Genomic DNA, 144,179 nt, shown 5'->3' with positions numbered 1-144,179 from the left:
AATAAAAATTGACTGATGACCCAAACACTCTAGTGTGAAAAATGGAGTTATGCCCTCCGCTAAGCTGATGTTGGTGGAGATGCAGCTTAAGAAAATTCAGTCTTTCTTCTTCTTTCTGCACAATCCTGGCTGATAGAAGAAACCAAATTTGTACTATATTGCAAATGATTGGAGCTAGTGAAATGTGTTTGTTCATACTATTACACACACACACACACACACACACAGACATACACACAGACATACACACATTAAACTTGACTAAGGATAGGTAGGAGTATCTTTAAAAAAAACAAACATATTAGTCTCTAGTGCAGAATTCTGTGTAGCTGGGAGCTGGGAATTTTTCTTTTTTTTTTTGATCTTGTTTTCTCCCCTCAGAAGCAATGGAGGACAGTGTTTCTGCCTTTCTTCTCTGTAGATTAAAGCTTTTTCACATTGAGAAGATAGGAGAGAAGGATATGGATGAAGTTTATTTCACCTCCCAAGGGGCTGATGTTTCACTTTCCTAGGTCTTAGGACTGTCTTCACAACTTCTTTGAGCCCTATACTGGGTTGAATTGTGTCCTCTCAAAAGATATGTTGAAGTCCTAGGCCCTGGTACCTCAGCATGTGACCTTATCTGGAAATAGGGCCATTGCAGATGTAATTAATTAGGATAAGATCATACTGGCATAGAGCAGGTCCTTAGAGTATAAGAGAGAGCCACAGAGAGAAGATGACCATGTGAGGACAGAGGCAGAGATTGGAGTTGTGCTGACACAAGCCACAGAAGGCCCAGGGCTACCAGAAACTGGAAAATGTGAGGAAGGATCATTCCTTAGAGGTTTCAGAGAGAACATGGGCCAGCCAACACCTTGATTTTGGAATTTTAGCCTCCAGAAATTTGGAATTTTAAGCCACCCAGCTTACGGCACTTTGTTGGGGCAGTCCTAGGAAACCAATACAAGCCCAACATGCAGACTCAGCCAATTTCTCTAGCTCTCAGAGAGCATCACACGATCACCCAGGGGACATTCAGTCTCCACCAATTTGCCAACTACTGCCAGCTGAATTCTTGTAGGTTAATCTTCTTGCTGGTATCTGGTTGTATGTACTTTAGATAAGCCATTGCTCATGTTTCCTCTCTCCCTGCAGGTAGGTACTTGTCTTTTCTTAGGTTTTGGACTACTTGTTTGATTTATGACCTAAGCTTTCTATGGGTTAAAGAAAACTAATGACTTTTCAGTTTGTCTGATTTGCTTTTTTTTTACTTTCAATAAAGAAGGTATACTCTTTCCAGATCTCTACATCTTGAAGCAGAAGCCAGGAGTAATGAATTTGATCGGTTTTGCTTTGTTTTAGTTTTTGTTCAGTTCAAAATATTTCAATGTATTTTCTACTTTCCTTTGCAATTTTTCTTTGACCTATGGCTATTTATAAGTGTATTTTTGAATTTCCACATATTTGGGGATTTAAAAAAATATATTTCTTTTATTGCTATCTAGTTTAATTCTGAAACACTCTATATGGTTTAATTTATTTAAATTTATTGAGATTTGTTTTACAACTCAAAATATGGTCTCTCTTAGTGAGGGTTCCACGTGGACCTGGAAGAAATAGTTATTTTGTTGTTGCTGATTGGAGTGTTCTTAGAACTGTGAGTTTATAGTTTTCATCAAATTCTGTGGCTTTTCCTGGTTGTTTGTGGCTGATAGTTCTTCAAATATAGAACTACCTTTCCCTTTCTTTCTTGTACTCCAATTAAATGTATATTATACTACTTGCTACTTGTCCACAATCACTGAGGCTGTTTATTTAATTATTACCTACCTTGTAATTTTCATTTTTTTGCTCTATGCTTTAGCTATGTCTTCCAGGTCATTAATCATTTCTGCAGTGTCTAGTTGCTATTAATAAAATCTAGTGAATCTTTTAAATTAAAAGTTCATTTGGTTCTTTTTAATTTATTGATGACTCTCCTAATTATGTTAATCTTTTCCTTTAAATCCTTAAGCATATTTTGAAAAACAGTTTAAAGTCTTTATTAAAGTCATTCCATCATCTCTGTCATTTCTAGTTTGTTTCTTTCACCTGATTTTTCTCCTGGGTGTAGCCTACATTTCTTGCTGGCTGGAAATTTTTTGTTGAATGTTAGACAAGGTGAATCTTATGTTGTTTGAATGCTGGATTTTGCTGCCTTCATTTAAGAGTGTTGTGGAAGGCTATAAACTTTCTTGCCAATCTCTTTGATTCTTTCAGGATTTTAACTTTTTTTAGGACAGATCTAGGGTACCTTTTCACGTAGGACAATGTTTTTCAAACACAGCACTATTAACATTTGACTCTAGATAATTCTTTGTTGCAAGGGCCTGTCTTGAAAATTGTAGGATATTTAACAGTATCCCAGGCCTCTACTCACCAGATTAGAGCAGCACCTCTGACCCCCACAATTGAGAAAATGAAAAATGTTTCCAGACACTTCTAAATGTCCACTGGTAGACAAAATTTCTCTTTGTTGAGAACCACTGATCTAGGACAAGTTTAGCCCTACAACCACAGTGTAATGATTCTGGATTCTCCACTGAATGCTCTGGTCGTTCAAATAGGACTCTTCACTCTGCTGATTGTAACTTGGTTGTCTTTCAGTCTTATATGAGCTATGGGGATGTCCAACTTCTAGCTCCTGGTTATTCTCTGCCTATCTTCATGGAGTTATACTTTTTGTATGGACAGTGATAATTTAAAAACAGGAGAGTTTGCGTGAAAATCATGATGAGTAATTTCTCCATTTCAATGCAGAAAAAAGGAAATAAGATTATATTTAAATTACATAAATATTTTCTGCAGAATATTAAAATACTGGAATAACATGGGAGGAAACAGACTTTAGCTTTATTCATTCAATAAATATTTACTAAAAAATGTACAAATACAGATATTCTGTATTCATTACATGTTCTAGGAAAATAATGATGAACAAGACAGATTCCTCAAGGTGTTTATATTTCTTATAGCAAACAGTAAAAAGAAAGTCAATTATCACAACACAGTGTGAATAGTACTGTAACAAAAATAACTTTTTTAAATGGGATGATAGAAAATGAGCACAGAAAAGCAATATTTAACTAGGGCTGACACTATTAGTAAACATTTCCAAGATAAAGAGACCATTGAACTGAATCCTAAAATGGACAAATGTGGAAGATACTCAATTCAGAATGAGCAACAGGAGCAAAATACAAAGCAGACTAATACAGCTAAAATTTAAGAAACTGATTAGGCTAGAGAAATGCAAGTGGACTGATATGGTTGAAAATGAAGAAACCATAACAGTGAAATGGTAAGGCTGCAAATGCAATGAGGAATCAAGTTTGTATATCCTATGTCATTCTTAAATTTTCTTCTGAAGGTAATGGTTAACACCTGAAGACTATGGAATAGGGAAAACGACGTGATTAGCTCTGAATTTTAGTAAAAATTGTTTCAGACCAATTGTGTAGGATGAATAAGAAGGATGCCTTTGTGGCATACATATGTTCTTATCAAAAAGACCTATGTCTTTTAGCTTTAATCAGGCCTAAATGATCTCTAGGTCTGCTGTACAGCTGGCATACTGGGCCTCACTCTCTTGCTTTATGGGTTGGGTTTCCGGCTTTGTGGACCACACAATTTCTTCATGCTGGAGATTACATGCATTACCTTCTGGTATTTAGGGACACTGAGGAGAAGTCTAAACTAGTCTGGCTTTTGTTCCTTTACCAAAGATAACTATTTTTTTTTCCTTTTAACTCTGAATTCTTGTCAGATTTAATTTTTATAGTATAGCAATTAATTTTATCAGTGTGTGTCTTTTTGTGTGTTTTTCTCATTATTCTATTACTCTATTAAACTTCAGATCTTTCTTTGGGCAACAAATGATTTCTTCTAATTTAAATTTAGGTATTACTTCAATTTATTTTATTTTCTTCTCTTAATGTTAAAACAATTTATTACCGTAAAACCAGTTAACAGTACATTATTGTTAACTATATGCACCTTGTTTTACAGCAGATATATGAACTTTTCGTCCTTCATGACTGAAACTATATTCATCAAACAGCAATTCCCCATTTTCCTCTCCCATTACCCTGGGTAGTCACCATTCTACATTCTACTTCTACAAGTTTGACTGCTTTAGATGTCTCTATGCAATATTTGTCCTTCTGTGACAAACTTATTTCATTTAGCATAATGTCCACAAAATTCATTCATGTTGTAACGTGGCAGGATTTCCTTCTTTCTTTAGGCTTAAAACACTATTGTATGCATATGCCACATTATCCTTATCCATTTATTTGTAAATTGATGCTTGAGTTGTTTTCACCTCTTGACTACTGTGAATAAAGCTGCAATGAACATGAAAGTACAAATATCTCTTTGAGATTTTGTTTACTATTTTTTTGGATAAATATCCAAAGAGGGATTGATGATTATACGGTAGCTCTGCTTTTAAGTTTTTGAGGAACCTTCCTACTGTATTCTATAGTGGCAGCACCATTTTACATTCCCACCAACAGTGCACAATGAATCTAATTTCTCCACATTCTCACCGACACTTCTTATTTTCTGTTCTTTGACACGGCTCACCCTAACAGATGTGAGGTGATATCTCATTGTGGTTTAGATTTGCATTTCCATGATGTCTTAGTCCATTTGGATGCTATAACAAAATAGCACAGACTGAGTGGCTTACGAACAACAGAGAGTTATTTGTCACAGTTCTAGAGGTCAGAAGTCCAAGAATAGGGTGTTGGCATGGTCAGGTTCAGATGAAGGCCCTCTTCGAGGTTCTAGAATGTTGACTTCTTGCTGTGTCCTCAGCTGGTGGAAGGGGGAGAGAGCTCTGTGGAACCTCTTTTAGAAGGGCGGTAATCCCATTCCTGAGGGTGCCACCTCATGACCTAAGCATCCACCAAAGGCCTCACCTCTTAATGACATTACAATGGGAGTTGAGATTTCTGCATACAAATTTTGGGGGGACACAAACATTCAGGCCATAGCACATGATGATGAGTGATATTGAGCATCTTTTTTACATGCCTATTGGCTGTTTGAAAATTTTCTTCAGAGAAATGTCTGCTCAAATCTCTTGCTTCGTTTTTAATCAAGTTGTTATTTTGCTATTGAGTTGAAGAATTTCCTTACATATTTTGGATATTGAACCCTTATCATATATAAGGTTTGCAAATATTTTCTCTCATTCCATACGTTGCCTTTTCACTCTGTTGATTGTTAGCTTTGCTGCACAGAAGCTATTTAGTTTGATGTAGTCTCACTTGTCTATATTTGCTGTAATTGCCAGTGCTTTTGGTGATACATCCAAGAAATCATTGTCAAGATCAATGTCATGAAATTTTCTCCTATATTTTCTTCTAGGAATTTTAAACTTTCAGGTTTTATATTTAAGGTTTTAATCCATTTTGAGTTGATTTTTGTATTTGTTGTTAAGGAAGAATTCAATTTCATTCTCATGCATCCAGTTTTTCCAGTACCATTTGTTGAAGAAATTATCCTTTCCCCATTGAGCATTCTTGGCTCACTTGCCAAAGGTTAGTTGACTGTAATATGCATGGATTTATTTCTTGGCTTTCTATTCTGCTCCATTGGTCTATATGTTTATCTTTATACCAGCACCATATTGTTCTAATTACTGCAGCTTTGCAATATGTTTTGAAGTCAGCAATGTGAGGCATCCAACTTTGTTCTTCTGTCTCAGGAATGCTTTGGCTATTCAGGACCCTTTGTGGTTGCATAAGAATTTTAGGATTTTTTTATATCACTACAAAAAATATCATTGGAATTTTGATAGGGATTGGATCCAATCTGCAGATTGCTTTGGGTAGTATGGACATTTTAACAAAATTAAATCTTCCAATCAATGAACTCAAGATATCTTTCCATTTATTTGTGTCTTGTTTAATTTCTTTCAGCCATATTTTATAGTTTTCAGCCAACAAGTCTTTCACCCTCTTGGTTAAGTTTATCCCTAAGTATTTTGTTATTCTTGATGCTATTATGAATGGGATTCTGTTCTGAATTTTCTTTTCAGAAAATTTGTTGTTAGTGTATCGAAACAGGACTTATTTTGAATGTTGAGTTTGTATTCTGTAATTATGCTGAATTCATTTATTAGTTCTAACAGATTTCTTTTGGTGGAATCTTTAGGGTTATCTACATATAAGTTCATGTCATCTGAAAATAGACAATTTTACTTCTTCCTTTCCAATTTTGATGCCTTCTACTTCTTTTTCTTGCCTGCCTAATTGCTCTAGCTATGACTTTCAGTACTAGATTGAATAAAAGTGGCCAGAATGGGCATCCTTGCCTTCTTCCTGATATTAGAGGAAAATGCCTTTAATTTTTTACCATTGAGTTTGCTAACTGTGAGCTTTCCATATGGCTTTTATAATGTTGAAGTAGTTTCTTTATATTCCTAGTGTTTTGATCATGAAAGTGTCTTGAATTTTGTCAAATGCTTTTCTGCATCTATTAAGATAATCATGTGATTTTTATATTTTGTTCTCTTAATGTGGCGTATCACATTAATTTTCATATGTCGTAACATCTCTGAATCCTAGGAATAAATCTCACTTTGTCATGGTGTATGATTCTATTAATGTGCTGTTGAAGTAAGTTTGCTAGTATTCTGTGGAGGATTTTTGCATATATATTCATCAGGGGTATTAACCAGCTATTTTCTTTTCCTGTAGTATCTTTGTCTGGCTTTGGTATCAAGGTAATGTTAGCCCATAAACTGAGTTTGGAAATTTTCCTTCCTTTTAAATTATTTGGAAAAGTTTGAAAGGGATTGACATTAGCTCTCCTTTAATTGCTCACCATTGAATATGAAGAATTCACCAGGGAAGCCATCTGGTTCTGGACTTTTCTTAGCTAGGAGGTTTTTGGTTACTGAGTCAATCCCATTATTACTTATTGGTCTATTCATACTTGCAGTTTCTTTATGATTCAGTCTTGGTAGGTTGTATGTTTCTGGAACTTAAACAATTTTTTCTAGGTTATCTAACTTGTTGGCCTACAATTTTGCAGAGTAGGCTCTTATAATCCTTTTTATTTCTGTGGCATCAATTGTAATGTCTTCTATTTCATTTCTAGTTTTATTTATTTGGGTCTTTTTTTACTTTTTTCTTAGTCTAGCTACAGGTTTGTCAATTTTGTTTATTCCTTCAAAAAATCAACTCTTACTTTCATTGATTTTTCCTATTGTTTTTCTATTCTCTATTTTGTTTATTTTTGCTCTAACTTTTATTATTTTCTTCCTTCTGCTAACATTGAGCTTAGTTTGTTCTTCTTTTTCAAGTTCCTTAGAGAGTAGTTAGATTGCTTACTTGAAATGTTTCCTCTTTTTTTAATGTAGGCAATTACTGCTGTAAACTTCCTTCTTAATAAGCTTTTATTATATTCTATAAGTTTTGGTATGTTGTGTTTTCATTTTCATTTGCCTTAAGATATGTTCTAATTTTCCTTTGATTTCTTCTTTGACCCATTGTTCAGTAGTGTGTTGTTTAATTTCTACATATTTTTGAGATTTTCAATATTCTTTCTGCTTCTGATTTCCAGTTTTATTATTTTTATTATACTGTGCTCAGAAAAGATACTTGATATGGTTTCAATCTTAGATTTGTTAAGACTTGCTTTGTGACCTAATATGTGATCATCCTAGAGAATGGTCCATATAGGCTTGAGAAGGATGTGTATTCTGCTGCTCTTGGGTAGAATGTGCAGTATATGTCTGTCAGGTCCATTTTGTGCATAGTGTTGTTCAAGTCCTTTGTTCCCTTATTGATCTTCTGTCTGGATAATCTCTCCATTATTGGAAGTGAGGCATTGAAATTTCTTACTGTTATTGTGTTGCCATTTATTTCTCCCTTCAGTTCTATCAATGTTTTCTTCATTATTTGAGTGCTCTGATGTTGGGTGATATTATTATCACATCTTCCTGGTGAATTGACCCCTTTTTTCATTATATAATATCTTCTGTTGTCTCTTTTGACAGTCTTTGACTTTAAGTCTATTTTGTCTAATGTAAACGACCACCCACTCTCTTTTGGTTACATTTTGTGTGGAGTATCTTTTTCCATCTTTTCACTTCAGCCTATGTGTGGTCTTTCATCTAAAGTGAGTCTCTTGTAGATAGTACATAGTTTGATCTTGTTTCTTTTTTTTAACTCATTCATTCACTCTACGTCTTTTGATTAGGGAGTTTCATACATTTCATTTAAAGTAACTACTGGTAGGGAAGGATTTACTATTGCCTCTTTGTTAATTTTTTCTGTCTGTCTTATAGCTTTTTTGACCCTCTTTTCCTCTCTTGCTGTCTTCCTTTGTGTTTTGTTGTTTTACATAATGATATGCTTTGATCCCTTTTTAATTTTTTTTTGTATATTCTGTAAGTATTTTTTGTGATTACCATGGGGGTTACACAAAGCATCTTATATAACATCTATTTTAAGCTGATAATAATGTAACTTCAATTGCATACAAAAATTCTATGCTTTTACTTTTCTTCCCATACACTTTATGTTTTTGATGTCACAAATTACATCTTTCTATATTGTTTATTCATTAATATATTTTATAGTTATGCTTTAAAAAAAATTTTGTCTTTTAAGGTATGTACCAGGATTAAAAGTGATTTGTGTACCACTGTTTCAGTATTACAATATTCTGTATTTGTCTATATATTTTCCTTTACCAGTGAGCTTCATACTTTCACATGTTTTTATGTTGCTGTCTAGAGTTTTTTGGTTTTAACTTGAAGAACTCCCTGTATTGTTTCTCATAAGGCAGGTTTATTGGTGATGAACACTCAGCTTTTTTTTACTTAAGAAAGTTTTTATTTTTCTTTTATTTTTGAGGGACAGTTTTGCTGGTTTTAGTATTCTTGGTTGGAAGGATTCTTTTTCTTTTAGCACTTTGATTTTATCACCCCACTCCCTTCTGGCCTGCAAACTTTCTTCTGAGAAATTCACTGGTGATCTTATGGGAGCTCTCTTGTATGTGATTTTTCTCTTGCTGCTTTCAAAATTCTCTCTTTGTTTTTGACTTCTGACAATTTGATTATAAGGCATCTCAGTTTGGACTTCTTTGATTCCATTATAGTTAGAGTCCAATGGGCTTCTTGAATCTGAATGCACATTTCCTTCCCCCAGATTTGGAAAGTTTTTGGAAATTAGTTCTTTAAATAAGCTTTCTGCCCCTTTCTCTTTCTCTTCTTCTGGGATTCCTACAATTGGCATAATGTTGGCCTATCTTATGGTGTCCCATAAGTCCCTTAGGCTTTCTTAACTCTTTTTATTTCTTTTTGCTGCTATAACTGCATACTTTCAAATGATCTGTCTTCAGGTTTGCTGCTTTTTTCTTCTGCTCGATCAAGTCTGATGTTGAACCCTTCTAGTGAACTTTTCAAATCAGTTATTGTACTCTCCAGCCCCAAAATTTGTTTTATTTTTTAAATTTCTACTTCTTTCTTAATATTCTCATTTTGTTCATTGTTTTCCCAAGGATGTAGATCATCTTTATGATGATTATTTTGAATTTTTTCTTAGTAATTCATATACCTCCATTTCTTTAGGGTTGGTTTCTGGAGAACTGTTTTGTTCCTTTGATTGTATCGTGTTTCTGTTTCTTTATGTGCCATGTAACTTTGTGTTAGGATCTGCACATTTGAAAAAATAGTTGCTTCTCCCAGTGTTTACAGACTGGCCTTATACAGGAAGGACCTTCACCAATCACCCCACCCAGAGATTTGGGGGACCTCTCACTCATTTTCAGTGGGTGAATCTTCTCTGGACTGGTGCATGTAGGTTCACAGTTAGAGAGGTTGCTCATTTCTTTTTTTAGGATCTCATAATCTCTTATTTCCTGTGGTGTCTGTGTGTAGTACTGCAGGTTCTTTGGACTACTGCAAACCATCCAGCTCCCTTTTGTTCTCAGCAGTCTCCACACTTCTAGAATAGACTAGGTCCTGTCAGTGCTCTGAGTCAGGTAACACAGAAACCAGTCCCTCAGACACACAACTCAAACAGTCTGTATATTGGACACATACATCAAATCTTTTTCTACCCAGGGAGAATCCAGGAGTTGGTATTTTTCCTCCCACTTATTCCATATTTAGCTGGAGGGAGGAACTATAGCAAGTGTGTGCTGGTCCAAACCATTGCCTTTGTTCTCAGTTGCCTCCATCCTAGTGCTCCTTCCTGTCAGCATGAGATTCAGGTAAGACAGGCTCTGAGATTCAGGTCCAAAACCAGTTCCTTGGGTAGCCCTTCAAAGTGTCTGAACATTGGATGTATATTTCACTCTTCTCATTCCCTTCTCCAGGGAGAAGCCGGGAGCTGAAAATTTTCTCCTGATCTCACCACACTGAGCTGAGGAAAGCAACTATGGCAAGTGAGTGCTACACATTTTCCTACTACTATAATGTGGCTGGTTTTACACTCACCTTGGGTTTGAGAGCCTCTTTCTTTGGTTTCTGGATTTCTCAGAAATGGAATTGATCCATGTATTATTGTTTGGTCAATGTCTCCATGGGGGTAAGGAAGGTCTGGGGCTTGCCATTCCACCATCTTGCTGATATTCAATCAGCATTTCTTTTTGACATTTTCTCAAATTTATCTTCAAATAAATTATTAAATATTACTCATTTTTGTCTGCTTTGTTTCTGATGTTAATTTTGCTTTTGAAACATTATTTTTCAGCATCTTTCTTATCTCATCCTACTTACTTTTTCTTCTTGCTTACCAATGAGGTTGTTAGACACACACACACAGTTTTTCTTGAAGTAAAATTGATATACCATAAATTACATACATTTAAAGTACACAATTTGAAAAGTTTGGCATATGTATGCATTCACTAAACAATCACCACAATAAGATAATGGACATATCCATCACCCCGAAATTTTCCTGACACTTTCTAACCTTATACGCTCCCTGGACTCCTTCCCTTCCTTAATTCCTAGGCAACTACTGATCTAATTTTTCTCATTATAGACTAGCTTGTTTTTTCAAGATTTTTATATAAATGACTCATACACCGTGTACAACTTCCTGTTGTTCCTCTCCCCATGGGCTTTGTTTTAATCCCACAGACTTATTCATTTATGTTGTTGCATGAATTACTATCTCCTTCTTTTTCATACAGAGTAGTATTCTGTCGTATGATTTGTTTATCCAGTCACTACTTGAAGGACATTTGGGTTGGTTCTTGAATTGGCTACTGTAAATAAAGCTGCTATAAATATTCATGTAGAAGACTGTGTGAACACATGTTTTATTTTTCTTGAGTAAATATCTAGGAGTGGACTGGCTGGGTCATATGTTTGGTGTTTGTTTAAGTTTTTGATAAACTGCCAGCTCTCCAATGTGGTGGCATCACTTTACATTCTTACCAGAAGTGTACGAAATTTCAAGTTCTTCCACATACTTGAAAATACTTGGTATAATTAGTCTTTTATATTTTAATATTCTAATAATTGTGCAGTGGTATTTCATTCTGATTTGTTTTCTTCTCTCTCTCTCTCTTGCTTCTTTTCTATTTTGTTCATTTTCTGTGTGATAATTATTTCCTGTATTTTGATTTCTTTGGTTTTGGTTTTCTTTTACTTTTAGTCTCTTTCTAGTTTCATAGTTTATTTTCCTAATTTCTTATAGTGAAAGCTAAGATTTTTGATCAAGATGGTCTTCTTTTCTAATAAGGGGTTTAGTTCTGTAAATTCCTCACTATGTACTGATTTAGCTGCATTCTGTACATTTTAATATGTTGTAATTTCATTTTCATCTAGTTTCAAATACTTCATAAATTTTCACTGTGGCTTCACTTTTGACCCATTGACTGTTTAGAAATGTGTTATTTAGTTGGCAAGCATTGGAGGATTCTCAGTATTTTTTTCTGTTATTGATTTCTACTTTAATTCCATTGTGATAAGAGAAAATACTTTGTGTGGTTTGAATATTTTAAAATTTATTGGACAAGTTTTTACAACCCAGAATGTGGTTTATCTTTGTAAATGCTCCATGTGCACTTGGAAAGAAGGTATATTCTGCTACTGTTCTTGTTTGGAATATTCTATAAATATGAATTAGGTAAAATTGGCTGATAGTGTTGTTGAAGTCCTCTATAACTTTATTTGATTTTCTACCTCTACTGATAACATTCATTATGAGAAGTATGAAATAGAAATAGTGAAATCTCTAACTATATCTGAGGATTTGTCTGCAACAGTATTTCTCTTTGAGTTCTATCAGTTTTTGCTTTAGGTACTTTAAAACTCTATTAGTCTCCTCAATATGATACTAATATATCCATTCCAGCTTTCTTTGATTAGTGTAGCATGATATCTTTTTCCAAACTTTACTTTTATCTGTGTTTTTATACTTAAATGACTTTTTTTTTAAGGCAGTATATATGGGTCTTGGGTTTTTTAATACAATCTGATAATCCCATAGAGAATTCAATTAAGTACTGATCAGTGCATGCATCTGAGGAAATACCCAAGGATAGGGGAAAGAACCACTCGGAAGGAGTAGCAGGAACAGTACCCAGAAATCAGACAATGCCAAGAATAGTGGTGATAATCACTACCCGCATTCAAACTACCGTATTTCAGGGAGCATCATGTTGAGTAGAAAGGTCTTACCTCACCAGCAGGAAAAAAATTAAACTCAGGTAAATGCAGTTCTAGTCCCATCTAACAAATCTAAAGGCAAGATCTGAAAGCATCAAATGGTTTCTCCATAAATTACCATGTTAAAAAACAAAGTTCAGAAATATTTACTGGAATATAAAAATATCAGCATCCAACAAGGTAAAATTCATATCTGACATAAAATCAATTACCAGAAATGCAAAGAATCAGGGAAAAACCACTCACAATAATGAGAAAAATAAATAAATCAAAACAGACTCATTAGTGATAACAATGGTAGAGTTAATAGACAAGAACATTAAAGGTTAATTTAACATATGCCTGTATTCCATATGTTCTGGAAGTTATGAGAGCTCTTCAGATACATGGAATTCTCTCTTCATGCAGCTGTCTTTTTCCTGCTATTCTGCCTGGTGAAATCTAGCCTCCTTGAGTTCCCCAGACACCAAGCTCCATCTCCTCAAATGAGGGAGACTGCGGGCTCTTCCTGGGTTTCCCGTCCTGAACTTCTGAAACTTTCTCCAGACAGTAAGCTGGGGTCAATATAGGGTTCAATTTATTTTTCTCTATCTCTTAAGGGATCACTCTTCTTCATTGCCTGATGTCCAATGTCCTGAGTGTCATTAATTCATATATTTTGTTTAGATTTTAGTTATTTCCTTGTCTTATTTTTTAAAATTTATTTTGCTTCATAGAATTTATTTGAATTATGTGGAAATACAAAGTATAATTTTTAAAATATCCTTTGATTTGTATAGTAAATCACTCTAAAATTATGCTGCTGCTTAGAATTTTGAATTGATGTTCTGTCTTTCCTATTGGTAAGTATTTTCAGAAGCCATTTTTTTTCCTGATAGTACTCTCCCTTAAAAAAAGATTGCCTAATAAAGACCAGTATCTGTACAGATATGTAGCCAGTTTATTTCCTTTTGATTTTCTCACGTATACCTGATTGCTATTAGAATCATAATCCTGGACATAGAATGATAGTCAGAAGTACAGGCCGACTCAGTCAGGTGTTTCTCTGTACCACATTTTTCTCTATGTTAGGTGAAGCCCCTTCACTGTGGCAAATTGTATCTATCTTTGTGTTTAAACCAACGTTGTGCAAAGAATATGCTACGAATAACCCCAGTGTACTTCTTAGTTCCATTGGCCACTGCTTCCATGATAAGCCTTTCCTAGCAACTGTTTAAAGATTTAAATAGCTAATTAAATCTGAAACTTCATGGGAAACAGGTACAGATCTGTCCTCTTTTTTTTTTTTTAAATAGGATTCTATAAGCTCAGACAGGAAAGGAAAGGGCATCCAGAAAACAAAACAAGTGAAGTATAATTAAACTTCGTCTCAATAGTAAAAAGATAAAGTTGTTATGGGGAAAACCAATGATATTTTGAGAGAGTATGGTAAGCAATTAAAGAATATTGACCTCCAGGCAAATCAGAACTACAAAATCATTTGATTTTTATCCACACTCAAGACCTCTCCTGGGCAGGAGTGGGATAATTGAGGACACATGTGAACCATGAGCATGTTTGCTTGCCCAAGAGAAAGTAGGTAAAAGATATTCAACAAAATATTGTTCTTTTGGGCAATGGCTGTTTCATGGGCATTACAGACAGTGGATACTTTGCCCATTAATATAAACTAACTCACTTCATCAACTTCATAAAATACGGGGTGAAGATAATTTTTGTCCAAACAGGGAATCTCTTGAGAGTGAAAGTTTGCATTATTAAAACTTGCACCAGACATAAATAAAAACCACATCTTCGGTGAGTAAATAAGTGTATGGTCACTATACTAAAATTCTACTTTGACTTGGATTTCTCCTCCTCAGGAAACCACATACCAGATAAATTGCAAACTCTTCTGCATGGTTTTCAGGGTCCTCCATAATCTGGCTCCACTTCACTTATCTATTACTCCACTGCTATCAGACTCTCATGGAAAAGAAAAATTAGCATGAGCTTTGCAGTGTGACTAGTCTAGTAATGAATCATGGCAGTCCTCCACTTCAGCCAAGATCTCAGTGGCTGTGTCAGGTTATTGTCTTCAATGTACGGATAATGATGGATGACTTTCGGGGTTCCCATCAGCTTGTGATTTAGGATTTACTTTTCTTCCACCAAGTCAGAGTAGTAGAAAGGAGGAATCTTCTCCTCCTGGGTTGTGATAATTGGTGTAATCTGGGCATGATCTTGAGCAATGACTAAGAGAGGAATATGTGGCTTATGAGAAGTAAGGTTTAGCTAGCTATATTAGCAAGAGCTCAGCAAGACGTCAGGGGAATTCTCATGGGCTGAGGGCTGAGGGGCTCAGGCTGATTGGGAAATGTGAGTTAGAGGCAGTGAAACCCAAATGTAAACACAGCCAGTTGGTCTAGAGTGTTTGTTAATAGAGTAGGTAACAGCAGATTATACAGGAAACTTTAGCTAGGACATTACAGATGCCTTGGGGTCACTCATTGTGCACAAACAGGTTCACCATCAGTGGAGATGATTCTAAAGTTGAGCTCACCTGAGGCTACTGACAACCACACTGCTCTCTTTGGGTTTGACTTTCAAACTACAATAGATTTGGAACATGTAGGTTGCTTGGGGATAAGGGTGAGTGTGTAGATCTGAGCGGTTGGTGAAGAGGAAATAAGACAGGAGCTAACAGCAGCACAATTTTGGACAGATGGTGGATACTCAAAACCTACTTACTAATGCATTAATAAAATAATTTAGAAAGCTATTTGGGTTTTTATTTGAGTACTTGCAAGTTCTATTGACAACAGACATTTTAAACCTAGCTGTTGATTCGCTGACTTCTTATTAGCTCAGGTAGCACTTTATTTGTGATGAAAGGTATATAGATTTAGTCAGTCTCTTATCTTCTTCTCAGAAACTATAATGGTGGATCCTCCTCACTCACAACTGGACTGTGAGCATTGATTACTCTCACATCCTACACAGATTTAGGAAATTTGCTTGAATTTTTATTGACTGTGTGAAATGGGAAGTCATGCTAATTAACATGACAAAATTTGTACTTTGTGGTTTCCCATTTCTGTGTGTTATAAATCGCCTAAACTGATACCTCTGCAGTTTTCCAGTATTGCAATTGTGTTTTATTGCATTCATTTACTTATTCATTAATGTAAGAGCAAATGTACTGCATTTATGAGAATGGGTCTGTTATTCTCAAAGTATAGCCTTCAGACATTTCCTAGCATAACTCTAACATTGACTGTGATTCATAGTTTTGTTCTGTTTTTCTTTGTTCTCATTAATCATTATCTTCTAGATATTACTTTAAAATTGAAGGATCTTGTCCATCATTGCCTTAGACTGTCCAAACATTTACTCATACATCAGTTGGAAAGTTGTCATGATCAATTCAGTTCAGGAAACTGAGGCAGAATTAGTGGAGTATTCATTGCACAAAAGAAAATAGAATACTCAGCCATTTTTTGGAAAGTGTTAGATGCAGTGGCGCATTGGGCACCCAGCGACGGAAACTGAAGACAAGGGAGTTGAAGACGATGAGATTTGTTTTTTTCCTCTGGCCATTTGAAGTTGAATTTGTCTTTGAAATACTCTTCGTCCGGCCCTAATATTTTATGATAGTCCAACATTACCAGATAAGTTTCAAAATACTTCTTATTTGGTTGCTTCATGCTTGCTGGGTAGGTTCATGAATAACCTCAAGAACACTGCAATTATAGGCTAATCTCTATCTTTTATATATTTCACTCTTTTCACATAGAATGACAAACTCTTCAAACTCTTTCTGGTAATAACGATTATATAGATATATCTGGCTTTAAAATTTATTGTGTCCTCTGCATAGTAGCTAGTGTAGGAGTCAAAGCAACATTGTAAGATTGGCAGAACAAATATTTTATCTCTGCTACATAGACAAGGAAACAGAGACATATAAAAATTAATGCTCTGTTCGTGTTAACACAGCTGTTACAAGACGAAGTCAGAACACAAACTCAGGGCACAATGGGGTCTCATAAGTGCTGCCGCTCATAATTCACTCATAAATGACTTGATGAGATTTGAATATATGTAAGTGTGTCATATCTGCACATTGACAACAAATGCATTGAACACAGCAAATAAAGAACAGTGTAGTGGTGGGAGCATGCAGTTAGAGTAAGAAAGATCCCAACATGAGTCCTTTCTTTGACACTCACCAGCTCAGTTGCTAAGCCACTTTAGACATAGTACGTTTTTAAAATGAGCATAAAGTTCATTCCAACTTCATAAAATTATGATGAGAATTAGAGGAAATAGTGCACATAAAGTGCTTAAAATAAGAGGCCAACATCAGTAAACACAATAAATTTTAGCTTTTTTAAAACTTTGAATCTAATATAAATGGACATGTTGTTATAACTGGTTATCGTTTGTGGGCAGCCTAAGATCTGAGTTTTTCCTTTTCTCTACAGAAATCTTCCTAGCTTGGAAGGCTAGCTATCTTGCTCAGCAAGTTTTCTAGCACTCTCTATTGATGATCATTCTTTTGGTAGTTGAAGTGAACTGTGTGTTGTCTTTTCTTATATGACTTCTTGTCTCCTTAGTGAAATTTTGCTCTTTGGGCCATGTCTAATTCTGTTTTATTTCCTTTCATTGAGTATAGCATTGGAGAAGAAAGTTGACTCCCTGCTACTGTACTATCTTATGATACATCTTATGAGAACAATCTTGCAGATGATGGATAAACAACCAGACCTTAGGTACCAAGCAGTAAATTCCAAGCTAGATGTGCTTCCATGGTCTCACTCCACATATCCCTGCTTATCTTCTCCCCAGAGCATAAAAATGCTAATTTGGCTCAGTTTAAATCTCTAATGACTAAGAAAACCTGGAAGTGAGTGAATTTTCCTGCAATTTATTAGTTAAGATTTTTTTGCTGCCAGACAAAATGGGTATTTGAGACAGATAGGTACTTCAGTAACAGGAAAAAAAAGTTAGGTTTTTCCATACCCAGGATTTTTGGCATGTGTCCTCAATATACATAATGTATGCATGTATTAAGCCGTAACTCTGGTAGTTACTTCTGCTGCTTGCTAAATATTTGTTATTCTCAGTCTTTTGGAAACATGATAGGATTGTACTGTCTGATCTCTTGCCGGCTGACTGAGGCTAAGTCATAATTGAAAGTGACATGGGTCCCTACTGAGACAGAACACTTACTTCCTTGTGTAAGAGTCACCTGAATTTCCTTTCTCCCTCTGTCATCACAGCTACCAACACTAAGTAATAGCTTCTCCGTTAGCCTGAGTTTCTGGGTGTCCCAGTTCAGTAGTCTGGCCTACAAAAATATAGAGAAAAATCAAAATTAAATTTCACTTCAGAGCAAGAATGTTAATGTTTACAGTCAAGTGCATTCTGCTTAAATCCCCTGACAAGGGGCATAAAAACACTGAAAATGAATCCTTCTAAGATATGCATGACTGACACATTCTTCCCTGAGGAAAAGTAAAAGCAGAAGTGCTATCCTGAGTTGAGGGGAGGAGGATGCCCTAGTGAAATCTGAAAGCAATCCTCTTTTCTGCAACAATTACAAGTGTGATCCTTGGTAAAGAAATAAGGTGACGCATTGCTAGTATTTGAGGACTCCCTTGTTTGGGTGTTTATGTTATTCTGTCATTTTATCTTTAACACAAGGATACAAAGTATGTGTTATTTATTATCGTCATTTCACAGATCACAATCACAACCTACTCATTTCAAAGATGTTAAATATTTTGCTCTTAATCAAATGACTAGTAAAATGTTGAACCACAATTTTAACCCAGATCTGTCTGACTAAATTCGATAGACACACCTTACATCACTCCATTTGGTCTCTCACAGAATGGACATACACCTGGAAAGAAGGTCTCCAAAACTAGATCAGTCCTTAAAATACGAATCACCCTTTAGAGAAAAAATATATCAACGATTATTCATAGGCACTTCTAAGCAATACTCTCATCAGAAAGCAAATTAACTTAATGGAAAAGGAGTGTAGTTAAAAATCTAATTCACTGGTGTATAACTGAATTCTATGATAAATACCAGGGCTAATGATACTTTCTTAATTTATTGCCTCAGAGTTTTCATTTACTGAATCTAGTTCATTAAATTTTCTATTGCACTATGATAATGCTAAAGATGATATAACACTCTCTGTTTTTAACTCAGGAGTTATTTATCTCTGATCAATCTGTTTCTTCTCAGATAAAACATGGATATTTCAGCTCTTTTTGTGTACAGTTGCCAATTAAACTTATTCTATTGTTTGTGTGCTTTCTATTTTGTATATTTTAAAAGAATATACATTCTTTAGAAACAGAGATCTTCTTCCATGTCCTCTTCTGAGCATCTAGTGGTCCATACCTTGCTGACTTTCCTGGACTTGTAAATAATCTATGCTCTAATATTTAAGTAATCACATTTTCTTTCTTAGAATAATTCAGATCAGTTACTCAGGTTTTACAAGTTTATCCTAATTTACAAAATCCAAAACTCTTAAATGCTGTAAAGGCTGATTCATGGAAAGAGAACTGACTTTGGAAAAGAATTAACTGGAAGTCATTGAAAGGTTTTAAAGACATAAATGATTGATACCCAAATCTCAATACCCAGCCCTTAAAAACGAACCCTTCCGTTTAGGTATTCCACAAGCCTCTCGGACTGAGTATCTTCAAACTGAACTTCATCATCTTTCCATTTCAACTGAGGGATACGCCTGTGTTCTCTTTGTCAGACAGTGACATTGCCATACTCTAATCTATTCCCTCCATTTAACCTCCTTCATATGTAATGACTCACCAAACTCTGTTTTCATTTATTTTTCCTTATATTTGTTAAATTTACCCCTAACTTTGATATCTTCAATTATATTCAGGGATAGACCTTATGTCTTGCCATGAATACTAGAAGGTGCCTTCTAACTGGTCTTTCTGTTTCCTTTACTGCCTATGATGGTGAACAAAATGCATTCATAGGCTGTATCCAAGTGGATAGGATATTGAAACTAACGATTTATCATTCATTTTTGGTGTTTCTCTATACTTAATGTGATAAACTGTCAGGTGTTTTATGAGTCTTTTTCTCCCTTGGAGGAATAGAGGTAACCTAAGTTTCAAAAGTCCTGTCTCTATCTTTAGGAATTCACTTTTCCAATCCAATCAATCACTCTTTTATGTTTACAAGAACTCAAGCAATGATAACTTCAACCCTTCAGTACAATTATAAATGTCTCCTTGACTTGTTCCCAGAGGATTTTAATATGGGCTAACAGACACTAAACTTATATTAACTTGACATTGTGTTTACATTATATACATGCATGGACATAGTATTCTATTCATGATCTCAAATTATCTTCAATTCACCCCTCACTAGACAATAATATGCAACGAGTATAAATTGACAGTATGGACTAGAAGAACAATCATGACTTCAGTGGCATTTCAAACGTTCTATTATGTCATTTATTTTCCTATAGCAGTAAAGCCTGGCAATATTTTATCTAATGATGCACTTTCATTTCTCTCTGTGATTATCCTACACTTTCGTGCAGATTTAGCCAGGTGGCTTTAAACTCTAACCTACTTATTAACTCAATTTTGCTCCTTGTCTTTCCTTGTATAGCTGGAATGGTTTGCCAGATGGGTCTCCTCGTCACTCCCCCTCCGCCCCCCTCCCCACCTTTTCTTCTTTTCCCACGCTTTCTATCTATTTTAAAAGTCAAAACCTGGTATCTGTGTGTGACTGTGTACTGTATCTGAAAGTTGATCCCCTTTCACTTTGGGGAACTTCTGTTTCTTTTCTAATGTATGCACAATAGGTTATTCATCACATACTAAGTTCTGAAGGCCTTCTTGCTCTTTCTCTGCATCTATCTAATTTTCAGGGTTAGGGTATTCCGGCAGAGAACACCTTTATTTTTGTCATGGTCCTGGAATTTATGATAAGTCTGTCATGGATTTCTTTCCCTTTACAAACAAAGAAGAGGACAGCCTTCACAATTACACTGCCAGATTTCAACATGTGGCACCAACATTTACTCAAAATATGACAATGGGTCAATTATTTAATTTTTCTATAATTCACTTTCTTTATCTGAAAAACAAGAGTAATACTAAATATGCTATTTTTTTTTTTTGGTAGAAAATGTGATCTCTTTGGCCTTCTTGGAGGCAAGACAGGAGTGCAAGAAAGGAAGGATAAGAGAGAGGTAGAAGTAATTAAAAGCATATTCCAAGAAAGGGATGTATTTCTAGTTCTAGAATAATCATTAGATTATAATACGGGGTAATTTATTTGATGTTATGATTTCAACATCACACTCCTTTCTATATGTTTCTAAATAATATTAATATTTATAAATCATCCCAAAGTAAATATTTGTATATATTAACTTCTGGGTCAATTAGTTAAACGCCATAGGCAGAAATGTGCTTCGTTTTTATTAATAAAGACCCTTTCATAGCTCATCTTTAGATAACTAACTGATTTTTAGACTAAGCAAAATTAATTTTTCATTATGTTCAGCTGATAGTATCACTACATTGACATTTAATATACTTTATCTTGTCAGAATGCCTTTTTTCCTTAACATGACATTCATGCAACAATTAGTATGTCAATCTTAAGGAAGTTATCATATTGATTCCAAAGCAATCTTCCACTCAATCCATCAGTGACACCTTTGTAGTATCTGTTATTTGTTCTTCAATTAGTATCTGTGACGTGGAAATCATAACATTCCAGAAATTGACCTAGTATTGAACCAAGTAACCCAGTAAACGTCCACTTCAATAACATGCTATACACCTGAAAGAAGTAAATATTTGGACACTACTGTGTGCTCATAAAAGCATAGCATTCAGAGGAAGATAAAGGTGTCAAGATCACAAAAGCAATTTTGGAAACCACTCAGAACATCATATTTCAAATAAGCTAAGAAACAAGTTTAAAATATATCAGGTGGCAATTAGGCTGAGCACAAGCCTAAGCCTTTTCGTGCTAAAAACTGTGCTTCATCTGTGCTTTTCTATTTCTTTAATATATAGTAAAATTTAATCCATCTACACACTATAAGAATAGATTATAAATACATTTATGTAATTGTCATTTATATAAGTGGAAATGCAAGAGGTTATTATTTAGAAGAATTAAGTTCTAGTTCAGATTCTATATTTAATTAATCGAATTCTTGGGAAATGACATAGTTATAATTTCTTTATATAGAAGACTACATACAACCTGTCTCACAGGATTGCAGGGAGATTAAAATGATAAAAGTGGAAATGCTATGCAAATAATTGAACTTAATTCTTCCCTGTTATCTTATTTACTTATTTTTTTGCAGAGGAAGATTCACTGTGAGCTAAAATTCATTGCCAATCTTCCACTTTTTGTTTGAGGAAGATTTTCCCTGAGCTAACATCTTTGCCAGTCTTCCTCTGTTTTGTATGTGGGTTACCACCACAGCATGGCTGCCAACAAGTGGTATAGGTCTGCACCCAGGAACCAAACCCAGGCCACCAACGCAGAGCATGCTGAACCTAACCACTAGGCCATGGGGCTGGCCCAAATTCTTCCCTTTTAGAGAAATGTATGAGCTTATTTTTCTCCTAAGTTCAATTTCAATCATACGGCTGGGCATGGTTCCCATACGGTTTAGATGCCAAGCTAAGGGGGAAAAAAAGCAAAGCTTACCAAACCTGTTTGGCTGATACTATATCCTTGATCCAATGTATATGTTAGAGGGGTGGGGGTAATGTTGGATTTTTTGTTTATTGAAGAGTGACCTGAATTATGTTCTAGCTCATATCAGTCCACAGCACCTAGAATAGACCTGAATTCAAAGGTCACTTCTGCTATTTACAAGTCATATGCCCTTCAGAAAGTAATATAACCTTTTAAATTTTCTTTCAGTTTCCTAATTTTAAAAAATGGCATAGTTTTGAGGAATAAATAACAAAAGAATGTATATAAAACACTTAATTTAACTGAAATATAGTAGCTATTAGAGGTCTCCTCTATTCTTTCTTGTTACTAATCTATTGAGGAAATCAATTCCTTCTTCTATGTAATACTTCTTCTAGTAATACCCCTTCATGTATTTAAAAACACATAATCCTACTTTAAATTTTTTCCAAATTATTTGTCTCAGTTTCTTCAAGTGTGCTTTTAATTAACAGAAAATATTTACGCAATTTATAGGATGATCTTTCCAAAATTGTATTTTTAGGCATTTGATTACCCTTGATTTCTGAGTCATTTTGATGACTGAATGCAAAAGGAATATTTTTGGTCCCCAAACCATTTGAAATGCATTTCTCATACTTGTATACTTCTTGCTCCTCTCTTGAAATTTTATGGTTTACTTTATCCCTTTCCAAAATCTTCAGAGTGCTCAGCTGTGTGTTGTCCTCACTTGATTATTTTGAATTATGTAGATCACAAGCAAAACTCTTACGTATTTCATAAAGGAGAAGATGAATGTCTTATATGTTTATTCAAACATCTTATCCCTTTATTCTCTTACCAGGGAGATATTTTCCATCCATCTATGACTTTTTGTTCCAAAAAGAATTCCTACTGTGTGGGTTCTACCCTGCACTTTCTTTATTTTTAGCACTAGAGTTATGGAATCTCATTGTTTAGTTGGATGGATGGTCATTTCATATTTTGAGGTCCATCGCCATTCCAAATATACCACTCAAATCATATACCAATTTAGATGCCAAACTTGCTGTATGTCATCTGTAAATTTGATAAACACGACATCTCTATTAACAACATGCTATAAAAGTAGATTGGGCAGAACAATCTTTATGTAAGGTCCTGAGGTAACCACTAAAAATCACCATCAATTGACCAAAATCCCGTTCGCACTTAAGCAAAATCATTTAATCCAACTGACTTCTGATCCAATAAATTGCTGTTACATCTCATCTTTATTTTCCTTTGCAGATTCAAGTATTTCATAAGAAATATTATCAAATGCCTTACTGATCCTTATGCCTGCCTGGTTTTTCTAACGTCTACTTATCTTTTATATTTCCCAAGGAAATGAATGGGCTTAATGTGATAGCACTTGTGAACCCAAGTTTATAGTAATGGTCGTTGATTACAGAATCTTGCCTAGGATCAACATTAAGTGAGCCAGCCCACAGTTTGTTCATTCCATTTGAGTCCCCAATGTAAAATTCAACATATTTGTCAATTTTACAGATATTATTCTTCTATTTGCAATAATGACTCAATGATCACCAATGGCCATTCAGAAATCACATTTACTAGTTCTTTTACTCTAGCATCAAACTTGTTTGTTGGGGAACTTGAAATGACTCCAACAGCTAGCTCCTCACATGAAATACCTTAATCCATCATAAGCATCATCTTAGGAAACTTCACCCAGTATTTGTTTGTGCTGCTATTTTAGTCCAGTGGTCATTTTATTTGAAAGAGAAGATAAAAGCCAAATATGGATTAAAATGTTCTGCTTTTCTTTCTAATTCATCACTTAGCAGCTTTAATACCTCTTTGGAAAAAGCTCAGATATAAATAACATAAGAAAATCATCACAGCAACGCCACTGGCCCCAACATAAAGTACTATATTTTCCTTGATCTTTTGAACTAAAAATAACAAAAAGAAGCATTTATGTTTAACTTAGCAATTTTATGAGCTCAACTCATTTTGTGACATTACCATTAATGCTTTGAATATTTTTATTTTATAATTCTTGATTTTATTTATCCTTGACTATCTTTCTACCTCTTTATGTGCCCTTTTGAAACATAAACACAGTAGTATGCAAAGGCTCCTTTCAGATTATACATCACATTAGGTCTGAAGAATAAATTCAAATTTCATTCATAAAAATTTATTCAATCCTGGATAAGTCAATAATTCTACTGGATCCTTGGTTGTATCCTCTGTAAATTGAATGTGATAAAAACACCTACCTCAACTTTTGATTTAAGTGGCATATAGGGCTTCCTTTCACAAGAAGACAGAGACCATTTAGGAAGTCCCTTCCCCAAATATTCTGAATAAAATATGATATATATATATATACACACACACACACATATATATATGGGCAAACATGAAATCTAGAATGGCAAGTCTTTAAATGTCAGAAATTAGGACCTCAAAACAAAATCAACTTACAAATATCAACTGTGTTTCTATATACTAACAATGAATTTTCTGAAAAGGAAATTAAGAAAAAAATCCCACTTCAACAATAGCATCAAAAAGAATAACATAATTAGGGATAAATTTAACCAAGCAGGTCAAATATCTATAAAATAAAAACTATAAAGACATTGATGAAAGAAATTGAAAAGGACGTAAATAAATGGAAAGATATTCCATGTTTATGGATTGAAAGAATTAATATTGTTAAAATGTCCATACTACCCAAAGCAATCTACAAATTCAATAAATTTCTATCAAAATTCCAATGGCATTTTTCACAGATAAACAAAACAATCCTAAAATTTGTATGGAATCACAAAAGACCTGAATAGCCTAAGCAATCTTGAGAAAGAAGAACAAAGCTGAAAGCATCACGCTTCCTGATTTCAAACCATATTACATAGCTATAGTAATCAAACCAGTATAGTACTGAGATAAAAACAGACACATACACCAATACAATACAATACAAAAGAGAATTGAGAACCCAGAAATAAACCCACACATATACCATCAGCTAATTTTTGACATGGGTGCCAAGAATATACAATGGGGAAAGGATAGTCCCTTGAATAAATGGTGCCTGGGAAACTGGATATTCACATGCAAAAGAATGAAATTTGACCCTTATCTTACACCATACGCAAAAATCAACTCAAAATGGATTAAAGACTTCAATGTAAGACTGGAAGCCATAAAACTCGTAGGGCAAAACGTAGGCGAATAAGTTCCTTGACATGGGTCTTGGCAGTGTTTTTTATATAACCCCAAAAGCAAGACAACAGAAGCAGAAATAAACAAGTGGGACTACATCAAAATAAAAAGCTTCTGCACAGCAAAGGAAAAAAATCACTGAAAGGGAAAGTCAATCTACACAATGGAAGAATATATTTCAAACGATATATCTGATGAGGGGTTAACGTCCAAAATATATAAGGAAGTTATATAACTCAGCAGCAAAAAAACAAATAACTTGATTAAAAAATGGGCAAATTATAAAGATATGGTCATCCAGATAGTGTGGTATTCATGGAAGAATATACAAATAGGTCAATGGAGCAGAACAGATAGCCCAGAAATAGATCCTCTTAAGTATAGTCAACTGATCTTTGAAGAAGCAAAAGCAATACAATAGAGCAAACAGTCTTTTCAACAAATGGTGCTGGAGCAATTGAGCATCCACATTCAAAAAAATCAATCTAGACACAGCCCTCACACCCTCCACAGAAGTTAATTCAAAATATATCACAAACCTAAATATAAAACACAAAACTGTAAAATTCCTAGCATAACGTAGGAGAAAACCTAGATAAACTTGTGTATGGTGATAAGATTTTATATACAACACCAAAAGAATAACCCATGAAAAAAATTATTGACAAACTGGAATTCATTAAAATTAGAAACTCTGCTCTGTGAAAGACAAGGTCAATAAAATGAGAAGACAAGTCACAGAGTGGGTAGAAAATATTTGCAAAAAACACATCTCATAAAGGACTGTTACCCAAAATTTACAAACAACTGTTAAAATGCAACAAGAAAATAAAAAATCCAGTTAAAAAATGGGCCAAAGACCTTAAGAGATACCTCACAAAAGATGATATACAATGGCAAATAATCATGTGAAAAGATGTTGAAATAATATCTTATCAGGGAAATGCAAATTAAAACAACAGTGAGATACCACCACACACCTATTAGAATGGCTCAAATTCAAACACTGACAACACCAAATGCTGACAAGGATGTGGAGCAACAGGAACTCTCATTCATTGCTGTGGGAATGCAAAATGGTACACTACAGCCACTTTGGAAGATAATTTGACAGTTTCTCACAAAACTAAACATACTCTTACCATATCATCCAGCAATCACACTCCTTAGTATTTATCCAAAGGAGTTCAAAACATGAGTCCACACATGTTTACAGAAGCTTTATTTATACTTGCCAAAACTTGAAGCGACCAAGATGTCTTTCAGTAGGTTAATGGATAACAGAGTGTAGTATATCCAGACAACAGAATATTATTCAGTGCTGCAAAGAAATGAGCTATCAAGCCATGAAAAGATACAGAGTCACCTTAAATGAATATTACTAAGTGAAAGAAGCCAATCTGAAAAGGCTACATACTGTATGATTCTAACTATAGGACATTCGGGAAAAGATAAAACTATGGATACAATAAAAATATTGGTAGTTTCTAAGGGTTGGGATGGAGGAGAGAGGAATAGGCAGAGCACAGAGGACTTTTTAGAGCAGTGAAAATAGTCTGTATGATAACTTAATGATAGGTATAATAATAATAACAGATAATATAATAATAATGTCATTATACATTTGTTCAAATCCATGGAATGTACAACACCAAGAGTAAACTAATATAAACAATGGAGTTTGGATGATTATGATGTGTCAGTGTAGGTTCATCAATTGTACTGTACCACTCTGATGGGAGATGTTGATAATGGGCAAGGCTATGCATGGGTGGGGTCAGGAGGTATATGAGAATTCTCTTTATCTTCCCCTCAATTTTGTGGTGAACCAAAACTGCTCTAAAAAAATAAAGTTTTAATTTAAAAAACAAAACAAAGCATATTTTTTAAAAACTAGTATTCTAATGGGAAATATTGAAAAGTAATGACAACGTCAGAGAGTGACAATGAAATGGGCAATTTCATATTCAATAAATAGCAGTAGAAATTTATACTTTTATTTTTGAAAACAAACCTGTTAGAGGGAAGGAGAGATGAATAGGCAGATCATCTTACTGCTCTGTCCACACTTGCCAGACATAACCATGACCCCCGGATGGAGAATACACAGTCAATGTAGCCATGAAGACATTTTCTTAGAGCTGTTCTAAAAAAGTAATGACAAGTTTCCACCGTATCCTGGGAGATGGAGATGGGAAATGAATGAGAGATATTCGCGTTTATAATTAATCACTTCTTTTAGAACAGATTCAACAACAGAAAGCTTCAGAAACAATGCAAGGATACTTTAGATCATGGCCTGTTGGGAACAGGTATTTGGAAACTACGTGAAATCTTTGACCTTGGTTATCCTACTGTTTGCCTATTTGCAAATCTAGTACAATACCACTTCCTTAGGCCCACAACAATCCGAATTCCAATGCATTCACATAAATAATGTGGTTGAGCTCGCCCAATGGATAGCCATAGTATTTTTCTGTAAAATATTCTATCTCAGTAATAGCCTTGATTACCTACGGTAGAAACTGCTGGCGACATCAGCAGAACTGAAGACTAAACTGTTTCCTTAGGAAATTCCGTGAATTCAGGAATTGTGGCAATAATAAGCACCATGGCAAAATGTATCTCAATTAAGTAAAGGTGGAATTAATTCCTCCATTTTTCTGAAAACTGTATGATTTTTCAATTTGAATCTACTGGTTTGGGCAGAACCAATATATCTAATGCATTTACTAGTGATATATTGATACCTACTAATCATGATATATATAGATGACTTGAATTTGATTTTTATAAATTTCTAATCATTGAAATAAAGACATACATATTTATTGGTTACTACTTACATGCTAAGGACTGTGATGGGTGATTTCACATCCTGTAACTTATTTACTCAAGCTGGGTGTGTTTATTCACATTTTCCATTCTTATGGCTGAGTATTCTGAAGGTAAGAGAGCTAAGTAGTTTTTTTGCATAGGTATTACATACCAGAGCCAGATGAAGCACTATTTAACACAACTGAATTATAGTTCTATGGACAAATAATTATACAGGTGAACGGTTTTTGAGAGATGACACAGTCCAACTTTCTGTAAGCACAGCAATGCCACTGCATAAACCTTTGAACCTTCTTGAGCTTAATTCACTGGCGCACAGTGCACTCATTTCCATTGTTGTGTGGCTTCCTTTGTTAGAAATGTCTTCTTTAAGCCACGCTGAGATAGCTCCCTGAAATTTTTACCAAATCAGTCTTAGTTTCTTCCTCTAGTATTACATACAAAACTGCAAAATCTTCTTCCCCAGGGACTCCGTGCTTCCTGTAATTGAAGACAAAATCATAATCACTCTTACTAAGACATCTCCCCTGTGGCCTCAGCTATATTAACTGCTCCTCACTTAAAGGATTTTAATTTCTTGTACAAATACAATTGCTCCTATCCAAATACACTTATCTTGCAACATCCAATGCTAATATATTACATAATTGATTATACATATATATATAAATAAAATATACATATCTATATTATATAAATTATGTTTATATATAATAATATATATATTCCATACATATAAAATAACTACATTGTGATGTGAACTTAGTGGTAGCCTATCACCTCCCTTATTCTGGATTATATAACCTAATAATGCATGTTTCAGTTTGTTTAGTTTTTTCCCTAAGTTCTTTTGAGATGATTTTGACTTGTTTCTCTCATCCAGAAACTAGTTCTCACTCTCATTGTTTAAACACACTAGCATATCATAATCCATGCAGCACTTAATGTGTCTCAGACATTTTCTTCCAACAAACAACATTTATAAAATGAGTTACTTACTTCAATATTATTACAGTGAGTCAAAGTTTTAGTTAATGTAACTAATTTACATTTCAGTCCTCTTTATTACATAACAAAGAAAACATGAATGGTCCAAAATTTTTGATCAATGAAGAATGCCTACATTGTGATTATCAAATATGTGTGCTTTGATTAAAAAGATACACAGATGACATAGATAGATAGATAGATAAAAAAATCCGCAAACAATATGTGATATTGATTTGCAAGTTCTTTTTTATTTCCCCAAAATAATGTTAAAAATTGCTTTATGTGTTTATCTTTTCAAACGTGTTTAATATATAAATATGGCTTTTTTTCAAGTTTATTGAGTATTGACAAAGTGTTTTTCATATTGATTGTAGAAATATGCACATTTTTCAGCAATATATTAGAATTCTTACAGCTCCACATTCTTCTTTTTCCTGGTTCCTTGTTTTTTTTCCAGTTTTATTGAGACACAATTGACATATAACATTGTATTAGTTTGAGGTGCACAACATAATGATTTGATGTATGTACATATTGTGAAATTATCATCAGGATAAGTTTAGTTAACATCTATCATCTAAAATAGCTACAATTTTTTTCTTGTGAAGAGAACTTTTAAGATCCATTCTCTTAGGAACTTTCCAGTATATTGTTAACTATAGTCACTATCCTGTAAATTACACCCCCAGAACTTATCTTACAAATGGAAGTTTGTACATTTTGACCCATTTCCCCTAGCCTCCCAACCCTGGCAACCATCAATCTGTTCTCTGTTTCTGTTAGTTGGATTTTCTTTAATTCCACATATAAGTGAGATCATACAGTATTTCTCTGTATATATATATATAAGAAAGATAGATAGATATACATACACACCACATTTTCTTTATCTATTCCTCCATTGATGGGCACCTAGGTTGTTTCTATGTTTTGGCTATTGTAAATAATGCTGCAGTGAACATGGAGGTGCAGATATCTCTTCTAAATAGTGATTTTGTTTCCTTCAGATATAGACCCAGAAGCAGGACTGCTGGATCATATAGTAGTCCTATTTCTAATTTTGTGAGGAATCTGCATAGTGTTTTACATTGCAACTGCACCAATTTACATGCTTACCAACAGTGTACAAGAGTGCCCTTTTCTCCACATCCACACCAGCATTAATCTCTTGTCTGGCCCAGCTAACTGGGAGCTCATAAGAGACAGAGGATCAGGAGCATCAGCTGCTTCATTCTGTGTGGATTTTCCTTATATTTATCTCACTTGTTACTATTGCACACATGACATTTCTTTTGGTTCACTTGTCTACCCCTGTTTCAAGTATTATACTGTGTTAATTTTTGTTGATTTATGGTAAGACTTTCTTTTTTTTTTCTTTTTAAAGATTGCTACCTGGGCTTACAACTGTTGCCAATATTTCTTTTTTTTTCCCTGCTTTATCTCCCCAAACACCCCCATACACAGTTGTATATCCTAGTTGCAGGTCCTTCTAGTTGTGGGAATGGTAAGACTTTCTTTGTGATAGAGAACTCTCTTCCAACACAACTTTTCTTCCTGTCATCATTTCTTCATCAATTTTTAACTGATCACATCATTGTGGGCTTTTTTACTCTATTGTAATAGATTTTTAGAATAAGGCTGAAAAATAAACAACTAAACTATAACTAAACAACTAAAAATAACTATATTCCCTTTGAAAATTAAGGAAATGTTTTAAGTTCTTCTGAGATTCAATGACATCAGAGTATCTAGCAAGTGTTTACACATTGTCAGTACTTAATTAAAGCTTTAAAATAAGAGATAATGCCAGAAAATGCATTAACAAGTAGGTGAGTTATAAGCTTCTCAAACAGAAACTTCTTGTAGGCTAGGGCCATTCTACTGTTGCTTTTTGCTCCCTGTGCATTTAATAGCACAGTTAATCTAGCAGATGTTTGATAAACCGAATGATTTTATTTGGAGTTCACTGGATATATTTTTGCTGCGGGTAACAGAATATCTGCCTAAAAGTGATTTAAAAAATAAAGATTAATAATCTTGCATAATGAGATTTCTGAAAGCAAAGGTTTCCAGGCTTGGGTAATTCACCAGATCAGCAATATTAAGGTGTGTAAGGAGCACCTTTACATTATTTTGTTGGTTCTCTTCTCATAGTCACATCGTAGCTGTCAAAGCTCCAAGTTGATAGCCTCATGCAACAATGCCCAAAAGTAGAAAGAAAGGGCAGGGTTTCCCCTCACGCTGTCTGCTTTATCACGGAGTGAATCAGGCCCAGAGGCTCCCAGCTACCTTCTTTCTGCGCCCAGTGGCTACATGCAGACTCCTATCATTCACTGGCCAGGCCTAGTTATGATTTATCATAAGGTTGAGGCCACCTTAGCTGAGGATAATGCAAAGGGACACTGGAATAAAACCAAGTTCCTTTTACCAGTGACAAAGGATGAAATTTCTTTTAGGAAGAAGTCAATAGTTTCTGTCACAGGGAGTTTCATGTTTTCAAGTCAGTAAGAGGAACAACATAGCAAACATACTGAAAAGAGTGATTATTTAGGATTTTTCTTATTCCAGTTCACCCATAGAGCTCTTTTTTTTAAAAAAAAAGTTAATTGTTACTTATTAATGTCTTTAAATTTCTATAATTTAAACTATTTTTAAAGGTGTTTGCTCCTAATTAGTAACATAGCAATCTGGTTTTTTGCCCCAGTTATCTTGTCAACATAAAATTGTGCTATTTCTTAATCACTTCATACAAACTTCAGAAAAATAAACAGTATCACAGAAAAGTGATAGATTCTCCAGAATGACCTATATTGTAGGAATCCCAATAAGTAAAATATTGTATACATTAATAAGAAAATTTTCCACAGATAAAGCAGAATTTATATATCCAAAAGATGACTTTTTTTCATCAAAACTAACATGTACAATTTACGGTCTATTATGATGATCATACTAAGCAAATCTCTCCCAGAATTTCTATTTAGAGATTGTCTGTGTCACATTTAATCTCTCTCTTGACTTTCCTTTCCTTTTCTTTTTTTTAGTAGGAATAGATGAAAAAGAGTTCTTGGGACAATGATTTAATTGATTGATTCCCATCGTTAGAAATAACTTCTACATACAGTAGTTTACTCATGGACTGATCTTCTTATGGAGATTTAGGGGTCAAAAATAAGTTTTGATTTAAAAAAATGTGACTTCCTTCTTTGTTTTTTAAGCTACCCCAAAAACAGTTTTCTAAAGTAGTTCCAGTAAACTTTGAGCAATTGGAATAAATATGTAGGTTTATAGATTGTAAAGTGAAAATATTTATTCTGATCTGTTTGTTTTGTTCTCACCGTTATTTGTTACTTTGTCTAGTTTCTTTTATATATCTAACAATGATACACATTTTAAATATCTCGAGTTTTCTTGCATCAATATTTCAGTAATTTGCATTCAAGGTTGACAAGTGATCCTAACGTATCTACTGATTTTTTGTACTACTATATGTGCCTAATAATTGGAATAAATCCAGTACTGTCTTTCTGATGAGCTGGGCAATCCTAGGATACGAAATACATGATGGACAATTTCCCTGAATATCCTTGCTGGTTTCAAAAATAGGCATCTTGGAACGTGCTGAGCTTGTGAAACAGGTAACCAAAGTAGGAAGTGGTTAAGATTTCTAACTCAAATTGGCCACTACAGGAAATGAACAAAAGTAGCTTCCATTTCCTGAATAAGCTCCCCTTTTCCTTCTGTAACAGCATCTTTTCCTATGAACACTGTATTTGTCTTTTTCTACTTCTACTCTCATTATCTATAATTAAAATCTTAATTGCATCTTGTCTTATACAGTTTGCTACTTTGCTTATAAATGTTATGCTTCTCCTCTGCATTATACTATAAGCCCACTGTGAACAAGAACCCCATTTTTAATTTCTAAGAATTTTCCACATTGCTTGACATACAGTGGGCATTCAAGAATAACTGTGTGTTGAATGAGTTAAAGTGCATCCTTGAGGGCCAGCCCCAGTGGCCTAGTGGTTAAATCTGGCATGCTCCACTTTGGCAGCCTAGGTTCAGTTCCTGGGTATGGAACTACACCACTCCTGTGTCAGTGGCCATGCTGTGACAGTGGCTCACATACAAAGTAGAGGAAGATTGGCAACAGATGTTAGCTCAGGATGAATCTTCCTCAGCAAAAAATAAATAAATAAATAAATAAATAAATAAAGTACATCCTTCAAGGCTGAGAACACTGAAAATGTATAAATGATTATATCTTGATTGATCTATTTGTCATCATAGACCAACCATTTTTCTGTGGGATGACAAAAAATATACATTAAAAAGTATATACAGTTATGTGGACAGTGAAAGTGAAGGCACAAGTTAAGAGTCTGGTTATAAAGTTGATTTAAAGTTTTAGGTCATACATACTCAATATTTCCTTCATAAACCTTTAAAACCACTCCATAAGTACAAAAGAAAATAATTTTTATTATATCTCATTAAAGATAAAATTCTTCTTATCTTTCTCTCTCATTATATATACACCACACACACACACACACACACGAGTCATACATGTGTCTTGGTATTTTAACCATTTTGCATTTAAGATAATGCTTGCTTAGAGAGAACAGGATTAGGATTATTGTTGGCTATTTTAAACCATTTAAAAAAAAGTCTGTGCTTACTTACAGTGTTTACTTAATTCTGTGTTCGTGTTAAGCCTCAAACTCTGAATAAGCATAATAATGGATATTTTCTTCATAGGGATTAAATGAGATAGTATGCTTGTTTCTCATCAGTGGGTTTTATGTATTCATCTATAGACTCATTCTCCTGTTCAACAGATATTGACACAGTGCCTACTACGTGTGGCTGGTACTCTAGACAATGGAAACAAGAAGGTAGCACTTATCAAAGCAGACAAGGTCCCACCTCCCCTGAAGCTTCAATGTCCTCGACAGACAAAAAATAAACATACAAGCAAGCAAATATCAAATAGTATTAACGTTAAGAATAACATTCAGTTGGATGTTGGTTCACTATGAGTACTGCAATGAGTCAGTATAAAGGCCCTAAGGCAGAAGACAGCCTGTGTTGTCATCTGAAGAGGAAGAAAGCCATAGGCTGGCACTCAGGGACTGAAGAAGAGAGTAGCTCCTGATGTCATCAAAGAGGTAAGCAGGTGTCAGATCATGTGAGGCCATATAGGCCAAAAAAATTAATTTGAATGTTATTTAAAATTTGAATAGAAGTCATTGGGGTTTCCAATAGGGAGGTGACATGGTCAGATTCACATTTTAGCAAAGATTACTCAGGCTGCTATGTGGAAAATGCATTGCAGGGGGATACGAGGGGAATCAGGGCAATCAGTTAGGAAGCTCTTGCTGAATTTCAGTCAAGGGATGATCTGGAATTGTCTAGGAAGTTGGAAGTGGAAATGGAGGGAAGAGAATAGATTCAGAATATATTTTAATTCTAAAGTAATTCTAAAGTGAGCAAGAGAATTAAATGTGAGTAATTATGGTCTGAATATACAGTGTGTGTCATGTGCTTTGCTAATTATTCTTATCATCATTGTATGCGTAAACTCCAGAATGACTATGGGTAATCATATAGCAGCTTAGCAAAGCAGTAGACACAGATGGCCTGGATATTAGAGAAGCTGTAAAACCTTCTGTGCTTCAGTGTTCTCATCTATGAAATGGGGAATAATAATATTACATAGCACAAAAAATTAGTGGCAGGATTAATATGTGCAAAGTGCTAGCAATAGTGCCTAGTACTACATAACATGATAAAAATTATAGTTATTTTTGTTTTCTTTTAAGGAAGATTAGCCCTGAGCTAACATTTGCCGCCAATCCTCCTCTTTCTTTTCTTTTCTTTTTTTTTTGCTGAGGAAGACTGGCCCTGAGCTAACATCCATGCCCATCTTCTTCTACTTTATATGTGGGACACCTACCACAGCTCAGCTTGACAAGTGGTGTGTGGGTCCACACCCGGGATCCAAACTGGAGAACCCTGGGCCACCAAAGCAGAACATGTGAACTTAACTGCTGCACTACTGGGCCAGTCCCCTAATTATACTTATTTTTGAATGTCTGCTACGCAGTATCAATATGATTTAGTGGAAAGATGGATGACTTTGGAACTGAATAGACCTATACTTGAACTCCTTCTCCACAATACATTATTTCCTCTTGGCCTTGAACTTACTGCTAAGCTTCTCTGAGCCTCAGTTTCCCCTCCTATAAAATGGGGATATTGAATCCCGGATCACAAGAGTAGTTAAGGATTAAATGGGAGATTTATAAATCATTCAGTACTGTGATTGGCACTGGCAAGAAACAAATATTAGTTACTGTGGCAAGTTGAATGTTTTCAATTCTTCATTCCCTCCCTTCTATAGAATTTACTGATGTTGATCTTAGCCACGTCACTTTCTTGGCCAAATACGTTTTGCCAACGTGACTCAAGGACAGACTTTACACGTGCAGGTTTTGGAGCATATCTGAAGCCAGTCTGAAACCTGGAACCAAGCTCAGTGAAGCCACAGCCGACTCAAAAAAAGTGAGCAAAAAAAGAAACATTTATTGTAAGACACTGGGATTTTGAAGGTGTTATGCAGTTTTATTGTAGCAAAAGTTGATTAAAACGTTACCTTTTTTCCTTCCTTTCTTTTAAATCATGCCAATTTCCAATACTTTAAATTGTATCCAAAACATAATTGTTTCATGTGACTTCAAGAATTTTCAAGTATAGCTCTCTAGGATTCTGAACTGTGTTAATATTGTCAATAAACTAGGATTTGTTAAAAGTAACTATGTGGCTAGCATTGCGATAGATTCTCTTGGAGAAAAAAGGATAAAGACATGAAGCTTCATAAACTTAGGCTCTCTCACAGGGAACACACTATGAGTGCTTCATGGGGTCGTATTTCCCAGGCACGGTGCAGAACACTGAGATGAGGGACTGGAGCAGGCAGGAAAAGTTTCACATATGATGCTGGTGTTGAGCGGGACACAAAGGGTAGGTGCATTTCAGCAATGCCGCTTGAATTCTGAAGCATTTTAGCCCTACAGATACTGGCTACGAAAAGCACAGGCATCATTACTCACTGCCTCACCTTTGTTTTCTCTGAGGCCTCAGGAGTAACAGTCCTCTCTTCTGGTCCCAGGGCCATTCTCCTGACTGCACACTCATCTTCCTCCCTAATGGGCCTGCTTCCCTCAGGGGCTACGGCCAAGATAACCTTCGGGTTTTGATCAAATTCATCTTCTGACTATCGTTTTTATCTTTAATGAGCCAAAGTGACACTTTACATTGAAAGTTAAAAGGAGAAGAGAATGGGGAAGTCCACTGATTTACTCTTTTATTAGATTTCTGATTGAAAGCAGAGATGAGCTGCAGCCTTACAGCTCAAATGACCCATCTTTCACCTCTGAAGGTTTCAGATTTGAACTTGGTGAGTTATTTATCCTAACTCCGTCAGACTCTGTAATTGCAGATATAGAGCATCCAGGGGGAGACGGGAGGCAATCGCCAGAAGAGGAATTCTGAGTGGATGCAATCCAGGTATCATCTTTTCCAACCTTTTAATTGTACCTCAACAGTGAAGGGAAGAAGGAAGGAATAAAGAGGAATGAAGGAAGGAAGGGAGAGAGGAAGGGAAGGAGGAGGGAGAGAGGGGGGAGAAAGTGGGGAGAGATGGGGAAGAGGAGGGAGAAGAGAAGAGAAACAGACATCTCTTGAGCAATTAGTATAAGCCCAGCACCAGCACATAGTAGACACTTCATGATATATGAAGTATCTGTAGTTATAGACTCAACTGATTGTACATGTTGTCCCCAAAAGCTATATATTACAATATCCATTTTACAGATGATGGGTTTAAACAAATTGCTTAATATCCTATGGCTAGTAAGAACCTATACTTAAATATGAATGGGATAATTAAATAATATAATGATTTCAAAAATAATAGTCATTTTGTTAAACTTTATAACAATTGTCTGAAGATATTTTATTATCCAGTTTTAGAAGAAACAGGCTTATGAAGGTTTAACAACATGTAACAAGTCACACGGCTTATAAATGGCTGAGCCCGGCTCACGCTTGGAGTTGCCTAACTACAAAGCTCTTGCTTTTCTACTTCTAATTAATGAATATATTTATATTTAATGAGATTATAAAGACAAACTCACTTGTTTTCCAAACACGTTTTGGAAGAGAAGTGGAGGTGGTGATTTTGATAGACCTCGCGCCGTGCAGTTTCTGTGCTGGTTCACACATCTTGCCTAATTTAAATAATTTCCAAGTCCTTTTTTTCAGTTGTTACAAGCTAAAATCTGTCTTTCCACCTCTCAACGAACCACTAATTGCCTTTCTTCTGTTTAGCAGATATGCATTTCTGTCAACCAAAGCGGTCCCCCTTCTGCTAGAGAAGCAAGGTTTCAGTGGCAATTAGGGATAATTGTTGTGATTTCTCCACCTACCACGCTCTGGCTTCCAACAGAGCAGCACCTCCCATTAGGTTTTGAAGACAAGAATGTTGAAAGAAAAATGTATCTTTTGAAAACCAAATACCAGTGAGTTTAGGATCCAGTAATCTTTATTAATTTCCTCTTGGGCAAAACAAAATAGATGATGTGCAAAAACACAGAAAAAAGTGGAATCCAAGGTTGCTTTCTTCAGACAAGTGTCAAACATTTGAGGAATTAGGTGAGGAGGGCAAGGCAGCAACTATATTTTACGAACTGAGAAGTGAGCCCAAGGAACTCTCGAAGTTTTACCTACTTAAAATTCCATTTGAGCCATTCTTTGGAGTGATCAGTTCATGAAGAGTGCCTGTTTAAAATGAAAATTCTCTTTGAAGTGATGAAATGTAGAGCTGTGTGTGTGCATGTTGTGGGGAGTGGGGCGGGGACCATGTGTATTTGTGGTAGAGGGCATATGGCAATCTTATTAAGACATTTAGTGCCTTTACACCCTTAGTGCCTGTCTCTCTAGAAGGCACAGAGCGGGGCTGTGAGGAGATGGACTCAAAGTACCGAGATGTTTTTATTGGTTACGTTCTCGGCACCCTGTCTCTCTGGATGCCTTTCACCTAAGCAATTATCTGTGCCTTCTAGTTGTAGAGAACTTCACTCATTGGCTTAGGATTTATCTAATGTTGCTTACATTTAATTGCAGTGGGCTTATAATGCAGTAGAAGGTAAAAAAAAAAAAAAAAAACAACAAAAAGTCACTTAAAAACTCAAGTCTACAAGGTCCAGAACATAAGAAGAAAAAATATAGAACTGAAAACAAATACTTCACTTACTCTATCAAAATATTACACTGACGTTATTTCAGTAGTCACTTATAAACATTGAAGTGTACAGTCCGCTTACTAAGCTCTTCTTTCAGCCTATTTTTAGCTATAAATACAGACCTTAGCATTTAATCATAAAACAAAATAACCTCAACGGTTAGCAAGAGGTCTTCTTGTTCTAAAATACTTCCTTCCCTCTCTTCTTACATCTCCATTATTCAAGACACCAGGTCATTAGAAAAGATAGGACTTCATCTCTTGGTAAAAGAACACAATGTTAGAGCCCTCTCCAATTGGAATTTGATCATGGATTAGTTTTATTTGATGATAAAATTAAGCAGCTCACTTTATGTTCCTGATCAAACAAAAAATAGGATGGGAGGTGAGGGTCATGGTCAGAGAGCTGCCTAGGACTTTGAACCCAGCCTTATTGAGAGCAGACACTTAGAGGTGGTGGTAAGCATGGCTCAAAACCAGAACTCTGCCTTCTAAACTTTCAGTTTTACACAGATACCAAACAAATGGGCTGTTGCCCTTTTTGATATCAATTTCAAGTATTAGAAATGCTACCTTCTCCCCACCCCATTGTAATTTTCCTTAATAACATAATATGAGTTTTTGAAATGTTAGCACAATTCCCTTGTTGGGGTAAAGTTACTCAATATTAAATTTTCAAACTTCGGTGGCAAACTTCCAGTCCGGTGTTCAGGGATTTGGTTTCTCGTCCCATCATCTTTGCTATTCTTTTACTTCAACCATAACTTCACATTCAGTTCTCCTCAACACTAATATTACCAGTTATCTTCACATAAAGTCTCCCAGTACCGCCTAGAAATCATGCGGGCATTTTATTTGGAAATCTGTGGACCTACTTCGACCTCTTGTGCACGTCCAGGACCCAGACATGAGAAGAGGTGACTCGAGAGCAGCCTCCTGCGGCCAGAGGGACAAAACTGTTCACGTGAGACCAGGAAGGCCTCGCTGTTTTCATTCTGCCTTGTGCTGTTCTATTGGATTATTCTCCGGCAGTGAAATTTATCGAATAATATTGTTTGCAACCTGAGATTTGGGGCTGCTGGACTTAAAAAAGAGAGAGAAAGTAGGGAAAGGAATCAAAATGAGTTTTCATTGAGGTGTGCTTCACTTTTCTCTTGCAATTACCTCAAAAACAAGTTCTTACCAATGGGTCCCCAAGTGACTTGTCAGAGAACATAGCAAGGCAGAAATAAGCACAGGTATTATGTGTGCAGGTGAAGAATCAGCTTCTCAAGGCTGTCTCTCTTGCCCTAATTAAGAGAAAATCTTAGAACCGAGCAGAAAAACACACACTTTCACGGCTGGATCTGGCTCCAGTGATCAAAGGCCTCCTCTTGGGGGAAACCCTAATCATTTTTAAGCCAATGGCTATTGCCTGGCAAAACTAAAGCACAGTGATTTTTCCAGCAGAGTAGCTTGAATGGGGTGAACAGAAGCGTGTGCCAGGATGAAAGAGGAAAAGAGGTTGTGTGGTCACAGAGTGTACAACGTGCAATAATCAAAGGAGAACTGGAAGGTGACTTCAGAGACTTGGGGGGCAGTCCTGATTCCTGTCTGTATCATTGGGGGTGTCACCGTTAGTTAGACTAGTGTCTACCTGTCTGATAAATATCTGTGTATCTGATATCTAAGGTATTATATACTATTTGTCAAACTTCCCTCATGGGTTGGTTCTTAGTCTTAGAAATTTGTTTTCAAAGGCAGCAGGTTTGTATTAAAGTTCTGGTTATTAATGTTCTTACTAGCTAAGGCTTAAGCAAAGGTTGAGCACTTCACTTGGAAAAGATTCTAGACATGCTATGCTGGCTATTCTCCAGTTATCTTCCTGCTCGAGTCCAGGTCCACCCTGCTATATTCCCTGGGAGGCTTGGGTTGCATCGCCCTCAGCCTCTGGTTTGAAGTAGCATCTGGCTGGATCAATGGGAAGCACTGGCAGATTATAAGCCAGGGTGAAACAGAGTTTGGAGTATTCACTTTCCTCACTGTTTCCTGCCTTGGCGCTATGGTTCTTCCAATAGCTGGTTTTGACACCTGTCAGATATCCCTTCTTCTCCGGTTCTGAATTCTCTCCAGGCCGCAGGTCTATAGGTGATAAGGTTTCCTACACCTCTGTTAACATCCCTTTCATTAAGTTTTCTTTGTTTCAAACCTGGTGAGTGTGAACTTTGTACTTGCGATGACTTTTTTGTTCCCATTGGGATTGTAAGACCTGATGGTTACATGGGGATTTCAGAGAAGCTACAGCAGAAGAAAATGTTAGCCCCTGCAAAGACTCTGTACACATCAATCTTCATTGTGTTCCCCCTGCATTTCTTCTTCTGGACTTATGTGCGGTCCTCAACACTGATATGTTGTCTTTGGGTTAATTTTCAAGGCCTCTGTTAAACTACAACTTAAAAAAGTACAGCAAATGAAGCATTTTGGCTTGGCTAAATTTGTCAAAGTGGTTTCTATAAATTATGAGGGAGCAGAGATCATTCATTCATTCACTTATTCATCCATTTGATTGTTGATAAATTCATTCAGTAAGCTTTTGGTATGTGCCTTTGTGCCAGTCTCCTGACTGGCGGGAAACAAAAGGTATGCTCCACTGGCACAGTGAAGACAGCTTAACGGAAGCTATTATTACTGCTAGGCCTGATGGTGCAAGAAGAGGAAACATTATAACCAGAGCTCAAATAGCACAGGTGCTGTCGAATCAGTCTATCAGGAAGGAGCTATAGTTCTCAAAGAATATAGCCGCTCCCAGAAGATAGGACCCAAGTACAGAGAGGATGGGAGAAACTGCTTTGACCTTTCCCTCTTTCCTTTCTCAAATTTCCAGAGTGCCTCCTTTGGATTAAACTCATTGTTAAGCCATAGGCAAGGTAGTCTGGGTGAGTCAGTTTATAGGGGTCAGGCCCTTGAAGGACAAAACTGGGGAAGGAAGAGTAGCTCTAGGTGTGTGACAAATGGAAAATAACTTGGCCTCCAAATGATGTAGAACGTAGAATATGTATGTCCTGATGAAGAAGATTATGATTCTTGCTCACAAGAAGTTCAAAATATACAAGTACAGATTTCATAGGCAAAATCATAGTAATATTTAATGATGTTCACTCCACTAGCCAGAATTATCTCCTTGGGAAAGTGTGATTCTTCTCTGTACCAATACATTCTTGTTTAGACTCAAACAAAAGAGATGCTGATAGCAAAACAGTTTCTTCCATTCTTAGTTTGGATAGATAAGAAGTTAGGTTTGGATATTCAATAGGCCACTTCAGTTATACCAGAAGAGTTCACGTGTGTCCCTTGGCACCAGAGATAAGCTTCTTGTCACTTCCTTGAAATTATATTGCATGAGGAATATAGAAACTGAAGGTCCCTCATGGTTGAGGGGATTAGCCCTTGGTTGATCAGATTAGCCAATAGTTGGATTTCTAGAGGATATTTTTCATTGGAGGTTTCCAAGACCACTGTCAGGCTTCAGGATTCATTAGAAGAAATCCTAAGACTCAGAAGTTGTTATATTCACAATTATGGCTTATTATAGCAAAAGGATACAGAGTAAAATCAACAAAGGGAAAAGGCACACAGGGTAGCATCAAGACAAAACCGGTAGCAAGCTTCCAATAGTCCCCTCCCAGAGGGGTCACACAGAATGTACTTAATTATCCCCAGCAAAAATGTGTGACAACTCACGGGAAGGGTTGCCAGTAAGCGACACTTTTCTGAGCCTGGTATCCAGGATTTTTGTTGGGCATCAGTCACAAAAGCATCCAGCACCTGTGTGACTGACTTCAGTTACTCAACCTCCAGGCTCCCAGAGGGCAAGCAGGTGTTCAGCATAGATCACATTGTCAGCACAAACTATCTGGACAAACAGGTACACTGTGGTTCAAGGCTGCAGGCATGCAAAAAGTACTCCTATCAGACAGAATATTCCAAGAACTCAGTTCTTGGGAGCCAGCTAAGAACCAGTCATGAAAATAAACCTTTTTCGGGAATGTGCAGGGTTTGAGCAATCCAGCCCTGCTGAGTTAACCATTTTTCACTCACATGTCAAAGTGTTATATATGGGGCTGGCTGGTTGCGCAGTGGTTAGCTGCGCACGTTCTGCTTCGGCACCCCAGGGTTCACCGGTTCGAATCCTGGGTGCAGACATGACACTGCATGGCAAGCCATGCTGTGGTAGGCGTCCCACATATAAAGTAGAGGAGATGGGCACAGATGTCAGCTCAGGGCCAGTCTTCCTCAGAAAAAAGAGGATTGGCAGATGTTAGCTCAGGGCTAGTCTTCCTCAAAAAAAAAAAAAAAAGTGTTATATTTGGTTTTCTGATTCCTCTCAATGTGAGCAGTATTTCTGGAAAAATAACTCAAGGAGCCCATGTCTATACATTCTCTAATTTGAAGCTAGCCACCACCAGCAAAATCATGAGACCAATCATGTTGGCTCTTGTGTCTCCAGCTTCTCCTCTGTATCTTTTCTCCACCTTCAGTGCTCACTCAGTCTCTCATGATAAGTCTTCATCTTCATGTTCTCTCCTCTTCCCTCATCAAACCTCACTTTCAGAAAAGGTTTGGAGATTGCCACTTACTACTTACAGTGAGCCTAGGTCTTTGCTTCTCTCACAGGTAGTTTACACCTCAATGTTCAGCTCTTTCTGTCCATTGGAAAGATTTGGCTCCTGTTAAACAGGGAAGGAAATCCCTGGGAAATTAACACATCACTAATCCCAGCCCTCCACCTTAGCTTTCTGATATTTCACCTTTGGGAGTTTATTTGACACTATACAGGCATTTGTAATTTTGACTCCAAAAGACTTGACTGTTGGTTAGCAGCTCACCACTATTCACTTGATAATTAAACCAAGCAATACAGTCTACAGTGACATCCCTGATGTATTTACTATGTGCAATATAGCCCTCTCCTTTTTCTCTGTTAGAAAATATAGTTTCTCAAATGATAACTTGAACAAAGTATGGTGAGGCCCTCTACGTATCCATAAATAACACAGGACATTTCCCCACTTTGTGAATCAGTATTTCTCAGATATTCACCTTTAATTGACAAATTGTCTTTTTGAAATAAAAACATTACCAAGGAAACATATTTCATACATTTCACATTTGCTCTTTCCTCTATCCCTAGCTGAATTTCAACTACGAAAAATCGTCTAGACCACAAAGTGACATGATTGGAAGCAGAATGGAAAACCACCCATGAAATTTTGATAGTCGCTTCATATTATGTCTTCGCTTTCTCCCTACAAAGTATCAGAAAAACAAAACCATTTGTTATCTGTAGATAAGTAGCTGTGTTTGGGAAAATGTAATTAGTAAAACATTCTATACTCTAGGCAATGAAATAAGCATGTGAATATTTGTATAAATGCGTGTGTTTACTGGAATGACTGTTTGCTGCAGAATATGGTTGTCGATCTGCATGTCCGTGTAAGGCTGTTTAGCACACACTGTTTGTGTCAATATCAGTGGTTCTTGTTTCTAAAAATAATTTATAGAAAACACACCAGCATGAGAAATATAAACGTAGTTGTGAAAGAATTTTCCTACAGCCCTCTTTGGAGCATATATTTTTCTATGGTGATGTGAGAAAGGAAAGCAGGACCCCTTAAGACGTTTCTAGCCCTGGATGCTTCATAGACATAGACATAGAAACAGAGCAGAAGTATTGGATTTGCTGAAACCAGGTGAGTATTCACCCCACTGTGGTGACAGCTCAGGGCTTTTGTTTTTTTTTTCATTTCCTATACAAAACCAAGAGCATATCAGAAAGTACAGATTGAAGTCTATTGCTTCTGGCATATTTGTAAGATAATTAAAAACAGAGATTTAACAGTGTAATTTTTTTTGTAGCAAAATAAACATGCCAGATATTTATAAGGAATAAAACATACTCTGAACAATTTCCTTGACTTTAGGGTACCATAGCATTAATTTAGAAAGAGAGAAACTTCAGTTCCTCTTCCTATTTTCCAATCACTCTACTGCAGCCTGTATCCAGGATTTTCGTCCTGCAGTGCACTCTCTACACGGTAGCCAGAGTGACCTTTATAAAACACAAATTGAATCATGCCATCTCTGCTTAAACTTTTTCAGTGGCTTCACATTGTTTTTAAAATCCAAAATCATACCACAGCCTTCAAAGCTCTAGGTGATCTCATCCTTAGGCTTAATTCTCAGCCTCTATCTGTGCTGCTGTCCATCTAAGTCAACATGTTCCAGCCCACGAGGACACATTCTTGTTGATGCTAACACACCAATCATTTGCCTGCCTTCAGGCTTTTTGTAATCACTGCTCCCTCTGCCTGGAATGCTCCTTGCTTCTCTTGGCACGGCTGGTTCCTTCCTTTTATTCAAATGAAATGCTACTGCATAAAAGTAGCCTTCCATAAGAACTCTCACTTGTTTTCCAATTTAGCACCTGGATTGCTTTCCAGTAACTTTATGGAATTTTTTTTTTTTTTAAAGATTTTATTTTTTCCTTTTTCTCCCCAAAGCCCCCTGGTACATAGTTGTGTATTCTTCGTTGTGGGTTCTTCTAGTTGTGGCATGTGGGATGCTGCCTCAGCGTGGTCTGATGAGCAGTGCCATGTCCGCGCCCAGGATTCAAACTGACGAAATGCTGGGCCGCCTGTAGCGGAGCGCGCGAACTTAACCACTCGGCCACGGGGCCAGCCCCCAACTTTATGGAATTTTTTATTACATACACACACACACACACACACATATGTATATCCCGTGTTCACTGATATCCTTCCTCTCTCCTCTTCTATTGATTTGTTGTCAGAATCCTACTTGTTCATTCACCTACTGCCTCAGTCCCACCATACAATCACGGTCCTCGTCCCTGGAACACAGTGATGAAAAGCATCGTCTTTGTCCTCCGATAACTACTGAATTGCATTATTCTGGGTTTTTAAAAATTCTATTAATTTATGCACACTATTCATTGAATCTACTTTAAACTCTGTGCTAGGTCCTTGGGATACCTTTTTATGCAAAACAGACGAATTCCAGTTTTTATGAAGGGCTTATTCCAGAAGAAAAAACAGACAAATAATCACCTAAATTACTAATCAATTCCAATTTTAATAAGTGCTTCAAGAAGTTCTGAATCCTAGGATTGCATATAAACCCATACCAGTCCTGAGGATAAGAAAGACATAGCTAAGGAAGGGGGGGGCGTCTTCTAGAACAGGTGATGAGAAAGCTCTGAAACAGGGAGATGCATAGTGTATTCAGAGTACTGAAGAGGGTAGTGGAGCTAAAGCATAAAAGGCAAGGAGAGGAATCATGCAGACTGAGCTGGGAATAAAGTAAGCAGCAGATACTGCAGGAGGGGGTGACCCCAAAGAACTGGAATGCCAAAGAAGCAAGAGCAGGTCTTAGAATGAGTGACCAGATTTTTGTTTCTAAAAGATTAGTTTTTTCTTTTTTTGTATTAGAGTTGATTAAATGGGAATAAAAATATCTTAAATCTCTCTGCACCCTGCTCAGTGCCCGACACATGGCAGACACACAAAATATATTTCTTTAATAAATGACTAAACAATACAAGGAGAAAATATGCTTCCCATTAAAACTAAGATTCTTGAGGATAGGATACGTGTTTTTTTGATGTATTCAATATCCCTCCTCTTGCCTTCCAATAAAATATGTGAGACCTAGCAAGTGCATCCTGTGTACTTGCTAGATTATTTTGACTCTTACCCTCTTTCCATCTCCCAGTTGTGACAAACTCTCTTCAACCCATAAGGTCACAGAAGTAGCTCCCACTGTACCTCTTGGTTCCTATTCCTGCTGCTCTGGAATTTGAAAATTAATTTGTAAGAGGACATGCCAAAAAGAAGGTAACATAATCCTTCACCAAAAACAGCAGCACACATGCACAGGTACACACTCTTAAGACGCCTATGAAAAGCAGAAAAGGGAAAGCTGAGAATGTTTTAGTGAGTCTGTCCTATGCCTTTCGCCTGGTTTTGAACATCCCTATCTTCATTTGCTGTAATCATTCGAATTGCACATTTGCTTAAGTGTGTATGTGATGGTATACGACGGGTGGATGAAAATTGGCAGTCTGGGCATTTCCACTTCAATCGATATTTCCTTTCACTCAATTAGCATGTGTTCTATGGTTTTAAAGCCTACTTATTGGTTCTGCCATTTTGCTATAAAACTTAAGTGTTGCACTTTCAAGCTGCATCATAATCACTTTATTAGTGGTTGAAATAATTTGTAAAATGCTGAGGGAATGTTCTTGCCAAAAGTCCTGGTGTGAGACTGATGTAATGAAACATTCTAACTCTTCTAGACTTAAAGGCCATGTTGCCTTTTGTTTCACATAGTAAAATCTTTAACCAGAGACAATAATTAACTCAATGTTAATTCAGGGGTTTTTCTTCTTTTTTTTTGGTCTCTTATATCAATTTTGCTCTTTATGTTACTATGAATATCATTTGGTTTATCTTTTCTTTCCTGTCCTCCTTTCCCAGGGCTTCTTTTTTTTGTTTTATGAAATAGCACTGTATCTCAGGATGTGTGTTTTTTATTGAATAAAATGTAACCCACTATTTTCAAAGTGCCTCAACTAACTGGGTTTGTGGTTGTAGTACAAACATAATCTATAGGTGAGAAAAAGGAAATTATTTTAATTTTTGAAGTCCTACCAGAAAATCTTAATCATAGTTTTCACTTTGCTGAGATTACCTTGGGTTAGCAGAAAATCTTCCGGTTTATCTCCTGATGTTAATGTCTACTTGGTGATCAGATGCCTTAAGCTTTGTGTTCCATATCATTTCCTTGAACCTGGACCGGCTGTCCTGTAACTTGGGGTTTTGAATTAGTCAGTCATCCTCCTCCTGCCCTGTGGACCTGGTTATTCCTGTGGGCACCAGTGCTGCTGGGAGACGGATTCTCACCTTAACTGTATTACAAAGTCTTAGTGGTCTATTAAAGGGAAGGCCTATCTCTTATAAAAGTTTTTACAGTTTTCTTTCTCAAGGAAATTGGTGTTATCTCATCTCTAGATGGGGACAGAACAAGTGACACCACATATGTATGCCCCTAGTCCCATTTTTTTCTACCAAGAATCAACTTGTTTCTAAGAGAGAGGGTGAATGAATTCTCCCCTCTTACCTGAAGCATTCTCTGCAGAGTTGGGGCTGGCGTTTACCTGCTGGCATCCATTAGCTACTTTTACAGGCCCCTTTGGACTCCTCCTATTATTTATTCAAGAAGACCTACCACTCAACTTGAAAACTGAATCTCCAGAGGGCTTTTCTGGTGTGCCAGCGGTCAATGGACCACACAGAGATGACAGCTTAGCACTACTATGGGATTCTCACTAAAGTCTCATGGTCTTTTGGCTAAACTAAAAAGAATAAAACAGGTAAGTTTGACTATATCTGCAAGTCCAAAACAAAAATGATACTAATTATTTTTTATTATATTTTGTTTGACATTGAATTAATATTTGCATATTGGACCAGAAGCCCTTAAGAGAATCCCATAGAAACAATTACCCTAAGATTGTGTTAAAGATTCCAGTTCTCTTGCAGTTCAAGAGTTTGGTGAAAGCCAACCATATAAAAACTAAGCAATAAAAGAAGGACAATGCCTGTAACTAAAGTGAAATCATACATTTATAAAAATAGAATGAATTTACTAGATTTTCAGAACACTTTGTTCCCTGTTTTGAAAGGAGATAACAATACCAAAGCATATGCGATTCTGTCTGTAAGTCTGTATTTGATTTTTCTCCATGTATTCACATTCCCTCAGATTTTTTTTTCTGCTAGCCTCACAAAACACACCTTTTAATTGTAGATAGCATGACCAAACACAGGGGAGACCCCAGGAATTACTTTGGAAAACCCACTGATTAGACGCATTAAAACAAGACAATATAAGTAAGCAGAAGTATTTACAGTAAAACAGTTTTGTTCTAATTTATGGACTTCTTTACTTTCACTCTGTCTCTTTCCACAAAGTAATAATGCAGGACATAAACTAGAGGAAAAGAGAAAAAAGCAAACAAAGTATGAGGAATATATCTTGGTTTCATTTCTGTCAAAACAGCAATAAACTGGAAAAATATATTCAGCTAAGGTGCTATTTGGATTTTATTTATAAAGGCTACTATCTCTGGCCTAATGTTCATTAGCTTTGTCCTTGTTGCCTAGTTACAGATTTATAATTTTTGTCTCTCTTGTTACTGATGGCTCTAATGGAGAGAGCAGAGACGGAGGGCCTGATGAAAACACTTTAAATCTCTATCAGAGATGTCATTAACATTTTTTGTTATGTGTCTGGTACTGTTGATTACAATGATCTGGGGAAGGAATGGTCTTAAAAGAATCAATGAGAAGCAGCTCAAAGGTGGTCTTATATGGCTTGTGTTTGTTCTGTTAGTTAAGTACATTGTTAAAAAGTATTTATTTTATAAACAGGATCTGCTTATTAAAAAAGGTATTGGACCTGGATAGTAATTCTTCCCTAAATGTACCACAGATATTTGAGCTGTGATGGTTGTATTATTAAAGGTTTCCTTACGAGAGGAATGCCAAGAATCACCTGCAGACCAAATAAAAACAATTACAAATGTTATATTGGGGTGAGTGAAATATATGAAAACAAAATTGTGGCCCTATGGTTGGATACTGACAATAAAGATGGAGGAATGATCAGATCTTGAAAAGCCTAATTTTAGAGGTTTAGAGGCACACTGGTCTTGAGTGTTTTCAAGTTCTCAGTAGTATTCCTTGCTACATTAAAATTTCCATCTCTTGATGAACTTTATTTCTAATCCAGTCAAAAACATTAGATGACAAATGAGAGGCAACCTGTAGATCAGTGGTTCACAAAACGTAGGTCCTACACCAGCAGTATCAACATCATCAGAACTTGTTAGAAAGGCACATTCCTTGCCCTCATCCTGAATCTACTAGATCGAAAACTCTGGCAGGTAGAGCCCAGCAATCTATGTTTTAAGAAGCAATCCAGTTGATACTATTGCAGTCTAAGCTGGGAACCACTGCTCTAGGACAAGTTTTCCCAACCCAAGAACTATGGCCACTTTGGATTGGATAATTATTGTAAGGGGCTGTTGTCTACACTGGCACACTAGGAGGTTTAGAAAGATCCCTGGACTCTACCTACTAGATACCAGTAACACTCATCCCAGTTGTGACAGCTGAAAATGTCTCCAGACATTGCAAAATGATTCCTGAGGGGAAATATCCCTGGGTGAAGAACGACTGCTCTTGATCAATAGCAATCAATTTTATTTGGAACTTAGTAAAATGAAGACTTCCGGCAAAACTCTGCAGTCTGATTTAGTAGGTACATGGGAAGAGCCTGTAATCTGTATCTTCAATAAGGATCCCCAGGTTAGTAGCCTATGAGCCATATTTTGAGAAACACAGCCTCTGAAGTAATGGTTCTCAAACTTTCCTGTGCTTTAAAAAAATCTCTATGTGTGGCTGATTTCAATAGGCAACCATGTTTGAGCACCTGCTCTAACACAGTCGTTTTCTACCCTGGGCAAACATTAAAATTCCCTGGGGAACGTGTAGACCTCTTCATGCCCATGCCCTGCCTTCAAACAATTACATCAAAATCTCTGGGTATAGGACTGTGGCATTAGAAAAGTGACTTGAATTTTGCTGCACATTGGAATCATCTGAGGATCTTTAAAAAGTACCGAGGGCTGGAGACTTGATAATAACAGAGAATTTGGTATTATTTAGAAAACAGTGTCCAATATATACCAAAGAATCAGGACTGTTCAAGTTGCACCCCATACAATTACATACAATTGGGGATGATTACTGGGCATCAGTATTTTCTAAAAGTTCCCAAGTGATTCCAACGTGCAGCAAAGTTTGGGAAATCCTATTACAGGATTTTGGCCCTAACAGCTGTTTAGCATTTGTCAACAGTTTCTTATAGATCACAAATTTTTGAGAGCAAGAACCAGGCCTGCAACTTCTTTATGTATTCTGTAATTTTTAACAGTGTCTTATGCCTTTTCAACAGATACTTTTTAATGGATTGATTAACTCAGGCAGTTGAGACAATTTAATACTCCACAATTATATATTTGCCTGTATTTAACTGAGGATATTTATAAAGGATTGAGGCTAATACATTTTTTCAAGAGCAAGAAATAAAAAGTAGATTTATTTATCTCCTCAGTTTTACACTTTAATAAACACTGTGTATTTATATATATGTATGTGCATATACATTTATATATACATACATATATATACACACACAAGCATGCAACATACTGTGCTATAGATTATAGGAGTTATAACAGAAATAATAGAATTCTTTGTTTTAAACAGGTTTAGAATTGAAATAAAAGATGGAAGTCATCTTTTTTCAATGAGCTCTTCATATAATTCCATTATGTTCTCACAATAAATTAATACAAAGTATCAAGCTTTGTAAATTTTTTTTTTTTTAAATATCTTTGCCAGAGCATTACACTTTTGAGATCTTCTCTTTTCTCTTAGCCATTACTCAACAAAGACTGAAAGCTAACCTTTCTATTAGGCAAGGAGGAAATAACATGGAGCAAGAATTTGCAGGAATGTAGCTATTGAAGTGGAGCTCACTCTTCTGGCAAGTTCTCTAGCCTGAGTCTTCTATCTTTTGGTCACTCTGGGATTTGCTGTTTGTTGTTTCCTGTCTTGTTTCCGTGGGCTGGGTGTAACACTAGCAGTTCAGAGACAGTTTTCACCATTCTAGGGCCTCTGTTTGATCTTTTCTATGAAGTTCCCCACCTGTGAAATAAATAGTGTGAGTTCAGGAGTCTTTAGTTGTTGTTTTAAATAAATAAAATCTTATTTTTAATAAAATTTCACTAAAAGTTTTAATGTATGAAACATTCCAAAGCAGAGCTGCTCTGACTGAGCAGAGTAGGGTCTCTAGAGAGTTCCTTACACAGCTTCCTCTGCCCCTGAGGTGCCTTCCAGAACGCCTGGTCTCAGGAGAACACAATCTGAAAAGCATCAAACTAGATTTTTCTCTAACTACTTTCAGCTCTAGCATTTTTGGCTAATTTTTGTTGCTTCGTGTGAGTGATTGTAGACCTATAAAGGAATAAGAAATAGAGGATTTATGTAGATCCAGTTGAGGGACAATGTGGAGGGCGTAAATATTGAGAAACTTCCATCACACAAAGAAATTGCAACGCAGATCTCATGGAGAGACGGGAATTTTTCTATATCTGCCAGAAACATAACAGAATCTCTTCTGTGCACCAAAAGAAATTATGCCCTTTCAAATATTAAATGTCATCTATTGAAATGCCAGGCACTATTAAATGTGGAGAGAGAAAATTGGAAAAGATTCTCTCCTTTTTCGAAAGTCACTTATACACATATCTTACATTAAAGGAAAACCCTAAACCTCTCTGCAAGAGTTATTCCCTCTGCAGCTGTTGTAGAGCTATGACAGGTCAGAATGGTGTGGATTGAAGAGTGGGATGTTAGTGCAGTGAGATTTGTTTGTGCTTTGGACTACATGCTTTGTGGCTTTATGGAAGGATGTTCCATTTCTCTGAACAGTGTCCAGCAAGCTGCAGCACAAGGCATCTTAACAAACTCTATTTGGTGGGGAATAAACAGCATGCTGAGACTTCCATGAGGGCCCAATGCAAAACATTCTGTGATGAGGTTCCCAATCACAGTGTCTCAGAACATACATATAAACAAGCCGACGAAGTTCTGAACGTACCTTGTGGAATGAGCTAACTGCCTCCAGTGGAAGAGACAGCAGAGCTGAGGCTAGGCTCCCATTGTTTACTGCTGATAGTAAAAATTAATAATGGATACCCTGAGCATATATTATTTATCAGCCCTGATCTTGGACACACAAATCTACTGAGGTCACCAAAGCCATCTTTTATTTTAAATTCAGGGCCCAGCAACTAGAAAACAAAAAGGAACAAAGTAAGTTAACTGGATGTTAGATAGAAAAGATATAAGTAGAAAAGCCTCTTTTCTGGGATAGAATTTTTCTCAGCCAGAAGTGTTAATATTTTGTTCCAAGGGGCAGGAGAGGGGGATAACAATTGCTCTCTGGTTTTGAAGGTGACCATTTTAGATCGATAAGTGACTAAACGCTAGGCGTGTGATGTCATCAGAAGATGATATAAATTTCTAAATGGATTGTTACCTAACTTTTAAGGCTTCTTTACATGAAATATCCGTAAGTAATTTTACTTCAAAGACAGGAAAAAGGCTCCCCAGCCACTCACAATGCCTGGTTCATTTGTTCCCTGATGTGGGAGATCTTTTAGCATGAAGCAGCAGGGTTCAAATTAAGTCCTTTCCACACTCGCTTTTCCTTCTTTACAAACCTAAGGTAACAATTGCTCTCTCCCCGGAGGGCCTTTGCATTTCATGTATACCCATTTACCCATGACTAGACTGAAGCCAGTTTGAGGACAGGCCCATACCTCTTATTTCTCTGTGTATCCAAAAAACATTAAATCATACAGTTTTCCATGTAGGAAACTCACATTGGATAAATGAAAAAATTAATGAAAAGATAAAAATATGAACAAAAGTATGTGTCAAATATGAGTCAATATAAAATTTTCTTATAAAAACAAACATGAATCTCTACTGGAATTTATGACATTTCTATATATCATAAAATCTCAGAATTTTAAAGGCTTCTGGGAGAAACAACTCATTATGAATATAAATATTTTTTTAGGCTACTGGGTGTGACTTGGGTGATACCATGGTTTAGGCTTTTGTATATAGTTCACTTATGTACACTGCTTATGTGCCCAACAAGATAACTTTGTGAATGTTGGGAACCTGTGAACATTTGTAGAGCTTATATTTTCTTGATTGTCGTGGAAGATAATTGAGGCATAGAAATTTTGCGTCTTGCCCAAGGTCATCTAGATAGTAGATGTAACCAGAATTAGAACTAAGGTCTACTCATCTCCAAAGATCTTTTTATCATAAGAGGAAGCCAGCTCATCTACCTATCATGGTTGGTAAACTGATAGTTAATGCTCATGTCGTGAAAAAGGGAACTGATCAGAGGAAATACCAATGAGTTGAATAATCACTCAAAATAGTAAAGGCTAAAAATAATTCAGCCATTTTTTGTTTGTTTGCTATATCTTATACTTTCTTGGCATCATTTAATGAGAATCCAATGGTTTTCAAAATGGTAAAAATCAATGACTGGAGAAAATATCAACAAATATAACTCCCTTTCCCACATCACATACCCACTGATAATTAATATTGGACATTAGTTCCCAAGCACAATATTCAATATGTTTAGATTATAGTGTCTTAAAATTATATATCTCCCTCTCCTGGATATTCCACTACATAAATTACACAAACTTTGGAAGTTTTCTCTCCTATCACTTTCACTGTAAGTCAGACTATAATTACTATTCTAATTGTTTCTTATCCACCCCTTAGATGAAGCTTCACCTGGGTAGTGATAACTATTTTAAGCTACAGTGGAATTATCTGCCTCACTTCCACATTGACATCTTTACTTAGCTCTTTGTTTATTGATGGAAATAATGATGCCTTTCTTTCAAGAAATGAAGAAAAGTGTTCTCAAGGGGGTTGTTTGAAATAAGTGCTTTTTCTTAGTTGCAACAAAAAAACACATTTTGAAAAGAATTGGGCCAAGTAAATTGTATCTCTCATTCATACCATGTGATATTCAGCCATATTTGTAATGGGATATAGGTAACCCTCAGAGTTCTGGGAATAGAAACAAAGATAGAGAAAGGATAGCATGTTCAGAGATAAAGATTGGGCTATATAGTTTTTCCTCTCAACTAAGGCAAATGCGCTGTTTATTTGGTCTTAGTTAAGGGAGAGTCAGCCGACTCTAAACATCCACAGCCACTCTCTAGTTGATCCAATTTCTTAAACAATTTATTCAGGGACAATTCTGAATAGAGATTTATGGGTTGTATTGTTGTTATTGTTTGCTTGTTTGTTTTGTTTAAAGTCCTTTCCCAGATCAAATATAAATTCCCCAGCTACAGATTTATAAATTTTTCAGTTTTTCTCCTGCTAGTGATTTCTAGTTTCGTAACATTGTGGTTAGAAAAGATACTTGACATGATTTAAATCTTCTTCAATTAGCTAAGACTTGTTTTGTGGCCTAATATATGATATATCCTGGAGAATTTTCTGTGTGCCCTTAAGGAAAATGTTTACTCTGCTGCCATTGGATAGAATGCTGTATATACGGTTATTAGGTCCTTTTGATCTAAAGTATAGTCCAAGTCCAATGTTTCCTTATTTATTTTTTTGCTGGATGATTTATCCATTGCTGCCTGTGGAGCACTGAAGTTCTCTATTATTATTGTATTGTTTTCTATTTCTCCCTTTAGATTTGTTAGTTTTTCCTTAATATATTTGTGTGCTCTGATGTTGGGTGTATATATATTTACAATTGTTATATTCTCTTGATGATTTGACCCCTTTATCAGTATATAATGACCGCCTTTGTCTCTTGTTACAATTTTTATCTTAAAATCTTTTTGTCTGATATAAGTATATTCACTTCTGCTTTCTTTGGGTTTCCCTTTGCATGGAATATCTTTTTCTATCCCTTGGCTTTCATTCTATGTATGTCCTTAAAGCTGAAGTAAGTTTCTTGTAAGAAACATATGGTTGCATCTTGATTTCTTTCCATTCAGCCACTCTATGCCTTTTGATTGGAGAATTTAATACATTTATATTTAAAGTAATCACTGATGGGTAAGGCCATTGTAATGTCATCTTATTGTTTTTTGGCTGTTTTCTATTTTCCTTGTTCTTTTCTTCCTCTTTTTGCCTACTTTTGTGAATTGATGATTTTCCATAGTGGTATGCTTTGATTCCATTCTTTTTAATTTTTGGGTAGCTACTACAGGTTATTGCTTTGTGGTTGCAATGAGGCTTACATAAAACATCTTAAAGACACAGCAGTCCATTTTATTCTGACAACAACTTAACCTCAATTACATAGAAAAATCTTACCCTTTAATTCTCTCTGCCTATGTTTTGTTTTTGATGTCAGAATTTACACCTTCTAATGTTTTGTATCCATTAACAATTATTGTAGCTACAGTTATTTTTAACACTTTTGTCCTTTAACCTTTATACTAGAGTTATATGATTAACACACCACCACATTACAATATTAAAGTATTACACGGGTTTCACTATATACTTTCCTTTTTTAATGTTGCATATTTTCATGTTTTTCTGCTACTAATTAGCATCTGTTCATTTCAGTTTGAAAAACTGCTGTCAGAATTTCTCATAGTGGTAATGATTTCCCTCAGCTTCTGTTTGACTGGGCAAATCTTTCTCTCTTCTTTTCTAAAGGACAATTTTGCTGGGTAAAGTACTCTTAGTTGGCAGTCTTCTTCTTTCAGCACATTGAAGGTATCATTTCACGCTTTCTTGGCCTGCAAGGTTTCTGCTGAGAAATCTGCTTATAGCCTTCTAAGAGTTCCCTTGAATGTGAAGAAATTTTTTTTCTCTTCAAACTTTAAAAATTTTCTTTGTCTTTAATTTCAGAGAGCTTTTACTAATGTGTCTGGAGAAGATGTTTTTGAGTTAAACATTTTTGGTGGTTTATGAGCTTCATGAACTTCTATGTTCACATCTCTCCCCAGATTTGGGAAGTTCTCAGTCATTACTTCTTTAAATAAGCTTTCTGCTCCTTTATCCCTCTATTCTCTTTCTAGGACTCCAATAATGGATAAATTGTTTCTCTTAACGGTATCCCATAGTTCACATAGGCTTTCATCACTCTTTTTTATTCTTTTTTCTTTGTTCTCCTCTAATTGGATAATTTCAAGTGACCTGTATTCTACTTACAGATTCTTTTTTCTCTTTGATTAAGTATGTTGTTGATGCTCTGTATTATATTTTTCATTTCACTTATTGTATTCTTCAGCTTTATAATTTTTGTTAGGTTCTTTTTATGATTTTTATCTCTCTGTTAAACTTTTTTTTATTCCAGTATTGTTTTTCTGATTTTATTGAATTATCTTCCTGTGTTTTCTTGTAGCTTACCAAGCTCCCTAAAAACAACTACTTTGAGTTCTTTATCAGGAAAATTGCATACCTCCATTTCTTTGGGATTGTTTATTGGAAAACTATTGTGTTACTTCAGTGTGTCATGTTCTTTGATTTTTTGTGTTGATTAAAGTCTTGCATTGTTATCATCACCTTTGAAGAAACTGTCATCAACTCCAATCTTTACTGACTGACTTTGGAGAGAAATACCTTACATCACCCTGTTATTGATTTCAAGGATTTCTAAGAACTTTTCTATGGATATGCCTGTTGCACATTTCTTGTCCCTTCTTTGGGGTAAGGGAGATTCTTAAGCTTTATGCCTTTTCTTTGACCTTACAAAGTTACGCTGGGTGATGACAGACTCCCATTTGCTTTCCCTAGGGATGGTGCTGAATGCTTAAGTTTGTGTGGTTTCTCCCAAAATTGAAGAGTCAGTCTGACTTTCTATGTGTGTTCACCAGTTATTGACAAAGTCTCACTTTCACTGCCCTCAAAATCAAGCAAAGGATGATGCTCATGGAGATGAGGTCCATGTTAGCGAGACACATAGAGTGTTGGGGGTGCCCACAGGCTACTTGGGGGATATACCGGTGATGTATCTCCAGCAGCCCAAGGACATGGAGTCTGCAAAGTGCTTAGTAGGATCTGCATCCCTTTGATGCCTTCTGAGAGCCCTGACTGCTGTTCTCCCAGCCATTCCCTTCCCCCAATTCTTGCAGCACACCTCAGTATTCTGGATGGGGCAAGAAAAACATTGGTCTCTGGCAGTGTCTGCAAAGGTGGGGAAGCCTGGCACTCACTCACATGCTTTCACTCTCCCCCGTGGGAGAAATCACAGGCTAATAAGGTCACTTGGCACTGAACTGTGCCACCTCGAAAAAGGGCTGATGTGGGTAAAGTAAACTCTACCTCTTACCTTCTTCAATGCTTCTAATTTCAGATTTTTTTTTTCTGCTTTCTTTCCAGCCCCTTGCCCCGGTACATAGTTGTATATCTTAGTTGCAGGTCCTTCTAGTTGTGGGATGTGGGACGCCGCCTCAACGTGGCCTGACAAGCGGTGCCATGTCCGTGCCCAGGATCCGAACCCTGGGCCGCTGCAGCGGAGCGTGCCAACTTAACCACTCAGCCATGGAGCCGGCCCCCAGACTTCTCTTTGTTCCAATGGTGTACTGGAACTTCTCCACTGGATTCCTGGACTTCCAAAGGCACTGTTGTCCATGGGTGATTGTCAACATCAGTGTTCTTTGTAGAGGAAATGGTAGAGAACTACTTTGCCATTTTGAGGACATCACTCTGCCACATTTTCTTTATCTATTCATCTGTTGATGGGCACTTAGGTTGTTTCTACATCTTAGATATTGTGAATAATGCTGCAATGAACATGTGGATACAGATATCTCTTCAAGAGAGTGATTTCATCTCCTTTGGATATATATTTCAATAAAGCTGATTCCTTCTTTGAGATATATACACATATATACCAATAAAGCAGAATATACATATGTAAATATATAGTATATATACATCTATATTTGAGCTGTATTGATGTATAATTGACAAGCAAAATTATAATATTTTAAAAGTGTAAGTGATGATTTTATATATATATATACACACACACCCCTATATATATATATATATATACACATACACACAAATTGTGAAAGGATTCCCACAATCAAGTTAATTAAGACACCCATCACCTCACATATTTACTTTTTTTGTTGAAAATGCTTCAGATCCACTATCTTAGTAAATTTCAGTTATACAATACAGTATTATCAACTATAGTCACCATGCTATATATTAGATCCTCAGAGCTTATTCATCTTATAACTGAAAGTTTGTACCATTTTACCAATCTCTCCCAATTTCCCCCACCTGTCATCCCCTGACAGCCATCATTCTACTTTCTGTTTACATGAGACCACCTTCTTCTTTTTTAGTTTCCACATTGAAGTAATATGATATAGTATTTGTCTTTCTCTGTCTCACTTATTTCACCTAGCATAATGTCAGAAACTTCATGCATGTTGTTGCAGATGGCAAGATTTGCTTCTTTTATAAGGCTGAATTACATTCCATTGTCTATATCACATTTTCTTTATTCATTCATCCATTGATGACTTTTAGGTTGTTTGCATATCTTGGCTATTGTGAATAATGCTGCAGTGAACATAGGGGTGCATGTATCTTTTCAAATTAGTGTTTTCATGTCTTTTGGATAAATATGCAGAAGTGAAATAGCTGGAATATATGATATTTCTACGTTCAATTTTTTGAGAACTCTCCATACTGTTTTCCATAGTGGCTGCACCAGTTTGCATTCCCACCAGCAGTGTATATGGATTCCCTTTGCTCCACATCCTCACCAACATCTCTTTTCTTTTTAATAGCCTTTCTAGGGACCAGCCCAGAGGCACAGCTGTTAAGTTTGCATGTTCCACTTTGGTGGCCAGGGGCTCACCAGTTTGGATCCCGGGTGCGGCCCTATGCACCGCTTGTCAAGCCATGCTGTGGTAGGCGTCACACACATAAAGTGGAAGAAGATGGGCATAGATGTTAGCTCAGGACCAATCTTCCTCAGCAAAAAGAGGATGATTGGCAGCAGATGTTAGCTCAGGGTGAATCTTCCTCAAAAAAACAAAAATAGCCCTTCTAACAGGTGTGAGGTGATACCTCATTGTGATTTTGATTTGTATTTCCCTGATGATTAGTGATGCTGAGCACCTTTTCGTGTACCTGACATGAAATGTCTATTTCATAGACATGTCTAGGTCTTCTCCGAAAAAATGTCTATTCAGATCCTCTGTCCATTTTTTAATGGAATTATTTGGGGTTTTTTGCTATTGAGTTGTATGAGTTCTTTATGTACTTTAGATATTAACTCTTCATTAGATATATGGTTTGCAAATACTTTCTCCCATTTCATAGACTGCCTTTTTATTTTTGTTGATTGTTTCTTTTCTGTACAGAAACTGAAAAAGCCTTTTTTTCTTTTTCCTGAGGAAGATTCACCCTGAGCTAACATCTGTGCCAATCTCCCCTTTTTTAGTATGTAGGCAGTCATGCTTTGCTGGTAGCCAGCACAACATAGCCACTAACACAGCAGTGCAGTTCCCCACCCGGGAACCAAACCTGGGCCACTGGAGCAGAGCATGCAGAAGTTAACCACTAGGCAACCAGGGCTGGCCCCAGAAGCCTTTTTTCTTATTCCATGTTCTATCCTTAGACCCAGGACAGTGTGTAGAATTAAGTAAATGCTCAGAAAAACTTACTTTTAATAAATGAATATCTAGCAGAGATCGTTATCAAAGGAAGAAGTCACTGTGAGCTGGGATGCTTGAGAAAAAGATTCAAATAGAACTTCGTTTTCAAAATGATAATGTGTCTCTCACAAATGTGTGTCACTTTACTTAGAAAGGACAAGTAAAGGCATCTAAATTTGGGGAAAGACTAAGCAAATATTCTTGGATGCTTGGATGATGAGACACAATGTGGGAGATGGTGAAAACCTGGATTGCTCATATTTGTGGTAGGACAATTTAATAGAGTGACATTTTTAAGAGCAATCAATTTCTTACTTTCTGTTCATCAGGCACAGTTACTCATTCCACAAACATTTAACAAATGCCTAATTTACATTGGGAAATGCTCTAGACACTAAGGAAATATAGTAGGGAAAAACAGCCCAACTTTCTGTCCCTGAGACAAAAAATATGGAAACAAATACAATAATTAGTGTATACTAAATGATGGGAAGGAAATAAACAGGACACGTGATAGGCACTGAGGTTAAAAGGTTGAAGACATACCTTACTCAAAGAGAGTGGTTCATGATTTATTGATTTAAGTGGAGAAGCAAAACAAGCAGAAGTTAAAAAAGCAAAAGGTAATCAACTAAGCGCTATAACAGAAGTCTACATAAAGTGCAGTCTACATTAGGGGGCACTGCAGTCAAGAGCCTAAGTCTGAGGTCAGAGAACTACCTGTGAGATCTGGGCAAGATTCTTCAACTCTCTAAATCTCAGGTTCTTCATTTATGAAATAGGTGTAATTGCAGTTGAATTTTTAGGAGGATCAAATACACCATGCAAAGCCCTTTCTTTCTGGTATACAGCACATTCTCAAAAACAATTATCTCATCATTATTTGCATTTATTTAGTTTGTTATTATAGCCCAATTACTGTTTTCTGTATCAATTAACTTTTACAGTTCCCCGTTGATTTACACCTTCTTACCACAATACGGAGCTCAAGCCGCAAGAGATTACGTACTTTGTGCAAGGTCACATGGCTGGGAGTAGGTGGCAGTTCAGGTCCTTGTGCTCTTAACCACTATGCTGTTCAGGCTTTCTGGGCTCAGGAGTGGAGGTAAAGTGTGGGCTTCACATTGGATGATGACCAGGATTTCACTAGGCAAAGACAGGAAGAGGATTACTGATTCACTGTTGGAAAAGACACAGAAACTTGAAAATATTCAGCGTATTAGGAAAATAGAGACACTTCTTTATGGCTAGAGTGTGTTTGTGCTGGAAAGGTGAGGGAATGTTGGAGAGGAAAATGAAAAAGTTAGGATAGGGCAGTGGTTCTCCACATTTTTAACATGCTTAAATTAATGAAGCTTCCCAAAGAGCTTTTGTTCATGTTATTTATCGGTATTAACTGTTAGAAATTGAAACCTAGAAATGTTTAAAAAGTTCATTTATTCATTGAAGAGTAAGAATAATGGACCCATTCCATGTTAATATGAAAAGTATATATTTTACAAATCTCTTTACTGTGTGGTGCATTAGTTTCCTATGCAGCCTAACAGATTACCACAAGTTTAAAGGATTAAAACATCAATCGCTTGTCATCTCAATTGCTGTAGCTGAGGAGTCCAGGCTTCACTGAACTGGATCCTCTGCTTAGGGTCTCACAGCACTGCAGTCAAGGTGGTGTTGGGCTACGTTTCTAACTGAAGGCTCAACTGGGGATGATCACGTGGATTGCTGGCATAATTTACTTCCTTGCAGCTGTAGGATTGAAGTCCCTGTTTTCCTCTAGGCTGTTGCTAGGGGGCACTTTTAGCTCCTAGAGTTCAATAGCAATTCCTTGCCATATGGTTTTCTTACAACGTGGCAGCTTCCTTCTTCAAAGCCAGCAAGGGAGCCTCTCTCTCTAGTATGCCAAGATGAAGTCTTACATAATGAAATACAATCATGGGAGTGATAGCCCATCACTATTGCCATATTCTGTTGGCTGGAAGAAAGCTACAGATTCCAAAAGGGAGGGGATTTTACAAGGGCATTGGATACACATCAGGGTGTGTCTTATACATGCAGCTTAATAAAAAGCAGCTACATTTTTAGATCTGCTTTTATATTCAACTTGTAACTGAATATTTTAACAATCTTTCAGAGAATTATAGACCTTCTTTAACGCTACATCAAAACTCAACAAATGGTAGTTTCTTAGAGATTAGTTGCAAAATAAAAAGTGAAAGAATATTAATGAGCTTTTCATACAGTTATATTAAAATTCATTGGTTTGCCTACATGCATTATTTTGACCTCAAAGATCCTCCAAAAGGTCTCAGTGGTCCATGAGTCCCCAGAACCACTGGGTAAGAGGCCTGCATATAAGTGTAGCAATTTAGGGAAGCCTTCTGTCTCTTTTTGTTTATAGACAGAACAATATAGAGATTAAGAGGATGGACTCTGGAGTCAGACTTCTTATGGATGAATCCCTGTGCCATCAGTTATGAACCATGTGAGTTTCAGCGAATTAGGTAAACGCTATGAGTTTCATTTTCCTAATCCGTGAATTTGTAACACTATTAGAACTTATTTGAGGGGATTGTTGTGAGAATTAAAATGTATGTATAGTGCTAAGCCCAGTGAGTGATTGTTAGGCAATTATACCACCATGCCGCAGTAGGTATTTGACTGTATGGAGGTAGAGGAACTGACCTACTTCATGGAAGTACTCACATGACTCATCTGGCATGTGAGTTACAAATTCAATCCAGCACATGATCTTCCTTATGAGCCCCAGAGATAACGTTTCCCGCAAAATCTTGGTCCCTTCTGATAGCTGGGTTTCATTACTTGCTTTCCCTCCTCTGTGGAGGCCTCTATTTAGTTACCACTATTAGTTACCTCATTTTCATGCTCATCTTTTGACCTTCTGGATCAGCTCAGTTGTGTGAAAAGATACTACAGAGGTGGGCATTTCAGCATCTACAACCTTGTCTATATCTGGAAATGTGTGGCTTTTCCCACATGATTGTCTTGTTTTCACATCATCCTGAAATTTTCTATATTCATCAAGCAAGCTGTTTTCCAAAGCTCATGTTGTTGAATGATCTCTTGGGCTTGGATTAATATATAAAAGGACTCTATCCTCAGAAGATTTACCAGTCTTGGAGGTTCTAAATTACTTTCTTTAGTACTACATTTAAGCAAACCATGAGACAAATGAATTTAAAAACATAGAGAGAAATGTTGAATCCTTTTAATAGTCATGTAATCTGGATGCTTCTAAGAAGGGCAATTGAATTGTACTTGGATCAAGAATGTCCTCATCCAAGGCTATGATGCCAAATTGGCTCTTACAGTGGTCTAGGTAAAGCCTTAAAAAGAGGCTCATGATGGTCCCATGACTGATATGGCATAGTTCAAGATGTTGGCATCAGTGCCAACTTTGTCCAAAGAAAAGGACCACTTTGTGAATCCAAGGGACACAGCACATTAGGTTTCAATTTTGACTTATCACCCTACCACAATAAAGACACTATCCTTGTGGTGGATGGAAGCCTTAAGATTAGCACATTTCTTTTGCATCAATCCCTACCTTGCTCTAGACACCACTATGTTCTACAACATGGTTTCTCAGCTCTAGCTCTATTGATATTTTAGACCAGACGATCTTTTTGGGGGCGTGGCGTGTGGGGATGGTGGTGTGGGTGTGGGTGTTTTGTGCATTTCAGGATATTTAGCAGCATTCCTAACCTCTACTCAGAGGATGCCAATAACACATCTCCCTCCCCAAAGTTGTGGCAACCAAAAATGTCTCCAGACAATGTTAAACTGCCAAATGTCCCCTGGGGGGAAGCATCACCCCATCTGAGTTCCACTGTTGTATATCAATAGCATTCTCTTCCCCCAAGGGCATGACTCTGTAACTGTAAGTTTGTATCACAGTTTTAGGTGGGGCTCTTCAAGGTTCATTGCAAATAATCAACATATTTACTGCCTCAGGTCCAAAAATAAATGACCAAAAACGCATGTCATTCAGAAATTAGGTTTAAAATCCTTCAAGTTTTAGATATTTACACAAACTTTTATCCCAACCAGTAGCAACATGATTTGTCTACCTACTTCCCTACAGTTTATTGCCTAAAACAACTCACTATTCCCCTTTTCCTTGTTTCAGAACAACTATGGTTTTTAACTTTGATATTTTCTTACAATTCCCAGTACTAGTAATAACCTCCAAGCAGGCTAGTACCTGGAGGAAGTATAGCTAACTAAGAGATACCTCAAAATATCTTTCATCGTACCATAGTACATGGAATATGTCTACCAGACTACAAGAATGAGCAGCTGAATGAAAGCAGTGTTCTGGTTCAAATGGAGACATATCACTACCCATCTACGCTTAAGTGTGGAGGACCTGTTCTTGGGACCCTTATTGTGACACTGATTATCAACCCTATGGCTTCCTGACCTTAATTTCCCCCATCCATAAGCACTATTACTATCTTCCACTGCCTTCTGTTATAGCACTGTAAAGTCAAACTCTTCAACACCTCCTCTACTGGAGGTTGTATCAGAGGGCAGAAAAAGATAGTATGTTAGAGAAAGTGATAGTCTCCTGGTGGAACTACTTCCTTTCCAGGTGTAAGATGAAGGTGGTAAAATGAAGGAAAATTGCAAAAACCACTTTTTACATCAGAAATGTGCCAGACTACCTAGACCCACTTGGCTTTAGGGAGGAGCGATCGGAGGGATTATAGCTGCGCAGTCAGCCTGTTGATTTGTTCCCAGAAGGAACACATAGAGGGTGAGGCCGTTATAGAAGAAACTGTAACAATCTCAGAGCCATGTCTCCGATAATTTTTCTGGGTTCACATTCTTTTTAGTTCTTGTGTGTTTGTTTATTCATCTCCTCTCCCTGCTTTCTTAAAAATATTTTTTCAAGTATTTTAAACATACTGGAGAGAACAGGGAATAATAAGACACTCCAACACAGATAAATCTCAAAAAACATAACAGTGAGTGAGTAGAGGAAGTTGGGGAATAATATATTGAGCATGATATATAAAGCTCGAAAACCTGCAAGACAACATGAAGTAATATTTCTCAATATTGAATGTTAACATTTTGACATACTAAATCAATATTTAAAACAAGAATTAAAAGGTTACCGCACAGCTGAAACCCTCATGCTTCCTCCCTCTCCCCTGAGAAAATAATTCTATCATGATTTTGGAGTTTATATTTCTATCACGTTTTTATGATATTTTTGCATATGTATATATTCATATAAAATATATAGCACAGTTCTCTATGTTTGCATCTTACAAGATATATCATGCATGTCATTGCGTTTTTTTGAGATTTTTTTTTCCATGTTGATACATGTAACCCTAATGTGTTCATTTTACTGAATATCCTTAGGTAACTGTATTAAAATGTCTCTGCTTATTTTTGTCCTATTAATAGACATCAAGATGTTTTTTCCTCTAATATTTTGAAATTAGAGACACTGCTGCAATTGGAATTCCCATTCATACCTCTTGGGCACACCTATAAGAGCTTTAAATATTAGACACACAATGGACTTAGCAACTCTGTAGGATAATATATGTCAGGTTTTAGTATCCAAACTCAGTACTTGAGGACCTGTATTCCTATACTCAGATCAAGACCAAGGATACTGCTGCAGGGGTTTTCAATACCCCAGCCACATTTTCACATCTGGTAGGGGACGTCTGGTACTCCTCTTCTCACTGCCTAAATAATATTCATTTCCATGACTTCAAGTACCATCTATATGCTGACATCATCCAATTTGATAGTTCAGATTTAAGATCCTGGGCTTTAAATAGCTGCTTTATTCATTCATTCATCCAAAGAGGAAATATTTATTACACCTCTACCAGAAACATCAAAATCAACATGTCTAAACTGGGTTAATCACTTGCCTCTGCCAAACTTATTTTCCAAGTTTATTACTAAACCTGTCTTTAATTTTTTTCTTTGTCCTCAATTCTGATCTATTTTCTCCAATCTTTTCTTCCCACTGGAGTGGGAGTAGTCTTTTTAATTTGAAAATTTGATGATGTATCTCCCCTATTAAATAACCTACAATAGCTCCCCATTGCTTTCAGGACCCCAAGGTTAATGTAACAGACATGATTTTTCTCTTCAACCCCCACGGCTCTGTAACTCCAATTTACAGATGAAACCACTAGTCTCCAACTCCAGTTTACAGATGAAGCCACATTACAGCTACATACAGTTCGTTGTGCCTTCTTTCACTGCTTGTATTTTCACTGCCTAGAATTCCTCACTCCCCTCTTCACCAGGCTGACTCCTTCAGGCCCTTCAAACTCAGCCTTCCTCAAGAAGTCTTCTCTCATCTCAGTTAGGGTCCAGTGGCTTCGTTCTGATTTCCTGTAGCATATTCTGGGCACCTCTTTCATTTCACACATCATACCATGTTTAAATTGGGAGCTCGCTTCCTTGTCTCCCTCACTAACTCAGTGCTCTTTGAAGTTAGGCGAGAGCCTTATGTCACTACTCCCTATATCACTACTTACCTAAAATTGAGGTAATACTTAGCAGATTTTAATCAAATGATGAGACAAGCACAGTTGAAATGGTTTCCTCAAGATCACAGAGTTAGATTGGGCCTGGAATTTAAATCTACTTATTTCCAGTGCAGGTCTCTTTTCATTACCAAACAGAGAAAGCGTCATTTTTCAAAGGTAATATTGAAATCTTTCTGTGTCATATGATATTAGAATTGCCAAGGAAACCTTTCTGTGTCCAAAATGTCATTTTTCTTTATCAACTGGTTCCTAAAATTGCATCAGCAGGAATATAAAAAGAATAAATATTTAAAATGCAAAACTTTAAAAAGAGGGAATAGTAATTTACACTCACCCTATAGTATACACATTTGTAATCAAGTAAAAATGATGATATAAGAACCTCTCCCTTGGGGCCAGCCTGGTGGCGCAGTGGTTAAGTGCACGCACGTTCAGCTTCGGCTGCCCAGGGTTTGCTGGTTCGGATCCCAAGTGCAGACATGGCACCGCTTGGCACGCCATGCTGTGGTAGGCGTCCCACATACATAGTAGAGGAAGATGGGCACGGATGTTAGCTCAGGGCCAGTCTTCCTCAGCAAAAAGAGGAGGATTGGCAGCAGATGTTAGCTAAGGGCTAATCTTCCTCAAGGAAAAGAAAAAAAAAAAAGAGCCTCTCCCAGTGGCAGATAAGGAGACAGGATGAGGACCTTAAGTACTAGGAACTTGAAGAACAGGTGAAATGGCTGGAGATGCTAAAAGTCAACTCCATTTGCCTCATTTGGGGCTGGTACGTTTCTGAATCACATTTACCAATGTGCTTCTTCAACTGTTTTACTTGTTCTTGCTTGTTCTTTGACATCCACACTCAAAGAAACTTACTTACGTGTTGTCTTTTCCTGTAGGAATAAGTATGATTTTTGAAACTCATTAAAGATTGATATCTAGTCTACTAACAAAGATAGAGCTATAAAAACAGTTAAACAATTTATGTTAATTAAATAATTACCACCAAATTCTGGGTGGTGGAGACCTTTAGGGAGAAGACGATGATGTGGCTCGGGCTAGAACACAGGAGACGCCGTGGGAGCAGCAGCTCCTCCCCCTGCTCCTTCTCCTTTTCCTTTACTTCTTCCTCCTCATTTTAAACTGGGGAGTATGTCTTTACATCAGTGTCGACCTTCAGATTTGTGTTTTGTGTATTTTTCTATATATGTGTTTTATTTCAAACTAAAAAAATATTTATGAAAAGCACAAAAATAAAAGCAAAAGGAAGATAGATTTTCAAGGGTAAAATAACTATAAGGGAAAATTTATCAGTCCAATATAAAGATTAGGAAACTGAGATGTAGAATGGGAAGGATCTTTTAAAAGGTAATGATGGAATGAGGCTGAAATTTATTGAGCTCCAACTAAATGAGTTTTCTCTTAAGAGAGTCTATTAGTATTATTCTATCAATAATTTTATTAAGCAAGTATTTTTTTTTAACGATTGGCACCTGAGCTAACATCTGTTGTCAATCTTCTTTTTTCTTCTTCTTCTCCCCAAAGCCCCCAAGTACATAGTTGTATATTCTAGTGGTGAGTGCCTCTGGTTCTGCTATGTGGGACACCACCTCAGCATGGCTTGATGAGCGGTGCCATGTCTGCACCGAGGATCCAAACCGGCGAAACCCTGGGCTGCTGAAGCAGGGCACGCGAACTTAATCACTTGGCCACAGGGCCGGCCTTGTAAGTAATATTCTTATACCTCCACTTTAAAAGGAAGAAAACTGAAGATGAGGGAAATTAAGCAATTTGTTCTAAGGTAGGGAAAAAAAGAAAGCAGTTCCTGACAGCTGGGGCCTGGTACTATCAGCTGTGTTTTGGTGCTCACCTGTAGAACATAAACAAGTTCGCCAAACATCAAGGCTAAACAAAGCTGCTCTGTGATCATGATGGATACAGCAAAACCAGACTACTTGTGTCTGAACACACACACAAAACGTAAAAAATAGCCACATCACGAAATGACCAAACACATCACTTTCCTGGCTAACGAATGACTGCTGTTTCTCATCAATTATAATTTTAGCCTTAGTTTATTCTTCTTTATAGATAAGAATTATTATAACAAGGAGTCATGTAATTAACCACACTTCATAATAGCATCTAAGCCATGGCAAAGCCTTGCCTCTTTCAACTCTCCTGAAAACTAACACAACCCCAAGTTTTGTATTAATTCTTTTTTAACACTCTCTGACTGAGAAGCCCCATGATGTGTGTTTTTCATCATTGCAACAAGCAGCATACCCAACCTGTTCAACCACAGGTGCACTCCTAGTTGTCTTTGGCTGAAGGGCATTGACTGAATCATATGTGACTGCTTGCTTTGAAGATAAGTTGCAATTAATACGGAATTCTGTGCTCTGTTTAGAGGTGGAGAGCAGAGGATAACAGAACAGGTTTTGAGGTAGAGATGAAGAAACTTGTAAGCATGACAGATTTCCTATACTGCCAAGTATCATGGCTTCTTGAATCTTCTCCATGCTCTATAATTTGCTTCCTTGTGCTGAGGCAGATATTTATGTTTAATACCAATGGTATACAACAGTTTTAATATCTCAAGAAGATACTGTGACTCCATTTTAATAGGCTTGGTAATGAATTTAAAATTTATTGCTTAATGATATATTTTTGCTTTTGCTTAGGATACACTGGCAATTTACAGAAGTCAGATGTGCTCACAGTGAATGTAATGCTGTTTATAGTTACATAGAAAGTAGCTTTCCTTTTTTCTTTCCTCATTTCTTATCTCTAAAATCTCCTGCATATGAATTTGTAAGCCCTTGTTTATAGACACATGCTGTGTGCTTAAGACCTCCCACCAGCTCATTGATGCATTAGATCTTTGAGATAAGGAAGAGTAATGAGGATGAGCAAGATAAGGTAAATGAAAGCCTGAAAATGATGAAAGAGAAGCATGGAGACTCAAAGGTATGATGGCTTCAGTTAATGGTCTTTCATGCTTTGAACTTGCTGCATTTCACTGTGACTAGACAATTCTGAAGCTAGAGCCAAGAAACCATTTGAGAAACCGATGAAAATGAATATAAAGAACTCTTAAAAAGGTATAACTACATTAGTGTAAATGAGAGAAATACGGAAAAGGAACCAAGATAATACATAGAAAAGAGAATGCAGAAAGAGAAAGACAAGTTTTGCTGACTTTTTAAAATTTTTATAGTCATGTGGTTTTTAACCATACTTAACAATATTTCACATTCTTCCGTTGAAGAAGTGGATTCTATGTTCCCTGTCCTTGAACTTGGTCATGACTTTGTGACTGTCCCGATGTATAAGTTTCAGTGAAAATGATGCTGTGTGACTTCTAAAATTAGGTTAGAAAAGGCCATGCAGCTTCTGCTGATTCATCTTGGAACATTCACTCTCGGAGTCTTCAACAAACACTTAAGAAGCCTGACTATCCTGAGGAAGCCATGAGGAGAGCCTATAAGGAGAGACAATGGAGAGACAGAAAGATGCCCAGCAGTTTGAGCCCCAGTGGTGTTAGACTGCCCAGCCCAGGCTCCAGAACATGGAAATGAGGACCTCAGCCTCAGGCAACACTGGACTGCCAATGCTTGAGAGACTCAAATAAGAACTTCCTGCTGAACTTAGTTAACTCTTAGATTTGTGAGGAAAATAAACGTCCTTGTTTCACACCACTGTTACAGAGTGGTTTGTTGAGCAGCTATAGATAATGCAAACATAAGGTGCACTGAGTACCAGTCCACAAGCCATCCTTGGGTAATATGGGGACCAAAGATGTTTATATAGCACATTTTCCCCATCTCTTCCTCCCTTTTCCTCAGAAACTTTCATTTGAAACTCAGGACCAGATATCCAAATATAAAATTAATTTCCAATAATTAACATTTTCCACATTTATAGAATAGGTATAATAATATCTATTCTTTCTAATATTGTCAAAGAGGCTTGAATGAGGCAAAATATTTGAATTTTTTTAGTTCAACAAGGAAGCACTATGTGAACACACGGTTATTAATATTGTTAGCAGGAATAACCGTAGCTAACATTTATTGAATACTGAATATATTCCAGAGACTCTTATGGGTGCTTTACTCATTATGGGAGTCATCCTCTAAGATGACTCCCAATGAGCCTCAACTACTGGTATTCATGCCTTTGTATAATACCCTCCCCTTGAGTGTGGGCTACACTTACTGGCTTGACTTCTAAAGAATAGCATATGGCAAAAGTAATGACATAGGCTACAAAAGACAAGGACTTCAGCCTTGCTTGCAGATTCTCTGTCTTTCTGACTTTGATGAAGCAAGTTGCTATGTAGAAGAGTCTCACAGGAAAAGGAATGGACATCAGCCTCCAAGTAATAGCCAGAAAGGTACTGAGGACTTCAGTCCAAAAACCCACAAGGAATTGAATTCTGCAACAACCATATAAATAAATTTGGAAGCAGATCCTGCCCTAGTTGAACCTTTATTCCAGCCTTGTGAAAGATCATAAAGCTGAGGACTCAGTTAAGCCATGCTCAGATTCCTGATGTATAGGAACTCTGAGATAATAAATGTGTGTTGTTTTAAACCAGTAAGTTTTGGGGTAATTTTAATGCAACAATAGATAACTCTTATGTCTGCAATGAGGAAACTGTGACACAGATGATTACTAACTTAGGGTCTCATAATTAATAATCACTATATTTTCAGTGCTGGAGAAGTCATGTCATTAATCTAAATTATTCCTTTCTGCTCTGCCATTGGGAGAGACTGAGGAAGCAGTCACATTATAGTGTTATTTAGCAAAAACTTTTGAGGAAAAAAATGCTGCCCCACACATCTCAATTATTTGAGTTAGAGAAATGAGTAAAAAATAAAAATATAAAATGTACAGGTCCTTTGCTCTGAAAGGTGAGGCAGAATGCCAGCACTATCACTGTGCAGATCAAGTTACTGTAACTCCCAGACCTTCCATTGGGTGCCCATCTGGTATTGCAAGCCTCCCAATCAGAGAAGCCAAGGGGGGGATCTCTCGTCAAAATGGCGGTGTAAGCAGACTCTGAACTGATCTCCTCCCACAAACTCAACCAGATTACAACAATTTTTGGAAAAATTACCCCAGATTGAAAACTGAAAACTGGATAAAAAGAACCCCCACAACAAGGGACAGTCCTGACTAAGGCAGAAGAGGCAGAAATTCCCACTGGAGAGGGAAAAAAACACCTTTGAGATCAGCGGAGCTTCTCAGCTGGCCAGGAAGGAAACATCCTAAGGTATGTGGCCCTCCCTGGAGGAATGAGGTCTGGAGCAGGCCGATACTGCTATAAGCATCCTTCAAACTCAGTCCAACTGAGATGGGGGTCTTACTGTTTGGCTTTGCTGGCTATTAACTGTAGCGAGGACACCCCCAGAAAAGCTATAGGCCAACAGCCAAAAAACCTCAGGTCTTAAAGGGCCCACGCACAAACTCACTCATTGCAGCAACCTAAATTCACCTGAGAGAAGGCTGACCGTCCTCTGGTGAAATGACACTCACCTGGTGGGCTCTGGGGGCAGCTTGGTGAGAGGAGGGACCTCTCTGGAGACTGAGACATTGGTGGGGGCCATTGTTCTGAACTGGTCCAGGCTTGCTGACACAGAGCCCCAGTAGGTGCCACTGAGGTAAATCCCTTGGCCTGTTAGCCCAGGGCTCTGCCACACCCACTAGAGCACAGATTTAATCCAGTTCAGCCAGGGCAGGCAACCTGCCCTAGGGACTGGATCCACCTAACAGGAAGCCCTCAGGCTACTTTTCAGCCTGCATTGACTGGGTGCCTTGATCCTCTACTGGCAGGCAAGGTGTCTGCCTCTGTGGGGCAGGGCCTGTGTGAGGACTGTGTGAGAACTGTGGGGGACACTGGGGGAGAGGTGGGAGCCTCTGCAGTGTGGTGTTGGGGTACGCTCCAGGGGGTTGAGAAGTGTGCACAGACCAGGACTGTGTTGAATGTGTGTGTGGTCCTGTGAGGGGTGAGGAGTATCAATGGCACAAGACCTGTGCTTCACCAATAGCCATAAAAAGGATCAGCCCCACCTTCAAAAGCCTGAAACAATTGAGTGCTCCCATGTCTAGGGCCAGCCCCACTCAGCTACACTCCTAAGAGAACTGACAATAGCCTTGTAGACCCGAGGCCTATCACAACTTTAAGCTCCTGACCCTAACAAATAGCTACACTGGGTACCAACCCAATTAAGAGGAAAACTGCAATAGGAGCGTGCTGATAGACTTTGTAGCCAATGGCGCAGAGGCTCCCCAAACATGATTTACAAACAGCTGGCCAGGGAAGGAAAGACTACATTTCCTGGGTACCTGCAGCGGGAAAAACCCTGCCACAGCAGAAGGACACAAGTAGCCCACAAAGGGGTCACTCCTAGATCTTCTGCACTGGTGACGAGAGAGAAGCATACTGCTAGGCCTCATAAGGCATCTCGTACATAAGGCCACTTCTCCAAGATCAGTAGACATAGCCAACTCACCTAATACATAGAAATAAGCACAGAGAAAGAGGCATAATGAGGAGACAAAGGAATACCTTCTAAGCAAGGGAACAGGACCAAACCTTAGGAAAAGGACTAAATGAAACAGAAACAAGCAACCTACTCAACAAAGTGTTCAAACAAAATATCATGAGGATGCTCACAGATATTGGGAGAAGACTGGATGAACACAGTGAGCTCATCAGCAAAGACTGGAAGATATAAAATAAAAACATCAGAAATGAAGAATACAATACTGGAAATGAAAAACTCACTAGAGGGACTCAATAGCAGAGTAGAGGATGCAGAAGAATGGATCAGTGAGCTAGACGAAAGACTAGAGGAAATCACCCAAGCAGAAGAGACAAAAGAAAAAAGAATGAGACAGAATGAGAACAGTCTAAGGGAATTCTGGGACAATATCAAGCATGCTAACATTCGGATTATGGGTGTCCCAGAAGGAGAAGAGAGAGACAAAGGGGCAGAGAATTTATTTGAAGAAAAAATAGATGAAAATTTTCCTAACCTGAGGAAGGAAACAGATATCCATGTTCAGGAAGCACAGAGAGCTCTAAACAAGATAAGCCCAAAGAGGCCCACACCAAGACATATTATAATTAAAATGTCCAAAATTAAAGATAAGGAGTGAATCCTAAAAGTAGCAAGAGAAAGGCCACAAGTGACATAAAAAGGGAAACCCATCAGGTTATCAGCAGACTTCTCAGCCAAAACCCTACAGGCTAGAAGAGAGTGGGACAACATATTTAAAGTGCTAAAAGGAAAAAACCTACAGCCAAGAATACTCTATCCATCAAGGGTGTCATTCAGAATAGAAGGAGAGATAAAGAGCTTCTCAGACAATCAAAAAGTAAAGGAGTTTATCACCAAGAAACCAGTTCTACAAGAAATGCTGAAGGGACTTACTTAAGTGGGAAAGCAATAACCACAAATAGAGATTTAAAAAATTATCAACAAAACAAAACAACAACAAAAATAACCTGGTGATAAAATCACTTGTAAAGGTAAAACTATAGTAAAGGTAGCAGATCAACTACCTGTGAAGACAATATCAAGGTTAAAAGACAAATGTACTAAAACCACCTATTTCAATGATAAGAGGGTAATGGATAGACACACACTAAACAGAGACTATATATGATTTGATAAATGTAAAATGTGGGAGGAGGGGAGCAAAAAAGTACAGCTTTTAGAAAGAGGTCAAGCTAAAGAGTTCATTAACTTGATATAGACTCTTATATACATAGAATATTAAATAGGATCCTCGTGGTAATCACACATCAGAAACCTATAATAAGCAAGCAAAAAAGTAAGACAAAGGATATCAAACATATTATTAAAGACAGCCATCAAATCACAAGGGAAGAGTGCAAGAGAAAAAGAAAGGAACAGAGAAGAACTACTAAAACACCTAGGAAAAAAAAAGAAACAAAATGGCAATAAATTCATACTTATCAATAGCTACTTTAAACATCAATGGACTAAATGCTCCAATCAAATAACATAGGGTGGCCAATTGGATAAAAAACAAGACCCAGGTATACGCTGCATACAAGAGACACACTTCAGACCTAAAGACACTCACAAACTAAAAGTGAAAGGATAGAAAAAGACATTCCATGCAAATGGCAAAGAAAAGAAAGTGGGGGTAGCAATACTTAGACAAAATAGACTTTAAAACTAAAACTGTAACAAGAGACAAAGACGGGCACTACATAATGATAAAGGGAACAATCCAACAATATCTATGCACCCAACATAGGAGCACCTAAATATATAAAGCAATTATTGACAGACATAAAAGGAGAAATAGACAGTAACACATTAATAGTAGGTGACTTTAACACTCCACTTGCAGCAATGGACAGATCATCCAAACAGAAGATCAATAAGGAAACACTGGCCTTAAAGGACACATTAGACCAGATGGACTTAGTAGATATATATAGAACATTCCATCCAAAAACCGCAGAATACACATTCCTTTCAAATGCACATGGAGCATTCTCCAGGATTGATCACATATTAGGCCACAAAAAAAGTCTCAATAAATTTAAGAAGATTGAAATAATACCATGCATCTTTTCTGACCACAAAGGTATGAAAGTAGAAATCAAGTACAGGAAAAAAATCAGAAAAACCACAAAAGTGTGGAGATTAAACAAAATGCTACTGAACAGCGATTGGGTCAATGAAGAAATCAAAGGAGAAAGTAAAATTTTCCTGGAGACAAATGAAAATGAAAATACGAAATGCCAAAATCTGTGGGATACAGCAAAAGCAGTTCTATGAGGGAAGTTTATAGCAATTCAGGCGTACTTCAACACAGAAGAAAAGTCCCAAATAGACCATCTAAAAGTGCATCTAAAGGTACTGGAAAAAGAACAAAAAACAAAGCCCAAAATCAGCAGAAGAAAGGAAATAATAAAAATCAGAGCAGAAATAAACGATATAGAAACTAAAAAAACAATAGAAAAAATTAATGAATCCAAGAGATGCTTCTTTGAAAAGATAAAGAAAATTGACAAACCCTTAGCTAGACTCACCAAGAAAAAAAGAGAGAAGGCTCAAATAAATAAAATCAGAAATGAAAGAGGAGAGATTACAACGGACACCTCAGAAATACAAAAGATAATAAAAGAATACTATGAAAAGCTATACACCAACAAATCAGATAATCTAGAAGAAACGGATAAATTCTTAGGAACATACAACCTTCCAAAACTGGACCAAGAAAAAGTACAAGATTTGAATAGACCAATTACCAGTAAGGAGATCGAAACAGCAAGCAAATACCTCCCAAAAAATAAAAGTCCAGGACCAGATGGCTTCCCCAGTGAATTCTACCAAACATTCAAAGAAGACTTAATACCTATCCTTCTCAAACTCTTCCAAAAATTTGAAGAGGAGGGGAGGCTTCCTAACTCATTCTACGAAGCCAACATTATCCTGATACCGAAACCAGACAAAGACAACACAAAAAGAGAAAATTACAGGCCAATATCACTGATGAACATCAATACAAAAATCCTCAACAAAATACTAGCAAATCGAATACAACAATACATTAAAAAGTTCATACATCATGATCAAGTGGGTTTCATTCCAGGGATGCAGGGATGGTTCAACATCCACAAATCTATCAACGTGATACACCACATTAACAAAATGAAAAATAAAAATCACATGATCATCTCAATAGATGTAGAGAAAGCATTTGACTGATACAGCATCCATTTATCATAAAAAGTCTAAATAAAATGGGTATAGAAAGAAAACACCTCAACATAATAAAGGCCATATATGACAAACCCACAGCAAATATCATTCTCAATGGAGAAAATCTGAAAGCTATCCCTCTAAGAACAGGAACCAGACAAGGATGCCCACTGTCACCACTCTTATTTAACATAATATTGGAAGTCCTAGCCAGCGCAATCAGGCAAGAAAAAGAAATAAGTGGGATCCACATTGGAAAAGAAGAAGTGAAACTGTCACTCTTTGCAGACGACATGATTTTATATCTAGAAAACCCTAAAGAATCCACTAAAAAACTTTTAGAAATAATAAAGGAATACAGTCAAGTTGCAGGATCTAAAATCAACGTACAAAAATCAGTTGCGTTTCTATACACTAACAATGAAGTAGCAGACAGAGAAATTAAGGATACAATCCCATTTACAATTGCAACAAAAAGAATAAAATACCTAGGAACAAACTTAACCAAAGAGGTGAAAGATCTGTACACTGAAAACTATTAAACATTGTTGAAAGAAATTGAAGAAGTCACGAAGAAATGGAAAGATATTCTGTGCTCTTGGATTGGAAGAATTAACATTGTTAAAATGTCCATACTTCCTAAAGCGATCTATAGATTCAATGCAATCCCTTTCAACTTTCCAACAACATTTTTCACAGAAATAGAACAAAGAATCCTAAAACTTACATGGAACAACAAAAGGCCAAGAATAGCCAAAGGATTCCTGAGAAAAAAAGAACAAAGCTGGAGGTATCACACTCTCTGCTTTCAAAATATACTACAAAGCCATAGTAACCAAAACAGCATGGTACTGGCACAAACATGGACACACAGATGAATGGAACAGAATCGAGAGCCCAGATGTAAACCCACACATATATGGACAGCTAATATTCGACAAGGGGGCCAAGAGCATATGATGGAGAAAGGAGAGTCTCTTCAAAATATGGTGTTGGGAAAACTGGACAGCTGCATGCAAAAGAAGGAAAGTAGACCATTCCCTTACACCATGCACAAAAATCAACTCAAAATGGATTAAAGACTTGAATGTAAGACCCAAAACCATGAAACTTCTAGAAGAAAACAAAGGCAGTACGCTCTTTGACACCAGTCTTAGCAGCACATTTTCAAGTACCATGTCTGACCAGGCAAGGGAAACAAAAGAAAAAATGAACAAATGGGACTACATCAAACTAAAATGCTTCTGCACAGTGAAGGAAACCATCAACAAAACGAAGACAACCTAACAATTGGGAGAAGATATCTGCAAACCGTATATCAGATAAGGGGTTAATATCCAAAATATACAAAGAACTCATACAGCTCAACAACAAAAAAACCAACAACCCAATTGAAAAATGGGCAAAGGATCTGAACAGAGATTTTTCCAAAGAAGATATACAGATGGCCAACAGGCATATGAAAAGATGCTCAACATCATTAGCTATCAGGGAAATGCAAATCAAAACTATAATGAGGTATCACCTCACTCCAGTCAGAATGGCTATAATTAACAAGACAGGAAACTACAAATGTTGGAGAGGATGTGGAGAGAAGGGAACCCTGGTACACTGCTGGTGGGATTGCAAACTGGTGCAGCCACTATGGAAAGCAGTATGGAGTGTCCTCATAAATTTAAGAATAGATCTCCCCTATGATCCAGCTATTCCACTGCTGGGTATTTATCCAAAGAACTTGAAAATGCAAAGGCATAAAGATACATGCACCCTTATGTTCATTGCAGCATTATACACAATAGCCAAGACTTGGAAGCAACCTAGGTGCCCATCTAAGTACGAATGGATAAAGAAGATGTGGTATTTATACATGATGGAATACTACTCAGCCATAAGAAATGATGAAATCCGGCCATTTGTGACAACATGGATGGACCTTGAGGGTATTATGCTGAGTGAAATAAATCAGAGGGAGAAAGTCAAATACTGTATGATCTCACTCATAAGTATAAGATAAAAACCATGACAAACAAACACATAGCACTGGAGACTGGATTGGTGGTTACTGTAGGGGAAGGGGGGAGGGCAAAAGGGGTGATCAGGCTCACATATGAGGAGATGCATTATAATTAGTCTTTGGGTGGTGAACATGACATAATATGCACAGAATTCAAAATATATTATGATGTACATCCAAAAGCTATATACTGTTATAATCCAATGTTACTGCAATTAAAAAATAAATAAGTAAAATTAAAAAAAATTTACAGTCAAGTTAGAGTCAAAGCGAACTAAAATGTATTGTGCACTTAGTCTAAGCCAGGTAACCAGGGTTGATATTTTACACACTGAGTTCCTGAATCAATGCCTGTGTTGCCTGAATGTTTTCAGGTTATTTATTTCATAGATCATTTCTAGGTGGCACAATCCTGCTTTGCATGATTCCTGGAAATATCCACAGTATAGGCATTTCCACTGCAAAATTATGGTAAAACCTGTAATCAATAGTAAAATTCATATGCCACAGCTCAGATTTTAATTTTGTAGTTTGTTATAGACAATGAGAATCATTGAGATACCGTAGTCTGAAAAACCTGTTCACACAAGTGGCACCTTGCACAATCTATTCCTTCCCCTCAAACCTTGGACTGTGCTTGCTCCCGAGTTCAACACAGCGGAGCAGCTGGAGCTTCACTGCAGGCAGTTGCATCCACAGCGTCACAGCTCTGCAGTACATGACACTTCCCTGGGGTAAGTAACAGCTTGAGTATGTCACAAAGTCCAGCCCTTGCTCAAAATATGCATCAAATAAAGGGCTGGAGCAGAAAACCCTCCCTTATTCATTCTAGCTATATTTCTATCTTTCTGTTTCCTCCTGGAAATCTAGATGTTGTGTAGCCAACACCGCCTGACTTCCTTTCTCCAATTAGCTCTATATTGTGGAATGCAGGCCAATCACACCAAGGAAATGGACCCCAGCGAACTGTGTGAAAGTTACTTTTATCTCCTTCATTTTTAGCTTAGTATGCTTGCACAGATCATTTCTGTTGAGTGCTATAAGCCTTATGTTGTCAAAATCTTAGTATGGTTGATATTTTTAAGAAGAAACTGAAGTGTGTCTTTTTGACTATGAAATGGACATTACTGTGTGGATTTGAATAAATGAGCATCTCCATTCAGCTAGAATGAAAAACTGGCCAATGATCTATACCAGGAACAGATCCTGAGCAACTATCCTTAGAGAAATGATTTCTCCAGACTGAAAAAAGAACGTCTGAAAGTAATTCAGTTAATGTTAGAAGAAGAGTTTGTTGGTCTTGGCAAAAAATAGAGGACTAGAAGGATCTTAAGCTGGTCATTTTATTCCATGTGTGAAAGGAAGGCAATTTAATCTAGTGAGTGGGCTGTAGGCAAGGGAGTTCTGGGTTTAATTTCTACCTCAACTGCATATTATCTGTGTGCTCTAACAGCAAATTTACACTCTCAAAACCTCATTTTATTTATCTGAAATGTAAGATTAGAATGTATATAGAAAGATAGGCCAACTTCAGGATTACTGTGAAGATTACATACGACAATGGTGTAAAACATTTAGCACATTATTATACACAAAATGGTTAGTAAATGGTATAACTTTTCCCCAGTCTCCCAAAGTGAGCCTTCTCTGTAAAGTTTCACCCTCCATACATTGGAAATGCCAATGAAATATCCAACTAATTACAGTCAATTGATATGACTCTGGAAATAAATTGTTTCTAAAATAACTAGCAGAATAGTTGATGACAGTCATTAGATATACACAAATGAAGCAATAAAATGTGATGAACTTATCTTTACTCTCTTCCACCTAAAAGTCCAGTACTGCACATTCACAAACATACAGTTGTCCCGTAAAGGTGTAAGAATCAAACATATCTCATATTTCCCATTAGCTGTACTACATGCTTAAGATAGCCTCTGAAATTCTGAGGAAAGATTACTTTGAACTTGGAATCAATCAAATGTGATAGTATAGATATTTTCTAAGACACAAGAACTCCACAGTATTGATCTTTCTTAACAACTTTTCCTGGGAAGTTACTTTAAAAGTTGATGGGCTCCTGATTAGAGGTATCAGAGATAGGGGGACAAAGAGTGGGAAGTGAAGGAAATTAGACTAGTCTAGAGATTCGATACTGTCTTTTAGAAATTGAAAAATCTTAAGGATGTTGTAAGAAAAATGTTAACAGCTGTCCTGTTAATCATTTCTTCTCTATTGGCCAGGCAAAATGAATGACTAAGATAACATTTTCTTGTAAATCTGCTAATGAGCTTGAGCAGGCATACTTGTACAATTGTAAATAGCATTATTAATGGAAAGATACCTGGAAGTCCCTTTCCTGTAAAAGTTTCCTAACAGAATATATCTTGTTTGACTAGAGTGCTTATTGTACATATATCTTGGATTATAAATTCATGGCACATAGCTAAGTAATTGATGGGTCATAAAGGGGAGGAGTATTGAAATGGGAATTGTTCTTTTGCAAACATTGTTTCTGTCTATGTTGCTCAGGATTTATCTGTTACTATGAAAACAGATCCTAATGCAGGAGAAAGGGATACTTTTTGAGGCTTTCATGTGACAGTTTAGGATTCTTATGGGGAAATAATGTTTTGATCATGCCAATGTTTGATCATACCTATATCCTTTTTATCATTACCAAAGTTTGGCATTGAGTAACGTCTATGCTTCATACAAGTCCTTTTTGTCAATTCAACCCTCCAAATTAACACAGAATTAAATTCAAACAATACAAGTAAAAAAGCAATTTAAAACCGTAGAAAAAGCAATGGATGTATAACAAAAGCATTACAATAATAATATATTAACTGCATAGTAAATATTATATGCTTAGTCATAACGAAGCAAACACTTTATTGATTTTCAATCTTTAGAATCAACATATAGACAAAGCACAGAACATGCAATTAATTATGGACTATAATGTAAATGCTATAAACCTTGTTAATAAAAATACAAATAAAGGCAGTTCAGAGGTGGTAGAGGGACAGAGTTGAAGGAAATGATTGATAGTTTTCTCATCTTATGAAGTGGGTAACCTAGACACAGCTTGGTTTCTTGACAAAACAAGAGCCAAAGGAATAATGACATGATAAGGTTACAAAACTAACAAATTGAAGGAATATAAAATAGTGATTTCATTTTTTGAGGAAGAAAAGGATATTCAGCAATAGTTAGAATAGTCAATTTTTATATATCACATCAGGAGGTAAATAGGGACAACTAAAATTAGTAAGCGAAAAATAGAAATATATATAGACAGATGGAGATAATCAACAGAACAAATAGCTTTTATTTATAACCCTGTATAAACTACATAACTTTAAGAATATTACCTCAAGAATATACACACGCACACACATACACATATACACTTATACATATACACATGCCCATGTGCACATATATTATAACACACACCTACAAACACATGTACATATTTGTAGGTGTGTATATATACACATGCACTCATATATATATATGTAAAGTTAGGAAAAGAAAGAAAAGAGAAGAGCTTGAAAGTAACCAGAAAACAAAACTTAAATTTTTACCCAGCTCTGCTCAAGAGATGGAGAATCTGATACCAAAACATAATAATTTGTAATGATACTGGGGCAGAATATTTACAATTATCTTAGTTGCAGAAATGCTGCTAAATTCTGCTAATTGACCTGTATTTACACTCTCTATCCAAAAAGGAACTTCTGATTATAGCTAAATTCCCATGTAGGTCAGAAAACAGAGAAAACATGTGAACTGTATATGAAAATTACAGTGAAATTAATAAATTGCCATTTGCGTGTGTACCAAAGAATCTCATGAATTTTATGGTGTTAAAGTGTACCCTAGTCGATGATTAATTTTGGAAACACTGAGTAAGCAGAGTATCTGGACTTGGGGAACTATGGACAATGGGCTACCTAGGACTCACATTTCTTATGGAGATGATAGAGATGAAGGAAGTAAGCCCAAAAGAGTAAGCAATTTTAAGGTTCTGTTTATATCATATTTGCTAACATTCCATTGGCTAAAGTAAGCCACATGATCAAACTCAACTTCAAATAGTGACAAAGCACACTTGACCCATGGAGGTGGAAGGCACTGAAAAGCCACATGGCAAAGCTGTGGACAAGGAGAAGGGGAGGAATTCAGTCCAATGGAGCAATCTATTACATATCTTAGGGCTAGGACTATTACTTGCATATAAGGGTTACAAATTAATATTTGTTGTCGAACTTTCTTATAATAGATTTTCTTTCTATAGGTTTAAGAACTATTTCTTGCCCATGCCATACTGTCTCTTGAGATAATATACGCTAAATAGACAAATTGGAAAGTGAAGAAACATTAAGCAGGATAAAATGGGAAGACATATTCCATTTCTAATCCACTAATAAACAGCCAGAAAAAGCTTACATTTGGGAAGTGCAAGTCAGCATTTGACTCATGCTGACTTAGCAGTAATAACTCAACTAACCTATATTTATGTAAAAAAAGTAGGAAAGATTGTCTCATTCTAAATGGCATGTTCTTGTTTCAGCAACACAGAAAGAGAGGCACCTGGGTCAAGTTTACTTCACTATAAGCAAATCAAGAACTATGCATCTCTAAAAGCTTCTGAAAGAGGACTCTTGGGATGTATGTGTATGGTGGGGTAGGAAGTAGGTGGACAATTCAGATGCTATGGAGAAGGTAGGGAGATAGGAATGGTTGAAATTGAGATTATAAATAAAGTTAAGTGTTGGAGGAGGCAGGAACCCCCTTGTCTATTGAGAGAAGGAAATGGAATAAAATACTTTTGAAGCATATGGCAGTGAAGATGGAAAAACTTAGTCCTGGCAGAATTTATTGCCCTGGTCAAGTCAAAGACTGGATAACATATGGGAAGAATAGAGATTGGGGGTGGAATTAGTCCTGGAAGAAAATGGCTATTATTACAGGGGAGCACAAAAATCTCACAAACATCTAATAAAGGGGTGATAAAGGAGCAGAAGAACCTTATTCATGTTAAAAAGCAAGCATTCAGAGTGAGACAAGACAGTTAGCATTAGAGCGTTTGATCCAATAACCAAAATAACAAGATACAATTTGGTTTTCTAATTACACTAAAATAATTTTTTTTAATTGCTTCTTTAAATCTGTCAAGAAGACTTACAGTCTTCTAAACAAAAATTTCAGCATCTCTGGATCTTGAATCACATGCATTATATGGTTTTATCAAAATATAGTTGGGCATATAATGGAGAAATCATGATCGAGCCTAGGTTTTGTCACAAGTGATCTAAATTGTGGTTTAAAAGTGTGAGTTAAACTGATTTGGTTTAAATCAAATCAAATCCACCCTGGATCCTGCTGCTTATTCCTGCAAACTTACATACGGATTCTTGTATACCAGGTGGATATATTAAGCATTAGCACATGTAACCAGGAAACAGAGTGCTATAAATCAACTCTTACAACAAGAAACAGAGCGTATTTTCCCAGTGACTGTGAAAATGGATGTGTTAGCTGCAAATACAATAAAATAACAGTATGAATATTTGATATATCTAAACGATGCCTTCAACCTAACCTCAGAAAACACTTGGTCTGGTGTAATCTCACACACCACAGCACGATTTGCAGGAGGAGAGCCCGCACATTGTCTACTACACTTTGTTTTCCCACGTTACTTCAATAGATTTGTACTGAACAATTAAAACTATTATCCAGGAGTATCCAGGTGAATAAATGAGGGACCTGTCCTCAAGGGGGAGAAGAGACACATGTGCTGATAATTACTGGCACAAAGATAGGAGTATGTCCTCGGTGTTGGCAAAACACGGAGGAGTGGCACCTAGCCTGACCTTAGGTAGCCATGGGAAGCTTTCTAGAGGAGCTGATAATTGAATTGAGTCTTTGAGGATTAATAAAAGTTTGACAGCCAAGAACCAGGGAAGTGTGTTCTTGGCAGAGGGAAGAGGACGAGCAAAGGAACCAAGATAGGAAACAGCTAAAGGTATGGAAGCAATTATTTATCATTAGAGTAACTGGAGTATGTGTAGCTGCCAGAGGATAAGGTGGTAAAGGTCACATAACAGCCTCACAGGCCACAGTAAGGCTGTTTCTTTGGCAAATGGAATCCTAACTTTAAAAAGAAAAATTGTTTTAACAGCTTTAATGAGGTATAATTAACATACAACAAACTGCATATATTTAAATTGTCCTAAGTTTTGACAAATGTATATGCCCATTAAATAGGAATTCCAATGCAGATAAGTGAATATAGCCAATACTGACAACATTTCCTTATATCCTTTCATTATTTCCCTTTCCCACCTGTCCCCTTTCCTCATCTCCAAGCAACCACTGATCTGCTTTCTTTTCACTGTACATTAAATTTCCATCTTCTAGAATTTTACAGAAATGGAATCATACAATGTGTACTATTTTTTCTCTGGCCTCTTTTTGCAGTTGTGATTATTTTGAGATTCATCTGCATTGTTTGGTACCAGTAGCTCATTCCTTTTTATTGCTGAGAAGTATTTCATTAAGTGCACATACCACAACTCATTTACCCATTTACCTGATCATGGAAACTTGGTCTGTGCTCAGTTTTTGGCTGTTACAAATAAAGCTGCTATGAACATTCATGTAGAGGTCTTTGTATGGACATACATTTCCTTTTCTGTCGAGTAAATACCTGGGACGGGAATGGCTGGATCATCTGGTGGGTTGTAAATTTATCTTTTTAAAAAACTGCCAAACTATTTTTAAATTTTGTTGTACCATTTTACATTCCCTCTAGCAACATATGAAAAATCTAGTTCCTCAACATTTTCACCAACACTTGGTAAGGTCAGTCATTTTAACTTTAGCCATTCTAATATGTGTGTAGTGGTATCTTATTTTGATTGTGTAGCTTTATCACTAATAATATTTTAAGAATACATTTTTAATATAAATATATTTATTTATGAATGATATCAAGTATTATTGTACCAATATATTGAAAACACTATAAAACATTCACACAAACAGAACATACTTTAAAAGGATGTGATAAATCATAAATGGAAATTCTAATATCTTATTCCTACACATGAATAATTTGTCAAGTTTACTCCTGGGCAGGAGAATGATACACTCACTTTGGAAATCACTGTTCTAAGCACTAGGAGTAATTGAAGGATTTTTATCAGATAATTGTCTTGTTCACTCTAAGCAGCACAACAGAGGTTAGAGTCAAGAAAGCCAAGCTCAAAGAGGTGCAAGACAAATTAGGAGAAGGAGGATAAGAGTAATACTGGGAAAATGAAGAGTGAGTACATTTTGAGGAAGAAAAATTAGCTGGATGTGTTCATTATTGTCTTCACATGACAACACTTATGTTCATAATTTAGCATTAATTAAGTGATTAAGTTAGTTAAACAATTCAGGAGGAAGGCCAAGTTTAAGAAGTCAGTGCCTCCTTTTTCCAGAAACTTGTTCTCTATCTGAACAACCATGCAAAAATGTTAGCAAGAAAATTGTTTCAATATGTTGTGGTAATCTAATAATTTACCAAAATAACAGGCTGCATTTAAGGCCTTCTAGTTAGTGCTTAACTTACTAAGGAGGAACTAAGTGGCTATTTAAGACAGAGAGACATAATGGCAAAAGAATAAAAGTCTTAGTGATTTGTCCTCAGGAAGTCTCTCTAAATCACTAACTAGATGCGTACATATGTATGCCAAAATATAGGGGTTGGTCATGGAGACTAACAGAGTAGGTTTGGGGACATTAGAACATTTTAAAATCCTCTCCCTTTCTGAATGGTTATTGCATTCCAGTGCTGAGACTAAGAAAAGTCCCAAAAGCAGGGCAGACTTCCTATCTCTCTAATAATCTTCTGAAATTCTAATATTGTCTATGGCATTTGAAAAAGCCCACTCAACCATGAAAGCACTTTTGATCTAGCAACGTTTTATAAGTCGTTTTCTTTTTGGAGGATCAAGGCCCTTTAAAAATGTTTATTTCAATCTGACAATATCTCTGCAGCAGGAAATACGTGAAGGTAGGTCAGTTTCATTGGCTGAGGAACGGGTAGTAAATGTAGATTAGCATTGGAGCTGGAAAGTATCTCAGTGATTAGTTTTGGTCTGGAACAGCTTTTTTTTGTCAAACTTCTTCAAGGATATGAAGGAGATTCTTTTATGATGATAAGAAAATAATATTTTCTCACATTTTCATGAGAAAAGAGAAGTGGTAAATTATGGAGAAAAGACAGAAATGGGATAGAACTAAAAGAAATAATGAGTACACAGCTGATCCAAAATCTTAATTCTGGGGGGGCCAATCTGGTAGTGTAGTGGTTGGGTTCATGGGCTCTGCTTCAGCGGCCCATGGTTGGTGGGTTCAGATACCAGGTATGGGCCTGTATGCTGCTGATCAAGCCATGCTGTGGTGGCATCTCACATACAAAGTAGAGGAAGACTGGCACAGATGTTGACTTGGAGACAATCTTCCTCAGGAGAAAGGAGGAGGACTGGCAATACATGTTAGCTTGGGGCCAATCTTCACCAAAAAGAGGAGAAAAAACATCTTAGTTCTGAGTTGACACCATAAAGTCATAGCACACAGGCAACTCAAGCTTCAGCTGGTCCAGCCACCCACTGGATCCATAAGATGTAGTTATTTCCATTTACTGATGACAAAACAAGAATCAAGAGAGGTTAGGACTGTGATCACGAGTAGCAAGTTACTGGTGATGGAACAAGAAATTAGGCTACTACATTTTACAGTCAATCATGAGATAATTGTCAGGGACCATATCTATAATGCACAAATTAATTATGTTGTTCATAATATTTGGTTTTTTAAAAATTTTAATTTGGTAAAGAAATTGTTTAACTGAAATATGGGTGTATGTATGTCTGTGCATTTATCTGGACATCTATGTATCTATCTACAGCTTTAAAAGCCCTATTTTGGTCAATAAAACAAATGGACTTAAATTTTATTTGGATCATATATTACAACTATTTTTTTTACAAAATCACTGAATCTAATACTCTATGATTTAGTTTTAAATGTATTGATTTTTTAATTCACTATACAAATATTGAGAAGATATATTAATATAGATTATTCCTGGTGTTTTTCTCGTAGAAGACAACATTTTAAATCCTAGATACAAAAATGGAGTGAAAAGATAAGGAGATGAGATAGACATCTTGCCCCTCTCGAGGTCTGAATCATCACCTTCAGAAAATAATGAAGACTTTGCAAACACCTTTGGGTAATGCATTGCCTTAGCCTGGATCTCCAAGGCTTAAAAGAAAGGGTTGACATTGGAAAAGATAAGTAAATCTGATCAAAATCTGGAACCAAGTGCATTTTTGGAGACAATGATTTTCGAAAAGTATTTTGGAGGCTGATAAATTTTTTGGATGGGAAAAACTTATAGCTCTTTTGCCATATTTCAGTACATATTGATATTCTTTTGGGCAGACTCTATGAAAAGTAAATAAGAGTGATTTTTAAATGACTCCTTTCCTGTGCCAAGAGCTACTAAGTATACTCTTAAATATTTTTAATGGTGGAAATACACTGTCAGTATCGTTGGAAATGAAGCCTTTTATGGGGAATATTAGAGAAAAAGAGTAACAATAATAAAAAACTGTCAACTTTCCGGTTGCTCATCATTCTCTGCAACGTGCTTATCATTTGTTTTCTGCTTCAAACATTTTTTTAACATTTATTTTTATTTTTTTCTATTTTTAATTTTTTATTTTTTTGAGGAAGATTAGCCCTGAGATAACATCTGCTGCCAATCCTCCTCTTTTTGCTGAGGAAGAATGGCCCTGAGCTAACATCCATGCCCATCTTCCTCTACTTTATATGTGGGCCCTACCACAGCATGGCTTGTCAAGCAGTGCCTTGTTTGCACCAGGGATCTGAACCGGTGGACCCTGAGGCTACCAAAGTGGAACATGTGAACTTAACCACTGCACCACTGGGCCAGCTCCTGCTTCAAATATTTTTGATTGAAAATATTCTTCACCCTTTTGTAAGGCATCCTAGAGGCGAGTAAATCATTTCTCCATGGGAAGCATCAGAAAGAAGAACAAATGAAGATGAGAGAGAGAAGAATATTTTAGAATCTCTCAACAGTTGTAAATATACGAAATTATAAGGCATGTGTTTGAAAATATGGGACAATTCCATTGAAGGAGAGTTCTAAATAATAATAATCATGTCATTAATGAAAAATATTGCAACCGTAGCTTTTTAAAGAAGTATTTCTCTTTCTCAGATTCATGCAACTCTTTTTATATATGTGATAAATTCATCACTAATTAAAAACTATGTTTATTTTAATATATCTTTCTATACATGCCACCTTGAGGAATATGCATAGGTATCTACGTTTTCACTAGCGTTCAAAATTGAGTAAGCTATTCATTTTCTAAGAATTAAAAGGCAACACGATATACTCTATATTGTCTTCTTACCTCAGACACAAAATAAGACAAGTTATTTCCTAAATTAAAAGAAAATCTGTCAGGTTATAGATGTACTAGTCTTAAAATTTTAAAACTTGGATTTAGTTCCAAAGCCTGTTATTTTCTTCTTCTGTTAAACCTGCCTGTATATCCAGTTGCTTATCTATAAATCGGGTTAATGGTGCCTTTTTTGCAGGGTTGTTATGAATAATAATAATAATAAAAGATGTCTTGAAAATGCTTTGAAAATGACATTATGGGTACAGATAGCACAATTATAATACAGGTCATAAGGGTCTAATTTATCAGAGTAAAGAACGTTCTCAGAGAATGAGAAAGTACATTTAGAATGTGGTAGATAAAAATGGGACATACCCAAGAGGTATTCTTTTGTTCAATCTTTTCTCTTCATCTAGAGTTCTATCCCTCTTCAAGGTTCCTACCAAAGCCCACCTCCTTCAAGAAGCCTTCCCCCGTTTCTTCATACTTAATTTCTCTCTCGCTCTTTCCACTACAGTTTTATAACTCAAAAATTGTGCTACATATAAAAATAAGATGCTCAATGCCACTAAGTAGCAGGGAAATGCCAATCAAAACCACAATGAGATGTCACCTCACACCTGTTCAGATGGCTATTATCAAAAGAAGAGTTGACAAGTGTTGGTGAGGATATGGAGAAATTGGAAACCTTGTACATCACTGATAAAAGTGCAAAATGGTGCAGCTGCTATGAAAAAGCGTCTGGGGGTTCCTCCAAAAATTAAAAATAGAACTACAATATGATCCAGCCTTTCCAATTCTGGATATTTATGCAAAAGAATTTAAACCAGGGCCTTGAAAAGAGATTAACACTCACATGTTCATTGTAGCACTATTCACAATAGTTAAACTGTAGAAACAATTTAAATGTCCATCTATGGCTGCAGGAATAAACAAATGTTGTATATACATAAAATGGAATATTATTCAGCCTTAAAAAAGAAGGAAATTCTGCCATATATGACAACATGGATAAACCCAGAGGACACTACGCTAAATGAAATAAGCCAGTTACAGAAGGACAAATACTGGATGATCTCACTTATACAAGGTATTTAAAATTGTCAAATTCAGAATCTGAGAGTGGAATGAGGGTAACCAGGGGCTGGCAGGAGAGGGAAATGGGGAGTTGCCAATCAATGGATATAAAGGTTCTGTTATGCCAAGTGGTAAATTCTAGAGATCTGTGTACAACATTATGCCTATAGATAACAATAGTTATCTATACACTAGTATATATATAATTTTGTAATATATATTATATAAAATATATAAAAATATAATTTTATATATAGTTCCCTACACATTGTGCTGTTGGAGTTCAGCATACAAATGACCACTGAGGCCTGAGTTAGCCTAGAAAGGCTGAGACATAAACCAAGTTTGGAAGCATTTCTAGGATAGAGAAAGAGGACATCACAGGCAAAAAGAACAACACGGAATCTTTCTTAACGGGAGAAAGAGCAAGATAACTTGTTATATAACACAAACGTCTCCTGCCTCCATCCACAGCACAGCTGGTTTGGGGATTACTATTTGAACTGTGCCACATGACAGTGCCTATTGTCTGAGTGGTAGTGGCCCTCGGAGGGTAGCATCTTTTACTTAAAAACAAAAGCTACTGTTAGATGTGGATCTGCTCACCCTACAGCTTCTCCAAACTCAAGGAACCAATGCTTTGCCAATTCTTATTTAATTTTGTGTTCTTCCATTTCATATTTTGCCATCTCCTCTTATTTTCAGTACTTAACACTTATTTTCAGTACTTAAACACTTATTTTCAGTACTTAAAATATTACCTACCCCCATCTTTTTCTCTTCTTTGATCTCTACTTTTTAAAAAATATTTCTCATTCTTTATGCCTATTCATGCATCCATTTTGGCAATTTGGCAATAGCTTTCTTTTGTAGCTACGTTTGGCTGTGGCATCTATCAGAAGAGAGTAGGAGAGATATACAGCAGTAAGAATACCACTGGCCCTTCTGAGAAGCTCAATGCACAGCTTCACAATTGAAGCCTCTCCTGGTTTTGAGAAAGTGTGGAGAATCTCACAACTTGCAGTGAAAAGTTAAAGCTTGTTCGAAGGGGCCCCATTGGATGAAAGAAAAGAGAGAGGATGAGACTAAGGGGAAGAAAAGGGATGTGAAGGCAGGAGGAGATTAGGAATGTTGTCTTCAGAGCCCTTCCTCCCAGCTGGGGGTCCCTCAGGTCTCACATGCCAGGGTAGGGGGAAAGGATCCTTGTCTTAGGCAGCCCAGGCTGCCAAAACAGAATACCCTAGACTAGGGGACTTAAATAACAGAAATTTATTTTCTCACAGTTCTGGAGTCTGGGAAATCCTAGATCAAGATACAGGCTAACTTGGTTCCTAGCATGGGATCTATTCATAACTTGCACAAGGCCATCATCTTGCTGTGTCTTCACATGGCAGAGAAAGAAGTCAGAGCAAGCTCTCTGGTATCTCTTCTGATAACGGTGCTAATCCTATCATGAGGGCCCTGCCCTTGTGACCTCATCTAAACCTAATTACAGTAGGCCCCCGTTATCCTCGGGGGGATAGGTTTCAAGACCTTGACCCCTCTCTGCCCAGTGGATGCCTGAAATCTCAGTACTGAACCCTATATATACTACGTTTTTTCCTGTACATACAAACCTACAATAAAGTTTGATTTATAAATCAGACTAAGAGATTAACAATAACTAATAATAAAATAGAACAATTATAACAATATATTGCAATGAGACTTACCATAGATCTTAGAAACCTAAGCATACAAATTCTTTTTCTTTCCTTAAGTCGAAAACTTTCACTTTTTCACTTAAAGGAAGCACTTTACAGCTTCTCTTTGGCATATCCAAATTACCAGCATCACTACTCTTGCACTTTGAGGCCATTATGAAGTAAAATAAGGGTTACTTGAACACAAGCACTGCCATACCGAGACAGTCAACCTGATCACCGAGACAGCTGCTAAGTGACTGAACAGCGGGTAGCACATACAACAGCTGGGATAAGTTGGACAAAGGCATAATGCAGGTCCCAGGCAGGATGGTGTGAGATTTTGTCACACTACTCAGACCAGCCCACAATTTAAAACTTACGAATTGTTTATTTCTGGAGTTTTCCATTTAATATTTTCCAACTGCAGTTGAGCACAGTAACTGAAACCGTGGATAAGGGGTGACTACTGTACCTGCCAAAGATTCCATCTCTAAATACTCTTTGATTGCGGTTATTGCTTTAAAATATCAATTTGAGGGGGGATGGTACAGAATTCAGTCCATAGTAATTCTGAACTGAATGAAAGATGTGCATTCAGTGATGCTGCCACTGACGAGTCTTTCTTCATACAGATCCTCTATCAGTCTGAAGTTCTGTTGGCCGCTCAGAGAAATGACAATGAAAAGGCAGGATTCCTGCACGCTACGAAATGTCAGAATAGCTTGACTTCCTCAATTTAACTCCAGGGGACAATCAAAGTAGGCACTTAAACAATAATTAGAAGCTATAGGGATTACAAATTTCCTCTCAGACTCTTAAAAGTGATTGACTTATTTTAAGAACTGTTTGAGATTTTTCCTTTTTCTTCTGTCATAATGGTTAATTTAATGGCAAGCTGGGTGTGAATATATCTGGAATCTGTTATCTGACTATTGGCATCTATTACCATCTCAAACTACAAATTCATTTTCTATTTCTTCAATGATACTCGCAGCTTGTGCCTTTGTGGCCTCCGAAGAGAATTGATGGGGTTTCATCAGTGACAGAAACAAGTCAAATGCCTCCTAGCTGATTGCTGCCAGGGATGTTATTTAAGATATACCTAAGCCATACTGTTCCTCTAGGATTACGTCTAGGTTCTCCCCCACTGGAGCTATGGATATATGTGGATAAATCCTCAAATATCTGTGTGTGGGAAATAAGCTGGCAAGAGGTAAGCATGACAGAACTTCAAGTCCTTTATGGAAGAGACAAAGCACTCTTTCTTATGCTGTTTCTTAGGATCTCACTTGTCTGACCCTAGAACAGATGCCCTGCATCATAGGGAGGGGCCTAAATTTGCAAAACAACTTTCCTTTACTTATTGTAGCATCTCATGGAATTCACTTAGATGCTTTGAGCTCATTTCCTGACCCATAAAATGCAGTAATAATACCTAAATTACAGAATTGTCAATATGAAATGTAATCATTGATGAAGTTTACTCGGTGTAATTTCTGTGTTCAATAAATGGTGGCTGGTATTATTATTTCCCATCACTGTTATCATCATCATCATCATCATCATCATTCTCTCTGGAGGATTCATAAGCTTACAAATCACAGGGCAGGTCTATAACATTGTGAGACTTACAACGTGGGCACCAAATATTTGAATTTGTGTGAAAGTTAAGAGCATGTGATTGAAATAAATGAGACTAGCATTTTTACCTCAGAGAAGTAATTTAACTTTCTAGGTTTAAACATAGAAAGAAAGGCAAAGAAAGATTCTACAGGCTTTACAAAAAAAGCCCCATTTGAACTAGCATAGGATTAAGAATTGCCTCAAGGAAGGGGAATAGGAAAATTTTTATCAAGACCAGTTTGCTACCCAATAAAAATGAAGCTTTCAATCCAATCTGTTTTAGAATAAATTTATTGGATGCTCACTAACTTTCTTCTTATTTTCTTTACCCACAGCTAATGTTTCTTGACACTTAACTAAGAGTTTAGCCTCTACCCAATTTCTCAGGCCAGTACTGAGGTTGGTAAACCCTCCCCAACATAATTCTAAGGAATTCAACATTGTCACCTTCTACTCATGGATTGCCTCTGACATTTGAGTACCTAAGTTCTGATTGCCACGTCTTGCCTTGTTCCTGGCCCTTGAGCTTCAGCTCATGCTCTAGTTCTTATACCTTTTTATTTTTCTCAAATGCTTGAGGTTCTCTCTTTAAAATTACGTAGCACCCAAATTTCTCTGAAGTATCCAGTCTCTGATGGCTGGTGCCCCATGACCTGCTTACAAATTCCACAAGGCCAACTGTTCACCTCCGTCTCCATCTTGAATGTGGAGGATTCTCAGAACTGATTAGATGTCTAGACACAGCCATTCCCTCTTGTAAGTAGATCTATTATTTGTGACCAAACACTTTTGATTCTTATCCTGCCCACTGTTCTGATTTACCCCACACCTTCAGCCTTGCCTACCTCCCAGTGCCAGTTTCTCCTCCGCGTATATGTGTGATTCGAATTTCCGACCCCTGCTAATCCAGTCCATCCTCCCCCTGCCAATACACTCCATTCTCTTGCATTTAACAACACCTTGCCTTAAATAGCTGTGCCCTGAGGTATAAATGTGCTTCAGATATATTTTCTGCTGAACTTATTTTGAACAGAAATTTGGGATATGTAGCTGTGATGGGGTAGGGAAACGTGTTGGATTTGGGATGGACTAAAGAAAAGGAAGCTATATTCTGTGTTGGATTATGGAAATCCACAGTAGGATTACTCTTTTCTAACTCCAGATATCAGAATTACTGCCACTCTCTACTTCAATATTTGACCGTATTTAGCCATGATACATTGCTGAGAACATGATTCTGAGTTCCTGTATGGCAGCTCATGATTACATTAATTACAGAGTGTGTGTCAATACTGTTTGGGACTTCGAACTCACATTCCAATCCTGGTGAATGGGGTGGGTAATTAGTGAGTCAAGGTGACTCATTATTTGTAAATTAAAGCATGAGGTAGTAGGAAACAGAGTGACATATGGACCTATTTTTCTTAGATTTACTCAATCTTCTCCCTCTGATCCACTCTAATTCTTACTTTTAGATGAGAAAGTAATTGTCAAGACTCCTTCCTCCTGACACAACCAAATGAAACTTAGCTTTTTCCTAGACCTTTCCTCCAGAAAATCCTCAGACCAAACAATAGAGCATGTGTCAAAGGTATGAAAACACACAAAAAGAGAATTGTTTAAAGAGAAATGAAAGATTATTTTTCCATTTACAAATCCTTTTTAATTCTAAAAGTTTTACTCAGTATGGTGTTGTCATTTTATATTCCTGATGACTCTGTTCTGGCATTGACCACATCAGAACTCCTCCTATCTTTAGCTATGTTTGTATGATCACCAGGTAGCAATTTAATGTGATGTGATAGCTATGTACAGAGTTCTTAGGAAGAGAAAATACAAATTAAAGACTTTCTAGTATTAAATAGTTTACTTCCAGAGATTTATTTTACTTTTGTATCTAGTGGACTGCTTTTGCTGGAGATTCCTGCTGCATGCCCGACTGAGATTCAGGCAGCTTCTCATTTTTCTATTTCTGTGATGCATAGAAAAATGGGAAAAATAAACATAGTGTCCAAGATACCTTTTTTTGACTCTTTCAATACCCTTCTTTCTAATTATGGCTACCTATCACCTCCTTACTTCCCCTGGATGCCTAACCTGAGCCTAATTACTATGAAGCCCTGACCAGCTTGTACCTATTCTATCACTTCCTGACAAATAGTGGGTTTTTCTATACCACCTTAGACCAATGTGGAAAGGATCTTACATGTTTCACTTGTATTACAAATTTTAATCACCTTTTGACTTCTCAGTCCCCCTAAAGTGACTATAAACTGCAAGACAGCAGGACTGACCAGAAGTCAGCTTTGCATATCTGCTCCCCTGTGGTAGAGTGAATTATGCTTATCAATCTACCAATCCCCTGTAGGAATTATATACATGCTCACCCTCACATTTTGCCATGGTCTCCCCATGACTTGGTGCTTAGCTGTATAATTTTCTTTGACCAACATAATCTTAATGGACAAGAAATGAATAGACTCTTGAAATGTGCTTGTGTGGTTGACCTTGTGCTCTTCTCCTCTTGTCTTTTGCCATCAGAAGAACTACCTTGAATTGCCCCTAATCCAAGGATGATGAGCGATACTTGGAGCACACCTAGAATAGAATCAGAGCTTGGAATAAAACCCAATTAAGCCCAGCCTAGATCACCTGATCCTGAAATGCTCTGCAGGCAAAATGATAGAGAAATAAATGCTTATTGTTGTATATCACTGAGGTTTTCTAGAGGTTATTTTGTAGCATTATATTTAACTATATATTTAGTACAATTTTTTTAAAACATAGTAAGTATTTAAATGTTGTTGACTGTGAACACAACGACTATTATTTAAATCAACCTACTAAACAAACACACATGTGCGCACACACACACCTTCTTCAGATAGATGCTACCACACTCAATTCCCATGACCAAAGGTGAGAGTTTTAAAGAAAACCAATAAATGAATAAATGTATCACAATATGTCTCCATCAGTTGGCCAAGTACTGATTGAAATTGTTAAATAAAAAAGATGACATATTTCCTATTCTTGTGAAAAAAAATCTAGTTGGAATGGTAGAACTGAAGTGGAGAAACAAATGGAAGAGTTAAGCATGGATATGTTTAAGTTTATCAGATAGCCAGTAGAATTCCAGAGAAGATGGAGATCAGTGTAGACCAGAGAAGGAGTCATCGAAGAGAGGATCTCGAGCAGCACTCCTAAAAGCTTGTAGGATTTAGGTAGGGGGAGAGAGGAGTCATTTTAGACAGAGGGAGGAACATAAAGGAAGGGGTATAGGCAGCAGAGACTGGGCTGTGTTGGTGGTAAAGGAGTGGATCTAAATTTTAAAAAAAGATAAATTTGCATAATTTGAGTAGGATCAGATACTGGGGACACTGAAAGCCAGTTAGGAGTGTGAAAATGGCCTACATGAAAACAGGAAAATACAGACAAACCTTGGACCACAGAGTGATGAAGTAAAAGAAAACTTGCTCTGGCAGGAGTATTTAGAGCTATTTGAAGAGGGAGAAAATGAAAGTCATTGAACCAAGGTGATAGCTGGTGGCCCTCTGTAAGGCTTGGGGATTTCATTTTATACCACTGAAGAAAATGTGTGTGTTCTCCAAAGTTATCACTTTCTCTACTATGTAAATTTTTAAGTGAGTCTAGAAAGTCAAGCAGCAGGATGCTGAATTATTAGGAAAGAACAATACTTTGGTACGTTTTGACTTTCAGCCAGATTCGTTTCTCTGAACTACGTTCATTATTTGAGTCACTGATTTAAAGACCACATTGCCCAATGGATGTGCAAAGGAAAGAGATCACCTAAGCTATTCTTCAAGGAAATTAGAAGAAACCTTTTTTGTTGCCATGCAGTAGGAGTAATGGGTTGCTACTTTAGTGTTTTACTTATTTCTTGAGGATGACTGTCAGCTGGGATTCTGGAGGCTGTAACCCAAATATAAAACTTAAATCTTACAATGCTATTCATGTTGGGTAACAGGAAAGTGATGCAGCTGTTGCCAGCAAGTTATGGGTCACCAAATTGCTGACAGGGACATAAGAACAAGAGTTGATTCAATTATCTCAAATTTAGGATTATTTTCTGTAAGTGCATGCTTACAAATGCTATGTAAAAATGTCAGAATTTGACAGAGGAACATTTCCCAACCTACTACCAACACCTATGTCTATATATTCATTATACTTCTGTTACGTTGCCTTAGTTACTTTTAATTTCAAATCTATTTTTATAATATTATGGAATATTAGAGCTGCAAGGGACCTCAGAGGAAGTTCCTCTTGTCTTGTCATTTTCAGAAGTGGAAACAGTTGTCTTAGTAGTGACTGCCATGATGGAGGGGGCTGGAGAGCTTATTTCAGTGATTCTCATTAACAGTACCACTGTCCACCTACTACTTAAAGGCTTAAAGGCTCACCATCAGCCCTGGCTTCTTCTGCTCTCTCATTCTCACCTGCTATTGACTCTCGAACTGAAATACCCCTTGTTTCTGACTCCTCCTTTAAACTCCTTTGAAACACTCATTTAAACCTCCATCGCCTCTCACCTGGACAATTTTAATAACCTCACAATTCATTTCTGTGCCTATTTTCTCCTTTGTCATCCATCTGACACACTGTACTTCCTGAAAGTCATCCCTTATTATACTCCTGATTAAAACATAAATTCTAAATATCATTACATGTCAAATAAAATTCAAAGTCTTTAATATTCATAACAGTACTCTTTGATATGATCTCAATCCCCTTCTCCAATCCTATACCTAACTATGAGCCAGACACTGCTTGTTACTGGACCAGTATGCCTCACATTTGTCAACTTCCATAATACCTTACAGCACTAGAACAAATAATTATAATGCCGACTCTGAAAAAAAATAGCCTAATTTATATTTCATATCCTCTGGGATAGAAAAAAAGCTATGTTTTTATATGCAAGAAATATCTTATTTACATATGTTTATATATGTGTGTGTGTGTGTAACATGATTTTAAAAGACTGCCACCATAAATGGTTCGAACCTGTAATATTTTGATACTTAAATATTAATTTGTAGAGAATGCTTGAAAATTTTAAAAAGGGTAATTATTGTAATTGCACCATCCCAAATGTTGCTTTTTTCTTTTTTTACATTAAAAATATCTCCTTTTAATACTAATTTTGATAGATAATTACAAAGTTTTATCAAATTTCTATTGATAGTCCATTGTCTACATTATTTCACAATGATGTTTTCCTTTGAGAAGCAGATTTGTTTCCATACATTAGTTAATATTTATCAGACAATCCCACGGAGTTGTTGCCTCTTGGTGGTGAGCTCTTTCTCAATTATGGCAAGTAGTCCATTGTCATGATTAAGAGCTTGTGCTCTGCAGGCAAATTGCCTGAGTTGTAAACATTGCTCTCCCGCTTAGTAGTTGAATGACTTTAAGCAAGCTTTGTAACTTCTGGATACCTCAGTTTTCCTATACAAAAATGGGGAAAATAGTACTCCATGAGGTTTTGGTAAAGATTAACTGAGAGAATACATACATGGGCCTCCAAAGAGAATCTGACAGCCACCACTCGATACGTACTAGCCGTTAATATTGTTCACAACTACCTGCCCTAAAACTTTACATTAATAGTCAACTATCCCCTTGATCTGTTAGATCCTCAAGTTCTATTTGAAAATCATAGCATTTACCAGTAACTTTCTAAAGACCTTCTTCATTATGTTTTTAGTTAAATAGACTGGGATTTACTAGAAAAAAATAATATCATACTATTTTAACAATAGTAGGTCAAGTAAGTAACAGTTTTAAGAATAAAATTATTACTTTAGATTCTTGAAAGTGGGAGTTAATGCCTCTAGGAGAAAATTTCTTAATATTAGAGTCAGTTCAAGAATTTTGACCTCCTAATCATCAAGATTGTTCTGCTATGTAGAAGGGACTCTTAATGGTTTCAAGGAGAAATCAGAGGCTTCTGATAATTAGTTGTCTGGATATTGTCTTTGTATCTGTCAGTTTTGTACTTGATATTGGAGATTAACCCTCTGTAGTGTAGACACATTCTACTCAAGCTGTCCCAGTTGATAGAAAAATTGAGATGCCTTTACAGACTCTATTTCAGTAGTTATTAAATGTTACTATACATAAGAGTCACTGGAAGGCTTATTAAAATACTGGATGATTCTGGGTGAGCATTTTTTGAGTGAAGCTGGAGAACTGCATTTCTAACAAATTCCTAGGCGTTGCTCATACTGCCCTCTGGGAACCACACTTTGAGAACAACTGCTCTACTCTATTCAAAGTTGTCTTCTTGCCTTCACATCACTGTCTCCTTTTACACTTGTTCATTATCCTTTCCTTTGTGGCTGCATTTTTCTTGTGCCCTCTGCTTGGGAGGGAATTCGGTCGTCCATGGGTACACATTCAATAGCAGGTATTAAAATTTATTGAAATCTCCTGTGCTTCAGACATGGAAGAATCAGAAGCAATTTCGAATAATACTTTTCCCAGACAGGCTCACTTTCCAACTATTCATCCTCTCCACCCCCTTGATTACTTCTGCTCTGGCTAGTCAATGCTGTTTTCTGCCCTTTGTAACCCACAATCTAGTACTTACCAGCTCCTTGTCTTTTACTATTCTCTGTTACTTCCTCTGGGTTATTTTTGTCTATAGGACCTGACTATAAACTTTTCAAGAACAGAGGACCTTGTCTTATATATCCCTGTTGCAGCATGGTCCTTAGCAAGTAGATTTTGCTTTCCAATATACGCTTATTGGTTATCAAAATTCTTCTGATAGAGCTTTTCATGATATCTATGAACGCATAGGCAAAATGTACGGCAATATGAATGGATCATGGATAGGACTGCCAGATTTAGTGAATAAAAATACTAAATTTGAAATTTACATAAACATAGAATATTTTTATTATAAGATGTCCCATGCAATATTTAGTACATACTTATAATAAAAGATTATTTTGTTTACTGAGGTTTAAATTTAATTGAGCATACTATATTTTATCTGACCACCTTTTTCATGGATTTTCAGAATTTCACTTTTCAAAACTCCTTGAGAGGGTCATCGGAACATATCTTGCTCCTAGAAATAGCTCTTCCATAATATTTCACCATATCTTAGTAGTGTGACTTTGTACAAGATACCTAATCTCTCTGAGCTCTAGTTGACTCATCTGATGAATAGCAATAGTGATTATAATTACCCAAGCAGGTAAATCATAATTTCATCAGGGTCCTTAATTTTAATGTAAGTAGTTATTAGCGGGATTCTAGACATATAGTGACTATTAATATCCTTGTGAACTGGTCACCTAGTAAAGATCCAAGGTATTATATTTCAAATACATACATACCACATAGTATTTTTCAGGCTCACGGTAGATACTGTTAAGGCATATTTCTGTCCTCAAGAAGCTTAATGAAATGATAAGCTTTTAATGTATCAGATCTAGACTAAGAAAAAAGTTGTTAATGATTTTAGAGCTCCTGGGCCAATTGGCCACAGAGTTTGGAGCCAAGTCAGCTGGTGAAGAGCGACAGTGAAAAGCTAGACTTTGGCTATTTCCTTGGATCAGGTTTTCTCTGACCAGACAGGTCCCAATATTATGTTTTTCATTCTCCCACCACCATGACCACACAACTGTAGTTACTGAAATTACACTCTGGGATCAATAGTCTGAGCTGGTCTCATTGGCAGAGAACCAGGAATCTGACCACAAGGTGTTGTCTGAGAGTTTTGGTTTTTCTAAGTCTTTTATTAAAATAAGTAAGTAATGTTCTGAGGCTGAAAACTTATTTTTTCGTTTACAGATATCTTGGAGCAAGTCCTCATAAAATTGGAGTTTAGAAAATAGCTTCCTGGAAGGGGCAGATTCCTATAGGGGCATCTATAAAATTAATGCATAAGCATCAGAGACAAAATTTGCTATCCATCACTATTTTCCAAGGCTATCTCTGTTCCAGAAATATGGACAATTGTTTGGTTAAATCCTAAGGCAAAAAGACAGAAAGTTCATCAGTTTTAGCCTTTTGCATTTGATCTGATGCCCACATACTGACCTAACTTTGCTTTCAATTTCTGAATCTTGCACTTGTGTCTGCTAATATGAACTCCGTGGTTTTGGTATATTTGACCCCACGTTAAAGGGGTGAACAGTCCTGATTTGCACTTTACTTACCTTGAAAGGAGACCCATGAATGTTTATGGGTCTGAAAAGCACCCTAGGTTCAAACTATGATGTGTCAGTAAATAATAAATGAGGATTTCCTAACTATTTGCAATTATTTCTTAGCATAGAGAAAATTTTTGTCTGGTTCCTTAGGGTTTGCAAGTTTCTTCATATTGTTTTAAATCATGTATTTATTCACTATTGGTGAAGTAAACATTATTTTCTTCCTTTTTTTTGTTCCTGATATCACATGTGCTTCTCAGTTGGGCTGTACTTGTCAAGTGCCTTTCATGTCACCATTGCAGACTCCTTCCAAATGTGTTCCTTTGTTAATGTAAAATTATTTTCTTGCCAAATGTGTTCTCCTTTCTCTTTTCTCTTGTATTCTTAAGTCTTCTTATGTTATAAAATTATACCAAGTTAAGAAATACGTATGTCCATGTCCTCTTATTTAAGAAATGGTTACATGCAAGCACTTATCTTGTATAATTATATTTTGTGACATGCAAATTTGTTCACAGCAAAACCTTGACTAGAAACAATTTAATTAATTTTTCCACCCATCCCTCAAAATGAACATAACTCCAAAGTCAGTGCTTTGGAAATGAAGGAAAACAAAAACAAAAATAAAAGACTCTTGGGGCCAACCCTATGGCCGAGTGGTTAAAGTTCTGCACGCTCTACTTCAGTGTCCCAGGGTTCTCGGGTTCAGATCCTGAGTGCGGACCCACTCCACTCATCAGCCACGCTGTGGAGGCATCCCACATACAAAGTAGGGGCAGACTGGCACAATTGTTAGCTCAGGGCTAATCTTCCTTAGGCAAAAAAAGAGGAGGATTGGCAACAGATGTTAGTTTAAGGCGAATCTTCCCCATACAAATAAATAAATAAATAAAAGACTTACATTTTGGCAATTTAGGAAGTATGGAATAAAAGAGAATGTTCATGTTCTTTTTGGAGAAATTAAAAAGAATTTCTAGTCCAACTCCTCTTTTGAGTGGAGCTTCCCTTACCCAACTGTAGCAGTATAATTGTGAGTCTTTGACTTAAATATCTGTAGAACTGAAGATATTAACAATCCTCTTTATGATCCATCTTAATGGCAACAATCAGGGAAAAAATAATGAGTATTAAGATCCAGAAGTTAGTTATTTCAATAATTTCCATCAGTCCTCATGTTAGTATACAGTTTGAAGTGTCTACATGTTTCCATGTTTTGGATCCACAGAATGGAAGTTTTGTCCTTATGTACATCTGGTTTTCATTTTTGACAGAACTGTATATTTAAGTCAATGCAGAGTTTGACTGATTTCACTACTATCGCAACAATTGAAATACATCTGATACATAATTGCCAAAGGTTCATTTCCTGATTACAAAATAGTTGAATGAGAGAGATTTGTTTTACATGTATACTCCTGGGATCTCATACGTTGTGCAGTAACAGAAACAGTGTTACTTTCATTATCTCAATTTCCCTTTAAAATTCTCAAACCTCTTCTTTAATATGGTGCTCTGCACCCACACATTTACCCTTTAAAGTTTCCTGATTTCCACAGGTAAAGAGGTAAATCCTATAACAACTTTGAAACCAAAGTAAGTGGCTTCCACTTACTTTCTAGTTCCACAACTAGAAACCTTGGCACTAAATATATTGTAGGTAAAGCTAGTCTGAGAAGAGAAATGACTGGAGATTCACCATGTGTGAGGGAAAAATCAATCAATCAAGAAACAAATGCAAGCAAATCCAACAGATGGACATTTTACGTGGGGGTTTGGAGTAAGGTGCAATAGTGGGGTGCCGCTGAGCTACTTTAGAACCTCCTAAACCCTTCAAGAGGACCAGCGAATTCTAAAGCATTCTAAGCAATTGTGCCACCATGGCTTTGCTGCTTTACTAAGTATGGATGGCCTGCTAAGTACAGTGAGATAACTTTCACTAACTTGGGCAGTCGTTCAAGAGTAAAGGGCATTTTGTCAACAAAGGAGAGAGATTTAACTTGACGCTTCTCAAAGCCCTAAGTGACAAAGGCCGAATAAACATCTACAGAATTGTAAAAATTAATTTCAAAGAGGGATGATTTACAGATAACAAAGTTCACCCATTTTAAGTGTACAGTTAGATAAGTTTTGAAAAAAATGTGTACAGTTAGGTAACCATTATCAAGATATAGAGTATTTGTATCACTCCCCAAATATCCCTTTGAACTTTTGTGGTCAGTCCTCTCCCCACCACTCTGATTCCAAGCAACAATTGATCTGCTTTCTTTTATTGTGGTTTTTGGCATTTATCTGATGATGAATTATGTTGATCTTTTTTTGTTTGCTTGTTTGTTTGATTTTTGCTGAGGAAGATTAACCCTGAGCTAACATCTGTTGCCAATCTTCCTCTTTTCATTAGAGGAAGCTCGTCCCAGAGCTAACATCTGTGCCAGTCTTCCTCTACTTTTTATGTGGGTCGTCACCCCAGTGTGGCTGTCAGGAGGTATAGGACCGCACCTGGGATCCAAACCTGCAAACGTGGGCCACCGAAGGAGAACATGCCGAAGATATTCACTATGCCACAGAGCCAACCTCATGCTGAGCTTCTTTTTGCGTGTGCTTTTGCAATTGATAGATTTTCTTTGGTAAATATCTTTTCAAATTGTTTGCCCATTTAAAAGAAAGTTGAGTTGTTTGTATAATTATTATTGCCATAGGAAATTTTTATAAAAAATATATGTTGGATATAAATTATTTGCAAATGTTTTCACCTATGGCTTGACTTTACATTTTTGTAATAGTCTTTCAAAGAGTGAAATATTTTAACTTCAAAGAAGTCTCACTTAAGACTTTTTCTTGCATATTTTTTGTGTGCTTTCTATGGAATCCTTGCCAAATGTGATGTCATGATTTTTTCCCTATATTTTTTCCTAACAGTTTTATTGTTATCCCTGTTATGTTTAGTCTGTGGCTCAACTTAATTTTTTTTTTTTTTTCCCCAAAGCCCCCCCGGTACATAGTTGTGTATTCTTCGTTGTGGGTTCTTCTAGTTGTGGCATGTGGGACGCTGCCTCAGCGTGGTCTGATGAGCAGTGCCATGTCCGTGCCCAGGATTCGAACCAACGAAACACTGGGCTGCCTGCAGCGGAGCGTGCGAACTTAACCACTCGGCCACGGGGCCAGCCCCGAGGCTCAACTTAATTTTTGTATATCATGTAAGGTAACAAGGTTCATTTGCTCCCCAGTATACATATTCAATTGTTCCAGCAACATCTGTTGAAAAGAGTATCTTTCTTCTCTTGAGTTACCCTGGCACTTTGGTTAAATCAACTGTTCACACAAGTGTGAGTGCATTTCTATTTCATTGGTTTACCCAACGCCAATGCCACACTGTCTTGATTGTGGTAGTTTTATCATAAATCTTGAAATCAAGGAGATAAATTTTGCTGTTCTTTTTTACAATCGATGTGGATATTTTCAGTATTTGTATTTTCATATACACTTAATATTCGGCTTCTCAGTTTCTTCAAAATGCTGATGGTGTTTTGGATTACATCATACCCCACATCAATTTGAAGAGAATTGCCCTGTTCACATAAAGGTTGATCTTCTTTAAGTTTTCTCAGCACAGTTTTGTTTTTTGTATTTTTTATATTTATTTCTACGTATTTCATGTTTTGGTGCAAATGGAAAAGATATTTTGAAATTGTAATTTACAATTTCCTTGCTAGTATATAGAAACACTGTTATTACATATTGATCTTGATTCTTGCAAGCACGCTAACCTCTTAGTTCTGGTAGCTTTGTTATAAATGCTTTAGGAATTTTTATTTATTTTTGCAAATAAAGAAGGTTTTACTTTCTGTTCATTGTGTACTATTTTCATTTCTTCTTTTTTTCCCCTTCTGCATTGATTAAAAGTCCTATACAATCTTGAGTAGAAATGGTGAGAAGGAAATTTCTTCCTTTGTTCCGGTAAGCTCAGTGGTAGTGTCCTCTATTTCATTCCCAATGTCAACAACTGATGTTTCTTCTTCTTTTAATATCAATCTACCTAAACATCTTTCGACTTTTATTGATCTTTTCAAACAACTGGCCATTAATTTCATAGACATTCTACATTATTATTCTGTTCTCTATTTAATTGATTTCTACTTTTAATCTTCAATATTTCCTTTCTGCTTCATTTGGGTAGAGTTTATTCTTTTTTTTTTTCCTACATACTTAAAATCTTATAAAATTAATTTTAGACTTTTATTCTTTTCTAATGCAAACATTTTGGGTATAAGTTTTCCTCTAAGCATTGCTTAAGTTGCAGTAACATTGGATTATAATAATATATAGCTTTCAGAAGTACATTATAATATATGTCAAATTCTGTGTAGATTACAGATGTTCACCACCCAAAAACTAATTATAGTCCATCCCCTCACATGTGAGCCTAATCACCCCTTTTGCCCTTCCTCCCCTTCCCCTATGGTAACCACCAATCCAATCACCATTGCTATGTGTTTGTTTGTCGTTGTTTTTATCTTCTACTTATGAGTGAAAGCATATGGTTTTTGACTTTCTCCCTCTGACTTATTTCACTCAGCATAATACCCTCAAGGTCTATCCATGTTGTCACAAATGGCTGGATTTCATGATTTCTTATGGCTGAGTAGTATTCCATTGTGTATATATATCACATCTTCTTTATCCATTTGTCCCTTGATAGACACCTAGGTTGCTTCCAAGTCTTGGCTATTGTGTATAAAGCCGCAATGAACATAGGGGTGCATGTATTTTTATGCCGTTGCGCTTTCAAGTTCTTTGGAAAAATACCCAGCAGTGGGATAGCTGGATCATATGGGAGATCTATCCTTAATTTTCAGAGGATACTCCATAGTGCTTTCCATAGTGGCTGAACCAGTTTGCAATCCCACCAGCAGTGTACCAGGGTTCCCTTCTCTCTACATCCTCTCCAACATTTGTTGTTTCCTGTCTTGTTAATTATAGCCATTCTGACCGGAGTGAGGTGATACCTCATTGTAGTTTTGATTTGTATTTCCCTGATAGGTAATGATGTTGAAAATCTTTTCATATGCCTGTTGGCCATCTGTATATCTTCTTTGGAAAAATCTCTGTTCAGATATTTTGCCCATTTTTTAATTGGGTTGTTGGTTTTTTTGTTGTTGAGCCGTAGGAGTTCTTTGTATATTTTGGATATTAACCCTTTATCCAATATATGGTTTTCAAATATCTTCTCCCAATTGTTAGGTTGTCTTCGTTTTGTTGATGGTTTCCTTCACTGTGCAGAAGCTTTTTAGTTTGATGTAGTCCCATTTGTTCATTTTTTCTTTTGTTTCCCTTGCCCGGCCAGACATGGGACTTGAAAATATGCTGCTAAGACTGATGTCAAAGAGCATACTGCCTATGTTTTCTTCTAGAAGTTTCATGGTTTCGGGTCTTACATTCAAGTCTTTAATCCATTTTGAGTTGATTTTTGTGCATGGTGTAAGGTAATGGACTACTTTCCTTCTTTTGCATGTGGCTGTCCAGTTCTCCCAACACCATTTATTGAAGAAGTTCTCCTTTCTCCATTGTATGCTCTTGGCTCCATTTTTCTTACGAATTTGTCTTTGATCCATAGATTATGTAGAAGTGTGCTGTTTAATTTCTAAATATTGAAAATTTTATGGATATCTTTCTATTATTTATTTTTAGTTTAATTCCATTGTAGTAAAAGAATATGCTCTTTTTATTTAAATAATTTAATACTTACTGGGACTTTTTAACAGCCTAGACTATGTCTTTCTTGATGAGTTTTCCATGTGCCCTCATACTGTTATTATTTTTAATGGCAATTAAGTAAAATTGTTCAATAATGTTGTTGAAGTCTTCTAGATACTTACTGATTTCCTATCTACAGATGTACCTCATTTTATTGCCCTTTGCTTTATCGAGCTTCACCAGTATTGTGTTTTTTACAAATTGAAACTTTGTGGCAACCTGGTGTTGAGCAAGTCTACTGGTGTCATTTTTCCAACAGCATTTACTTGTTTCATGTTTCCATGACACATTTACATAATTCTTGCAATATTTCAAACTTTACTATTATTATATTTGTTATGGTGATCTGTAGTCAGTGATCTTTGTTATTATTGTAATTGTTTTGAGGTGCCGTGAACCACGCCCCATAAGATAATGAACCTAATAGATAAATGTCATGTGTGTTCTGATTGCTCCACCAAGTGGCCGTTCCCCAGTCTCTCTATTCTGCTCCTCAGACCTGCTTACTCCCTGATACACAACAATATTGAAATTAGGCCAATTAATGACTATACCTTTAAGTGTCCAAGTGAAAGAACGATTTGCAAGTCTCTTACTTTATTTATATATATATATTTTTTTTTGGTGAGGAAGATTGGCCCTGAGCTAACACCTGTGCCAATCTCCCTCTATTTTGTATGTGGGACGCCTCCACAGCTTGGCTTGATGAGTGGTGTGGGTCTGCACTGGGGATCTGAACCCATAAACCCCAGGCCACCAAAGTGGAACCAGCAAACTTAACTACTACACCACTGGACCAGCCCCTACAAGTTTTCCACTTTAAATCAAAAGCTAGAAATGCTTAGCTTAACGAGGAAGGCATGTCAAAAGCTGATATAGGCTGAAAGCTAGGTGTCTTGAGCCAAACAATTAGCCAAGTTGTGAATGCAAAGGAAAAATTCTTGAAGGAAATTAAAAGTGCCATTGCAGTGAACACACAAATGATAAGACAGCAAAACAGCCTTATTGCTGGTACGGAGAAAGTTTTAGTTGTCTGGGAAGAAAATCAAACCAACTACAACATCCCCTTAAACCAAAGCCTAATCCAGGGCAAGGCTCTAACTCTCTTCAATTCTATGAAAACTGAGAGAGGTGAGGAAGCTACAGACAAAAAGTGTGAAGTTAGCAGAAGCTGACCCATGAGGTTTAAGGGAAGAAGCTGTCTCCATAACTTAAAGGATTAAGGCAAAGCAGCAAGTGCTGATGTAGAAGCTGCAGCAAGTTATCCAGAAGATTTAACTAGGATAACTAATGAAGGTGGCTACACTAAACAACAGACTTTCAATGTAGATGAAACAGCCTACTATTGGAAGAAGATGCCATCTAGGACTTTCATAGCTAGAGAGGAGAAGTCAATGCCTGCCTTCAAAGCTTCAAAGGACAGGCTGACTCTCTTGTTAGGGCCTGATGCAGCTGGTGCTTTAGGTTGAAGCCAGTGTTCATATACCTTTCTGAAAATCCCAGAACCTTTAAGACTTATGTGAAATCTACTTTTCCTGTGCTCTATAAATGGAACAGCAAAGCCTGGATGATACCACATCTGTTTACAACATGGTTTACTGAACATTTTAAGCCCACTGTTGAGAACTAATGCTCAGAAACAAAGTTCGTTTTTAAAATATTATTGCTCGTTGACAATGCACCTGGTCACCCAAGAGCTCTGATGGAGACATACAAAGAGATTAATGTTATTTTCCTGCCTGCTGACACAATATCCATTCTACAGTGCAGGGATCGAGGAGTAATTTTAAGTTATTATTTAAGAAATACATATTGTAAGGCTATAGCTGCCATAGATATTGATTCCTCTGGTGGATCTGGGCAAAGTCAAATGAAAATCCCTGGAAAGGATTCACCACTCTAGATATTAAGAACACTCATGATTCATGAGAAAAGGTCAAAATATCATTAACAGGAGTGTGAAGAAACTGGTTCCAACCCTCAGGGATGACTTTGAGGGATTCAAGACTTCAGTGGAGGAAGTAACTGCAGATGTGGTAGAAAGAGCAAGAGAACTAGAATTAGAAGTGGAGTTTGAAGATGTGACTGAATTGCTGCAATCTCATGATAAAGCTTGAATGGATGAGGAGGTTCTTTTTATGGATGAGCAAAGAAAGTGGTTTCTTGAGATGGAATCTACTCCTGGTGAATATGCTGTGAAGATTGTTGAAATGACAGCAAAGGATTTAGAATATTATGTAAACCTAGTTGATAAAGCAGTAGCAGGGTTGAGAGGATTGACTCCAATTTTGAAAGAAGTTCTATTGTGGGTAAATGCTATCAAAGAGCATTGCATGCTATAGAGAAATCATTTATTAAAGGAAGAGTCAACTGATGTGACAAACTCCACTGTTGTCTTAAGAAATTGTCACAGCCACCCCAACCTTCAGCAACCACCACTTGATCAGTCAGCAGCCATCAACATTGAGATAAGACCCTCCACCAACAAAAAGATTACAACTTGCTGAAGGCTCAGATGATGGCAGCATTTTTAGCAATAAAATAGTTTTTAACTAAGATATGCACATTGATTTTTTTTAAGACATAATGCTGTTGCACACTTAATAAACTACACTATAGTGTAAACATAACTCTTACATGCACTGGGAAATCAAAAAATTCATGTGACTAATTTTATTGTGCTATTTGCTTGATTGTAGTGGTCTGGAACGAAACCCACAATATCTCCAACGTTTGCCTGTAGTTGTTAATTGCTGAGCTTCTTGAATGTGTAGGTCAAGGTTTTTCATCAAATTTGGGAAGTTTTCAAGCAGTATTTCTTCAAACATTCTTTCTGTCTCTTTATCTCTTTCCTTTCTCTCTGGAGACTCCCATTATGTGTATGTTGGTATGCTTGATGTTATCCTACAGGTCTCTGAAGCTCTGCTTTTTCCCCCCTCATCCTTTTCGTTTTTGCTTCCTCAGATTGGATAATCTCAATTGACTTTTCTTTAATTTTGCCGATTCTTTCTTTTGCCAGGTCAAATGTGTGGTCCAGTCTTCTAATACACTTTTTTTTTAAGTAATTTTATTTTATTTTTTTAAAGATTGGCACCTGAGCTAACATCTGTTGCCAATCTTCTTTTTTGTCTTCTTCTTCTTCTTCTCCCCAAAGCCCCCCAGTACATGGTTGTATATTCTAGTTCTAGGTCCTTCTCTGCTACGGAGGATGCCACCTCAACGTGGCCTGATGAGTGGTGCTAGGTCCCTGCCCAGGATGCAAACTGGCAAAACCCCAGGCTGCCAAAGTGGAGTATGTGACCTTAACCACTTGGCCACGGGGCTGGCCCCTTATAGCACATTTTCAATTTCAGTTATTATACTTCTCAAGTCCAGAACGTCTATTTGTGGGGGGTTTTTTTTTGTATAATTTCTATCTCATTTTTTATATTCTCTAGTTTATGAGACATCATTCTCACACTTTTGTTCAATGCTTTTTTTTCTTTGTTTTTTGGTGAGGGAGATTGGCCCTGAGCTAAAATTTGTTGCCAATCTTCCTCTTTTTGTTTGAGGAAGATTGGCCCTGAGCTAACATCTGTGCCAATATTTCCTCTATTTTGTATGTGGGATGCTATCACAGCATGGCCTGATGAATAGTGTAGGTATGTGCCCAGGATCTGAACCCACGAACCCAGGCTGCTGAAGTGGAGTGAACTGAACTTCACCACCACACCACCGGGCTGGCTCCCTCCTTCAATTCCTTAGACATGGTTTCCTTTATCTCTTTTAACATATTAAAGTAGCCATTTTAGTTTTTATTTTTGTCCAGTAAGTCCAGCATCCTGACTTCCTAAGGGACATTTTCTATTGACTGCTTTTTTCCATACAATTGGAAAATTTCCTTGGCTCAAATTGTTACAAATGTTAGTAGTTCAGTTCTTTCTGCTTTCACACTTACAGTCTTTCTTCCAAAGAGCTCAGATGAGCGATAGAATACCAGGTTATTTTTCAAGGAAGAAATCTCTATTGTTCTCTCTGTTAAATGGCCCTGTCAGGATCCCTCTAGTCCTTTAAACACAATTAACAGAGTTGAACCTCACAAAGAAGACCTCAGGTTTCTCAATCTAGCCTTTACTCAAAAGACTACTCCTACATCTCAATATGCTTTTGTATTAAATTACTAAATTAGGGAGGCAAATTAAGCTGTTCTTCCCAGAAATACACATTGAACTAAAAGCCTTAAATATATAGCAGTGGAAGGCTGAGCTGCAATTCTTCCAAATGAAGCTCCAGGTCCTTGAGCAACCCCCAAATTCTGTTACATATAGCATCTTCATATAACACAATATCGTAAGAATATTAAGGTTGATGTGAGATGCAGAGTCATCTTAAATCCTAAAGAAAATCATCATAGATGTGATAGCTGTATATTTTGTGATGGTTTTGGTATAGGTGAAGTGAGTGATGGGGGTGGGAGGTATTGCATGTTTTATTTTATTTTATGTGTTATTTTTGTATTTCCTTTTCTTTCAACAAGTTTATGTTACTCTTTCAGGTAAAGTCTTAAAATCGAACATATATACATCTATAAACATATTCACCCTACTGTTTGTGATGAATGTTTATTCCAGTTATATACTCTTACTTTTGAATTGTGGAAGTGATGATATGTGATTTCTGAAACTAGGGCGTATAAGTATTATGCATTTCTGCTTTGCTTGGACTGTTCACTCTTGGAATTCAGCCACTATGCATAAAAAAGCTCAAGAACCTCGTGGAGAGGCCCACATAAAGAAGAAACAACACCTTCGCCCAGAGCCCTGGCGGAGCTCCTAGGCCACAGCCAGCACTAACATGCACATCAGATGAGGCAGTCATCTCAAAAGTGGATCCTCTGGGCCCCAGATGAATAGGAAAACTCCATTTTTGCAGAGCCCTGGTCAAATTGATGACTTGTGAGTAAAAGAATTATTGTTGTTATTTTAAGACACCCAGTGTTGGGATTGTTTGTTATTCAGCAACAGATAGCCGAGAGATTTTGGTATCAGGAAGAAAGGGATTGCGGTGAGGGAAAACCATGCCAAGACATGTGGCATTATCTTTGGGAAAAGGCAGGGGGAAGCTGGATGGGCTTGGAGGACACTTTTAGTCCTCGAGGAGAGTATCAGTGAGGGCTTAAGAAAAAGTAAAGAAAAGGTTTTATGAAGCTGGAGAAAAAGAGACCCTTGTTATGTAGTCACAAAATGTGTGTCAATACTGTTTCCTGCAATAATGTGGAAATGCAAAATGTATCCTTCAGACTGGATGATTAAGCTAAAAAGATTTTAAGACAGAATATTGAAAGTATCATCTAGCTTCTTTTTGCTGAGTATAATAAAAGAAGAGGACAGAACAATCTAAAGGACACTGTTAAATATCTAAGTTAAGACCTCCTGGGTTTCAAAATAAATTATTTCTCATTCCTAGCCTCTCCTGATAGAAAATTATTCTGAGGTTAAGGAAGGGCCTCAGGCCAAAGGCACATCCATGGTGAGGATGAACAGTTCTAGGTTTTACAGCCTCAGAATGATCTATGGTGTGCCTCATAGGATTGCCCAAACAGACAAAACGCCCTGTAAGGAGATGAAGGGCATGCCTTATAGAACTTCTTTATGAAACAATAGGATTTCTAAGACTTTTAATGATATTGTTCCAAGGCAGTCTTACACAGAACCCCAGGGAGAGAAGAGCTTATCTTGAAGAGATTTGTGGGTGTGGCTTTTATGTAATGGAGTGGATTATCAAGTATTATATTAGAAGATCATAGCATATTTTACAAAAAAATACACCAAATGGGCTTAAAGGATAGAAATTGTACAAAATGCAAAAATACCTTTAGATCCCAAATTTCTGCAGGTAGGAATCAGGGTGGAAAGCTATTCAGTTATAAGCATGGGTTACTTTTTGCGGAAAAGGAAGATTGTCATAAAGTATGGAACTAAAATCCCAGAGTGTGGAGCCTATAGCCATGAGGAACAACCTCTTGGGAGTACAGTTGGCTCTCGTCACGTCACTGGCAGCAGGGACCATCTGGATTTCAGTATTGTTATCAAACAGTAATTGCTCTGTTTCTCCTGTTTTCCACATGAGTGGATGACATTGTCCATAGCCATTCCCTAGTCCTTTCTCACCACTGTTTATGCTGCATTTCTGGAGAAGATAACCTGTCTCATTAGACCTTCAGATTGAGAGGAATAGAATGAAGAGCCTTGTCTGCACCCAAACCTGATGTAGATAACCAGATCCTAGACTTGGAGCTGATGCCATCATGGCATGAGACTTGAGAGCCCTGATGCAGAGAAGAACGTAGTTTTTTTTACGGAGCAGATGTAAACTGTTGTAATCAGAGGGTGGACTGTGGCAGATTGAATTTTCCCAAGACAGTGATTCATGTCCTTGGTGGATAGTTTTGATTCTCACAACCTGTACAATATAGAAGCGAGGCTACATGAATTCTGAGGCTGGTTTACAAATATGCCATGCAATTTTGCCTTTTGCTTTGAGGATGCTTGCTTTTAAAACCCAGACATCGGGCTGGCCCAGTAGCACAGCGGTTAAGTTCACACTCTTTGACGGCCTGGGGTTCACCGGTTCAGATGCCGAGTGTGGACCCAAGCAACATTTATCAAGCCATGCTGTGGCAGGTGTCCCACATATAAAGTAGAGGAAGATGGGCACGGATGTTAGCTCAGGGCCAACCTTCCTCAGCAAAAAGAGGAGGATTGGCAGTGGATGTTAGCTCAGGGCTAATCTTCCTCAAAAACAAACAAACAAACAAACAAAAAACCTCAGTCATCATCCCATGAAGAAGCCCAAATAGCCCACAAGATCTTCATTCCAATGTGGCAACACTGAGAGGTCACATACGGATGTTCTGGAGAACAACTCAGCTGAGACCTCACCTGAAATCCAGCATTAACTGCCAGGCATGTGAGTGGAGCTATCTCCAGATGATCCCAACAAAAGCTGAGTCACCACCAGCCTTTGAGTTTTCTCAGATGAGCTCCCACACATTGCGGAGCAGAAGCAAGCCCTCTACACTGTCCTTTCTCTCTGCATTTCTGACCCACACATTTGGGGACTGTAACAAAATGATTGTTTTACTCTTCTAAGTTTCCTGTTGATTGTTATACAGCAATAGTATCTTGAGCACCGCCTTATTTCTTTCTTTGCAGTAATTATCAATGCACATCCTTCCAAATGAAAAGAGATTCTATGTTTACAACAGAGATAGTCCCTTTGCAGCCAACAACGTAAGAGTGAAAATCAATGGTAACAATTTTAAAAGACAAGGAGGGAAGGGTAAGAGAAGGAACCACGGGATAACAAGAAATCATCTGGGAATAAAGAAGGAAGCTGGGGATTGAACTTCTAGGGGATTCTAGCTTCTTCAGCAATCTTTAAAACATTTTCAACTCTTCAGTCTTCCTTGGAATGATATAAATAACAATCCATTGTTTAACTGTATCTATTTATGTCACTGTACAATTTCTGTCCAGCTAACTTTGTATTTCACATCTATATGCACACACGCATTCTCTCTGCTTTTTCACTCCATCATTCTGACCACTGCCTCTACCACATACACTATGTTCCACGCCAAAAGCCAAAGACAAGCTAAGAACTTCAGAAATGAGCGATTCCCCAAAATGTTAGCAACGTGGTTGAGAAAAAAGTATAGTGACACCATGGATGGAAAGATAACTTCATATTAAAAATGGGGTGGGAAGAAAAGGGCAGGAGGCTGGATTGGCAGAATTTAGACATATTTTTGTCACAGAAGCTTTAAAGAAGTCTCCATAAAATACAGACTATAAAACAAAAAGTCTGACATCTTTTTTTTTTTTTAAGATTGGCACCTGAGCTAACAACTGTTGACAATCTTCCTTTTTCTTTTTCTGCTTTTTCTCCCCAAATCCCCCCAGTACATAGTGGTATATACATATATATTTTTAGCTGTAGGTCCTTCTAGTTGTGGCATGTGGGATGCTGCCTCAGCATGGCTTGATGAGCGGTGCCATGTCCGCACCCAGGATCCAAACCAGCGAAACCCTGGGCCGCTGAAGCAGAGCAAGTGGATTTAAACACTCAGCTACGGGGCCGGTCCCAAGTCTAAGACATCTTGATCTAAGTGTAGATGGCTATGTTTGAACTCCTGTGGGTTAGCTCCCCTTGACACATCCTGGTGGCCCCAGAGAATCACAAATCTATGAGGAACACAGTTTGAAAACCAAAACCACTGAGTTAAACAATCTACACAGCCCTGTCCTGCTCCAATAATCAGTTTATGACTAATGGGCAATTACTAATACACAAGGGAATGGGGTGAAGCTCCGGTGAACTTGGGTAAAGTCTTGCAACTGGGCAGAATAGTCATCAATATGCTTGATATGCTTTAAGGAAGCCAAAAGAGAAGACTTCTAACTTCCAAAATACATGCCCATCTGCCCCACGATATTTGTCAGTGGTGAATACTGCACATTAGAAACGGCACAATTGATATTAAACCCAGCAGGCATCACAAAGAACAAGTAATTTTTAACCAATGTCAATTTCTTGTCTGACAGACTTAACATACTTCTGTGACAAGGATTTAATAGACAGAGCTGAATTCCAGGGAGGCAGTTGTCAGAGTCCCTTGTGATTGTCTAGCCTATAACAGAGACTCAATGGAAGGGTGGCTAGTAGAATAGAATCCAGTCCAATAAACTCTCAAATGGTACTGTTCAAAGCAGCACTGTCAGCCTGAGTGATGTTTCTGAACATTTGTCTCAGGGCTGCGACCTCTACCCCATCCTGTCCATATCAATGATTTAGATGACCATAAATAAATTGTATCAAAAGGACAGACAAATATGTTAGATGACGGAATGAGGATCCCAAAAGTCCCCGACAGGCTAGGACAGGAGATAAATCCACTATTATGTAATTTAGCAAAAATAAATTCATTTGATCTGTTGAAGCCAGTTATTATAAAGACTAGAGCAGAAGTATCATAGCAGAGACACATACAAAAATCACTACAGATTTTTAGGAACATTAAACTCAAGGTGAATTAGCACAGTGACAGGGCTACCACAAAATCATTTTTGGTGTTCATGTTCAACTTGGATCAATTTTTAAGGATGCAGCAAAGGACAAATAGGTAAATGGAGTTTTGCAATAAAAGTTGTAAAATGATATTTACATATTAGATAAATGGTATTTATAAAATGAAATCCCATATAACACTGAAAATCCATTAAATAAAGCTACATGCAACAGTATTAATGAATCTCAGGAATACAATATTTAGTGAAAAAATTCAAATGATAGAAAAATAGAATATTACTCTATTTAGACAAGTTTTCAAAATGTAAAACTGTAATATATTGTTTAAAGATAAAAGTGCAAGTATTTATACTAAAAAAAACACAAAAGAATGATAATCACAGACTAAAAGACTATAGATGCTTCTGAGTGAGGATGGAGTGAATTGTAGTAGAGAAGGAAGCACATACTAAACGTAAAATGTATTTTTAGAACTGTGTGTTTGGTAAATGTATTTCATTGAAATGTTACATTTTACTTCTTACAAATGTTTAATAAATATATTTTTGCCACTTTTAATATTTGATAAAGGCAATCATTAAAAATAATTGCTAAAAATCTTAGGACAGCTAGAAAACTTATTACATGAACAACAATTAAACCCTCCTTTGGGGAAAGAATTTTGTTAGGATTATTTCACTTCAGTTAATGAGAACTTATTTTAAGAATACATGTGAGTTACCAGAAAGTGAATTAACAGCCTCCAAAATCTTGGAGAAATGGAATATGATTCAGGAAGTTGTACAGGTCTGGGGACCCGGTGAATTCAGTATCCTTGCAGCACCCAGGATTGACTGCTCTTACTCTGGGTTTCCTCCACTGTGGGCCCCAGCTGATCTCTGCCTTTACTTACCCTTACACAACCACATACTTGCCTCTGCACGCCCTCCCCGTTAGACATCCCCAGAAAGAATTTCTGATTGGTTGGGCAGCCACCATCCAATATGGATTGTCCCCGAAAAAGTCACATTTTAGATTTCTGGGGAGCCTCTTTCAAGGCAAGCCCTGTCCCTACTCTACTTAGGAAAACAGAGTCATCTTTTGTTTCCCACCAAAACAACTGCAAATATGGAAGTCATTCAAAGAGTCACATCCTAGATCAGCTATAAGGACAAGATGGTCTATATGGTCATTCTTTTCATCTTGAAATTTAATAACTGCCGCTTTTCCAAGGCTAGTATAATGCATTATCCATCAATGTGTTATGACCCCTTTCATTGCATATAGTGTTCTGTGAATATATGAATTTAGTGCTTGGTGATACAAGAATTAATAAATGAACATCTAACCAATTAAGTAATTAATACATTTAAGGAAGATCATTGTGTCTGAAAGATAATGGAAATTAACATATCAGCCACTTCTTTGTTTTCTGAAGAATGGTTCATCTCATAGCCACAAAGAACTCTGTATATACAACTGTCTGGCCAAACTCAGCTTTACCCTGAAATTATAGGCACACAATACCAGGTAGAGTACAGTAAATTTTTTTTTTAGATATCAAGGAAGGAAAAGCCATATTCTGCCAGACAGACAGAAAAGATCACCAGTTCTGTTTTTCCAAGACATTTTTTCAAATGGAACCAATAAACTGCATTAATAGGAAAGCTCACCTTATCTGCAAGCTAACTACAGATGGCATAGCTAAAACACTGTGTAGTTTGGAAACTGCAATAGAAGATTATGTTTATTTAAAATCTTTTTTTTCAGTTTAATTTGCAAAAATTGTATTGTGTTATATGTTTAATGTGTGTGTCTTTTTCTGGCCCTGGGATTTTAAGTAATCTTGTACCATAGGGAATTTGACCAAGTTTCTCTCTCTCTTGTTTTTTCCTCTTTCTCTCTTTGGTTCATACTTTTAATAATATTGCAATAGGGGCTGGCCCCGTGGCCGAGTAGTTAAGTTTACGTGCTCCGATGCAGTGGCCCAGGGTTTTGCTCGTTCAGATCCTGGGTGTGGACATGGTACCGCTCATCAGGCCATGTTGAGGCGGCGTCCCACATGCCACAACTAGAAGGACCCACAACTGAAAATACACAAGTATGTGCTGGGGGGATTTGGGGAGATAAAAGCAGAAAAAAAGAAAAAAGATTGGCCACAGTTGTTAGCTCAGGTGCCAATCTGTTTTTCAAAAAAGAAATAATATTGCAATGGATATTTTCTAATGGACTATAACTAGGGTATAGAATTCTTGCCAGTTTGTCTCTGAGCCTTCGGCTGTCTGAGCAATACCCCAAATTTCATGTAGTCAAGACTGACTTTGTTTTTTCAATCACAATCCTCTTCCAATGAAATCCCATTCTGTTTAATAACTTCAGGATTCAGATATTTTACTAGAAGACAATGACGGTCACATTGCCCTAATTTCTCAGAAAAAAAGAGCTCAATCCTAAATGCTCATAAATTATAGTTTCAATGGGATGGCACGGTGTCTAGCACCGAGTAGGGGATTAAATTCATGGGAACTATGCAGATCTTAACATTGGGGTATTAGGGAGAGACATCTTAGCTTGATGGGTAAAATGAACTCTCAATTTCTCTTAATTGTGGGTAGATGTTACTCCCTGGATTGGGGCTGGATCTACAGATGGGAGTCATGATATTTCTGCTCTGGGAGAAGAGGTGAGCTAGCAGGGGATGAAAAACAAGCAGTTTTAGAAACAGTTTCTCAAAAATTTGAGTCATTGTATGAAGTTATCTAAAGAAAAAATACTTTTATTTTATGAACTCAGTCTATACACAATGATTTTCAATATCATTGCTGTTACAATTACAGGACCATGTTTTGGTGGGTTGTCAAGTACCACCTCCCTTTCCATCTGAATTCTGCGTATGATTATGACAAATTGAAAAAGATTAATTGAGGCAAATTTAAATATCTTACAGATAGATGTTAAATAGATAGATAGATGATAGACAGGGAGAGGCTTGGATAATGTGATAATGTGGCATGGTGAGGAGACCAAAAGGGAGCCTCCTGCTCCCTCCACAGTCTAAATATTGGGACCCTTCTCTGGAGAGGATCTGTTCTGCATAATATTTACCAATATCAGCCACGTAAAGAATACAACTTATTTCATCATCTGAAGCAATTGAAGATCCCAGAGCCCTTGAAAAAGGAAGAGCACTAGGCTTCTAGGTTTGACTCTAGAAAGAACATTTACCATCTGGAGAGAGGGCAACAAAGGGTAGCCTGAGAATTTTAATAATCTATATTGTGAAAGGGAGAGAGAGAGAGAATTGATTTCTTCTTTTCTGGTTCAAGGAAGGACTGCACATTTTGGGAGAGGAGATTTTCCTGCTCTGGTGGCAACCGGGATTAAATAAAATAGGTAGGATCTCCAAACATCATGTTGGCAGGTGTTCTACACCGTAGAAGACAGACTTATAATAATAAGAGGGGAGTGGGAGGCCAGCTTATCAGCTGACAGCATTTGTATTTCTTTTCCTGTCTATGAAGAAAATCTGTCCCATTGTGTGGAGCCTATGCTATTTCACCTATTCTAGACTTTTCAGTTATCTTAGACTCTGCCTGCAAATTTTGGTACAGGATCATTTTAATACTGCACTTACCATTGCGTTAATGAGGCGTTACTACATCTATCACGAGTCTGCTGTCAGACGGACATGGCCAGGCACCCCTACTACATCTGATCAACTTTTGTGCTAATGTTTTTTATTATATTTATATTTAGAAATTTAAGTGTCTACTAAACAAAAGGATGAAGATTACCCTTAACTCCAGAAAGAAAGAACAACTACATACTGCCTTGAGTATGCCCAGTTTATGCACTATGAGGCCCCAAGGACAGATGTGGGCTAGAGTCCCTGTCAGAGAAACATGGAACAAGCCACTTACTAAGTGATAATAACTCAAGTCCTTACTCTGGTCTCTAGTTTATGGCTGAGGCTTCCACTTTCAGGAAACACTGGTTGCCAGTCTTTGTTTTTGAGGTATTTCTTCTTTATAAGCAACGTCAGAGGACCAGTTCTACCCCTTGAGAGTATCAATAAATTAAGGCAGTGGGGCCGCTCAGTAGCGCAGTGGTTAAGTTTGCACATTCTGCTTCAGTGGCCCAGGGTTTGCTGGTTCGGATCCCGGGTGTGGACCTACGCACTGCTTACCAAGCCACGCTGTGGCAGGCGTCCCACGTATAAAGTAAAGGAAGACAGTCGCAGATGTTAGCTCAGGGCCAGTCTTCCTCAGCAAAAAGAGGAGGATTGATGGCAGATGTTAGCTCAGGGCTAATCTTCCTCAAAAAAATAAAACTAACTAAATAAATAAATAAATGAAGGCAGCAAGATTAGCTTAATTTTCTGGAGAAATTGGTTTCATTACACTAAACAACACAAAGTGTTCTATTAAAGTTATAAACCAGAGATGAAAAGGTTAAATGAAGACCTTAAAAAGGTAGAAGAACAAAAATACAAATCTTAACTACCAAAAGAAGCTTCAAAAAATAACAGACCACAGAAACACATCACATTATCAGATAATTCTAAAATAAGCTAGGCACAATGTAAGTAAATAATATTACTTATCAATAAATGTGAATGGGCTTAACTCATCTGTTAGGAAGAAAAAAAGATTTTTAATTTGGACTCAAAAAATCCCCACAACTCTATGGTGTATACAAGAGAAATTTATGCCAATCGTTTAAAAAGCTAAACATAAAGGGATGAGCAAAGGTGCGCCAAACTGAAATAATAAGGAACCGTGGAGAGTGATCATGATATTAAATAAAGTAGAATTTAAACCGCAAGGCATTAAATGTTATACTTTCCACGCTAATTAATAGAGAATACATATTCTCTCAGGTGTGCATGGAACAGCCACAAAAATTGACCATACCTCATGTCGCAAAGAAAACAACAGAAATATTTATAAAGTAAAAATATTACAACATTCTTAGATCACAATGCAATAAAACTAGACATTATTAACAAAATTTAAAAATAGATTCAAACTAGAAATTTAATAACTTTCTATTAAATAATTATTGTTGAAAGAGAAAACTGATCTTTAAATGATAGTCTCAAAGTTTCTTTGTAACTTTTTTTGTTGCTATTTTAAATGGAGTAGAGAAAACTCTGTAATATCCTCTAACTGATTATTATTTGTGTATATAAAGGTTATTGATTTGCATATGTTAACTTTATAATTTGCTACTTTATTGAATTCTTATAATATCTGAGTTAGGTTTATCATTGATTCCCTAGTGTTTTTCAAGCACATGATCATATACTCTGTCAGTAGAAACAAGTTTAAGTTATTTTCCCCCAATTTGTACACCTTTGATTTCTAGCTATGGTCTAATTGCATTGAATAATACAAATGTTGATAGTAGTAGAAATATCTTGTCTGGTTCCTAATTTTAGAGGTGTCGGAATGGAATTAGAGATATCAACGTGAACTCATGAACTTAGATATAGAAATGCACAAAAGTCTCTGTGATTTCCATCACACCTATTTCCAAGCTCTTGATACTAAGGCACTTAGAAGGAATGAAATCCCCATGCAATGAGCACTCTTAACATCCTGATCTTGGTTTCCAAACCAATGTCATGTAAAAGGCACCAGAGCTCTTCAGAGAAATGGGTGATTGCAAGGTTGGGGCAATGACCTAGAAAGTAAAGAAGTGCTCAAAGAATTATGGGGACATATTAAAAGATATAAGGAGCCAGTTTAAAGGGACTCCCATGTAAGTGTATGTATGTGTTTATACATATATGTGTGTGTGTTTACACATGTGTTTATATATATATGTATATGCATATGTGTATATATATTCTAAGATATCCATGTAACTCTAAGAATATATATATGTGTGTTCATGTGTATGCATATGTATATACACATACACAGAGAGAGAGAAAAGAAGAAGATGCTCTTTACCACAAAGCTCAAGAACAAATGTAGAAGAAAGGATGAAATTAGAAAATCAACACTTGATAGTCATCATCATCATAATTAATTCAAGCAAAATCATCAATGGATATTGAAACTAGTGAGTGAAAGTTTAGGGACTAACAAGATATTTACATAGTCTCAAAATATCTCATCACAAGTTATCTATTAATTACAAAGCCCCAAATACCAACTTTACAGTGGAGAAAACTGACAGATACCACTTGGACCAAGAGATCAAAGTTAACCGTGCCAGCTGTAACACTCAGCAGCATGTACCTCCTCATAGGAAGCACTGAGAAAAACTCAGCCTCATGCTGTGTTTTTACAGCCAAATGCGTATAACCTGAATCTATCCATGTTAAAGTATCAGACAAGCCAAAGTTAAGAGAGATTCTGTAAAACAACTGCCCTGCTCTGTCAAACATATTAGTTATGAAATACAAAAGTGAACTCAGGAACAGCTCCAGATTAAAGCAGATGTGACTATAAAAGACGTTATTAGGATAAATGATGAAATCAGAATATGGTCTGAGAGGATATTGATGTTAATTTCTTGATTTGGATGATTGTTCTGTGATTAATTCATTTAATTTTTTGTTTTAAGGGAATACATACTGAATTATTCAGGAGTAAATTGGCATCTTGCATCATGTCTGCAACTTAATCTTAAATGGCTTAGAGAAGACACAATAACGAAAGAGAGAGAGAGAGAGGAGGCAAATATAGTGAAATGTAAACATTTGGAGAAAACTGGATGAAAGAATTCCACAGATTTTTGTAGAGTTCTTGTGATTTTTTTCTGGAAGTCTGACATTATATCAAAATATTTTTTAAATGAAAAATATTATTCAGATTTAGTGGTAATTATGAGACTGAGTTTCCTCTACTCTTGATTCTGCTTCTGCTAGTGTTTTGGGGTGAGGTCTATTCCTAAAGCCCTTTGCTGATTGCACATCTTCATTTCAGACTCTGGTCAATATCTCCCCTCAGTGTTTCCAATTTAATGCTTCGACATTTCTGTACCACAAAAGCATATATCCATACCTGCTAGAACTGTGAGTAAAATGAAAGCAAACAGACATATTATGGTTCCAAAGCATTTTATAAGCATTTTTTTTTTGGACAACTCTTCAAGCATATATTTACATATTATTTATTGGGTCTATATGAAATAGTTGAGGCTGCCAGATACAAGATCTTAGTTTTAAGAACGCTAAAAAAAAATTTGAGGTCTATTTAAAACGCACAATTCTATACTGTGTATGTGTGTGACTCTCTGACCCATTTCAAGTGTGTTTTCCTGATTTTACAATATGCCACAATAACCTAGTTTAAAATAGTATGTGACGATTAGGGGGCTCTTCCATTTTGTCCGGAGAGAAATCCATATAGTAATTCTCCATGGGATAAGGGAGAAATTCAAGTGGGATAATTTAATCAGGAAATATCATGTCTAGTACTGGCTAATAAGTAATTGAGTAAATACTCTAATCCTTATTTTCTTCATCTATCAAATGGAGATAAATCTCTTATTTTCACCTTCAAACAGCATTCCACATGGAAAGAAGAAAGAGGGCTGCACATGGAATGTTGTGAGAGTGTGAAACTTAGTATATCTGACGTTCAGTGGATGTACCAAGCATCATTCTTCATCCTTTCAATCAATCAACAAATAATTACTGAGCTGCACCTAGTACCAGACAATGTGCTAGATGCTCGTGTTATACAAAACAGACACAATCACTGCCCTCACTGAGCTTATAGGCCAGTGAGAGAAAATAATAACCATAATAACATGTAAGATAAATGAATATGTTGTCAAAAATTATGAATGTGATAAATGCCAAGAAGATAAAAGAACTTTAGTGGGAATAAAGATAATATTGGCAGGAGGATATGGTGTAACTACAGAGTGTTTTGCATGCCAGATAAAGGACTTTCGATTTGATGGACAGGTAAGGACACTTAGGACACTTAGATTCCTAAGTAGGACAACAAGTTTTATGGGCTTCAACGTCATCTGTAAAATAAGAGATTTAAGGTGATTTTCAAAAGTGCTTCCAGGTCTGGCATCCTATGATCTTATCACAAATAATCATTCAAGAAAGATTTTGACTAGAGGCCGAGGCGGAGATGGGGGTGGATCAGATATGGATTCTGTTGCTAGCCGGTAGTGGTGGTGACACTGGAACATATGGCAGAATGCTGGGCAATCAGTGGTCTGTAAGGAGGATGCTAGGAGACTGAATGAGGAGATTTATGAGCATCAAATGGATGGAGTATGTAGAAGTCCTTTGAAAACATAATGGCCTGTATGAGTGTGCCATTATTCACAAAGCTGACCCTCTTGTAGTGCATATATATATATACATGAGCTTATCTTAGAGATTTTCGACTATAAAGAGCTTTATAAATCCGAGAAGTTATTTTTACAGAACAAAAAGAGTTCGTGATAGTGCTTTGAAGTCAGCAAGCTAAGTAGCTCTAAGTAGGCTTAGTCCTCTAGACAGAAATTCTCAAGGGCCACAGGCATATCAGAATCTCCAGCGAAGTAGAAAGGCACAGTTTGGAAAAGTAAATTCTATTTTATTATTTATTTATATTATTTATAGTGGTTATTTTATTAACTACTATTTTAGAATAATTCTAATTTCAGTAAATATAGTTATAATCTATTTTTAGAGTTTGCTGAGCCATTAAAAACAGCATTATTGAGGTAAAATTGATATACAACAAACTGCACATAAAGTATACAATTTTATGTTTTGAAATATATATGCACCCATAACACCATCACCACAGGCTAGATCATGAAGCACTTTCATTACTTCCAAAAGTTTTCTTTTCTTCCTCCCCAAGGCCCCAGTACATAGTTGTATATCCTAGTTGAAAGTCCTTATTCTAGTTCTTCTATGTGGGACGCTGCCACAGCATGGCCTGATGAGTGGTGTGTAGGTCTGCACCCAGGATCCCAACTGGGGAACCCCAGGCCACTGAAGCAGAGCACGCAAACTTAACCACTATGCCACCTGCTCAGCCACCCACTTCCAAAAGTTTACTGGTGCTTCCTGTACTCTCTTGCTCTTTTTCCCTCCCCTCACCCCCAGACAAAAACTAATGTGCTTTCTGTCAATACATCTTAGTTTGTATTTTTCAGATTTTATATAGATGAAATCATACAGTATGACCTCTTATCTTGTCTGGCTTATTTCTCTTAGCATAACTATTTTAGGATTTATCTATGTTGTTTTATATATTAATAGTTCATTTCTTTTATATTGCTGAGTAGTATTCCATTGTATACATATATCGCAATTTGTTTATCCATTTACTTGTTGATGGAGAATTCGAGTTGTTCTACAGTTTAGCTATTATAAATAAAGCTGGTCTATGTGAATAAGTTTTCGTAGAAACATATGCTTTCCTTTCTCTTAGGTAACTACCTAGGAGTGGAAAGACCAAATCATATGGCAGATGTATGTTTAATTTTTTAAGACACTGACAAATTGTTTGCCAAAGGGGTTGTACCATTTTACATTCCTCTCAAAAACTATATAAGAGTTCTGCCTCCTCACCAGCACTTAGTATGGTCAATTTTTAAATTTTAGTCATCCTAATAGGTAGGTAATTATACCTCATTGCGGTTTTAGTTTCTGAATTTTCTTCCCCTTGTGATTAATGATATTGACAACCTTTTCACGTGCTTATTTATCATCTAAATATCTTCTCTTGTGAAGTTGCTGTTCAAATCTTTTGCTTACTTTTTATTGTCATTATTTCTTATTATTGCATTTTGAGACTTCTTTATTTTAGCTATGAGTTCTGTACCTTCTTTGTGATTTTCAAATGATTTCTCCCAGTCTACAGACTGTATTTTCATTCTCTTAGCAGTGTCTCTTAAAGAGCAAATGGTTCAAATTTTGATAAAGTCCAGTTTATCAATGTGTTCTTTTAGGGTTCACGTGTTTTGTGCCTATTTAAGAAATCGTTGCCTAACTTAAGTTTATGAGATTTTTCTCTACATTTTCTTCTACAAATGTATACTTTTAAGTAGTACATTTAGGTCTATGATCCATTTTGAGTTTACTTTTGTATATGGGGCGAAGTAGGAGTCAGTCTTCTTTTTTGTTACACATATATCCAATTTTTTCAGCTCCATTTGTTGATAATTTATTTTGAAATTTTAAGTACCATTAAGGAGGACATTGATTTTGTTTTTGTTTATCAAAATGAGAATGGGGTAGAGAGTATTGAAATACACTAGTCTAGTTCATGGAAGAAATTTTTAGTGACATGTCACTACTTACTAACATTCACTACTAAATGAAAAAAGTGGCCACTGTCTTATTTATTTTAAATATTCCTTCTTTCTCAGCCTGTAGTCTTGTCTAAAAATTGACTTTTCTAAAATTACCGAGATCTAATGTACTATTAATGTATAAATATTACATTTATTTTGGTTTGATAAAACTTTATAATAAAACCATAATCAGTCTGTTTGTTAGCTCCTTTTGCTAATTCTTTTATTCGACCAAGTAATGAAAAACATCATTATATTCCTAGCAGGCACCAGGTTAGAAAGACAGATGGTTTCAAATAGCACAACTGCTAGGAGTACAGGCAGTGAGGTTGAGAGACAAAGAAACAGATGCAGTAATCAAACCCAGGAGGTATGATAACAGAACATTTATGTTCACCCACTCTGCTAGCTGATAGACAAGGACTGTATCAAGTTAAGGACTGTATCAAGTTTGAATAAAGGTTAAATAGAGAAAAATCAAAGCAGAACTGGGGAGACATTTATATTAAACATGAAATAGTATAATATAGTGTGGTATGGTATAGTATGATATGGTGTGGCATATTCTTTCTTTGAAAATCCCTACTTTTTAATATCTCCTCAACAGGCATGGTTGATCTCCATGATGTAAATTAAATTCTATTTTATATCATTATTATTCTGAGGCCTTGGAGTTAAAATAGTTACTGAGAACCACAATAGTAACTTGCGACTAAAGCCCTTTTCTCAGCATTGGCATTTTAAAACATTGATGGAGACGAATGGGAGGTTCTTGTCCCAGTAAGTCCCCAGAGTTTTTGTCTTTCCCTCAGTGCTTTCTTTCCCCCAAAAGACACCATCTGATATTGTGGGGCCATTTGCTGGCGCACTTGTGGGTTAGCCAGAAACACATCTTTCAACTAAGAGGTTGGCCATTCTGCAGGTTCTAGAAGTAAAGCCAAAGTGTTCCAGCTTAAAAGTCAGTAGAAGCTATAAGGCACCTTTCAGATCAATCATTCCCATGGTCTTCTTTAGGCTACTGTTAGCCTAGGCTCTACAGTATGCTGCAGCATTTACCTTTCAAGCTTCAATCTTGGCAATTTCCCTGGCTCTTTTCCAAACTGTAAAATCCTCTGCAACTATATGATTCCTTGGGCTCTAACATCTCATTACTGACATCTACGTGGATTCTGTAACTTTGTGCCTCGTGGTGAAACATGGGAAGAAGACCTACTCCCAAGCTTTGAGAATCACATTATGTAAGAGCCGGATGCTGCCAACGTTAATCCATAGTACCTCAGTGTGATGGGGCACCAGGGAACAGTTCTTCCCAAAGCTAGATAATAAATGAAAATTCATCCTTAGTGTTTGCAATTCAAATAGCCCATTCACCACCATCTGGACAACGCTCTATAATGTTCTCTAAGGCAAAATATTCTTTCAAAATTATTTGTGCAAAATAGCACAACCCAGCTTTTCTGTTATGAAAAGCTTGTCTTAGTAGTAATGTCCTTCTCCAAATAAAAAGTAAGTATAACCAGGTAAAAGCATTTTTGGTCTCTTCCTTTCTCATTTCATCTCTCTCTTTCTCTCTCGTCTTTGGAAAGCATTCATGGAGCCTGAAAACACAACTGTCATAAACATAGCGACCAGTTATACATTACTGTCACTCCCAATATCCAACACCCCTTGTGTCACAGATATGGATGTGCAAAACTATACTCATTGCCCCATATGACTGAATTTGGTCAATGAAATACGAACAGAAATGACATATGTCCCTCTCAGCTGAAAAACCCCCATTGCACTTTCCTATCTCTACCTTTGCACTGGGGACCATGGAAGCATTGTGCAGAGATGGCCGACCCAACAGATGCAAGTGGCTTGGATTATTTTGTCATTGCATGGAGGAGAGCTACCTTGGACATTCATTTGGATGCACAGTGGACTTTGCATGAGCAAAATACACTTTGATTGTGTTGAGCCCCTGAGGTATAGGTGTTCTTAAATATCACAGCATTTTCAGGCCTACCTTAAGTAATAGAAATGGTGAGCATAAAGATGAAAGCTTATGTACTAAAGATAGTGCAGCAAAAATATTAAAATGGTCCTGCTCTCAAAAGCATTATCGAGCTTCAGTAGCAGCCCTGGATGTCGACTGCCTGCTCCCAGACTTCTTATTGAGTGGAAAAAAACCTATTAAAGTGACTTAGTCATTTTTATTCCCTATTGTTTTGTTTTGTATTTTGTAACTGAAAGTATTGCATGTATATATGTACATATATTTACTATATATATAAACTACGTATATATTTATATATATACAAACTATATATGTATATATATTCTACCTCTTCATGTTACTTAATAACACAATATAACACATGAATATTTATCTTATTATTCACTTGCTCCAGGACTCCTGACAGCTATCTTCATCCCAATGATGACCCAGACAAATAACGCGGGTCTGTATTGCCATTAGAGAATACATCAGGCTAGATGACCCTGACTGCATCACTGAAATTCAAGAAGTCTCTCCTTACTTCACAGTGTGATCTTTCCTGTTTTAAAATAGCCTTGCTTAATTTTTTTCACTAGGCTGAAGGCACAGAGAATAACAATTGCTCAACATCTGAAAACTCTGCACCTATTTGAATAATATTCTTCTGCAATGTGGAAAAGAAATCCACATTCTACTCTGTTTTATGCCAGATTGATGTGTGCTTTATTATTTTCACTAGATAAATGTAAGAACTATCAAAGGACAGACTTATCAAATGAAATAAACTATTTGTTCCTTTCTTTTCCTGTCTCAATGCCAACAGCTTTCAAGATTTAGTTTCCATTTATTAGAACAGATTGAAATTATTTATTGGAATTTCTCAACATTCTTTTATAAGCCCAATGAACAGGTGTAATTGTGTTTGGTAGATCAATCCATCCATTGCACCATGCCCTGAAAATATGCTGGGATTACCAAATAACAGCAAATAGCCTGGTTGTTTAATTACATCAAGTAAATCTATGACTCTTGGTTAGAAGTAATCAATTCAAAATGAAATAATAAATCTTACAAGTTGTACAATCTATCCAATTAGTTATATTTTCTTTTCCCAAACTCACATTTCAAATCAATGGGCATAAACTTACCACCTATACAACCTACTGATAGAATCTTATCAACATAATGCATATTAGTGTCTATATTATTAAAATTCTACTAAATCCTAAAATGGAGAGGACAGGCATGAATAATCATTTAACAGTAATTCTAATAATGAACTTTTCCATTGCAATGGGAAATTCTATTATTTTATTTTTATTTCTGCAAAAAAGAAGTACTTTGAAGTATCCTATTCAATCATGTGTATATCCGTGTAATATTTCAATGTTTTCATTACTGAGATGCAAGAGTGTACATCTTTCTTTCTCTTATGATCTTTTATAGTAAAAAAGCACTGCATAAAATCCAAAACATACCATTCAATTCAACAAATATATATTGAGAACTGATTAGTAACCAGCACCAGGATCTTTAATGCTCCCCAGGTAATCTTGATATTGGCATCACCTATCCAGATCCATTGAATTCTTCCATTTAATTAAATCAACCAAATCACTTTTATGAGAATATATTCTACTTCTTCACTACTGCTAATCTGTGGACTTTCCAGGAATAGTAATGTTTGCTTTATAGACAGATGTCTTAGCCCGTTCCTTTTATGTAGTAGGTATCTCAAAAGCACTTGTAGAAATAAAAATGAATTGATGTCATTTTATGTTAATATCTAAATGATAAGGAGGAAATTTTAAAAGAGAAACAACATGGTGGCTAATGATTCCAATTTCTAGGGCTAGCTCTTTAGATTGAGGGAGTAAGTATCAAAAGATACAAGTAAGGAAATATTTTTAACGTGATTCTTCAAGAACACTCTGAGCTTAGCATTAATACCCACGGTTGCCTTATGTGTTGAGCAAACTCTCCAGCCAGGAATTGTTTAATGATATTATCCTCCAACAACAACTCTAAAACATGAGTTAATAAATTGAAGAAAATTTTTAAAAAGCCCAAATGTTCATTGATGGATGAATAGATAAAGAAAATGTGATATATATACACAATGGAATATTATTCAGCTGTTAAAAAAACAGAAGGAAATCTTGCCCTTTGTGACAACATGGATAAAACTTGAGGGCATTATGCTAAGTGAAATAAGTCAGACAAATACAAATAAGATAGACAAATCCTTTACGATCTCATCTATATGTGGAATCTAAAAAATGCTGAACTCAGAGAAACAGAGAGTAGAATGGTGGTTGCCAGGGGCTGAGGGGTGGGGGAAAGGGGAGACATTGGTCAAAGGATACAAACTTCCAATTATAAGATGAATAAACTCTGGTGTACAGCAGGGTGATTTCAGTTAACAATACTGTATAACAAGACTGTATCATATACTTGAAACTTGCTAAGAGAGCAGATCTTAAATGTTCTCACCACATAAAGCCAAAAAAATAAGTCCTGAAATCATGATAATGGTTACCTTTGGAGAAAAAGGAGGGGGCATGAAAAAGGTTTCTATTGTCTCGACAATGTTTTATTTCTTGACATAGGTGGCACTTCATTGGGTGTATTTACTTTATGGTAATTAACTGCACAATCATTATTCTATACTTTGTGAATGAACAATTTTAGTTTCTAAATTTTATCTTAAAAGAGGATATAGAAAAATAAACATTTTAAAGATGAAAGATGATAAGTTCAGTTTTAGATACGTTGAAAGTGAAGTGCCAGTCACAGAGGTGCCCAGTAAATAATTAGATACACACTCTTTGAGTTCAGGGAAATACACTAGGTTAGAGATTAAGATTTTTAGAGTTCACGAAATAGTTCCATTAGAACTCATAAAATGGTTAAGAATTTGTGATTACAAAGCACGACCAGAACAAAGCCTTGGAATGCAGTCAAGACAAGCAATTAGCTAAAAAGGACCTTTTGTTTGGTGCTATCCTCTGTGCATCTCCTAGAATCATCAGAAGGCAAGATGAGTAGTCAGGCACAAAAATTCACCCAGTTGAGGGGAATGACCCAACGTAGTTTTCAATGTTTAACTCTTGTGGACAAATCTTGTAAGTGTAGTTGTAGAACACATGGAAAGAGAAATTTCTGAAGAAGCTGGGATTGGTAAACACTGCTGTGTTAGATGCCGTGATGCACTACCTAGATCCCCTTCAGAATTGAAGGACATATTTCGCCAGCATCTGGCAGTGCTGTGGGTGGACAGCCCTGAGCTTTTAACCCTCTTCAAGGATTTTCCTAGTGGGAGAGAGCTCTCACTCAGGTTCACACCTCCTTCCCAACATCTGTGTACAATGACTGATCAGTGTAAAGCTCCAGTCTTCACGCCCTAACTCAGAACAACTCTGAAGAATCATCTCAGCTTCAGAACGCCACATAGGGCTGGCTTAGGCCTCCAATGAGATTGCACCACAGCTCAGCTTTGCCTTCTGCCCAATCATCTTCCTTCTCTCAACAGGTGTTGATCCCCAAGAACCCTCTGCATGCTCATCTGCATCTCAGATTCTGCTTTCCAAGGAGCCTAAATTGTGACAATTGCCTAAAGCTGCAGAAATATGGAATAAAAATATATTTTTAAATTTAGCCACAAAGTAGTCTTTAACGAGGTTTTAGAGCACGGTTTCAGCGGTGTAATGGTATGTAAAGAAGCCTTGTCAAACTGTACCGGAGAGTGAGTGAGATTTGAAGAACCCCATTCGTCAAATACAGGCGGTTTCTACAAGCATATGATTCTGTAAAGACAATGAAGTAATAACAATGTTTCATTAGAAAGATGTAAGATCAATGTGTATTTTTTCCTTTGAGGAAGATTAACCCTGAGCTAACTGCCGCCAATCCTCCCCTTTTTGCTGAGGAAGGCTGGCCCTGCGCTAACATTCATGCCCATCTTCCTCTACTTTATATGTGGGGCACCTACCACAGCATGGCTTGCCAAGTGGTGTCATGTCCACACCCGAGACCTGAACTGGCGAACCCCCGGTCGGTGAAGCAGAACGTGCACACCCAACCGCTGCGCCACCAGGCCGGCTCTCAATGTGTATTTTTTTTTCTTTGGGGTAGTTTGAATATATTTATGTCCTGAGGTGAGAGAGGCAGAGAAAATGTAAATGGAAAAAGTCAAGTATCAGGATACACAGCAGGATGTGAATGGAGTTTTACCCCTAAAGAGGCACAATGTTGTGGAATCCAGAGAATAGTGTAAGGGGATAAAACTTAGATAGAATGAAGGAACTGTTATATCACAGAAGGAAGAAATGGAGATAAAGACAGATATAGCTACAGTTAAGTATATAGAAGAGATAGGTAGTTTAGAAATTTCTTATCTAATTGGTTTATTTTCCCTGTGGTGAAAAAAAGAGGCAAAAGCTCCCTGAGGGGTGTTGGGAGTTGGGGAGAAGGGTATGGTTGGGTGATTTTTAATTTTTTTAGCTACCCAAGTCAAGAATGGAATAAGGCAAATACTTACATCAGTCTAAGTGTGCAGTTTAGTGCAGGGAGAGCAATAAAGTTGCAAGTGGGCAAGGGGATGGAGGTTGCTTATAACTGTGAATTTAAAATTATGGACTAAGAATTCCATACTGAATAAACAAAAATATCAAGGAAGGAGGGGTCGCTAGACCGAAAGCAAAGAAAGGGAGGGAGTTAAGCACTATTAGTAAAGCAATTTCTGAGGTAGGATAATGGGAACAAGAGTGCTTGAAATTAGAAAGATACAGTCAGAAATGGAGTTATTGTGGGAAGCAAAAAACAAGAGAGCTTGAGTTTGAAAGACTGCAGTCAGAATGTGATATGGTAATTAGATACTACAGAAGCACAGTGATTCCAGGTGAAACAAGATCCAGGGCATTGTGCATTTATAGAATGAAGGTCACAAGAATTGAGCATGTTAAAGAACAGAGAGAGAGAATCTTGGATAGGTCACCTTCAAAGTGTTGAAACCATTGCAGGATCAGGATAGGACGAAATATTTTACAAAACTGTGAATTTCAAACTTAAAACTAGAATTACCATGTGATCCAGCAATTCTGCTTCTGGGTATATACCCCAAAGAATTGAAAGCAGGGTCTCAAAGAGATAGTTGTATGCCTATGTTCATAGCAGCATTATTCACAAGAGCCAAAGAAGGAAGCAACCCAAGTGTCCATAAACGAATGAGTGGGTGAGCAAAATGTGCTCCATACATGCAGTGGAATATTATTCAGCCTTAAAAAGAAAGGACATTCTGACATATGCTACAACATAGATGACGTTCAGAATATTATGCCAAGTGAAATAAGTCAGTCATAAGAGGACAAAGAGTGCCAGGGGATAAAAGGAAAGAAATGGGGACTTTTTATTTAATAGGTATGGAATGTCAGTTGGTATGATTAAAAAATTCTAGAGATGGATGGTTATGTCGGTTGCAAAACGATGTGAATGTACTTAATACCACTGAACTTTATACTTAAAAAAATGGCTAAAATGGTATCATGTATCTTTTACCACATTTTAAAAAATCAGTAATAAAAAGTAAACAAAACAAAACTGTGAGTTTATTGTCAATACATTCAATGAATATATGGTTAAGACCAGAAGGTTGATAGATGGGAACGATGAAATGATGAGCTGTCATAGTCAGTGATATAGCTGGAGGGAAACATTAACTTCCAGGATTCCAGGAGATATGCATTTCTAGCATTTTGGCTCTAGAAACATGCTGACTCGTGTTCTGATCCAGTGGTACTGGAAGAACGGACAGTATTCTATTAAAATGACTGCAGTCTGAACAAAATGAGAAAAGGACAATCAATAAACAGTACGAAGATATATGGAAATTTGTGTGTTGAGGAATAGAGATCCAGAGAGTAAGGAGAGGAGCAGACAGTTGGGACATGGGGAAAGGAAGCTCTGAACAGTCTGGGAATGAGAGTCCAGAGAGGATCTGACTATAATAACTTGAATTGGAGCGATAACAAGGATGACAGATCTGTGATATACAGTTGGGTTAACTGGCTTCACAAATTCTGAATAGAACCCTGGTATGTTATTTATTCAGTGTTGGCATAAGTTAAGGTCCTTGTAGTAGCAGGGTTATAGTGATACTAAGAGCCACTAAATATCTACATATTTGTTGCATTGAATTTGTTGTATCTCTGAAATGATAACATCTTAATCTAATCATAATAGAGCTTTACATTAGGATTAAAAAGGGGTAATAGATACCAGTCACTTTAGCTGTTTGATACATTTCTCTATAATTTACCTATGTATCTATCTCCCTATCTGTCTACTTAAGGCAGTGCTGTTTTAAGCAGTCCATCTTCATAAATCAGTTAATTCGCGTTTAATATAATTACAGATATATTCAGGTTTAAATATACTATCTTATGACTGTTTCTGTATTTGTCTCATGTTCTATATGCACAAATCTCTCCTTTCTTAACTTGTCTTGGGTAAATTAATTATTAATGTATTGTTCTATTTTCTCTCAATTATTTTATTATTTATACATCCTCATTTTTTTCTTTTAGTCATTACACTAGTATTATGGACTATTTTATATAATAATTCCATTATTTCCATGTATCTTAATTCTCTATATGTTTTGGATGACACAACAAATTATTATTATTGTTTTATACTATCAATATTTTATGAGATGTTCCCACATGGATACCTCTGTCCATTCTTGATTCCATCCTACATCTCTAAGTTTATTACTGGAAGTCATCTTCCTTCTGCTTGAAATACATTTTAGGTAAGTGTGTGTGTTTGTGTGCGCACGCAACTCATCATTAAAATTTCATAGTTATTGTTTCTCTAAAAAGCTCTTTATGCAAACTTCATTTCAAAATTTTTTTTCAGAATAAACAATTCCTTTGGTTTCCATATTTGTGTTGAAAAAGCAGTGAATCTTTTTCTTGTTCTTTTGAAGATTATACTTTCTCTTCCTTTGGCTGCTTTTAGGATTTTATGGTGTTCTTTACATCTATCTTGAACAGTTTGATTATGTTGCACTTCTTGAATCTGTGGCTTGATGTATTTTCTGTTTTGGAAAATTCTCTTTCATTATTTATTCTATTATCTACCTTGTTCTCACTCTCCTATTCTTCTAGGATTCCAATGATACATATATATTAGACATTTTACTTTCTCCCTATATTTTTACGTTCTTTTCTGCATTTTCCATTATTTTTTATTGGCATTCTTCAGTAAGCATATTTTCTTCTATCATATCATTCAATCTACTAATTCTCTTCAACTGTTTTTACTCTGCTGTGAAACCCATCTGTTGAGTTAATTTGTCATTTCATTTTTTTAGTACTAGAATTTTTCTTGTGTCCAGTTCTTTAGAATAATTTTGCATTATTTCTTTCTTTTCTTTAATATTTCACTCAGCTTTTTTTTTTTTTTTTTTTTGCTGAGGAAGATTTTCTCTCAGCTAACATCTGTCCCCAGTTTTCTTCTTTTCATTTGCTTGAGGAAGATTCTCACAAACTAACATCTGTTGCCAATCTTCCTCTGTTTTGTATATGGGTCACCACAAACATGGCCACTGACGAGTGGTGTAGGTCCATGCTGAGGAACTGAACCCAGGCTACTGAAGCACAGCATACTGAACTTAACCACGAGGCCACCAGGCCGGCCCATCATTCAGCTTTTTAAAAATTTCATTTCAGATACCTGTGAGTCTCCTTTCCTTTTTATTTTGGTCAGTTCTTATCCATTCTTAATCTTAGTTGTTATAAATGATTGCTGAATGCTATAGAAAATGCATAGGGATTTAAAGCTCTGGATGATCTAGAGAAGGATATACTCTTGGTTTTTGTCTTTCAGATTAAGGATGCAGCTCCTTTGTATAATTAAGGCTGAAATGATTCAAAACTGGGATTCAGTCTTTGTGTGGTCTATTTTCAGTCCAAATTTACTCCTAGGCTGCAGCCCTTTTGGGTGCTTGGTGAATGCCTGACATTTTCACCAGGGAACTTCTTCTCTGGCAGGTCTTGAATTCATTTTTTTTTTTTTTTTGAGGAAGATTAGCCCTGAGCTAACATCCATGCCCATCTTCCTCTACTTTATATGTGGAATGCCTGCCACAGCATGGCTTGATAAGCAGTGTGTAGGTCTGTGCCCGGGATCGGAACCAGCAAATCCTGGGCTCCCAAGGCAGAACATGTAAACTTAACTGCTGTGCCGCCAGGCCAGCCCCCTGAATTCATTTTTTATTCCCCAAGATCCATAATTCCTCTAAGAGTTCGGCTTCATTTCTGTAATTCTCAGCTCTAGCTTTTCTTCCCTCAGCTTCTTTATATTTCAACCACTGCTTTCTCACAGATCAAGGGCACATCCACATCAATGCATAGTCTCAATCCTCAGAATTTTCTACTTTTTCAGGTCTTGACACTACAAATCCTAGCTTCCTTGATGAATCTGTGATGCCTTAAAATATTAGATTTTCTAGTTGTTCTTAGCAGGTGAGTTGGCTTAAAATAGCTAGTCATTTTGCAGTATCAGAACTTCCTTCCTCTGTATTATTTCAGTAATTTTTTTCTCTCAATAAATGGTACTACACTGAATTTTTTCCGAAACCAGAAAAATTAGGAATCATGTTTGTATTTGCTTTGCCCTGCCCTTTATTTCTCCACTAAATCAATAAATTCTATCAAGTCCATTTCTTTGATACCTTTCAATTCTACCCCCTCCCCTCCCTCCTCAGCATCCTCATGACCATTGGATAGCACCCTTAATTTCTCAACGGGATTAAGAATGCACCCTTCTAAGTCATCTCCCTATCTTGATTTTTGTTTTATTTTTACCCTGCCACTCAGAATGTTTGTCTTAAACTTCAGTTCTTATTGTGTAATCCCCTGCTTAAATTCTTTCAAACTATCCTCATAACATTCAAGATAAATTAAAAATCCTTTAACATGATACATGATATTCTTCATGAACTGATATGTGTTCATCTCAGCTATGTCAGCTCTCATGCTTCCATGCGTACTGTGTATGTTTCTGCCACACTCAATTAGTCTAAGTTCCTGAAAACACCATACCCCTGACTTTGTGTATATTCTCCCCCAGTGTTTTTAAAGGACAGATTTTGGTATTTGGTCCTCCAGAATGACTTCTCTGATCAATACCCACTCTCCTTCTGCCTCCCAGGTATACCTGGGTGTCCTGTCCCAGCTCTTCCTCAAACTACTTAAAGATCAGGAAGAAAAGAATATGAAAGAAAGTATTTGTTTATAAATAGATATATGATACATATAGCTGAGGTATAGTAAGTGGGGGAGAGAGAGGTATAGTAAGCTCAGAGATGGACAAAAATTAAAAATATGGGTGGAAGATGCTTAAAGCACTTTTAAAGTGCCATGGAAATCTCTGGAAGGTTTATGCAGGGCATTAACACAATCTCCAAAACTAGGTTGCAGCTGGCATATAGTACACTTCAATATTCTTGAATTGAATGAATCATTTGACTAATTTATTATTGAGTTGAATACAGGTTATATGCAAATATTCTATCAAATATTGCAACGGACATAAAAATGAGCACAGTCCTAAAGGCCCTCATGTTTCACTAGTGCGCTCATAACATGAACACAAATATATTTTATGTATACAAATATTCAAGTTCAATTGTGAAGGTGAAATACATTAAAAAGGCCATAGCTTTTAAAGGAAGAAACATTCATATTCTAATGAGAGAGATTTAAAGAAATAAAAAACTGTTGTGAAACAGTTGTCTTTAAAATACTTGGAAAAATATCTCAAATCTGCAAACATTTGTTGAAATCAGTGTAATGATATCCTGAATACCTCTTACCTAGGACCTAGGTTCACCAACTTAACCTTTTGGCATATCCTTCTTCTTTTTCATCTTAGAAGTCTTAATACTTTGCTGGACTTCTGAGAGTAAGTTGCAGATGTCATAACCCTTCAACCTAAGTGCTTGAGCACATATCTACCTCAAACAGGATATACTCCCACAGGAACACAGCACAGATAGGAAATCCAGAAAATTCAGCATTAATATAATACTATTACCTAATACATAGTCCATTTTGAACCTTCACAAATTGTTCCAGTTCTGTCTTTAATTGGATTTTTTTCAGCCAGGATCCAATCAAGGACCATACATTTCATTTAGTTTTCACATCTTTATAGTCTCTTTCAATTTGGAACAGTTTTCAGTAATTCTTTTCTCTTTCATAGATTGTCAGTTTTAAAGAGTACAGGCTTGTGTGTATGTGTAACTCTGATTGTTTCATCATGACTGCATTCAAGCTATAAATTTTGAGTAAGATTATCACATTCTGGCAGGTGGGATTTTATACAAGTTTTGAAAGATGGAAAACATTTATATAGAGAGAAGCGTGGCACAGAAGATACTTAGAACTAGGAAATAAACTGAAGAGTTTTAACCCTCATTTAAAGCTCTTACCACTAAGTATAGATGCTGTGTATGGCTTACTTATGGCCTGAGATTTTTTCTTTTGATTAATGTGAAATTATTAAAAATTAGATGTGTCAAATAGAAGGTTTGAATTCCATGCTTTCAGAAGATAGATTTAGGTATGATGTAGATAGAGCTGGTTCCCTAAAGAAAACATTTAACACTAGTCCCTAGTTAATTGAAGCTATAGGGCACCTCTAGTCTCTCAGAAATTCAGTTTTAACCTTTAAGGTATTTATGCTTTTTGATAGGGGAAAACGGAGTAATTTTGTCTTTGGAGCAAAGAAGCTATATCCAGTAATAAAGCAGGCCTCAACAAACTAATTATAAACATCTGCAATTTCGGAACATTTTAATTGAGAAGAACGTGGTATCTTTACTGGATATTACAGAATCACAGAAGCATAAAATAGTCACATTTTTGTAGACCATCCCCTTATTTGTTAGATAAAGAAAACCTAGAGAGAAGATAATTTGCCCAAATTTACAGAACTGGAAAGAGATGTAGATTAATCTCTTATCTAGGATTCTCAATCCATTGCTCAACTGACAGACCCCTAGAATATGCTTGCAGAAATCACAGAACTGCTGCTTCATGGACAGCCTCTTGCCATGATGTCACATTGTTAGATCAGGCCTTTCACAGTTGGCCCCAGTCTCCCAATAGTAGTTAGTAATAGAATGGAGTGTGCCAGAAAAAAATCATAAACGCTTTATCAGAACCACTTTTTGCCTTATTTATCTTGACCTTCAAGTATTTACTTGTTTAAGTGGTCCATACCATGAAGTTTCTTTTCAGATCAGTGCCAAGTCTCAAATGCCACAGACCACAAGAGAAATCAATTTTTTCATGTGATTCCCCAAATATGAACTCAACAATACTTTTATCAGCCACGTTTCTAATCCATTAGCAATATTGACTTTGCCGTGAAATCAGAGTAATTCAATTTCAGATTATATTATAAACTGAATTTCTTATAGCTTTGCCTGCTAGTTTTACAGTAGTTAAGGCTGTGTCAGGGTTTTCTTGCTGAAACTTTATATTTCAAAGTTTTGTAATCAGATATTAAAAAGAAAAAATAAAAGCCAATGGCTTTTGAGACTGCACTAGCGCCTGTGAGAAATCCTTGTTGGGCTTCTTATTCAAAGAGACCCATATTGATGGGCAAGCCCCTCTGCTTAATAACTTTCACTATTAGATTGGCTATGGGTACCACAGAAACATTTTCCTAATGCTATAGAGGGGTCCATTGTTGGGTTTGTTCAGCCTCAGTATCAGATGGAAAGCTCTATGTGGTACTGTAAACAAAAGGCAGAAGACATGGTACAAGTCACCCAGTCCCTTACTACCTGTCTGACTATGGGCAAGTTACTTAATATTGTTGGGACTCAAGTTATTTAAAATAAAAAATGGGGTAAAATTTATCCTATCTTCCTGAAAGCAGGGGATTGGACCTTTTGAAATCTTTTCCAAATTCATATACGAGTGTAAGTTAAAATGAGGAGGCAGCTAATACATGGGATACCTGGGAGTAGGAGAGAGATTGCTACCTCCATCTCATATTTGAGACACATTAAAAAAAGATCATGCCCCAGAATATCCAATATGAGGCAGGCATCTGACTTAAAACGTATTTATTTAAATTATCTCCCCAATAAACTGCAAATGAACATTGCTAGCTATTAATAACTTTGGATGAATATTCTGAAGACAGATCTGTATTAAATATACTTGAAAGGCCATGTACAGGAAATGGTCATAAAGGGAATTACTGGTCACTGATGGAAAGCTCCCTGAGGTCAGAGAGAATAGTGAACTAAGAAGACCGTGGAAGGCAGTGTTGAGAAAGTTGAGACTTACTGCCTAAGTCTGCTCAACATCACTAGTCCTCATTCATTTATACTTCATTCAACTTCACACAAATTTAAGCCCCTTATAGGCAAGGGAACATTCTGACATCATGCTGGGTTTAAATAAATAAGATGGCCTTCACGCATCCTAGAAATTTATGACTTAATGTCAAGGAAGCTATGTAAATTCTTATTAACAGTAATAGTTTCTATCTCTTCTACATTAACTAAGTGGCTAGCATGAATTTACATAATTCATATACAACAGCTAAATTAATAATCACAACAATCTCATGAGGGACTTAGCATATTCATTTCAGTGATAATGAAATGGAAGCTTATAGAGGAGAAATAACCTCATCAAGGTCATCTGTGCGCGGCAAATACAGTATCAGGGTCCAGTCTTCTGAAAGCCTGTACTCTTAAACTCCACTTTATCTAACCTCTCATATTTCAAGCTACACCTTTCCTAGGAGGATAGAACAAAAGAATTTATCCATCAGTGAAGCTGAGGAAAACATTCTGGAAGTAGAATCTCTAATGCTCAACATTCCGTAAGTGAGACCAACCGGTACAATCCAGTCAGTCTCTAAGCCCTGCAGTTTCTATTTCTAAACACCTATCATCTACTCATTTCTCTCTATCTCTAGAAACCCTACATTTGTCCACATCATTCTCTTGCTTTCATATGAACCACTGAACAATCTCATAGAAGCGCCTCCCCCTCTTGCAGACAATCCAGGTTGAGATCCTGATATATGCACTGAGTTGTTCAGAAACAAAAACTAATTAGAAGTCTCTGCAACATTATAGTTGACTGATTCCTAGTCTCTTTTAATTGAGCACGCTAAATAAAAGGTGCATCTTCTCAAAATAGGAGAACCCGAGGGGAAGTTTTCAGTTAAATTTTCAGCCACATCACCAGTCACTCGCCACTCTCTTAGCACCAGCCATTATGCCTTTCCTTAAATTCCTCAAACAGCTCGTCCTTCTTCCTGCCTTAGAACCAAAAAACGTGCCTTTCTGTTTTCTATACTTGGCCCCCAAGTGTAACTAATTCCTACTTTTCCTTCAGACTTCTGCTTAAACACTATTTTCTTTAGTCAGCCTTTCCTGACTTGACAGACTTAGTGAGGTTTTTCTTTTAGATACTCCCAGAGCATTTTATACGTCTGCTGCCAACAATCATCGCAGAATCATAATTGTAATTCATTCACTCACAAAATATTTTTTAATGCTTATTATGTGCCAGGAACTATTTTAGAGTTCTGCTTAATCTATTAAAAAAAGACAACAAAATTTTATAGATAGATCAAATAAATGTAATGAGAAGAAAAAGCAGAAGTGGAGCAGGTTTGAAATCAATAATGATGAGTTGGGGAAGTGACTTGGAAATAGGTTGAGGAATTAAATAAAGTGGCAAGGGGTGACAAAGGTAGGCCCCATTTAAAAAGTGAGAATTTAGCTTGAAGAGGTGAAGACATCAGATGTGTACAGCTATGGGAAGAGCAGTCCAGGTAAAGGAGAAAACTTGAGAACTTGCTATTAAGTGTGAACATGATGGCGTATCCCTTAAGGATAGGGATACGTTCGGAGATATGTGTTGCTAGGCAATTTTGTCCTTGTGTGAACATCATAGAGGGCACCCACACAAACCTAGATGGTATAGCCTACTACACCTAAGCTATATGCTACTAATCTTATGGGACCACCATGATATATACAGTCTGTTGTTGATCGAAACTTCATTATTCAGCGCATGACTGTACTATGTTTGAAGGACAGTAAGGAAGCCTGTAGGGCTGGAATGGACTGAACCATCCATGGGATGTACAACTTTGATTTACAACAGGAACCAAAGTTGTAATGGAGGACGAAAGCAAGTAGGGCCTCAAAGCACTTCTTTTTTATTGAGCAGAAAGAAGGGCCATTTGTGGAGTTTAAAAGGAATATCTGTATAATCTTGGGTTTAAACAGATCCCTTTTGTGGCTATTGAAGCAGACTATAGGGAGTCAGGGGTAGGAACAGGGTGACATGTTATGAGACTATTGCAGTAATCCAGATGAGAGATGATGGCCAGGATCATGGTGGGTGGAGTGGAAATGGAGGGAGATGAACGAATACTGTAGCTATATTGAAGGTACAGTCAACCAGATTTTTTTTTTTTTGACAGTTCAGATAGGGCATGTAAATAAAGGAGAATAGTTAAGAATGGCTCCAGGTTTTAACTGACCTGAACAACTGGATGGAGTTCCTAACCAAATTGGGGAAGACTATGGCTGCAAGGCAGGAATAAGTTCAGGAGTTCACTGAAAAACATAGTGCTAAGTGACATCTATAGTGGGAAATGGCTGTATGGTTTTCAAAAAACACACAAATGCGGTATACATGACTAAAATATAGATACCATTATACTTCTTGCATAATGCTACTAAACATGTTCCCCAATGACAGCAGCACAGCTATTTCATGTTTCAGCCATTTTATATTCACTAACCACATAAAAGGGGCCGTGAAAAATGGCAGAAATTGAAAATGTTTGACCAATAAATCAATTGATAAAGCATATAAGGAAGAGAATGATACGTTCCATTATGTGTATTTGCCATTACACACATTATAAAGAATTGTCTAGGCATAATCCATGGGGACCCATTTTTAATGGCAGGATTTATGTCAAAATAGATACACTAAAAGGCATATATCTTCTTCATCTATAATTAAGATCATCAGGGGGCTGGCCCCGTGGCCGAGTGGTTAAGTTCGCGCGCTCCGCTGCAGGCGGCCCAGTGTTTCGTTGGTTCGAATCCTGGGCGCGGACATGGCACTACTCATCAAACCACGCTGAGGCAGCGTCCCACATGCCACAACTAGATGGACCCACAACGAAGAATATATATGTACCGGGGGGCTTTGGGGAGAAAAAGGAAAAAAAAATAAAATCTTTAAAAAAAAAGATCATCAGCAAAATTCTGAAATAAGAGTAGTGAATAAGAGGTTTACTACATAGGCACAGTGGAAATTTTTGTTGTTGTTGTCGTTGCTTTTTTGTTTTGGGATTTGTTTTCAGATTATCTCTTTATCTCTTTTTAGCCTCCCATGTGGTAAATACTATTATTTTCTTCAATTTCAAGATTGGGAAGCTGTGGGACATGGCAATTAAGCAAATCCCCAGTTCACACAACTACAAATTGTAGAGCTATCATCTATATG

The 144,179-nt window shown here is 36.7% G+C and overlaps 1 long non-coding RNA gene across 1 annotated transcript; it reads right to left on the bottom strand.

Moving 5' to 3' along the window:
• Positions 1-50,062: 50,062 nt before the first annotated feature.
• Positions 50,063-141,454, bottom strand: LOC111768202 (uncharacterized). The gene is made up of 3 exons (XR_011426189.1): positions 141,322-141,454; positions 61,160-61,296; positions 50,063-51,586 (listed from the first exon to the last, which is right to left on the bottom strand). It is a non-coding gene; the product is annotated as an uncharacterized lncRNA (long non-coding RNA).
• Between the last annotated feature and the right edge of the window lie 2,725 nt (positions 141,455-144,179).

The sequence above is a fragment of the Equus caballus genome, chromosome 15, assembly GCF_041296265.1.
Source record: "Equus caballus isolate H_3958 breed thoroughbred chromosome 15, TB-T2T, whole genome shotgun sequence".
In the NCBI taxonomy this organism is placed as follows: Eukaryota; Metazoa; Chordata; class Mammalia; order Perissodactyla; family Equidae; genus Equus; species Equus caballus.
This window is presented reverse-complemented; position numbering and strand designations above follow the sequence as displayed.